The sequence below is a fragment of the Triticum urartu genome, chromosome 1, assembly GCF_003073215.2.
Source record: "Triticum urartu cultivar G1812 chromosome 1, Tu2.1, whole genome shotgun sequence".
In the NCBI taxonomy this organism is placed as follows: Eukaryota; Viridiplantae; Streptophyta; class Magnoliopsida; order Poales; family Poaceae; genus Triticum; species Triticum urartu.
Genome location: NC_053022.1, coordinates 445,017,518 through 445,161,696, shown reverse-complemented (window position 1 = coordinate 445,161,696; position 144,179 = coordinate 445,017,518). Strand labels below are relative to the sequence as shown.

Genomic DNA, 144,179 nt, shown 5'->3' with positions numbered 1-144,179 from the left:
CTATATGCTTTGATCAACTCATCAAAGCGTATATTCCAACTCTGAGATGCTTGCACCAGTCCATAGATGGATCGCTGGAGCTTGCACATTTTGTAACACCTTTAGGATTGACAAAACCTTCTAGTTGCATCATATACAATAAATCCATTAAGGAATGCAGTTTTGTTTATCCATTTGCCAGATTTCATAAAATGCGGCAACTGCTAACATGATTCGGACAGACTTAAGCATAGATACGAGTGAGAAACTCTCATCGTAGTCAACACCTTGAACTTGTCAAAAATCTTTTGCGACAATTCTAGCTTTGTAGATAGTAACACTACTATCAGCGTCCGTCTTCCTCTTGAAGATCCATTTAATCTCAATGGCTCGCCGATCATTGGTCAAGTCAATCAAAGTCCATACTTTGTTCTCATACATGGATCTCATCTCAGATTTCATGGCCTCAAGCCATTTCGCGGAATCTGGGCTCATCATCGCTTCCTCATAGTTCGTAGGCTCGTCATGGTCAAGTAACATGACCTCCAGAACAGGATTACCGTACCACTCTGGTGCGGATCTCACTCTGGTTTGCCTACGAGGTTCGGTAGTAACTTGATCTGAAGTTACATGATCATCATCATTAGCTTCCTCACTAATCGGTGTAGTAGTCACAGGAACAGATTTCTATGATGAACTACTTTCCAATAAGGGAGCATGTACAGTTACCTCATCAAGTTCTACTTTCCTCCCACTCACTTCTTTCAAGAGAAACTCCTTCTCTAGAAAGGATCCATTCTTAGCAACGAATGTCTTGCCTTCGGATCTGTGATATAAGGTGTACCCAACAGTCTCCTTTGGGTATCCTATGAAGACATATTTATCCGATTTGGGTTTGAGCTTATCAGGATGAAACTTTTCATATAAGCATCACAATCCCAAACTTTAAGAAACGACAACTTTGGTTTCTTGCCAAACCACAGTTCAGATTGTGTCGTCTCAACGGACTTAGATGGTGCCCCTTTTTAACGTGAATGCAGCTGTCTCTAATGCATGATCCCAAAACGATATTGGTAAATCGGTAAGAAACATCATAGATTGTACTATATCCAATAAAGTACGGTTATGACGTTCGGACACACCATTATGCTGTGGTGTTCCAGGTGGCATGAGTTTGTGAAACTATTCCACATTGTTTTAATTGAAGACCAAACTCGTAACTCAAATATTCGTCTCTGTGATCAGATCGCAGAAACTTTATTTTCTTGTCACGATGATTTTCCACTTCACTCTGAAATACTTTAAACTTTTCAAACTTATGTTTCATTAAGTAGATATACCCATATCTGCTCAAATCATCTGTGAAGATCAGAAATAATGATACCTGCTGCGAGCTTCAATATTCATCGGACCACATACATCAGTATGCATGATTTCCAACAAATATGTTGCTTGCTGCATTGTTCCGGAGAATGGAGTCTTAGTCATCTTGCCCATGAGGCATGGTTCGTAAGCATCAACTGATTCATAATCAAGTTATTCCAAAAGTCCATCAGCATGGAGTTTCTTCATGCGCTTTACACCAATATGACCTAAAAGGCAGTGCCACAAATAAGTTGCACTATCATTATTAACTTTGCATCTTTTGGTTTCAATATTATGAATATGTGTATCACTACGATCGAGATCCAACGAACCATTTTCATTGGGTGTGTAACCATATATGTAAACAGAACAACAATTTATTCTCTTACTTAAATGAATAACCGTATTGCAATAAACATGATCAAATCATATTCATGCTCAATGCAAACACCAAATAACACTTATTTAGGTTCAACACTAATCCCGAAAGTATAGGGAGTGTGCGATGATGATCATATCAATCTTGGAACCACTTCCAACACACATTGTCACTTCACCCTTAACTAGTCTATGTTCATTCGGCAACTCCCGTTTCGAGTTACTACTCTCGGCAACTGAACTAGTATCAAATACTGAGGGGTTGCTATAAACACTAGTAAAGCACACATCAATAACATGTATATCAAATATACTTATGTTCACTTTGCCAATCTTCTTATTCGCCAATTACTTGGGGTAGTTCCACTTCCAGTGACCAGTCCCTTTGCAGTAGAAGCACTTAGTCTCAGGCTTAGGACCAGACTTGGGCTTCTTCACTTGAGCAACAGCTTGCTTGCTGTTCTTCTTGAAGTTCCCCTTCTTCCTTTTGCCCTTTTCTTGAAACTAGTGGTCTTGTCTACCATCGACACTTGATGTTTTTCTTGATTTCTACCTTCGTCGATTTTAGCATCACGAAGAGCTTGGGAATCGTTTCCGTTATCCCTTGCATATTATAGTTCACCACGAAGTTCTACTAACTTGGTGATGGCGACTAGAGAATTCTATCAATCACTATTTTATCTGGAAGATTAACTCCCACTTGATTCAAGCGATTGTAGTACCCAGAGAATCTGAGCACATGCTCACTAGTTGAGCGATTCTCCTCCATCTTTTAGCTATAGAACTTGTTGGAGACTTCATATCTCTCAACTCGGGTATTTGCTTGAAATATTAACTTCAACTCCTGGAACATCTCATATGGTCCATGACGTTCAAAACGTCTTTGAAGTCCCGATTCTAAGCCGTTAAGCATGGTGCACTAAACTATCAAGTAGTCATCATATTGAGCTAGCCAAACGTTCATAACGTCTGCATCTGCTCCTGCAATAGGTCTGTCACCTAGCGGTGCATAAAGGACATAATTCTTCTGTGCAGCAATGAGGATAAACCTCAGATCATGGATCCAATCCGCATCATTGCTACTAACATCTTTCAACTTAGTTTTCTCTAGGAACATATATAAAATATTGGGAAGCAACAACGCGAGCTATTGATCTACAACATAGATATGCTAATACTATCAGGACTAAGTTCATGATAAATTAAAGTTCAATTAATCATATTGCTTAAGAACTCCCACTTAGATAGACACCCCTCTAATCTTCTAAGTGATCACGTGATCCATATCAACTAAACCATGTCCGAACATCACGTGAGATGGAGTAGTTTCAATGGTGAACATCACTATGTTGATCATATCTACTATATGATTCACGCTCGACCTTTCGGTCTCCGTGTTCCGAGGCCATATCTGTATATGTTTGGCTCGCCAAGTATAACCTGAGTATTCCGCGTGTGCAACTGTTTTGCACCCGTTGTATTTTAAGTAGAGCCTATCACACCCGATCATCACGTGGTGTCTCAGCATGAAGAACTTTCGATACGGTGCATACTCAGGGAGAACACTTCTTGATAATTAGCGAGAGATCATCTTAAAATGCTACCGTCAATCAAAGCAAGATAAGATGTATAAAAGATAAACATCATATGCAATCAAAATATGTGACATGATATGGCCATGATCATCTTGCGCCTTTGATCTCCATCTCCAAAGTACTGTCATGATCTCTATCATCACCGGCATGACACCATGATCTCCATCATCTTGATCTATATCAATGTGTCGTTACATGGTCGTCTCGCCAACAATTACTCTTGCAACTATTGCTATCGCATAGCGATAAAGTAAATCAATTATTTGACGCTTGCATCTTATGCAATAGAGAGACAACCATAAGGATTTTGCCAGTTGCCGATAACTTCAACAAAACATGATCATCTCATACAACAACTTATATCTCATCATGTCTTGACCATATCACATTACAACATGCCCTGCAAAAACAAGTTAGACGTCCTCTACTTTGTTGTTGCAAGTTTTACGTGGCTGCTACGGGCTTAGCAAGAACCAATATTACCTACGCATCAAAAAACCACAACGATAGTTTGTCAAGTTGGTGCTGTTTTAACCTTCGCAAGGACCGGGCGTAGCCACACTTGGTTCAACTAAAGTTGGAGAAACTGACACCCGCCAGCCACCTGTGTGCAAAGCACGTCGGTAGAACCAGTCTCGCGTAAGCGTACGCGTAATGTCGGTCCGGGCCGCTTCATCCAACAATACCGCCGAACCAAAGTATGACATGCTGGTAAGCAGTATGACTTATATCGCCCATAATTCACTTGTGTTCTACTCGTGCATATAACATCAACACATAAAACCTAGGCTCTGATACCACTGTTGGGGAACGTAGTAATTTCAAAAAAATTCCTACGCACACGCAAGATCATGGTGATGCATAGCAACGAGAGGGGAGAGTGTGATCTACGTACCCTTGTAGATCGAAAGCGGAAGCGTTAGCACAACGCGGTTGATGTAGTCGTATGTCTTCATGGCCCGACCGATCAAGCACAGAAACTATGGCACCTCCGAGTTCTAGCACACGTTCAGCTCGATGACGATCCCCGGACTCTGATCCAGCAAAGTGTCGGGGAAGAGTTCCATCAGCACGACGGCGTGGTGATGATCTTGATGTTCTAACGTCGCAGGGCTTCGCCTAAGCACCGCTACAATATTATCGAGGATTATGGTGGAGGGGGGCACCGCACACGGCTAAGAAAACGATCACCAGGATCAACTTGTGTGTCTATGTGGTGCCCCTGCCCCCATATATAAAGGAGTGGAGGAGGGGAGGGCCGGCCCTCTCTATGGCGCGCCCTAGGGGAGTTCCTACTCCCACCGGGAGTAGGATTCCCCTTTTCCTAGTCCAACTAGGAGTCCTTCCATGTAGTAGGAGTAGGAGACAAGGAAGGGGGAGAGGGAAGAGAAGGAAGGAGGGGGCGCCCCCTCCCCCTAGTCCAATTCGGACTAGGCCTTGGGGGGCGCGCGGCCTGCCTCTCCCTCTCCCCTAAAGCCTAATAAGGCCCATATACTTCTTCCCCCGTATTCCCGTAACTCCCCGATACTCGAAAAATACCGAAAACTCGGAACCTTTCCGATGTCCGAATATAGTCGTCCAATATATCGATCTTTACGTCTTCAACCATTTCGAGACTCCTCGTCATGTCCCCGATCTCATCCGGGACTCCGAACTCCTTCGATAAATCAAAACTCATAAACTCATAATATAACTGTCATTGAAACCTTAAGCTGTGGACCCTACGGGTTCGAGGATAATGTAGACATGACAGAGACACGTCTCCGGTCAATAACCAATAGCGGAACCTGGATGCTCATATTGGCTCCCACATATTCTACGAAGATCTTTATTCGGTCAACCGCATAACAACATACGTTGTTCCCTTTGTCATCGGTATGTTACTTGCCCGAGATTCGATCATCGGTATCTCAATACCTAGTTCAATCTCGTTACCGGCAAAGTCTCTTTACTCGTTTCGTAATTACATCATCTCGCAACTAACTCATTAGTTGCAATCTTGCAAGGCTTAAGTGATGTGCATTACCGAGAGGGCCCAGAGATACCTCTCCGAACAATCGGAGTGACGAAATCCTAATCTCGAAATACGCCAACCCAACATGTCCTTTGGAGACACCTGTAGAGCTCCTTTATAATCACCCAGTTACGTTATGACGTTTGGTAGCACACAAAGTGTTCCTCCAGCAAACGGGAGTTGCATAATCTCATAGTCATAGGAACATGTATAAGTCATGAAGAAAGCAATAGCAACATACTAAACGATCGGGTGCTAAGCTAATGAAATGGGTCATGTCAATCACATCATTCTCCTAATGATGTGATCCCGATAATCAAATAACAACTCTTTGTCTATGGTTAGGAAACATAACCATCTTTGATTAACGAGCTAGTCAAGTAGAGGCATACTAGTGACACTCTGTTTGTCTATGTATTCACACATGTATCATGTTTCCGGTTAATACAATTCTAGCATGAATAATAAACATTTATCATGAAATAAGTAAATAAATAATAACTTTATTATTGCCTCTAGGGCATATTTCCTTCAGAGGCGGGGTTCTCTGCCGCTGGGCAGGGGGCTAGGGCTCGGGGCGGTGGCTCCAGGTGGTGCGGGCGGCGCTCCCCGGCGGCCGGCGGCGTCCCTTGGCGCGGTGGGCCGCCTCTGCCCAGCCGTGTGGGCGGCGAGCCGGCGGTGGATCCGAGCGGCTGGTGGTCGGGTCCCCATGTCCGGCCTCTCCAGATCTGAAGACGCCTCCTTTGGCTCCTGCTGCGGCCTCTCCTACGCCATGTCTTGCCGGATCCGGTGGACGACGTCGTGGTGGTGGGGTGGGGAGCCCTAGATCGAGGTAACCTCTTGGCCAGCGGCGGCGTTCCGGGCGCCGCTCCCCTTCCCGAAGGCGACGTTGAGGTCCATCTCCCTCCCCTCCTCCCTCCCCTGCTCCCAGGTGAAAATCCACAACCTTGGTTGGGCGGCGACAGTGCTCCTGCACCTCCTTCTTGAAGTCGTCGTTTTGGGTTGTGGGATGGAGGATGGCCTGCGGCAAGCCTTTGGTGTCCTAGTTATCGGCTGATCCTTCGTCCAGCGAGTGACTTGCCGCCATGGAGGATCGATGTCCTCCTCAAGCTGCTTCATTTCCTCCTCTGCATGGTTCGGTTGTCCGATGGGTTGACGCCCTCAGCCTGGGCGAGAGGGGATAGTGGTCCCCTCTATGGCGATCTGGTCGCATTGTTGGAGGATTATCGTTGGTCTTGGTGTGGCTCGGCCCTCCTGGTGGCGTCATTGCCCATTGCTCGCCGTGTCTTCTTGAAGTGCTCTGTTCCTATGGCTACTATCTGCGGCCTGCTCCTCATGTGCGAGTTGCAATTTGTGGCTTCGGGTGTGCTCGAGTGGTTACCCTGTTTTCTTGCTGGCTCTGGCGAGAGCAGCTCCGCTTTGCCTTCGGCGTGTCGATGGCGAGCTCCTTCCTTGACGCAATCCTGTCTAGCCCCTGTCAGGTCTCCATGTTGTACTCTTTTTAGTCTCTGGTCGTAGATTTTAGCCTCATCGGTGCCTTGTATCTGCTGCCTGGGGTTGCATCCCCGTTTTCTTTTTTTTTCTTCGGTTGTATGGTGTGCTCTTGTAATCCGGCCGGTTGATGGCTTTGTTAATTCAAAGCCAGGTGAAGATTGAGCCCTACTCGGGCTCGGTTCGATCCTTTCATCTAAAAAGAATACTGACCATGAAATGAGCAGTGCCCTTTGTCTTAAAAAATTGAAATGAGCAGTGTCAATGTGTCATCACATAAGATCAAACGGATCAAATCAGGTCACATAATTTCAAGAACGTCGAATGTTCTGACCATTCATAGAGATCTATGATGCACACTCACATATGCCAGTCCCGTGTTAGATCCGTGTTGGACGAATTCAGGGGGGACCCCCGATCGTGTCGTACGTTCACGGGGATGAGTTAAGCGCAGATATTTTTGCTTTCGTAACTGTCTGGCAATGTCAATGAGTTAAGCCCATGTACAACCCAATTGTATTTCAGGCAAAACACAAAATCAAGTAACGAAAAATGCCAGCCCATCGCTGCAGTTACTTGGACTAGTCACGCACATGGTTTCTAAAAAAACCCAAATCCTAAAAAGTGCAGCTGCACTTTTTTATGTTCCCGAGCACACACCCTTTCAGACCGTCGGATCTTCATCCTGAGTCGCGCACCTACCCAGGTGCTTCCTGGTCAGGGATTCTGACTAAATCGTCGCCCGAACGTTCGAACGGGATCAGCGGTAAGGGTTGGCCCACGAAACCCACGTCCCTATCCCTCTCCCACGCACGACCACCTGGAAAGGAGGGCGGTGTTGTGCAGTTACCATTTTTGCCCAAATCCATCGCCGCTCCAAATCGAAGCCGGGGCGGAACCACCGGAGTTGGGAGGTGCGGGCAGAGGGGACCAGAATCACCCCTTTCGGTTCAGATGTGGTAGGAGATCGAATCGGTGGCGCATGGCGATTGCGACGACTCCGCCATCGCTTCCTCTTTCTCCTCCTACACCTGCTCGCGGCCTTCTCCGCCACCGCGACCACCGCCGCCGAGGAGTTTCCCCATGACGGGAGGGTGATAGGCCTAGACGACAGCAACTTCGCGGTGTCCCTCAGCTCCATCGATTTCTTCTTTGTTGACTTGTACGCGCTATGGTGCGGCCACTGGAAGCGCCTCGCCCCCGCCCGGGGTACTGCTGCTACTCGACCTCCGCCGTTGTTGCTTGCTTAGGACGGTGCCTCGCCGCCACTTGCTGTGCTTGCACCTTGCGTCGGCCGTTCGTCATCGACCAGTAGACCAGCTCATTGTCCGCCATACCATACAGGTCATTCGGAAAGGAACTAACATTGCCCTTCATCTGCTTGTACTCTGCACACTTCAAACTCTGTTTCTTCTTAAATCTAAGTGAACTGAACGAGCGTGGCGAATGTTACCTGCTTGCAGGGTTCTACCTGTGCCGGTATGGGTACCTGAACGTGTCTGACCTGGAGGGCGTGGTGGCCGGATACGCCAAAGCCAAGACCCTCCTGGAGGCGATGTGGATGGACATCGACTACATGGATGGGTTCAAGGCCCTCAGCCTGAACCGCATGAACTTCATCGCCGCCGAGCTCCGGCCGTTCATCGACCGGCTTCACTGGAACAGCCAGAAATACGTTGTCATCCTAGAACCAGGTACGTACACACGACACGAGTGAGTCGATCGATCAAATGTAGCAGCATGGTACACTGTATAAATGTGAAGAAACTACCAACGAGCAACTAGTACACTATATAAATGTGAAGCAACTAAATCAGCAACACCAGGCAACTAATGGGATAAACACTAGAACCAAAGTTTCCCCCTTTTTTCCTGTGGTATATATGCACCAAACAATAAACAAGTTTCTTTTTCTTTTTCATCTTATGTTCAATAGGTGAAATCAGATGAAACATGGACAGAGGTAAAGCAACAATTTGAAAGCGGTGCAGGGCGCAGCCTCACGCTTATTTTGCGTACAAAACTTGCCTGGAATTAGTATGAATTTTGCCTAAATTTCTTTTTGCCTCAACAATACTTTTTTGCCTAAATTTCATGCTAAATTGTGCATTGGTTGGTTGTCAAGTTGTCTAAAACTATTAGAGTAAACATATTGACTGAAGTTACAACACAATCTGCATCTTCATACCTTTGTAGGCAATTTATAGAAATAGCCGTGCAACTTAGAATCATAAGTACATGTGACGATCATTTTTTGCTGAGAATTTAGAGTGATTGTTTTCGTGTGGAAGTACTCGGCAATACTAAAAGGTTCACCATTTTTTGTGATCGACTCTATGTACCCTATTTTCTAGTCATATATTGAATCAGATGGTGATCTGTTGAGATAGGGGAGTGTTAATTTTTGGTGAAAAATAGTGTGTTGGAACCCTATAATGTTTCCACATCACCTTTTTAATTTTCCCAAATTTAATTGCAGGTTGCTCACACCATCAATTAATCCAATTTTAATGTTTTTTTTTACTGGAGGTACGTATCGTACAAGAGGGGGCATTGGGTTGAAAGTCATTATAAGCAATTTTAGAGATGGTATCAGGCAACTTAACACTACCTCTTTTATCCAGGGCCCTCACCAACTTTAGAGCGGTGGGGCATCGGGTCGAGTCATCTAGCATAGAGGAGGTAAATCGACAATTTGTGTGGCTGCGGGGTTTCATGGTTGGTGTGGTGGGCGGTGACGCCAAGGGTGGCGGCACATGTGTGAGGAAGAAGCATTTTTATTGGGATAGGTTGGGTACCTCAGGCAAACAACCCATGGAAATATGGGTGAGAACCACTACTTGCGAGAGACACATGCGTGAATTGTCAGAGTTGTGGATACGTGTTGCATGAGACGGGGACAAGTGGTAAGTTGCTTGGGGTTGACAACTTCACACCACCTCTGTCCTATAGGGAAAAAAGATAAGCTGTGTGGGGTGGTAAACTTTACAACATTTTCAAAGAAACCTTTCTGCTATGGAAGGCAACTTTAGTGGCCCATCAAAGCAACATTCCTTGTCTAATTTGTGCTAGAAAATTTGTCTAACATTTTTCTCACTTTGCCTACCATGGCGAGTAAGCAGTCTACCAGTGGATGCTCAATTGCCCACTATTGTCTCTAAGAGTTGCCCATTATCGATACTCAGTTGTCTTTCATTGCTAATTTTTAGCATTGTGTCTGACAAGTTGCTTTGACATTGCCTAGTTGCCTACGAATAACTCTCGCTTGCATGCCATTGTAATTAGTTGCCTACCAAGAGCATTGAGTTGATAAGTAGTCATGATAAGCAACCTGGAACAAGGTGCTTCATGTAGCACCAAAGTTGATAGGTAGTTATGGTAGGCAACTTAAAGATGATGCTTGGCAATTGTGTATTCATCATAGCCAACTCAAAAGGACATTGGGATGATAGATGACCATGATACACTATATAATCTGATAAATAGTCATGATAAGCAACCTGGAACAAGGTGCTTCGTGTAGCACCAAAGTTGATAGGTAGTTATGGTAGGCAACTTAAAGATGATGCTAGGCAATTGTGTATTCATCATAGCCAACTCAAAATGACATTGGGATGATAGATGACCATGATACACTATATAATCTGATAGGTAGTCATGATAAGCAACCTGGAATAAGGTGCTTCATGTAGCACCAAAGTTGATAGGTAGTTATGGTAGCAACTTAGAGATGATGCTAGGCAATTGTGTATTCATCACAACCAACTCAAAAGGACATTGGGATGATAGATGACCATGCTGCACTACATAATCGAAAGTTGCTTACTATAGTACAAAAGGTGCCTCTTCGAGGCACCAAAGTTGCATGAGAAAAAAAGTTCGTTGAACACAACTTCATAGGTGACACTAGGCAACTTGATGGTCATGACAACCAAGTTTCTATGAGCATTGAGTTGATAGGTAGTAATGATAGGCAACCTAAGTGAAAATTGCTTAATGTAGTACAAAAGTTGCCTCTTCATGGCACCAAAATTGCTTAAGAACAAAAGTTCTTCAAAAGCAACTTCATAGGTGACGCTTGGAAACTTGACGGTCATGATAGCCAAATTTATAATAGTATTGAGTTGATAGGTAGTCATGATAGACAACCTAAGTGAAAGTTGCTTACTTTAGTACATAATTTGCCTCTTCGTGGCACGGAAGTTGCTCGAGAACAAAAAAAGCTCATCAAAAGCAACTTAATATGTGATGATAGGCAATTTCATGGTCATGATATCCAACTTTTATAAGAGTATTGAGTTGACATGTAGTCATGATAGGTAACTGGCAACTAGGTGCTTCATGTAGCACCAAAGTTGATAGGTGTCCTGGTAGGCAACTTATAGGTAATTTTAGGCAATTTGTTAGTCATTATAGCCAACTCAAAAGAACATTTAGGATGATGAGTGATCAAGATGAATAGCCTAACTAAAAGTTGATTACTATAGCACAAAAGTTGCCTCTATGTGGACCAAAGTTGCCTGAAAAAAAGTTCATCGAAACATACTCATATGCACCTGCATCACCTGATAGGTAACTTCAGGTACTGCCAACTTGATATGTGACCATGATACACAACCTAACCGAAAGTTGCCTTCCGTAGTATAAAAAGTTACCTCTCCGTGGCACCAAAGTTGCCAAAGAAAAAAGTTTGTCAAAAGCAACTTCATAGGTGAGGCTAGGCAACTTGACGGACATGATAGCCAACTTTATAACACCATTGAGTTGATAGGTAGCATGATCGACAACTTAACAACAAGGTTTTTCATGTAGCATCAAAGTTGATAGGTAGTCATGGTAGGCACCTTACATGTGATGCTAGGCAACTTGGTAATCATCGTAACCAACTCAAAAGACCATCGGGATGATAGTGACCATGATACACAAGCCTAGCCAGAAGTTGCCTACGGTAGTATAAAAAGTCGCCTCTCCGTGACACCAAAGTTGCCTAAGAAAAAAAAGTTCACTGAAAGTAACTTCGTAGGTGATGCTAGGCAACTTGACGGACATAGTAGCTAACTTTATAACATCTTTGAGATTCATATGTAGTCCTGATAGATAACCTGAAAACACGGTTTTTTCATCTAGCATCAAAGTTGATAGGTATTCATGGTATGCAAGTTTGCAACTTACATGTGATGCTAGGCAACTTGGTAGTTGTCGTAGCCAACTCAAAAGAACATCAGGATAATACATGACCATGATACGCAGCCTAACCGAAAGTTGCCTACTATAGTATAAAAAGTTGCCTCTCCATGGCACCAAAGTTGCTTAAGAAAAAAAAGTTTGTCGAAACATGCCCATATGGGATCTAGTTTCGAAGAGCTCGGCGTTGGATACATAAAGGTGAAAACGGATCTTAATTTCAATGCTTGATTCAAAAGTTATGACTTTTTGAAATTTTTAACACACAAAATAATTGCACATGGGACAATATCTTTTCTTTCTTTAAATTGATTTTACACCATATCAATTAGACAAAAGGTTACCTTTTTTTGGTTGTGTGCTCAGGAACGCTAGGGAGCACACGTGTGCTCCCTAGACGCGTCCAAAAAAAATAGTCACGCACGTATCGCTAACCTCTATGCCGCTTCTATGATCTAAACCGACACCTGCAGCTGCAAGTGCTGGCTGCTGATCCTGATCAGATCTCTCCATCGCGTCGCCATTAAGAAGGGCGGAAGGGAAGGGGCCGCCCGAGACATGCAGGATGCAAAAGCAGACACCTATCCACGGAAGCGTTGCCACCTTGCCGGCAGACCGGGCGCACGGATGAGCGGCAACAACACGAGATCTTTCTACCTGTACTCCACTTGAGTCTCTGCCTATCGCCGCCAGGGCGAGTTTACTGCAGTTTCCAATCAGAAACCAGAAGAGGACTAAACGAGATCCACCACGGTTGCATAGGTGCACCATCAATCCTTACTCCTTTATTTCATCTCTTAATTTCTAATCTGTTCAAATCTATGCGGTTTGTGCCAGTAAAAACTACTCCTTCCGCCCGGAAATACTTGTCATCAAAATGAATAAAAGAAGATGTATCTAGATGTATTTTAGTTCTGGATATATTCCTTTTTGTCCATTTTGATGACAAGTATTTTTAGACGAAGAGAGTACTACAAGCAGTTGAAAGTAATTAGGAAAGACTTGATTATCCAAATGTGCTGTGTAGATATGAGGGTGATTAGGAGAAAAGAACAATGGAAAACATTTGCGAGGGCACTTGAGTCTAAGGGTATCTCCAGCCGCGTCCCAGGAAGGCCTCCCCAGGCGTTTTTTTTGTGTCGGCACCGAAAAATTGGCCCAGTCGCGTCTCCAGGAGTCTGATTTTCGTCGGCTTGGGCCGAAAACAGCGCCGGCGGACCCAGGCTAAACCCGGCGCGCTGGGGGGCGCCCGGGGGCGCCGGGGCGAACTGTTTTGGCGCGAAACAGCCGCGGGCCCGCCGCGTCAGCGACTCTACCCTCTTCTCGCCCCTTCGTCGTCCTCATCGCCTCGTTTCCCGCGGCGAATCAATGCCAAAGCTGCCGCGCTGCCGCGCCGGTCAGCCTGCGCCATTGATGCCTCATGGGCGGCGCAGTGAAGACCGGATGACGCGCGCCCCTCGCCCTCCCTCGCCCACCACGCGTACTCACGGCGGCTCGCGCACGGGCGGCGCCTCGGCCTATATAAGACGCGTCCCAGCGCACTCGGCGACTCGCACTCTCTCGCCGTCGTCGTTCCTCCCTCTCCTCTCTCTGGTCGTCTCCAGTTCATCACACCCATGGCCGAGCGCTTCCCAGGCAACGGCGCGGCGGCGAACGGCTTCGGCCGCCGCCATCTTCACGAGAACGAGGCTCGCCTCCTTTTCGAGGCCGAGTACCCGGTCCCGCCGGACATGCGGGTGCCCGGGGCGTGGAGGATCAGCGCCGCCGGCGTGCCGGTGCCCCCGATACCCACCGGCGCGGCGCGGCGTGCGGAGATCGCACGCATCCGCTCGTCCCTGCCGCGTGCGGCGAGGGAGGGGCCACGGTACGTCCCCGACAGCCCGCTCTGGGAGCCTTATTTCCGCCGCTGTCACGCCGAGCAGCTCGAGGCCACCAACGACGTCGTGCCCTCCGGCAGGCTCAACGCCGTCGGCCGACGTCGGTGGTGGGGCGTGCCCGGGCGCACGTTGGAGGCCGTCCTCGAGTACATCGAGGGCGGCAACACGCCGCGCCTCGAGTACCCCGCTCCCCCGTCCTTCCCACGCCGCCGGGGAAGCTCCTGGACCCCGAGGCGCATGGAGACCGGGGGGTCCTCCTCCTCGTCCGGCGGCTCCCCCTGCCTCCACCTCCGCCCCGTCAAGCCGGAGCCCCAGGGCACGCCTGTCAGCGCGCGCACCCGCAGCTCCGGCGTCCGCATCGGCGACAACGCCTCCCCCACCGGCCGGTTCGTCCTCGTCGAACCCAAGCCGGAGCCCGGCCTCCCCGCGGAGTACGAGGAGGTAGCCCGGCGTGGCTTCTCCGACGAGGACGCCCTGCGGTGGGCGCGGGACGACTACCTCCGCGACGAGATGGTCCGGCAGCGCCGGGCCCTGGAGGAGATCGCCTCCCGCAAGCGTGGGCGCGAGGACGAGCACGACGTCGTGGTCCTCGACAGCGACGACGACGACGACGCCCCCGGACCGTCCAACCCGCCGCGCCAACCGGGGGAGGGATGCAGCAGGGACGGCAGAGGCGTCGGCGGGGGCGACGACGATGACGACGACGGCGGCGGTGACTACACGCGGTTCTACAGCCTCCTCGGCATGAGGCTGTAGAACCGCGTGGGCGGGCGGCGAGGCGGGCGGCGAGGAAAACGGCGGGGTAGTCCGCGATAGTTTTTTCTTTTTTTTTAAAATATGTTTAAATTTGAACGAACTCGAACGTGTTTGTGTTGTGTTTGCGCCGAATTTAAACATTTTAAAAACCCGTGGGAGGCCGCGACTGGAGGGCATTACGCCCCCAGTGCGCGGTTTAGCGCCGGTGCGCCCCCAGGGGGCGATTTTTTGCCCCTCCTGAGGGGCCAACGGCTGGAGATGCCCTAACAGTCCAAGCATTGAGACCCTCAATCAATCATTTGTCATTAACCAACATGCAGGGGATTAGGGGAAGCACGACACAATTTGTTCACGTACATGATGATGCACGCCGCCGTTTAGGCCTCTATGGTACGTTCAGTCTCATTATTAATTAACCTCGTCTAAAATCTCTAATTTTTGTTGTCTAACATGAATAACCGTATATTGATCGACATAAAAATTGGAGTTGGAATCAATTAGTTATAGCATGGTGTACCCAGTTTTCCTATATAACTAATTTCAGAACAAATTTGTCTTGTCAAAGTGGAAAATTTGTATTGTCTTCTTGTGTACCAAACATTATCGAAAACATGAGTTCAAGTTTAGCGTTGTTTCACACACTCTAAATGTTCAATTTTTAGCTCATTACTCTAGTAGAGCTCTATTGTGGAACTCGCCCCCCCTATACCAAATTTTTGGCTCCGTCAGAAGGCCAAGTTTGGATACTCAAAACTCTCTGATTCTTGCTCTATCCTGTCCTCAATCAGGTACAACATTAACATACAGACCAACACACTCGTTCAGCGATCCGGAACAAGAGAATTTAGTGTTATGTCTGATAAAGCATGCAACAATTCCGGTTTCGGACTAGCTTACCCTTCTATATTTTCAACAGAACTGAAAGGCTGAAGTCTGAAGCACTTGATACAATGCAAACTGAGAGGAACTCCATCAAACTTCAAGGGCAAAGATCATTGTTTCAGGAATAGGGGTGTCTCTCTAGAATAGACCTTGCCACAAATAGGGGGGTCCATGTCTCTCTAGGATAGACCTTACCATATGTAATATTCCTGGACGTGAACAGATCCGCATTTCTTAGACCAAATAGCAAGTTCATCCCACCCACATCTGTTGGTAAACATCAGCACTACATCTAGGGAGAGGAACTAGCAAGTGCAAGTTCTCTACTCTGGACAACACGACAGCATTATTTATTTGAAAGAACCTGAGACTTCAGATGAGTGATGTTTGTCGTGCACAGATTTATCGGAATAATCAATCTAAAAGCATGAACGGTTAAAAGAATTGGTTCAACATACTAGATCAACTGATCAAGAAACTCAGATAGCAACAAACCATCCTATGTTTCTACTCCCTCCATTTCTAAATATAAAGCTTTTTAGAGATTCAAATATGGACTACATACGGAGCAAAATAAATGAATCTACACACTAAAATATGTCTATATAGTTCTCATTGAAATCTCTAAAAGGGCTTATATTTAGAAATGGAGGGGGCAGATTTTAATAGGCCGCAGGACGTAAAAATGACAGTTGTAAAACTGCAAATGTAGTTGATACCCAGTAACATGGGCTACCAATAGGGCAAAACTGTCCTCGGAAGTACTGTTAGAATCATGAATCATGAATCATGACTTGATCTTTAACATTGGCACTAGAAACATAAGCCTAATCTAGAATTGTATCATTCTAGAAGACCAGCCTATTTGAATCCTTCAAATTTGATCTTACCCTGATATGCCTTAACAACATCTGGCACATCATCAGCATGCCTCAACACATACCTGGTCTCGAAATTCCTGGAACTGCCAAGCAATGCCTGAAGCAATTTGATATCTCTCCGAATCCTCCCCTCCCTCATCAACACACTCAGCACGGCACACCTCGGCAGGATGCACTTCTCCAAGCTATAACCTAGAACTACAGGCCGCGCAATTACATCACTTATTCCAAGCTTCAGCTCGTCCAGCAGGAACCGGACCTTCTTGTTTATGCTCTCATCGGCGAAAAGGAATATCGTGGGCTGCTTCTTGAAGGCCTGCAGCAACTCACCCTCTGACAGCCCGAAGCTCTGGTAAAATGCCATTTTCCGCAGCCATGAGTCCCTCTTAACACCGGACATCGCACGGAAGCAGTAGAGGAAGCGTGGGTCCAGGACGGACATGCCCATCGCCTTGAGTTCCTCAAAGATTTCGCTGATGCGATCCCGTGACGACAAGAGCACGCCCAACCGGATGACGAGCAGCTTCGAAATGTCGGCCTCTGCGAGGCCGCCGCGGCGGAGAGCTTCCACGGCGGGGCGCATGTTGTTGTCGAGGTCCACAGCGAGGCCGCGGGGGACGCGGTGAAAAGCGCGGCGGAGGTCGTCGTCGCTGCCGATGATCCCGCGGAGGAACTGGATGGCGGGGACGAGGTGCTTGTCGAGGCTGCGTGCGAGCAGCAAAGGCTCGGTGGCGAGCTTGTGGGTCTCGAAACCTAGGGAGGCGAAAAAGTCGAGCTTGGGGCGGAGGACCCGCTCGGGGTCAACGACGAGGAGAACCGGGGCGCTGCGCAACGTCCGGACGATGTCCGCGTCGGCGAAGCCATAGAGCTTGAGGAGAGCGCGCACAGCGTCGGCCTTGTCGGTGGAGCGGATGCGGAGGTGTTGAGAGGTGGTGGCCGCGCCAGCGGCGGCGGGGGAGAGGCCGCACGAGATGAGGTAGGAAACGGTGTCGGGGCAGGGCTCCGAGCTCGGGACTTCGGCGACGGCGGGCGAGGAGTAGCAGTGGGCGAGAGGGATGGTGCCAGGGATGAACTCGAGGGGGTTTGTCCTGCCGCCACCGCCAGCGATTTGATGGATTCGGAGGGCGAGCCGCCGCCGGCAGATGGAGGCGAACATGATGGATGGGGCGGACTAGTGTGGGGGACAGGGGCGGCCTAGTGTGGGGGACGAGTTAAAATCACACAGCCACCACGTTGTGTCACGATAAACCACCATTTACGAGTGACATTTTGCATTGAACAAAAAATTTGACAGTGACAAAAACACCGGGTTCATTTTTTGAGCACGTTTTGACATGACTGATCCCTCGCAGTCGCAGGCCGACAACAGCGACGGGGACCGGACATACGTTGTTGGGCTTGTTCGTCCCGTAGCATTGTCCTACCGGGTCGTTCGCTACGTAGCAGATCGTCGCTGGTTGTGGTGGCCGTTCACTACTTAAGGTGCCGCCCGTTCGGTTTCCCATGTCTCTAGAAAACCCCCGTCGTCGTCCTCCCACCGCATTCACGAGCCGCCACGTCGCACAGAAAACCACCTAGCCTCCAACCTATCTCCTATTGCCTCTCTCATCTCACCTCTCATTGCCATCATCGTCTCCTGCATGCTGGAGTCCATCTTCGGCGATGTTCGGCAGTGGAACCGATGGATCATGTATCGCCCTTTGAAATGCAGGTTTCCGGTAGATCCAGCGGATGCAGGCGTGGTGGTCAAGGTCGTCGTGCCAGACCGTGTCTACCCCGAGTACCAAGTCCCCATCCGTAATCCCCATGCTGATGTGCCTATCATTTCCATCGACGAGGAGGATAAGCCAGAGGTGCAGGTCATGGCTTGCCCTCGCGTCGCACGGGCTGTCGTCGAAGGAGTGAAGGAGAAGCTAATTGATGTTGAGCTTTTGGCCGACGTGGATGTCCAGGTGAAGATGGAGGGGGGGGGGGGGGGGGGGGGGGGGGGGGGGGGGGGGGGGGGGGGGGGGAGGAGGCACAACCATTGGTGAAGAAGCGGAAGAAAGGGAATGAGGAGGAGGCATAGCCGGTGGTGAAGAAACATAAGAAGGGAAGAAGGAGGAGGCATAGTCGGCGGTGAAGAAGTGGAAGAAGAAAGAGAAGAAGAAGCCTCTGCGCCGCTCTGCTCGCCTCATTGGTGCGACGCAGTTGCCTCGTTGTTCTACTCGCCTGACCATTGGTCACTGAAGATGATTTAGTCATCGAGACTAAACTTGTTTTAGTTGTATTGCTGTCAAAACTAAGTTGGTTGCATTCTAATACTTTAGTAGCAGTGATAAGTTTGGACTATCTGTAGTTTTCCGCGGCTTGCTTTTGGAACTCATGTGCTATGGTAAGTAATTGTATTTGGCAGCATGCCGTTTGTCAATTTGAATTTGCTAGTTTCTATACTTGGCAGCATCTCGTTTCTATTTCTCGGTACTTTTGTTTGTCAGCTATTTGAAGTTGAGACATGATTGCTTGTATCTGCATTGGTATTTCCTCGAAGAGGAGAGGGTGATGCAGCACATCAACGGTAAGTATTTCGCTCGATTATGAAACCAAGGTTATCAATCCAGTAGGAGAACTAAGCAATACTATGTAAACGGATCCTGCATACAAACAACAAATACTTGCAACCCAATGCGTAAGAGGGGTTGTCAATCTCTCCCCGGTAAAAAGATAGATAAAATTGTATGAGATTGGATAAATAGATCTTGCAGAAACATAAAATAAAATAAATAAATAAAAAGTGCAGCAAGGTACTTTTGGGGTTTTTGGAATAATAGATTTGAAAACAATATGATAGAAAATATACCCGGCCCCGTAGATTTCACTAGTGGCTTCTCTCAAGAAAATAACATACGGTGGGTAAACAAATTACTGTTGGGCAATTGATAGAAGAGCAAATAATTATGATGATATTCAAGACAATGATCATGTATATAGACATCACGTCCAAGATTACTAGACCGACTCCTGCCTGCATCTACTACTATTACTCCACAGATTGACCGCTATCCATCATGCATCTAGTGTATTAGGTTCGTGGAGAAACAGAGTAATGCAATAAGAACGATGACATGATGTAGTCAAGATATATTCATGTAGGAATAGACCCTATCTTTTTATCCTTAATAGCAACTATACATGCATGTCTCGCTACCCTTCTGTCACTGGGCGAGGACACCGCAAGATCGAACCCATCACAAAGCACCTCTTCCCAGTGCAAGAAAAATCAATCTAGTTGGACAAACCAAACCAAAGTTTCGAAGAAGAAACACGAGGCTATAATAATCATGCATATAAGAGATGAAAGAAGACTCAAATAATATTCATGGATAGATCTGATCATAAACTCACAATTCATTGAATCCCAACAAACACACCGCAAAAAGTCATTACATCAAATAGATATCCAAGAACAACGAGGAGAACATTGTATTGAGAATCAAAAAGAGAGAAGAAGCCATCTAGTTAGTGCCTATGGACCCGTAGGTATGTGGTAAACTACTCACACATCATCGGAGGTCCACCAATGAGGATGATGAACCCTTCCGTGATCGTGTTCCCCTCCGACAAGGTACTGGAATAGGGCTCTAGATTGGATATCGTGGTTCTGGAACTTGCGGCGGCTGGAATTGTGTTTTGCCAACTCCCTAGGGTTTCTAGAATATTTGGGTATTTATAGAGCTGAGAGGTGGTGGAGAGGACCTCCGTGGGCCCCACCACCCATTAGGGCGCGCTAGGGGTCTCTAGCACGCCCAGGTGGGTAGTGGGCCCCACGGGCCTCCCCCTGGTGCTTCCTTGGCTCCCAAGTTGTCTTCTGGGCAGAAAAAAAATCTCCAAAAAGTTTCATGGCATTTGGACTTCGTTTGGTACTGATATTCTGCGAAGTAAAAAATGAGCAAAAAATAGCAACTGACGTCGGACACTATGTCAATAGGTTAGTCCCAAAAAATATATAAAGTTGCTATGAAATGAATGTAAAATATCCAAGAATGATAACATAATAGCATGGAACAATAAAAAATTATATATACGTTGGAGACGTATCAAGACAAAAAATGGTATATCTGTGTGTCCAAATGTGGAAGCAACTATGTATGTTAGATTGATATATTTGGCAGCTAGTATGTTTCCATTTTGGATGTATTACTTGGCAGCAAGTATGTTTCGGGAGGCATCACTGATTTGCTGCCACTCCTCTCCTGCACGAATCCAGCCAACTCGACCTCTCCGGGGGAAATCCTTAATCTGTGATCAGGCGATGGCGATGCCTTGGTGTCGTATTCCCTCTTGGGGGCTTCGTCTTGGGAGCTCGACATCAGTGGGCGGGACTCGTGGATGGCGACGGTTGTGTCTACGTACCCTCGTAGACCGTAAGCGGAAGCGTTTCACAACGTGGTTGATGTAGTCGAACTTTCTTCGCGCTCCACCGATCGAGTACCTTACGTACGACACCTCTGAGTTCTGCACATGTTCAGCTCGGTGAGGTCCCTTGCCTTCTTGATCCAGTAAATCATCGAGGTAGTAGATGAGTTCCATCAGCACGACGGCGTGGTGACGGTGATGGTGAAGTGATCTTCGCAGGGCTTCGCCTAAGCACTAGGAAAATATGACCGGGGTAGTAAACGGTGGAGGGGGGCGCCACACATGACTAGGCAATTGTCTGGTGTGTGCTAGGGGCGCCCCCACATATATATAGGTGGGAGGGAGAGGGGAGAGGCCAGGAGGCACCCCAAGTAGGACCGAATCCTACTTGGGTTCCTCCTAGGACGCCCCCCATTCCTTATTTGCCGGAAGGGGAAGGAAAGAGGAAGGGGAGAAAGGGAAGGGGGAGGTCGAATCTCCCCTCCTTTCTCTTTCCCTCTTTCCTTCTCCCCTTGGTTCGGCCCATATGGGGGGTGCACCAGCCCATGCTGGCTGGTGCGTTTCCCCTCTTGGCCCATAAGGCACATATCTTTTGCCGGGGGTGCCCGAAACCCCTTCCGGTGACCCGATATGTACCCGGTACCCTCCGGAACACTTCTGCTGTGTGAGTACCATCGTCCTATATATCAATCTTTACCTCTTGACCATTTTGAGACTCCTCTTCATGTCCATGATCTCATCCGGGACTCCGAACAACATTCGGTCACCAAATCACATAACTCATATAATACTGTATCGTCATCGAACGTTAAGCAACATTCGGTCACCAAATCACATAACTCATATAACTCATATAATACCTACGGGTTTGAGAACTATGTAGACATGACCGAGACACCTCTCCGGTCAATAACCAATAGCGGAACCTGGATGCTCATATTGGCTCCTACATATTCTACGAAGATCTTTATCGATCGAACCGTTATGACAACATACGCAATTCCCTTTGTCCATCGATATGTTACTTGCCCGAGATTCGATCGTCTATCTTCATACCTAGTTCAATCTCGTTACTGGCAAGTCTCTTTACTCGTTCCGTAATACATCACCTCGTGACTAACTCCTTAGTCGTTTTCTTGCAAGCTTATGATGTGTATTACCGAGAGGGCCCAGAGATACCTCTCCGATACTCGGAGTAACAAATCGTAATCTCGATCTATGCCAACTAAACAAACACCTTCGGAGATACCTATTGAGCATCTTTATAATCACCCAGTTACCTTGTGATGTTTGATAGCACACAAGGCATTCCTCCGGTATCTGGGAGTTGCATAATCTCATAGTCGAAGGAATATGTATTTGACATGAAGAAAGCAATAGCAATAAAACTGAGCGATCATTATGCTAAGCTAACGGGTGAGTCTTGTCCATCACATCATTCTCCTAATGATGTGATCCCGTTATCAAATGACAACACATGTCCATGGTTAGGAAACCATAACCATATTTGGTCAACGAGCTAGTCAAGTAGAGGCTCACTAGGTACACGGTGTTTGTTTATGTATTCACACATGTATTTAGGTTTCCGATCAATACAATTCTAGCATGAATAATAAACCTTTATCATGAATGAGGAAATATAAAATAACAACTTTATTATTGCCTCTAGGGCATATTTCCTTCAGTCTTCCACTTGCACTAGAGTCAATAATCTAGTTCACATTGACATGTGATTAACACCAATAGTTCACATCATCATGTGACCAACACCCAAAGGGTTTACTAGAGTCAATAATCTAGTTCACATCGCCATGTGATTAACACCCAAAGAGTACTAAGGCATGATCATGTTTTGCTTGTGAGAGAGTTTTAGTCAACGGGTCTGCCACATTCAGAGTCGTATATATTTTGCAAATTTTCTATGTCTAATGCTCTGCATGCAGCTAATCTAGCTAATTTCTCCCACTTTAAATATGTATCCAGATTGATACTCAGAGTCTTTTGAATTGGTGTCAAAGCTTGCATCGACATAACCCTTTACAGCGAACTCTTTATTACCTCCATAATCGAGAAATATCTCCTTAGTCCTCTAAGGATAATTTTTGACCGATGTTCAGTGATCTACTCCTGGATCACTATTGTACCCCCTTGCCAAACTCATGGCAAGGTACACAATAGGTTTGGTACACAACATGGCAAACTTTATAGAACCTATGGCTGAGGCATAGGGAATGACTTCCATTCTCTCTCTATCTTCTGTCGTGGTCGGGTTTTGAGTCTTACTCAACTTCACACCTTGCAACATAGGCAAGAACCCTTTCTTTGACTGATCTATTTTGAACTTCTTCAAAATCTTGTCAAGGTATGTGCTTTGTGAAAGTCCTATTAAACGTCTCGATCTATCCCTATAGATCTTGATGCCCAATATATAAGTAGCTTCACCGAGGTCTTTTATTGAAAGCACTTATTCAAGTATCCTTTTATGCTATCCAGAAATTCTATATCATTTCCAATCAATAATATGTCATCCACACATAACATCAGAAATGCTACAGAGCTCCCACTCACTTTCTTGAGTATGTATAAAACCGTATGATTTGATCACCTCATCAAAGCATATATTCCAACTCCGAGATCCTTGCACCAGTCCATAGATGGATTGCTGGAGCTTGCACACTTTGTCAGCACCTTTAGGATCGACAAAACCTTCTGGTTGCATCATATACAACTCTTCTCTAAGAAATCCATTAAGTAATGTAGTTTTGACGTCCATTTGCCACATTTCATAATCATAAAATGTGGCAATTGCTAACATGATTTGGACAGACTCAAGCATCGCTACGGGTGAGAAAGTCTCATTGTAGTCAACCCCTTGAACTTGTCGAAAACCTTTTGCGACAAGTCGAGCTTTGTAGACAGTAACATTACCATCAACATCACTCTTCTTTTTGAAGATCCATTTTTTCTCTATGGCTTGCCGATCAACGTGTAAATCCACCAAAGTCCATACTTTGTTCTCATACATGGACCCTATCTCAGATTTCATGGTCTCAAGCCATCTGTTGGAATCTGGGCTCATCATAGCTTCTTCATAGTTCATAGGTTCGCCATGGTCTAGTAACATGACTTCCAGGACAGGATTACCGTACCACTCTAGTGCGGATCGTGCTCTGGTCGACCTATGAGGTTCAGTAGTAACTTGATATGAAGTTTCATGATCATTATCATTTTCTTCCTCTCTAGTTGGTGTAGGCATCACGAGAACGGTTTTCAGTGATGTGCTACTTTCCAATTCGAGAGAAGGTACAATTACCTCATCAAGTTCTACCTTCCTCCCACTCACTTATTTCGAGAGAAACTCCTTCTCTAGAAAGGACCCAAACTTAGCAACAACGATCTTGCCTTCGGATCTGTGGTAGAAGGTGTACCAATAGTTTCTTTAGGGTATCATATGCAGACACACTTCTCTGATTTGGGTTTGAGCTTATCTGGCTGAAGCCTTTTGACATAAGCATCGCATCGCCAAACTTTAAGAAACGACAGCTTAGGTTTCTCGCCAAACCATAATTCATACGGTGTCGTCTCAATGGAGTTAGATGGTGCCTTGTCTAACATAACTGCAACTGTCTCTGATGCATAACCCCAAAAATGATAGTGGTAAATCGGTAAGAGACATCATAGATCGCACCAAATCTAATAAAGTACGGTTACGACGTTCGGACACACCATTACGATGTGGTGTTCCAGGTGGCTTGAGTTGTGAAACTATTCCACATTGTTTAAATGAAGGATAAACTCGTAACTCAAATATTCGCCTCCACGATCAGATCGTAGAAACTTTATTTTTTTGTTACGATGATTCTCCACTTCACTCTGAAATTCTTTGAACTTCTCAAATGTTTCAGACTTGTGCTTCATCAAATAGATATACCCATACTGTTGGCGAATGCAGTATTTCAGAAAATTTCCTATGATCATGCAAGATCTATTTAGGAGATGCATAGCAACGAGAGGGGAGAGTGTGTCTACGTACCCTCGTAGACCGAAAGCAGAAGTGTTGAGTAACGTTGTTGATGTAGTCGAACGTCTTCGCGATCCAACCGATCAAGTACCGAACGCATGACACCTCCGTGATCTGCACACATTTAGCTCGGTGACGTCCCTAGAACTCTAGATCGAGCTGAGGCCGAGGGAGAGTTTCGTCAGCACGACGGTGTGTTGACGGTGATGATGAAGTTACCAACGCAGGGCTTCGCCTAAGAACTACGACAATATGACCGAGGTGGAAATCTGTGGATGGGGGCACTGAACATGGCTAAGAAATCAACTTGTGTGTCTATGGGGTGCCCCCTCCCCCGTATATAAAGGAGTGGAGGAGGGGGCCAGCCAGCCTCATAGGGCGCGCCCCAAGGGGGGGAATCCTACTCCTACTAGGAGTAGGTTCCCCCCTTTCCTAGTTCAACTAGGAGGGGAAGGAAATGGAAAAGGGGAAGAAGGAAAGGGGCTCCGCCCCCTCCCCAATTTGGATTGGGCTTGGGAGCGCGCACCCCTCCTCTTGGCCGCCTCCTCCTCTCTTCCACTAAAGCCCATGAAGGCCCATTAACCCCCTGGGGGGTTCCGGTAACCTCCCGGTACTCCGAAAAATGCCCGAACCAATCCGAAACCTTTGCGGCGTCCAAACATAACCTTCCAATATATCAATCTTCATGTCTCGACCATTTCGAGACTCCTCGTCATGTCCGTGATCACATCCGGGACTCCGAACAACCTTCGGTACATCAAATCACATAACTCACAATACATATCATCGTCGAACGTTAAGCGTGCGGACCCTACAGGTTCGAGAACTATGTAGACATGACCGAGACTCATCTCCGGTCAATAACCAATAGCGGAACCTAGATGCTCATATTGGTTCCTACATATTCTACGAAGATCTTTATCGGTCAAACCGCATAACGACATACGTTGTTCCCTTTGTCATCGGTATGTTACTTGCCCGAGATTCGATCGTCGGTATCTTCATACCTAGTTCAATCTCATTACCGGCAAGTCTCTTTACTCGTTTTGTAGTGCAACATCCCGTAACTAACTCATTAGTCACGTTGCTTGCAAGGCTTATAGTGATGGGCATTACCGAGAGGGCCCAGAGATACCTCTCCGACAATCGGAGTGACAAACCTAATCTCGATCTATGCTAACTCAACAAACACCATCGGAGACACCTATAGAGCATCTTTATAATCACCCAGTTACGTTGTGACGTTTATAGCACACAAAGTGTTCCTCCGGTATTCGGGAGTTACATAATCTCTTATTCATAGGAACATGTATAAGTTATGATGAAAGCAATAGTAATAAACTAAACAAACATAGTGCTAAGCTAACGGATGGTTCATGTTAATCACAACATTCTCCAATGATGTGATCCCGTTCATCAAATGACAACTCATGTCTATGGCTAGGAAACTTAACCATCCCTGATTAACGAGCTAGTCAAGTAGAGGAATACTAGTGACACTTTGTTTGTCTATGTAATCACACATGTACTAAGTTTCCGGTTAATACAATTCTAGCATGAATAATAAACATTTATCATGACATAAGGAAATATAAATAACAACTTTATTATTACCTCTAGGGTATATTTCCTTCAGTCTCCCACTTGCACTAGAGTCAATAATCTAGATTACATTGTAATGATTCTAACACCCATGGAGTCTTGGTGCTGATCATGTTTTGCTCATGAGAGAGGCTTAGTCAACAGGTCTGCAACATTCAGATCCGTATGTATCTTGCAAATCTCTATGTCTCCCTCCTTGACTTGATCACGGATGGAATTGAAGCGTCTCTTGATGTGCTTGGTTCTCTTATGAAATCTGGATTCCTTTGCCAAGGCAATTGCACTAGTATTGTCACAAAAGATTTTCATTAGACCCGATGCACTAGGTATGACACCTAGATCAGATATGATCTCCTTCATCCATACTCCTTCATTTGCTGCTTCCGAAGCAGCTATGTACTCCGCTTCACACATAGATCCCGCCACGACGCTTTGTTTAGAATTGCACCAACTGACAACTCCGCCATTCAATAAAAATACGTATCCGGTTTGTGACTTAGAGTCATCCGGATCAGTGTCAAAGCTTGCATCGACGTAACCGTTTACGACAATCTCTTTGTCACCTCCATAAACGAGAAACATATCCTTAGTCCTTTTCAGGTATTTCAGGATGTTCTTGACCGATGTCGAGTGATCCACTCTTGGATTAGTTTTGTACCTCCCTACTAAACTAATATCAAGGCACACATCAGGTCTGCTACACAACATTGCATACATGATAGAACCTATGGCCGAAGCATAGGGAATGACTTTCATTTTATCTCTATCTTCTATAGTGGCTGGGCATTCAGTCTGACTCAACTTCACACCTTGTAACACAGGCAAGAACCCTTTCTTTGCTTGATCATTTTGAACTTCGTCAAAACTTTATCAAGGTATGTGCTTTGTGAAAGTCGAATTAAGCGTCTTGATCTATCTCTATAGATCTTGATGCCCAATATATAAGCAGCTTCACCAAGGTCTTTCATTGAAAAATTCTTATTCAAGTATACTTTTATGCTATTCAGAAATTCAATATCATTTCTGTAACACCCCGGATGTGATTTACCCAATATGTACTCCAACTCTTGCCGTTTCTGGCCTTAAGTTATTTTATTTTCTCGGGTTCGGATTTTTGTCTCCGTGTGTTGTTCTCGTTGTCATGCATCTCATATCATGTCATCATGTGCATTGCATTTGCATACATGTTCATCTCATGCATTCGAGCATTTTCCCCGTTGTCCGTTTTGCATTCCGGCGCTTCGTTCTCCTCCGGTGGTCATTTCTACCTTTCTTTCGTGTGTGGGGATTAAACATTTCCAGATTGGACCGAGACTTGCCAAGCGGCCTTGGTTTACTACCTGTAGACTGCCTGTCAAGTTTCGTACCATTTGGACTTCGTTTGATACTCCAACGGTTAACCGAGGGACCAAAAAGGCCTCGTGTGTGTTGCAGCCCAACACCCCTCCAAGTTGGCCCAAAACCCACCAAAACCTTCTCCATCATCTAGAGCGTTCGATCACGATCGCGTGGCCGAAAACCGCACCTAATATATACCTCCCCCATGCCTATATATACCTCCCCCACGATCATTTGGACTCTCCTAGCTCCCTCTATGCCTATATATACCTCCCCCATTCCAAATCCGGATCTCTCCCCGTCCAACCCTAAAAATCCCAGATCCGCCGCACCGAACGTGTCCGGACGGAGCCGGACAACGTCCGCCCGCCACCGCCTCCCAACCACGTTCCGCCACGTGGTGGGGCGCGTGCCCACATCGCCGCCGGCCCGGGCAGGCCCGCACCGGGCCCTCCAAGACTATCGGACGCCGCCACCCTTCGCCTGCCGATCCGCTCCGCCCGCCGCCTGGCTCCCTCGCCGCGCCGCCGTGAGATCGCGCCGGCCGCCGCCCTGCGCTCGCCGGCCGCTGCACTCCTCCGCCTGGGGCCCTCGTCGCCGGCCATCGCCCCGGCCGCCGCGCCGCCGCAAGGCCCCGCCGCCGACGTCGCCCCGCTCCGGCCGGCCTCCTCCAACTCCGGCCTCCTCCTCCCCTCACTCTGGCGGTTCTTGCTACAGTAACTCCGGCGAGCCGCATCGGGAACCGTGCAGATCTCAGATCCAAATTGCATCGGGTTGACTTTTTGCCCGAAACCCTAGTTTATTTGCTCCTGTTCATCATGTCGTAACTCCGTATCCGTAGCTCTGTTTTGGGCATATAGCATATCAAAATGTTCGTCTCAGAGAGTATATCATTTCATCTCATTGCATCATTTTCATTTGAGTTCATCTTGATGCCCGAAATGCTGTTAGAAGAGTGCTACTTGAGATAATTGTCAGATCTGCTGCTCCATTTAGATATTTGTCATTTTTGCCATGATTATTGTGTGCATGATATGCCCAGGTGCTCTTCATGTGTTTTGTTAAGGGTTTTGTCATCTTTCCAGAGGTGCAACCCATGTATTTTTGTGATGTGTGTGGTGACTAGCACAAGCTTGCAAAGTGAGGCATTTGTTAATGCTGATTTCAGGGACTTAGCATTTCCACTAAGTCCTTGAGCTGGTTATCTCATATGGCCATACGTTCATGTTGTTTCCTAGTGATCCGTGCCTCTTTTGAGGATGATCAGTGATGATGTTTTGTTAATCTTGTAGTGCTCTATCCATCCATGTCTTTGTTTGCAATTATGAAGCACCCTAGCTTGAGTCAATCGAGCTCTACTTTTGTCATTTCGTGAATCTGGGCAGATTGTCTACTTGTTAGCGATTTTGCTGATGATGTTGTACTTGATCCGTGCATGCTATGTTGTTGTTCTTGCCATGTCTAGCTTGAATTTTGTGTATTCTTGATAGGTGTATGCTTAGATTGTCATGACTTGCTCTGTAGTGAGTGCATCGAGCTCGTAAACATGCCTACTTGATATCTGTTTCAGCATGCTCCAGTTTTCACTAAGTCTGAGAACTGATTATGTTTTTGCCATGTTCACATGCTTGCAAATGTATTTTCTGGTCCCTTTTGGCTCAAGGTCACTAAGGGAATTTTGTTAAGCTCTTTGAGTAGCTACATGCCATGCTGTACTTTGCCATGTTCAGGTCCTGTAGCATGTAGTTTTGTTGCTCCAAAGTGTGCTATCTGATCTGAAATTCCAGACAAGTGTTAATTTCACTAAGTCTGAAATCTGTTTACCAAATGCATTTTTTCCATGCTTGTTTGAACCTGTTAATGGATGAATTGGCCGTAGCTCAGTGCTAGATTTTTGTTAAGCATCATGAATGCATCCCTGCCATGTATTTTTATGCCATGTTTGGGTGCTGTAGCATGTTTATCTTGTTGCATTTAGATGGCTACTTGCTGTAAATCGCAGAACGTGGTCATATTTGAATTGCTTGCCATTTCCAAACCGTAACTCCGTTTCCGACGTTCTTTATATCGTTTTCAAGCGATTTCATCTCATCTTTCTAGTGGCACACTTGGATTTCCGAGTTGAGGCCAGGTTCATGCATTCCTTGTCACATCTTGCATATGCATCCCGCATCGCATCCCGCATAGCATACCATCCTTGCATCATATTGTTTGAGCTTTGCACGTGGTTGATTGTGTTCTGTTTGGTAACTTGTCTTGTTTGGGTAGAGCCGGGAGACGAGTTCGCTAACGAGGAGCCCGTTGAGTTTGCTTTCGAGGATCCAGTCAACTCTGACAACTTTGCAGGCAAGATGATCATACCCTCGAAATCACTACTATCTTTGCTTCGCTAGATGCTCGCTCTTTTGCTATGCCTATGCTACGATGCCTACCACTTGCTTATAATGCCTCCCAAATTGCCATGTCAAACCTCTAACCCACCATGTCCTAGCAAACCGTTGATTGGCTATGTTACCGCTTTGCTCAGCCCCTCTTATAGCGTTGCTAGTTGCAGGTGAAGATTGGAGACCGTTCCTTGTTGGAACATTATTTACTTGTTGGGATATCATTATATTGCCATGTTATCTTAATGCATCTATATACTTGGTAAAGGGTGGAAGGCTCGGCCTCTCGCCTAGTGTTTTGTTCCACTCTTGCCACCCTAGTTTCCGTCATATCGGTGTTATGTTCCCGGATTGCTGCGTTCCTTACGCGGTTGGGTTATAATGGGAACCCCTTGATAGTTCGCCTTGATTAAAGCTTTTCTAGCAATGCCCAACCTTGGTTTTACCATTTGCCACCTAGCCTCTTTTTCCCTTGGGTTTCCGGAGCCCGAGGGTCATCTTATTTAAACCCCCCGGGCCAGTGCTCCTCTGAGTGTTGGTCCAACTCGTCAGCCGCCGGTGGCTACCAGGGGCAACTCTGGGCTGGCCTACTGGAAGTTTAGACAATCTGAGTGTGCCCTGAGAACGAGATATGTGCAGCTCCTATCGGGATTTGTCGGCACATTCGGGCGGTGTTGCTGGTTTTGTTTTAACCTGTCGAAGTGTCTTGAAGAACCGAGGTACCGAGTCTGATCGGAACATCTCAGGAGGAGGTCTATTCCTTCGTTGACCATGAGAGCTTTTCATGGGCTAAGTTGGGACCCCCCTGCAGGGATTTGAACTTTCGAAAGCCGTGCCCGCGGTTATGGGCATATGGGAATTTGTTAATGTTCGGTTGTAGATAACTTGAACCTTAACTTAATTAAAATGAATCAACAGTGTGAGTTACCGTGATGGTCTCTTCTCGGCGGAGTCCGGGAAGTGAACATTGTGTTGGAGTAATGCCTGCGCAGGTTATCCTCTAGTTTCTCGTTCGCGCTTTGCCTCCTCTTCTCGCTCTCTTTTGCGAACAGGTTAGCCACCATATATGCTAGTTGCTTGCTGCAGCTCCACATATTTTACCTTGCCTTACCTATAAGCTTAAATAGTCTTGATCGCGAGGGTGCGAGATTGCTGAGTCCCCTGTGGCTCATAGATTACTTCCAAACCAGATGCAGGGCCTGATGATTCCGCTCCAGGTGACGCGCTCGAGCTCAAGTGGGAGTTCAACAAGGACTCTCAATGATACTATGTGTCTTTCCCTGATGATCAGTAGTGGTGCCCAGTTGGGGGTGATCGGGACCGTGTCGCATGTTGGGTTATCTTTTATTTTGGCGCCGTAGTCGGGCCATGAGTGTTTGAATGCTGTAATGCTATTTATGTACTTTGATTGACGTGGAGAGTGTAAGCCAACTATGTATCTCCCCTTTATTATTTATATTACATGGGATGTTGTGATGATTGCCTAACTTGCGACATTGCTTTCAATGCGGTTATGTCTCTAAGTCATGCCTCGACACGTGGGAGCTATAGCCGCATCGAGGGTGTTACAATTTCCAATCAATAATATGTCATCCACATATAATATCAGAAATGCTACAGATATCCCACTCACTTTCTTGCAAATACAGGCTTCTCCAAAAGTCTGTATACAACCATATGCTTTGATCACACTATCAAAGCGTATATTCCAACTCGGAGATGCTTGCACCAGTCCATAAATGGATCGCTGGAGCTTACACACTTTTTTAGCACCTTTTGGATCAACAAAACCTTTTGGTTGCATCATATATAACTTTTCTTTAAGATATCCATTAAGGAATGCAGTTTTTACATCCATTTGCCAAATTTCATAATCATAAAATGTGGCAATTGCTACCATGATTCGGACGGATTTAAGCATCGCTACGGGTGAGAAGGTCTATTGTAGTCAACTCCTTGAACTTGTCAAAAACCTTTTGCAAAAAGTCAAGCTTTGTAGACAGTAACATTATCGTCAGCGTCAGTCTTCTTCTTGAAGATCCATTTATTCTCTATGGCTTGCCGATCATCAGGCAAGTCAACCAATGTCCATACTTTGTTCTTATACATGGATCCCATCTCAGATTTCATGGCCTCGGGCCATTTCGCGGAATCTGGGCTCATCATCGCTTCCTCATAGTTTGTAGGTTCGTCATGGTCAAGTAACATGACCTCCAGAACAGGATTACCGTACCACTCTGGTGCAGATCTTACTCTGGTTGACCTACGAGGTTCGGTAGTAACTTGATCAAAAGTTTCATGATCATCATCATTAGCTTCCTCACTAATTGGTGTAGAAATCACTGGAACTAGTTTCTGTGATGAACTATTTTCCAATAAGGGAGCAGGTACAATTACCTCATCAATTTTTACTTTCCTCCCACTCACTTCTTTCGAGAGAAACTCCTTCTTTAGAAAGGATCCATTCTTAGCAAAGAATATCTTGCCTTCGGATCTGTGATAGAAGGTGTACCCAATAGTCTCCTTTGGGTATCCTATGAAGACACATTTCTCTGATTTGGGTTTGAGCTTATCAGGTTGAATCTCTTTCACATAAGCATCGCAGCCCCAAACTTTAAGAAATGACAACTTGGGTTTCTTGCTAAACCACAGTTCATATGGTGTCGTCTCAATGGATTTTGATGGTGCCCTATTTAACGTGAATGCAACCGTCTCTAAAGCATAACCCCAAAACGATAGCGGTAAATCAGTAAGTGACATCATAGATCACATCATATCTAATAAAGTGCGGTTACGACGTTCGGACACACCATTACGCTATGGTGTTCCAGGTGGCGTGAGTTGCGAAACTATTCCGCATTGTTTCAAATGAAGACCAAACTCATAACTCAAATATTCACCTCCATGATCACATCATAGAAACTTAATTTTCTTGTTACGATAATTTTCCACTTCACTCTGAAATTCTTTGAACTTTTCAAATGTTTTAGACTTATGTTTCATCAAGTAGACATACCCATATCTGCTTAAATCATCTGTGAAGGTCAGAAAATAATGATACCCGCCACGAGCATCAACACTCATCGGACCGCATACATCAGTATGTATTATTTCCAATAAGTCTACTGCTTGTTCCATTGTTCTGGAGAATGGAGTCTTAGTCATCTTGCCCATGAGGCATGGTTCGCAAGCATCAAGTGATTCCAAAAGCCCATCAACATGGAGTTTCTTCATGCGCTTTACACCATTATGAACAAAACGGCAGTGCCACAAATAAGTTGCACTATCATTATTAAACTTATATCTTTTGGCTTCAATACTATGAATATGTGTATCACTACTATCAGGATTTAATAAAAATAGACCACTCCTCAAGGGTGCATGGCCATAAAATATATTACTCATATAAATAGAACAACCATTATTCTATGATTTAAATGAATAACCGTATCGCATCAAACAAGATCCAAATATAATGTTCATGCTTAACGCGGGCACCAAATAACAATTATTCAGGTCTAAAACTTATCCCGAAGGTAGATGTGGAGGTAGCGTGCCAACGACGATCACATTGACTTTGGAACCATTTCCCATGCGCATCGTCACCTCGTCCTTAGCCAATCTTCGCTTAATCCATAGCCCCTGTTTCGAGTTGCAAATATTAGCAACAGAACCAGTATCAAATACCCAGGCGCTACTTCAAGTATTAGTAAGGTACACATCAATAACATGTATATCAAATATACCTTTCACTTTGCCATCCTTCTTATCCGCCAAATACTTGGGGCAGTTCCGCTTCCAGTGACCAGTCCCTTTGCAGTAGAAACACTCAGTCTCAGGCTTAGGTCCAGACTTGGGCTTCTTCACTTGAGCAGCAACTTGCTTGCCGTTCTTCTTGAAGATCCCTTTCTTCCCTTTGCCCTTCTTCTTGAAATTGGTGGTCTTGTTGACCATCAACACTTGATGCTCCTTCTTGATTTCTACCTCCGCAGCCTTTAGCATTGCGAAGAGCTCGGGAATTGTCGTGGGTTTGTCACGGCAGATGTCCTCGTGAAAGGACTTAGTCGTGGAGCCATCGCAACGGGTTAGCTTAAAGGGGTTAAACCGGACAAGGGGACACGGGAGTTTATACTAGTTCGGCCCCTTCGATGAAGATAAAAGCCTACGTCTAGTTGTGATTGGTATTGCTAGGGTTTCGAAGGCCAGGGAGCGAATCCGCTTTGTCTGGCTCTCGAGTTGTTGTTGTCTGTCTCTAAACCGCGGCCGGGTTGTCCCTTTATATACATAGGTTGACGCCCGCCGGGCTACAGAGTCCCGAAGCCGGTTTATAAACGTATCCGGTTCGGCCTCTATCTTTCTATCTTACTATACAAGTTACATGACTAGGCCGGTTTACATTTACATATTGTAACTCGCCTTTGGGCCCTCCGTAAAGCGCCAGCATCTTTACATCTTCATGGGCTTCTAGGGGCTGTTTGGATTGAGCCCAATCTTGCCCTACCAAATAATTGGCATCACCAATTCCAGGGCATGACCAAAAAATTGGCAAGTCATGGCTGTTTGGATTGTAGCCATTAGTACTTGCCAATTTTTTGGCAAAACCATTGGATGTCATTTGGTTTGAAGCCAAATATTTGGCACATTTGGCTGGCATGTGTTTGGTTTGGTTTCAAAATTTGAAAATTGCATGCCAGCCAAATAAAAGAACGCTTGTGTGTAAACAAGAAGTCACATATCACATGCTACAAAAAAATAAAAATTTGAATTAACCAACACACATACGCACACAAACTCTGCATTTTCAGAACTTCAGAATTAAACTCATACATTAAGTAGCTCATATATTGTCTGATACATGATAGACGGAATAAGGTTCACATCCTTTACCATAGCATCTAGGACATAAACAGCCAGCCATGCACCAAATGCACTCCATACAAACAGTACATGATGCACCCAAGTTTGCTGTATATAGACAAAATATGCATGATGATGTTATCCATGCTCCCACTACGTGTTAAAGCGTTCCTAGCCATATAAACAAAAGGTTGCCACAAACTCTATCTAACCATGTGGCAATTCAGTGAGCAGCCGCAGATCCATCATTGCCACCTTCATGAAACTGAGGCTCAAAGTAGCTAATGACCCACTCTCGAAGAATTGTTTCATCGGCATAGTTAAGATAACTACGAAAGATATCTTGGTCTGGCTTGGATAGATAGGCAACAATCTCAAGTTTATCCTTAGCTGGGATGGTAAGGGCATTGATCCGCTTCCAAAGATTTGCATAAGGATCTGCAGGTGGCATTGGTTGCACAGACACAATAGGGGATGCAAGGGATTCAGCTAGCTTCTTGATACTGGTTACCATATCATCATTAGATACCTTGCCTTCTTGTTTGCTTTGCCCTTGGTTGGCTTCTTGGAAGGTGATGATGATGCACACTTGCGCTTCTTGTTTAATGGATTGCCATCCAAGTCGACTTTAGGACTGCGACGATCAATAGTGTCAGAGTCAGCTTCATCACTGTCTGCTGGAATTAGATTTCCCTCAAGTTCCCTCACATCCTCGCTGTCATCACTACCATCATCTACATTGACAGTGGTTTGGTCAACTGCGAGTGAGCCATCAGCATGAGATTGATCCGAGAATAACTCTTCCAATTGATGAAAGAACCTAATGGGTCTGGTAAGATAATTGACTGCAGTTTTCTGCACACAAGGTAAGGTAAAAAGAGTAAAATAATGATGTTATGAACACAAAACATGAGAGAAGTTGCAGGTATAAAAAAACACAACAAGAGACAGTGAATATGAAGCATACATATATATAGACAATAGCAGCTATCCACTCATTTTAAAATCAGACCATGATATAAATAAGAGAAAAAACTACTAAGAACTTACATTGAGTCTTTGCTTTTCTGACTCAGAAAGTGTGAATGTGAAAGTGGTTCTGTCAAGGCCATTTCCACTATTGGCCATGGCACGACGCACCCAGCCCCACTTCTCCTTGCATTGACGATAGTGTCGATCCACTTGGGTTTGAGTGACACCAAGCGAAAACTTGCCATTTAGAGCATCAGCACATTGCAAGTGGTGTTGTTTCTTGAACTTGAAAGTTGCAGGTTTGTCCTTACGAAGGTCGATATACCATTCAAGCATAAACCTTGTCGCCTCGTCAGTCCAGGTTATGTACTTATCACGAGGATTGGAGTCCTCCTCGGTCTTCAGAGTGAGCTTATGCTTCCCCATGACCTACAGATAGGTCACCATTGCAAACAACTAGTTATTAAGAAAGTGAGTTGGAAGCAAAAACCCTCAAAAAAATGTCAGCATACGAACATGAAACATCACAGATCCAACTTACAGCAGGACAGAACTAAACTTATTTAATAGGACAGAGAGACCAGATTAAATTGAAATAAGTCAAACAATATTACGAGGATACGATAATTTACACAAAGTCATTAGAATAGAAACACTACATCGTTCAATTTTTCCCTCGCATGGAAATACATCAAAGGTACAGTACATCCTTCAAATGTTCCCTCACATGGAAATACATCAAAGGTACAGTACATCCTTCAAATGTTCCCTCACATGGAAATACATCAAAGGTACAGTACATCCTTCAAATGTTCCCTCACATGGAAATACATCAAAGATACTAAGCTGGGATAGCATCAGCCTCATTGTCACGTGCACTCTCTCTATCTGTCCACATTTGCTGAGCGATTAAATCTCGCTTGGCAGCCCACTCACGTATGTCAGCCTCTTGATCACGAACCCGCCCAGTACTCCTAGGGAGATTGGCATACCATGTCGCCTCATCCACAACATAATCATCTGGACCATTTTCTAATATCCAATTGTGCAAAGCACAACAAGCAACTACCACTTTAATCTGAGATTTCAAAGGTATGAAGGGCCTTTGAGTAAGAATCTTGAAGCGACTCTTAAGAGTCCCAAATGCCCATTCAACTGTGGTCCTAAGTGATGAATGGCGGTGGTTGAACAATTCTTTTGGGGTAGTTGGGTCACGGTCTCCAGCAAATTCGTTTAGGTGGTAGCGCACACCACGATAAGGAGGCAATATCCCTGGCCTCGCAGCATACCCAGCATCAGCCAAGAAATATTTCCCTACAGCCATGTTGTATTAACAATGAGTTAAAGTCAAGTTGGCACAACACAGTGACAAACATGTATGTTACGTTGTATATGTACCTTCGGGTATTTTTAATCCCCCTGGACGTGTGAGGGCATCTTTTAGCACAAGAGAATCATGGGCAGAGCCCTCCCAACCAGCTAGAACATATGTGAATCGAAGGTCGAAGTCAACAACTGCTAGCACATTTTGGGAGGGGTATGACTTGCGGCCCCTAAACTTGTCGACCATGTGGGCAGGAACACAAGCCTTAACATGAGTGCCATCTAGTGCCCCTATGCATCCCTATGAATATGAGAAAGGGGAGTTCATGTCAAGCTTGGGTTAGGTCGATCTTGTATAATCAGTAATAAATCTACGGTCTAAGGGTTACCTCAAAATACGGGTAGAATCTATCCGGGCTGCTAGTGATTTTTGTGTGTGTGTCCGTTGATCTAATGTAAATGAGATCACGAGCTAACTCCCCCATCGCACGAAGAACAATATTGAAATATCTGCTCACTGTTTCACTAGATCGCCAGAACCAAAATCCAATGGATGAATTTGTGTGATGCTGACCGATCATGTATAGGAACATTGCTACTTGTTCCTCTACTGAAACATGTAGTGTATCAATTAACAACTTTTTCTGCCTGAGCCTAATGCATAGCTTGTAAAACACAGCTCGAGACATCCGCAGTTGCTTGATACATATTGCATCGGATGTGTCAATTAGCCTAACCAGGACATTAGTCCTGTAGATGTCTCTCTCAACTAGTGGACCATACTTTCTTCCTCCACTTCTAAATTTTCTACCATCTTTGTTTCTATACCAAAGAGCCAAGAGAAGAACAATGACAGACAGAGTTCTCCGCCACAACATGGTGAGATAATAATATTTTTGCTGATCCAAGTCCATCTGGGTCAATATAACAAGTACATTAATATGAATGATCTAAATCATATTTACATTGTACAAAATCAGAGCTGCTTATAACTAATAATAGTGATGAGTAACTTATAAAAAGATCCACCTAAATCATTAACAAAAAATACAGATATGTGCTTGACTATTTGTGAATCAGAAATAAGAGACAGAGATAATAAGTCCCAATCAACAATTAAGCATATATGTCCAGCCGGCTCCTAAGAAATTTATGGACAACAATGTTCTAAAAACAGAGGTCATATGGACTCATAACTAGCTCTGTGTCAAATATCCTTCTCATGTATAATTTCTAGTGTCTTGGCTGCCTTATAACTTCACGGATGCTGCATATGGAGATCTAAGACTGGGAGCAGGGGCAAAGGGCATGGATTTGGCAGGCAAGTACTTAGATCTGGCAAGTATATACGTACGTGCAGCATATCACCAATTAAAAAGGTCGGATTGAAGCAAATCATGCCAAGAGAAAAGGGGATCGGGGTGGGATTGAAGGGGAGTTGAGCTGCTGACCGTGGGTGGATTGAGAGATGAGAACGAGAGACAGAGGAACGCCTGCGGCGGCCGGAGAAGCTCGTATTGTCGCAGGAATCCGGCGGCCTTGGCGATAGCTGCAGATCTTGCCCTCCACTCGCTCCTGTGTGTTTGCCTGGGATGAAAAGAGGAAAGTGAAGGAACCGACGAGGAAATTTCGCTGCCTACCTTTTATAATCGACGCCCAGTTCGCGCGCTGCCAATTTTTTGGCGGCCGATTTCCGCGCCGCCATTTCGCCCGCGATTTGGCGAAAATGGGCACGGGCGCGTTGGGGCGAGCCAAAATTGGTCGTGATCCAGGTGGAGGCCAAAAGGGTCGGGCGTGACCAATATTGTGGTAAGGCAACTATTGGTAGTCATCCAAACAGCCCCCTAATCTTCAAAGAGTCAACCCGGCTACATGAGGCCGGTTTACCTCCAGTAGTAATATCCCCAACATTAGGCCCCAGATTGGTTTGAACTTGTTCATGTCAATCTTCTACACTTTAGAAAAATCTTCTCTCTTGTCTTCATTTTTGATCTTGTAAACCGCCATGACGTCATACTTCAAACTTACGATAAACCGTCCTGACGTCATCCATCCGTTGATATCGGAGATTTCCTTCATTTAATATATATCCAGTTATCGAGGCGACACCTTTATTAACTTATCCATTTTTTGGACTCCTCGATTCCCGCACTTGCCATTTTTCATTTCGCCTTATAAATAGGACCGAGGGGTTATTTTCACCGTTTCCCCCCATGCTTCTTCACATCGTCTTCCTCGCGCCGCTCAGCCTCTGGAACTCCGCCGCCATCGTCGACCGTCGTCTCTGCTCCGACCTCGGCCGCTGCATCGCCCTGAACGCACCAGAGAACTGCGGCGCCCTTCCACTTCCTCACCAGCTCCGGTAAGTTCTCTGCTTTTTTCACCATAGATCTGTTCCATGGTTTCGATATTCCTCGCAGTTCTTCCGAAGTTCATCAGTGCTATTCTTCCCTGTTCTTCCTTTAATAGATGGACACTTCATGCTTGATGCATCTCTTACCGTAGCTTACCTACCATGGTCATCACAAATCTTTATGCGCAAAGAACTGATCTGTCTGTTAAAAATTGCTTCAGTTCTGCACCCCTTCAAGATCCGATTATTTTTGCTTTTCTGTCTTATCTCTAGATCCGAAAGTTTTATACATCACTGTGAGATCTGTTTCTCCTCGCACCAACACAAGCGATTTGACATTGGATAAATAGTCTATGCCATTAGCCCTCTGATAAACCGGAAGAGCATATTACCTTCATAATTATGCTCCGGTTTAACAGTGTCTGATCAATCCCGTGCTAGCATTACCTTTCTTTCTCATTATACTAGTCTCCGGGTTGTACCATTTATTATATCAGTATGTTTCTTACTCCCTTGTCTCTTGTGTATGATCATGCATAATTTATAAACTGGCTTTTCATTTTCAATTTGTTCGCTTTGCAATGGCCAAACAATTCACTGCCTGCAACTGGGCTCGTTCCCGGGTTACTGAGGCTCAACTGGATGAGATGGTTAGCATCGACTCTCTACCTAAGAAAACTGAGATCAAATGGCGAGCTCTAGGAACTGAGAATCCTCCAACCCCAAGACAAGGCGAAGTGGTAATCTTTGTTGACCATATAAGCCGTGGTTTCAAACCGCCAGGGTCAAAATTTTATCGAGATGTGCTTGCTAGCTTCCAACTGCATCCACAAGATATTGGTCCCAACTCAGTCTCCAACTTATGCAATTTCCAAGTCTTTTGTGAAGTCTATTTACAAGAAGAACCAACTGCAGAACTGTTCCGGGATTTCTTTCACTTAAACCGGCGCACAGAGTTTGTGAATGGCCCAAACACAGAGCTTGGTGGTGTCTCGATTCAAAAGCGGAAAGAAGTAGAATTTACTCATGCAAAACATCATAGTCACCCAAAGGAATGGAATCAAACATGGTTCTATTGCAGAGACACTTCACCTGAGGATGAAAATCCCCTCCCCGGCTTCCGTGATCATAGACTATCCAATACTCACCCAATGCCACAATGCCTGAGCTCTTCAGAAAGGGAAAAATACGCTCCTCAAATCGCCAAGATCCGGGCCTTTATGGCAAACGGTTTAACAGGTGTGGATTTTGTGCGCTATTGGATATCCCGGAGTATCTTGCCGCTAAGCCGGCGTCCCGGTTTGATGTGCGAATATACCAGTGAAGTTGACGATCCTCAACGCCACTGCAACATCCAGTTATCTGAGGAAGAAGTTACTGAAGGGGTGAAGAAAATTCTGAATGAATCGGAACTGGTCTGTAGTCAAACCGGTCTGAATCCCTTCTACACCAAGAACAAACTGCCTGCTGTAAGCATTACACTTCCTCTTCATCTCTAATATCTTTGACTTATACAAGCTGTAACCCTTCTTCTTTATATGTATAGGGTGATGACCCTTTCTGGAAACGAAAATCCATAGAGAAAGCGGCAAAGCCAACTGGAGATAAAGTGGTCAAACCAACCCACCCGAAGACCAAAGCCGTAAAACGGACGTCAAAGCGGAAAACGGCTGACCGGATCACTATGGAACTTGATGATGATACTGATGACCCGGAAGTTGAGGTAGAACTTGACTCACTTGGCTCTCTTTTTATGCATCTTGTTAACAATGATCTTCCTCAGGAGGAGGTAGAAGATAGTCAGGCTGAGGACGTTGAGGTAATTACCCTTTCCTCTGGTTTAGACTCTATGCCAACACAAAAAACTCGCCAAACAATCCGGAAAGTAAGCTTTTCTCATCCTATTGCTCACTTGGATCCAACATTTATTTTGAAGACTCAACAGCATGAAGCTCGCTGGACAACCCGGCACAGTGGCCAACAGGTCACCTCTACCGGTTTACCTGATACTCTGGTTCGGAAGCGCCGGTCTGAGGTCTCTCCTACTTCTGACCATTCTTACCCCAAGGCAGGTTATTTCAGACAGCCTCTTAATCCGTCCGATTCAAATTATTAGGTGACACCTCCTTCCTCTTCTGGTGAATCGACAGCAACTCAACTCCCCCCTTTGAAAACTGTGGCCGGGTGAGCTACGGAAAACCTTTCATTTCAATGCGCCCTATATCTTTTGAACAGGGTGTTAATCCTTTTTATTCTGTTTGCAGGGCCAAAGCCAGACCCAGCAAGAAAGCTCGGGTCACCAATCCGCCAGAAGACCCTGTTGCCGAAGAAGAAGCACCAACAGGTGAACCGGAGCAGACTGGTGAACCGGAAGACCTCCATCCTGAAACAACTTTTGATAATCCGCCCCTTGACGGCCAACATACCGACGAACCAACAGATGCTGAGCCTGCTGCCCCTGATAGTCTGAGGACTTAGTCGCGAGGCCAACGCATCTATGTGGTAGCTTGAGAGGGGTTGAGTGGGACGAGAGATGTGATGTTTTACCCAGGTTCGGCCCCTCACGGTGGAGGTAAAAGCCTACATCCTGCTTCATTGATATTGATGATGATGATCACGGTTACAAGAGTGCTCTATCTGATGGGGAACATAGTAATTTAAAAAAAATTCCTACACACACGCAAGATCATGGTGATGCATAGCAACGAGAGGGGGAGAGAGTGATCTACGTACCCTTGTAGATCGACAACGGAAGCGTTAACTTGGTTGATGTAGTCGTACGTCTCCACGGCCCGACCGATCAAGCACCGAAACTACGGCACCTTCGAGTTCTAGCACACGTTCAGCTCGATGACGATCCCCGAACTCTGATCCAGCAAAGTGTCGGGGAAGAGTTCCGTCAGCACGACGGCGTGGTGACGATCTTGATGTACTACCGTCGCAGGGCTTCGCCTAAGCACCGCTACAATATTATCGAGGACTATGGTGGAAGGGGCGCCGCACACGGCTTAGAATATGATCACGTGGATCAACTTGTGTGTCTAGGGGTGCCCCCTGCCCCCGTATATAAAGGAGCAAGGGGAGGAGGCCGGCCAGCCCTATAGGCGCGCCAAGGAGGAGTCCTCCTCCTAGTAGGAGTAGGACTCCTACTAGGAGGGGGAAGGAAGTGGGGAGGGAGAGGGAAAGGGGGGCGCCGCCCCCCCTCTCCTAGTCCAATTCAGACAAGGGGGGAGGAGGCGTGCGGCCCACCTTTGGATGCCCCTCTCTCTCTCCACTAAGGCCCATATGGCCCCATTACTTCTCCCGGGGGGGGGGGGTTCCGGTAACCCTCCGGCTCTCCGGTTTTCTCCGAAATCACCCGGAACACTTCCGGTGTCCGAATATAGCCGTCCAATATATCAATCTTTATGTCTCGACCATTTCGAGACTCCTCGTCATGTCCATGATCACATTCGGGACTCCGAACTAACTTCGGTACATCAAAACTCATAAACTCAAAATATAACTGTCATCGAAACCTTAAGCGTGCGGACCCTACGGGTTCGAGAACAATGTAGACATGACCGAGACACGTCTCCGGTCAATAACCAATAGCGGAATCTGGATGCTCATATTGGCTCGTACATATTCTACGAAGATCTTTATCGGTCAGACCGCATAGCAACATACGTCGTTCCCTTTGTCATCGTTATGTTACTTGCCCGAGATTCGATCGTCGGTATCTCAATACCTAGTTCAATCTCGTTACTGGCAAGTCTCTTTACTCGTTCTGTAATACATCATCCCGCAACTAACTCATTAGTTGCAATGCTTGCAAGGCTTAAGTGATGTGCATTACCGAGAGGGCCCAGAGATACCTCTCCGACAATCGGAGTGACAAATCCTAATCTCGAAATACGCCAACCCAACATGTACCTTTGGAGACACCTGTAGAGCTCCTTTATAATCACCCAGTTATGTTGTGACATTTGGTAGCATACAAAGTGTTCCTCTGGCAAACGGGAGTTGCATAATCTCATAGTCAAAGGAACATGTATAAGTCATGAAGAAAGCAATAGCAACATACTAAACGATCGGGTGCTAAGCTAATGGAATGGGTCATGTCAATCAGATCATTCAACTAATGATGTGATCCCGTTAATCAAATAACAACTCTTTGTCCATGGTTAGGAAACATAACCATCTTTGATTAACGAGCTAGTCAAGTAGAGGCATACTAGTGACACTCTGTTTGTCTATGTATTCACACATGTATTATGTTTCCGGTTAATACACTTCTAGCATGAATAATAAACTTTTATCATGATATAAGGAAATAAATAATAACTTTATTATTGCCTCTAGGGCATATTTCCTTCAGTCCCCCACTTGCACTAGAGTCAATAATCTAGATTACACAGTAATGATTCTAACACCCATGGAGCCTTGGTGCTGATCATGTTTTTCTCGTGGAAGAGGCTTAGTCAACGGGTCTGCAACATTCAGATCCGTATGTATCTTGCAAATCTCTATGTCTCCCACCTGGACTAGATCCCGGATGGAATTGAAGCGTCTCTTGATGTGCTTGGTTCTCTTGTGAAATCTGGATTCCTTCGCCAAGGCAATTGCACCAGTATTGTCACAAAAGATTTTCATTGGACCCGATGCACTAGGTATGACACCTAGATCGGATATGAACTCCTTCATTTGCTGCTTCCGAAGCAGCTATGTATTCCACTTCACACGTAGATCCCGCCACGACGCTTTGTTTAGAACTGCACCAACTGACAGTTCCACCGTTTAATGTAAACACGTATCCGGTTTGCGATTTAGAATCGTCCGGATCAGTGTCAAAGCTTGCATCAACGTAACCGTTTACGATGAGCTCTTTGTCACCTCCATATACCAGAAACATATCCTTAGTCCTTTTCAGGTACTTCAGGATGTTCTTGACCGCTGTCCAGTGATCCACTCCTGGATTACTTTGGTACCTCCCTGCTAGACTTATAGCAAGGCACACATCAGGTCTGGTACACAACATTGCATACATGATAGAGCTTATGGCTGAAGCATAGGGAACATCTTTCATTTTCTCTCTATCTTCTGCAGTGGTCGGGCATTGAGTCTGACTCAACTTCACACCTTGTAACACAGGCAAGAACCCTTTCTTTGCTTGATCCATTTTCAACTTCTTCAAAATCTTGTCGAGGTATGTGCTTTGTGAAAGTCCAATTAAACGTCTTGATCTATCTCTATAGATCTTTATGCCTAATATGTAAGCAGCTTCACCGAGGTCTTTCATCGAAAAAATCTTATTCAAGTATCCCTTTATGCTATCCAGAAATTCTATATCATTTCCGATCAGTAATATGTCATCCACATATAATAACAGAAATGCTAGAGAGCTCCCACTCACTTTCTTGTAAATACAGGCTTCTCCAAAAGTCTGTATAAAACCAAATGCTTTGATCACACTATCAAAGCGTTTATTCCAACTCCGAGAGGCTTGCACCAGTCCATAAATGGATCGCTGGAGCTTGCACACTTTGTTAGCTCCCTTTGGATCGACAAAACCTTCCGGTTGCATCATATACAACTCTTCTTCCAGAAATCCATTCAGGAATGCAGTTTTGACATCCATCTGCCAAATTTCATAATCATAAAATGCGGCAATTGCTAACATGATTCGGGCATACTTAAGCATCGCTACGGGTGAGAAGGTCTCATCGTAGTCAACTCCTTGAACTTGCCGAAACCCTTTTGCGACAAGTCGAGCTTTGTAGACAGTAATATTACCGTCGGCGTCAGTCTTCTTCTTGAAGATCCATTTATTCTCAATTTCTTGCCGATCATTGGGAAGTCAACCAAAGTCCACACTTTGTTCTCATACATGGATCCCATCTCAGATTTCATGGCTTCAAGCCATTTTGCGGAATCTGGGCTCACCATCGCTTCTTCATAGTTCGTAGGTTCATCATGATCTAGTAGCATGACTTCCAGAACTGGATTACCGTACCACTCTGGCGTGGATCTCACTCTGGTTGATCTACGAGGTTCAGTAGTATCTTGTTCTGAAGTTTCATGATCATTATCATTAGCTTCCTCACTAATTGGTGTAGGTGTCACAGAAACAGTTTTCTGTGATGCACTACTTTCCAATAAGGGAGCAGGTACAGTTACCTCGTCAAGTTCTACTTTCCTCCCACTCACTTCTTTCGAGAGAAACTCCTTCTCTAGAAAGTTTCCGAACTTAGCAACAAAAGTCTTGCCTTCGGATCTGTGATAGAAGGTGTATCCAATAGTCTCCTTTGGATATCCTATGAAGACACATTTCTCCGATTTGGGTTCGAGCTTATCAGGTTGAAGCTTTTTCACATAAGCATCGCAGCCCCAAACTTTTAGAAACGACAACTTTGGTTTCTTGCCAAACCATAGTTCATAAGGCGTCGTCTCAACGGATTTTGATGGTGCCCTATTTAACGTGAATGCGGCCGTCTCCAAAGCATAACCCCAAAACGATAGCGGTAAATCAGTAAGAGACATCATAGATCGCACCATATCTAGTAAAGTACGATTACGACGTTCGGACACACCATTACGCTGTGGTGTTTTGGGTGGCGTGAGTTGCGAAACTATTCCGCATTGTTTCAAATGTACACCAAACTCGTAACTCAAATATTCTCCTCCACGATCAGATCGTAGAAATTTTATTTTCTTGTTACGATGATTTTCAACTTCACTCTGAAATTCTTTGAACTTTTCAAACGTTTCAGACTTATGTTTCATTAAGTAGATATACCCATATCTGCTTAAGTCATCTGTGAAGGTGAGAAAATAACGATATCCGCCACGAGCCTCAATATTCATCGGACCACATACATCTGTATGTATGATTTCCAACAAATTTGTTGCTCTCTCCATAGTGCCGGAGAACGGCGTTTTAGTCATCTTGCCCATGAGGCACGGTTCGCAAGTACCAAGTGATTCATAATCAAGTGGTTCCAAAATTCCATCAGTATGGAGTTTTGTCATGCGCTTTACACCGATATGACCTAAACGGCAGTGCCACAAATAAGTTGCACTATCATTATCAACTCTGCATCTTTTGGCTTCAACATTATGAATATGTGTGTTACTACTATCAAGATTCAATAAGAATAGACCACTCTTCAAGGGTGCATGACCATAAAAGATATTACTCATATAAATAGAACAACCATTATTCTCTGATTTAAATGAATAACTGTCTCGCATCAAACAAGATCCAAATATAATGTTCATGCTTAACGCTGGCACCAAATAACAATTATTTAGGTCTAATATTAATCCCGAAGGTAGATGTAGAGGTAGCGTGCCGACCGCGATCACATCGACTTTGGAACCGTTTCCCACGCGCATCGTCACCTCGTCCTTAGCCAATCTTCGCTTAATTCGTAGTCCCTGTTTCGAGTTGCAAATATTAGCAACAGAACCAGTATCAAATACCCAGGTGCTACTGCGAGCATTAGTAAGGTACACATCAATAACATGTATATCACATATACCTTTGTTCACCTTGCCATCCTTCTTATCCGCCAAATACTTGGGGCAGTTCCGTTTCCAGTGACCAGTCTGCTTGCAGTAGAAGCACTCAGTTTCAGGCTTAGGTCCAGACTTGGGTTTCTTCTCTTGAGCAGCAACTTGCTTGCTGTTCTTCTTGAAGTTCCCCTTCTTCTTCCCTTTTCCCTTTTTCTTGAAACTAGTGGTCTTGTTGACCATCAACACTTGATGCTCCTTTTTGATTTCTTCCTCCGCAGCTTTCAGCATTGCGAAGAGCTCGGGAATAGTCTTATTCATCCCTTGCATATTATAGTTCATCATGAAGCTCTTGTAGCTTGGTGGCAGTGATTGGAGAATTCTGTCAATGACGCAATCATCTGGAAGATTAACTCCCATTTGAATCAAGTGATTATTATACCCAGACATTTTGAGTATGTGCTCACTGACAGAACTGTTCTCCTCCATCTTGCAGCTATAGAATTTATTGGAGACTTCATATCTCTCAATCCGGGCATTTGCTTGAAATATTAACTTCAACTCCTGGAACATCTCATATGCTCCATGACGTTCAAAACGTCGTTGAAGTCCCGGTTCTAAGCCGTATAGCATGGCACACTGAACTATCGAGTAGTCATCAGCTTTGCTTTGCCAGACGTTCACAACATCTGCTGTTGCTGCAGCAGCAGGCCTGGCACCCAGCGGTGCTTCCAGGACGTAATTCTTCTGTGCAGCAATGAGGATAATCCTCAAGGTATGGACCCAGTCCGTGTAATTGCTACCATCATCTTTCAACTTTGCTTTCTCAAGAAACGCATTAAAATTCAACGGAACAACAGCACAGGCCATTTATCTACAATCATACATAAACAAGCAAGATACTATCAGGTACTAAGTTCATGATAAATTTAGGTTCAATTAATCATATTACTTAAAGAACTCCCACTTAGATAGACATCCCTCTAATCCTCTAAGTGATTACGTGATCCAAATCAACTAAACCATGCCGATCATCACGTGAGATAGAGTAGTTTCATTGGTGAACATCACTATGTTGATCATATCTACTATATGATTCACGCTCGACCTTTCGGTCTCCGTGTTCCGAGGCCATATCTGTATATGCTTGGCTCGTCAAGTATAACCTGAGTATTCCGCGTGTGCAACTGCTTTGCACCCGTTGTATTTGAACGTAGAGCCTATCACACCTGATCATCACGTGGTGTCTCAGCACGAAGAACTTTCGCAACGATGCATACTCAGGGAGAACACTTCTTGATAATTTAGTGAGAGATCATCTTATAATGCTACCGTCAATCAAAGCAAGATAAGATGCATAAAAGATAAACATCACATGCAATCAATATAAGTGATATGATATGGCCATCATCATCTTGTGCTTGTGATCTCCATCTCCGAAGCACCGTCATGATCGCCATCGTCACCGGCGCGACACCTTGATCTCCATCGTAGCATTGTTGTCGTCTCGCCAATCTTATGCTTCCACGACTATCGCTACCGCTTAGTGATAAAGTAAAGCATTACAGCGTGATTGCATTGCATACAATAAAGCGACAACCATATGGCTCCTGCCAGTTGCCGATAACTCGGTTACAAAACATGATCATCTCATACAATAAAATTTAGCATCATGTCTTGACCATATCACATCACAACATGCCCTGCAAAAACAAGTTAGACGTCCTCTACTTTGTTGTTGCATGTTTTACGTGACTGCTACGGGCTTAAGCAAGAACCAATCTTACCTACGCATCAAAACCACAACGATAGTTTGTCAAGTTGGTGTTGTTTTAACCTTCGCAAGGACCGGGCGTAGCCACACTCGGTTCAACTAAAGTTGGAGAAACTGTCACCCGCAAGCCACCTATGTGCAAAGCACGTCGGGAGAACTGGTCTCGCGTAAGCGTACGCGTAATGTCGGTCTGGGCCGCTTCATCCAACAATACCGCCGAACCAAAGTATGACATGCTGGTAAGCAGTATGACTTATATCGCCCACAACTCACTTGTGTTCTACTCGTGCATATAACATCAACATATAAAACCTAGGCTCGGATGCCACTGATGGGGAACGTAGTAATTTCAAAAAATTTCCTACGCACACGCAAGATCATGGTGATGCATAGCAACGAGAGGGGGAGAGAGTGATCTACGTACCCTTGTAGATCGACAACGGAAGCGTTAACTTGGTTGATGTAGTCGTACGTCTCCATGGCCCGACCGATCAAGCACCGAAACTAAGGCACCTCCGAGTTCTAGCACACGTTCAGCTCGATGACGACCCCCGGACTCCGATCCAGCAAAGTGTCGGGGAAGAGTTCTGTCAGCACGACGGTGTGGTGACGATCTTGATGTACTACCGTCGCAGGGCTTCGCCTAAGCACCACTACAATATTATCGAGGACTATGGTGGAAGGGGGCACCACACACGGCTAAGAATATGATCACGTGGATCAACTTGTGTGTCTAGGGGTGCCCCCTGCCCCCGTATATAAAGGAGCAAGGGGAGGAGGCCGGCCGGCCCTATAGGCGCGCCAAGGAGGAGTCCTCCTCCTAGTAGGAGTAGGACTCCTACTAGGAGGGGGAAGGAAGTGGGGAGGGAGAGGGAAAGGGGGGCGCCACCCCCCTCTCCTAGTCCAATTCGGACCAGGGGGGAGGAGGCACGCGGCCCACCTTTGGCTGCCCCTCTCTCTCTCTCCACTAAGGCCCATATGGCCCATTACTTCTCCCGGGGGGGTTCCGGTAACCCTCCGGCTCTCCGGTTTTCTCCGAAATCACCCGGAACACTTCCGGTGTCCGAATATAGCCGTCCAATATATCAATCTTTATGTCTCGACCATTTCGAGACTCCTCGTCATGTCCGTGATCACATCCGGGACTCCGAACTAACTTCGGTACATCAAAACCCATAAACTCATAATATAACTGTCATCGAAACCTTAAGCGTGCGGACCCTACGGGTTCGAGAACAATGTAGACATGACCGAGACACGTCTCCGGTCAATAACCAATAGTGGAACCTGGATGCTCATATTGGCTCCTACATATTCTACAAAGATCTTTATCGGTCAAACCGCATAACAACATACGTCGTTCCCTTTGTCATCGGTATGTTACTTGCCCGAGATTCGATCGTCGGTATCTCAATACCTAGTTCAATCTCGTTACCGGCAAGTCTCTTTACTCGTTCTGTAATACATCATCCCACAACTAACTCATTAGTTGCAATGCTTGCAAGGCTTAAGTGATGTGCATTACCGAGAGGGCCTAGAGATACCTCTCCGACAATCGGAGTGACAAATCCTAATCTCGAAATACACCAACCCAACATGTACCTTTGGAGACACCTGTAGAGCTCCTTTATAATCACCCAGTTACGTTGTGACGTTTGGTAGCACACAAAGTGTTCCTCTAGCAAACGGGAGTTGCATAATCTCATAGTCATAGGAACATGTATAAGTCATGAAGAAAGCAATAGCAACATACTAAACGATCGGGTGCTAAGCTAATGGAATGGGTCATGTCAATCAGATCATTCAACTAATGATGTGATCCCGTTAATCAAATAACAACTCTTTGTCCATGGTTAGGAAACATAACCATCTTTGATTAACGAGCTAGTCAAGTAGAGGCATACTAGTGACACTCTGTTTGTCTATGTATTCACACATGTATTATGTTTCTGGTTAATACACTTCTAGCATGAATAATAAACTTTTATCATGATATAAGGAAATAAATAATAACTTTATTATTGCCTCTAGGGCATATTTCCTTCACTATCTTGAGAGCTATTGTCTAAACCTAATTTGTCCAAGTTGTGGAACTTGTGAATCTTGTCCCTTTTGGGGAGCCTTGCCCCTCCTTATATATGTTGAAGGAGCGGGTTACATGTGGAGTCCAACTCGGACTTTAACTTAAACTATTTTGACTTCCCTTCCTGGGCTTCTTAACGTCTGCCGGTTTAACATTGTTCTGCCGGTTTAACATTGTCTGTCGGTTTAACATTGTCTACCGGTTTAACATTGTCTGCCGGTTTAACACCAGCCGGTTTACCATCTGTCTTAGCCATCTGTCTTAACTCTCTGTCTTAACTCTCCGCCGGTTACCATCCGCCGGTTTACCAAGTCCCAGCTGGTTTACAACTCCAGTCGGGTCATACCGCGGGGTATATCCCCGACATTAGCCCCTAGTTTAATTTGGATTTATCCATGTTAAACTGATCTTGATTATCCTTAAGTCCTTGTCACCTTCTTTTATAAAATCCGAGTCAATAGACCAGCTTCATAATCAATTTGCTGACATCGGTTTGTCATAGTGAAATATCGTGAAGAATAACTCCTTTGACTTCAGCTCCCAATGCTTAACAAAAATATTGGCCTTTGAAATATTCATTTGATCTTCAGCCGGTTTAAGAATGTAGAACTGTGCCGGTTTAAGACTTGAACTTGCCGGTTTATCATTGCCGGTTTACAAATATTGATGGCACCAGGTCATAATTGTAGTTAACTTGAAGCTTGAAAATATACCTCTTATATGCCTATCACTTGTAGCCCCCAAGTCTTAAGAAGGTAGCATAGCAACAGCTTAAGACTTGCTTCAATATGAATATCACAATCTTGAAGAAATCCGGGTTTGTTCATCAATCACTAGTCAGAATTGAGTATTCTACATATGTAGCCCCCAAGTGCCGGGTTGTCATGCTTGCAGTAACCTGGGACTTGAAATTGCCTTATTCTCATAAAAACTTCAACCAGTGTAGCCCCAAGGGCCGGGTCATTATGCAATAATGAGCAGGGACTTTGTAAATATAATCTTGTAAACTTTGAACAGCAACGTGTAGCCCCCAAGGGCCGGCTCAGTAAGGTAATATTGAGCTGAGACTTTGATATATTATTTAATGAAAATAACATCATATACTGTAACCCCCATCATGGGGCTTGAATTCACGTCCACAAGGTTAAGAGCCTTGTGCTTTACCAACTGAGCAGTGGACCCTTCAATGTAATGGATAAAAAGCTTTGTACCTTAAATTGTTGATAGAGGTAATTGGTAGCCCCTAAGGGCCGGCTCATTACAATGTGATGAGTCGGGTCTTTGATAAGGTGAGCAAAAAATGACTTTGCATTAGCCCCCAAGTGTCATGGTGCATGCCTGCAGCGACATGAGACTTGTGTATTTGATGTAATTTCAACTAAAATAATGTAGCCCCCAAGTGCCGGGTCGTAAGCCTGCAGCAACTCGAGACTATTCCTTCAATTGTCGAATAAATCATATCTATTGATAATATGATAGCCGTTGCGCTAAAGCGACTTTGAAAACCTTAATCATGATATTGGTTATTGATAACCATAATAAACATCCAGCCATGTTGGCTATTTGAATAATATACCCAATGATTTATAAGCGCATAATTCCAATGGCGCAATCCAAATATATACTGGCGACTTATAGTCCAAAGCCAGGCAGGGTCAATAAACACCGGATTATAAGTGATTATGTACTGACAACTTGTAGTTGAAAGTCGAGCCGGGTTAACGAACACCGGGTTAATTTGATGACTGATAGTCATGCCGGGTCAATAGACACCGGTTCAACATAAAATTTATCAAAAGAGAAAAATCTTGACAAAGGCAAATAAAACCGTGTAGTCGAGGCTTTTCAAGGGCTGCCAGGCCCAAATTCGAGGCTTTTCATGGGCTGCCAGGCCGCTAAGTTAAACCATTTGACAAAGCCTTTTAAGATGGGCCCCCAACTAACCAATCGTCGTTTTAACTTTGACAAGTTCAGGGTCTCAATGAGAGTAACTGTCAAACGTTCGGCGGGTCATGCCAGGATTACCTGGATAGGAGTGGCTTACTTGATGAAGGCAGGTTAACCTGGGGTTTTAGGTGAATACACCAGGCTTCCAAGCCGTGGGTCGATACCCAATTACAAGGGTCCTTTCAAACTCTTTGTGGCTTTTGCACAAAAGAGCCCCCAAGTAATTTTGTGAGCTGTGCTCAATGGGTGCCTATTTTTGAGTTGTGCTTAGTAACAAGACTCTCTTTGGCCCCTTGGGTGTGAAGCTCCCAAGCTTTGTTGTGGCGTGATAGCCGGATTAATGGACATGACTCCGCTTTGCAAGCAGAAGCCCCCATGTGATATATTTCTGAGTTGTGCTCGCCGGGTGCCTATGTTTGAGTTGTGCTGTGCAACAAACTCTCTTTGGCCCCTGATGATAATATTGTCTTGATAGCCGCATCAAGAGGGTAGTAACGCCATGTTCTCTTTGGTGAATACACCTATGTTTGAACAGGAAGCCCCCAAGTAATCGTATGAAGATGAACCCATAAGGCAGGATACCCATGTTTGAACCGCGCGTCAGTGCAGCAGGTCCTCTTGGGCAACCTTTAACTTTTTGCAAGAGATAAATTCTTCTTGAACCGGTATTTTGAACCGGCTATCGAGAACTTCAAAGCTTTGTGGGAGATAACTTTCCCTTAAGCCGGATATTAAACCGGAATCCTTCTTTTTAAGTCGGAAATTTTCTGACGGCCTTTAAATTTGCACCAATATGGCGGTTTAGGGTCCTGCATTAGACAACTTTGCAAGCCGGAGTAATTGCTCTTTTAAAGAGAGCAATATGTAATATAAAATATATTGGATGGATTTCATCTGATATATCCTGTCAGGGGTTATCCACCGTGGAGTTGATGATCACTATGGTGAAGCTGAAATTAATCACGGGCGGTTCGACCATGGAAGCAGACAGATGAGTCGGCCGTGGCGTTGTAAGCCAGCGTGGACATCAAGTCAATCGCAGGAGCGGTAAACCATGCGGACGGCGAGTCGATCGCGGGCGTACTTCCAGCGAGTTGATGTAGATCGAGCTGCACGGGAAGCGGCTTGCACATACCTATTCAACAGCAAACGGGTGCGAACGCTAGTGCGTGATGGTGCTAACGCACACTCCATAGGCACAACATGGCACCAGCTTGATAATGGATCTTAGTCCTGATATTTTTTGTCAGATGAACGTGGATGCTGATTCTGAATAACACCGGTCGCCGCTCCACGTGACCTTTCCTGTTTTGTCTCTTTCTTTTTCTTTGTCTTGATGTGATGAAGAAACGGCAATGGCCCTTGATTTCCACGTATAAGTAATGCATGTTGCTCACGTCCTCCACACCACATGGATGCAGACAAGAATACTTGGCCGCCGTTGTCCCTCACCATCACAGGAGCCTTTTGGATTTTTGTTTATAAAACTAAACTGGGGTATGTGAACACATGGGAAGTAACAACAGCGTGTCCTCATAACGGCTGTACGTAAACTGGGAGAGAGCACTTTCGGGCCAACCGCAGTAAAGAAGCGGAGGCGCGACAGACCACACACGGACGGTTCAAAGTAGGCGCCTCAGCAGGAAAAACGGCAGGCTGGCCATTAGGTCCATGAAGATGACTCGGTGCACGGCGGTTCACAGAGCAAACGAGGCCGGTTTGAAGTTCAGCGATGGCTCGTGGCGGTTCCCAAATCGGGACGAGATCACAACAGCTCACGACGGTGAAGCGCCCGAAGGCGCGGACGCCTGAGGCGCAGGCGGCGACTTGAGGTGTTGTGTGAGAGGTAATCCGTCAGTGGCTCGGAGATGACTCGGTGACGACTTAACCCGGCGGCGGTTTGCAAAGGCGGTAGCTCGGTGCCACTCATGGCGGCAGCGGGTTGTCGCGCGGTCGTGGCCGTAGCGGGCTTGGCCGGGGCCGATCGAAACAGAGCGGCGCGGGGCGCGCACTTGGGCGTGGAGAACCCGTCGTGGGCGAGGAGGAGAGGCTCGGGCGCGGCCCCACGGAGAACGGAGTGAGCGCCGCGGGAGGGGGCGCGACCAGGCGCCCACGCGAGGGGAGGCGAGGCTCCCGCTCAGGATGTCGAACGCGGATGGAGCGTGGAACAGATGCGCACAAGGGCGACTCACGCGAGGCGCTGGTGGTGACTGGTGAACCGGAGCCGGGTTGGAGTGCGTCAGCAATGACTCGGGGACGCGCTCCAGGCGACTATGGCGGCGGCGACATTCCGGAATAGCATGCAAATCGGTTTGAGGCAACGCTAGTGATGGAGGCGGCTCACTGGCGCAGCCATGGCAGGAGCTTGCCGGCGCGAGATGAGGCCGGGGGCGACTTAGAGTGAAGTCGCAGAGTCGAAGGCGATTTAGATCAGGCTGGCTCCTTGGCGAGTTAGGCGACGACTGTGGCGTTTTTGGAGTAATAATTCGAGCAGAGGCGCGCTATGCTCGATGGCAGCGGGGCCGTGGAAGCAGAGCTAAACCGGCGGGTCACCCAGTGGCAGTCCACTCACGAAAGGGCAGCGATTTGAAGGGGCACAAGGCCGGCTCAGGTTTATCACCGCTGTAGTAGAATTAGTCAGTGGCTGATTTGTTCTTGGCCATGGCGGAGGTGATTCGCCAGCGACAGCGATTTTGCGGAAACTGCAGCAGAAGCGGCGCGAGGCCGTCGCGGGTTACCGTAGGCAGGCCACAGAGGCGATTGACAGTAAGCCAGCAGAGGTAAAGCGAGGCCATGGTGGCTCAGCGATGGCACAGCTGAAGAAGATAGGCGAGCGCTGGAAGACGGCCACACCCGGCTGTGGCGGCGAGATGTCCAGGCAACGGCGGCTCGATCATCAATGGCTGCTGTTGTTATAGCTGGCCGGCTCACGACTATAGTGATCCTGGCAACGGTGGCTCACAGGCGGCTTCGCAGGGGCGCCGCGGTAGCTGCGGACACAACGACGGCGACCGGTGACTTGAGGAGAAACAACGGGGCGAACCATCAGCGCGGGCGGCTCAGGCGAGCTGGAGGTAGGAGCCGCGGCAGATGAGGCACCGGCTACTGGGCGAGGCGGTCCACGACGACAACTGCTCGGCACAGCTGCAGCTTAAGAGGCGGCCGACGGTTTGATGGGCCGGTAGCGAGGGGAAGCAGCGACGGCGAGCCTCGGCGACGGGGCGACTCAACTAGAGTGGCCTCGCGGCAAGGGTGGAGGCGCTCGGGCGGCGCCATGACGCGGGAGCAGCAAGAGGTGTTTCGTCGGTGCGAGGGACGGCGGCGGCACAGGTGAACCGGGCGGATGCAGAGGAGGTGCGCTGGCGACTCGTGGCAGAAGCAAGGCCGTAGGAATGGCGGCTCACAGCAATGCCGGCGAGTTGGAGGTGCGAACCTGCGATAATGGAGGCGCGGTGGGTCAACGAAACGGGTCATATAAGGAATATGATCCCGTGGACCATCCGTGTTCGGATTGTGGCCCCCTTTTTTTGTTTAATTTCTTTGAGATTGCTCGCGGGTTTCAGAACCACAGTCGGAGACGTGCCCTTCCTTTCCCTTCTTTACGTGGTCTTCTTAGTTTTGACCTTGTCAACATGGAAGCAGTAATAAACAGCCTGGCCAATAAGCTTCGAGACTCTGATTTTCATAGTTGATGTTGACATAATAGCGATCGGATCCTGCCGACGACTTGCATCAGCGAACAAATTGCAAACCTTAATTGCCTTTAAACCTTAAAATTTCACGGATGATAATTCCGGACTGATGAACTTGAGGCTGATGAAGATCTTTCTAAACCGGCTCTTCTTCGTCCGAAAAATCACAAACTTCTTGATCCCTGAAAAAAATCCCTTTAATAACTCAACACCACCGTGTGCAGGCCCCACGGTGGGCGCCAACTGTCGTGGGTTTGTCATGGTAGATGTCCTCGTGAAATGACTTAGTCGTGGAGCCATCGCAACGGGTTAGCTTAAAGGGGTTAAACCGGACAAGGGGACACGGGAGTTTATACTAGTTCGGCCCCTTCAATGAAGGTAAAAGCCTACGTCTAGTTGTGATTGGTATTGCTAGGGTTTCGAAGGCCAGAGAGCGAATCCGCTTTGTCTGGCTCTCGAGTTGTTGTTGTTGTCTGTTTCTAAACCGCGGCCGGGTCGTCCCTTTATATACATAGGTTGACGCCCACCGGGCTACAGAGTCCCGAAGCCGGTTTATAAACGTATCCGGTTCGGCCTCTCTCTTTCTATCTTACTATACAAGTTACATGACTAGGCCGGTTTACATTTACATACTGTAACTCGTCTTTGGGCCCTCCGTAAAGCGCCAGCATCTTTACATCTTCATGGGCTTCTAATTTTCAAAAAGTCAACCCGGCTACATGAGGCCGGTTTACCTCCAGTAGTAATATCCCCAACAGGAATTGTCTTATCCATTGATGTCTACTACACAACCTTCTTCTTCTAGACGTTGTTGGGCCTCCAAGTGCAGAGGTTTGTAGGACAGTAGCAAATTTTCCTCAAGTGGATGACCTAAGATTTATCAATCCGTAGGAGGCGTAGGATGAAGATGGTCTCTCTCAAGCAACCCTGCAACCAAATAACAAAGAGTCTCTTGTGTCCCCAACACACCCAATACAATGATAAATTGTATAGGTGCACTAGTTCGGCGAAGAGATGGTGATACAAGTGGTATATGGATGATAGATGAAGGTTTTTGTAATCTGAAAATATAAAAACAGCAAGGTAACTAATGATAAAAGTGAGCATAAACGCTATTGCAATAATAGGAAACAAGGCCTAGGGTTCATACTTTCACTAGTGCAAGTCCTCTCAACAATAATAGCATAATTGGATCACATAACTATCCCTCAACATGCAACAAAGAGTCACTCTAAAGTCACTAATAGCGGAGAACGAACGAAGAGATTATGGTAGGGTACGAAACCACCTCAAATTTATTCTTTCCAATCAATCCGTTGGCCTATTCCTATAAGTGTCAGAAACAGCCCTAGAGTTCGTACTAGAATAACACCTTAAGACACAAATCAACCAAAACCCTAATATCACCTAGATACTCCAATGTCACCTCAAGTATCCATGGGTATGATTATACGATATGCATCACACAATCTCAGATTCATCTATTCAACCAACACATAGAACCTCAAAGAGTGCCCCAAAGTTTCTACCGGAGAATCACGACGAAAACGTGTGCCAACCCCTATGCATAGGTTCATGGGCGGAACCCGCAAGTTGATCACCAAAATATACATCAAGTGAATCACATGGTATCCCATTGTCACCACAGATACGCACGGCAAGACATACATCAAGTGTGTCAGCGTTCTGGGAACGGGGGTCCCCAGACTTGCCTGCCTGCGGCCTGCGGCGTGGCTCAAAGGGGGGCCCAGCATGGCCCATCTTCATCAACACAGACCCAAGACCCTCGCGAGGGGCCAAGCCTCGCGAGGCGGACGACACGGAGCTTCCTCGGGCACGGCCTCATCAGGCTGGCTCGTGAGGAGGCGGAGAGATCAAGGCGGGGTACCTCACGAGGTGCCCGTGACGCAAGCCATGACGACCAAAGGCGCCAGGCGGGTGCCAGCCCGCGCAGTGTCCTCCTTTCCTCTTTGGTGCAAAGGGGGCAAGCACAGCCGCGGAGTACCGAGGCATCAGGCAAAGGTTGCCATTTCGGTGCAACAAGACCAAGACCAGGAGGACTGCGAGACGGAGGTCATTGTGGAGCCCAAAATGGCGTCACCACCAGAGCTTTGTGCAGGCGAAGACTACTTTTGTCAGGATAGCTAGTACTAGCTGTCCCCCTTCAAATTAGCCCGCCATTGTTGGCTCTCTTCCTGCTCGATATTTGGGAAGAGGACAAGGGCCTCTATAAATAGGACCAGCCACCCACAGGGTAGGGAGAGAGGTTCAGGGAGATCGAGACCAACGATCGGAGAGAGAGGTTGAGGGAGATCGAGATAAACAATCGAAGAGAGAGAGAAAGAAGGGTGACTGAACTCCTCCCAGTAGTTCATCGCCCCAGCCAAGAACAGACCCTCGCGAGGCTATTCTTCCTTGTATTGTTCATCATCATCAACCCAAGAGGCAATCCACCACACCACACACTGGAGTAGGGTATTACACCACAACGGTGGCCTGAACCAGTATAAACCCTGTGTCTCTTGTGTTGTTCTTTCCATAGCTTAGATCTTAGCGAGGCGGAGGGGTGCAGGTAGGTAGGAGGCGAAATCTCCACGCGCGCCCCAGTGTTCGAACCTCAAGGGTCTGCCGGAACCCGAAATCCGACATTTGGCGCGCCAGGTAGGGGTGCGCCGGAATTCGTCTTCCACCACCCCGTTCTTCTCCGACCATCGCGCCCATGTATGACGCTCGTCGGGCCCGCGCCGAGCGCCGGGCCGCTCTCGCTTCCCGCGTCGCCCAGACGGCCCTTGTCGGCGGGCGTCCTCGCCATTCCCCGCCACCTACCGTCAACGCCGCCACCGGCCCCGCGGGGGACGAGCAGCAAGCATCGTCTCAGCATCCGTCCGTGCGGCAAGACGGCCGCACCGCTACTCCCTCGCTCACCCCAGCTGGTTCTTCGTCCCGCACGCTCCGCGCACCCATGGAGGCTCGAGCTGTGCTCATCGCGGCAAACGAGCTCCTGCGCTACCTTCCCGTCGACGACGTCTACGAAGAATGGCTCGACCGAGTCGCCGAGCTCGTCCGCGCCGCAGGGGGCTCTCCTGCGCCGTCCGTTCCGCTGCACCGCACCCCGCCCCGCGCGGGCAACGAGGCTCCGGCGACGCCCCGGCCGCCTCCTCCTCAAGAAGGCGCCATGGCTCCAAGGCGCGTGGCCCCTGGGCTGAACCCGCTCCGTCAGGTGCCAGCGCGGCAAGAGCAGAGCTGCCAAGAAGTCCCTCGCCCGCAAGAAGCTGCCCGGGCGCTCCCTGCTCCAGCACGCCACGACCATGCTCCTTCTCCAGCACGTCAAGACCCCGCGCTGCTTCCAGCTGCAGCGCGTGGGGACACGCAAGACCAAGCTCTCACTCACCCAAGGCCTCCCGTGGCCACAGCAGGCTGTCGTGCCTTCACCACCGAGCTACGCAGCGTGGCGTGGCCCGGCAAGTTCAAGCCAGACCTGCCTCCTCGTTACGACGACACGGCTGACCCTGCGGAGTTCCTCCAGCTCTACGAGCTGGGCATCGAAGCTGCCAACGGAGACGAGAAGGTCATGGCGAACTGGTTTCCCATGGCGCTCAAGGACGGGGCCCGCACCTGGCTCCTGAACCTGGCTCCAGGCACGATCTCCTCCTGGGACGAGATGCGCACCCGCTTCATCGCCAACTTCCAAGGTACTCGCGATCGGCCACCCGCCGTGAGCGACATGCGCCGCATCAAGCAACAACCCAGGGAGACCCTGCAGAAGTACATCCAGCGCTTCAACAATGCACGCCTTAAGATTCCCAAGGTGACTGAGGAGGCCATCATCTCAGCCTTCTCCGACGGCATGCGCGATGTCAAGATGAAGGAGGAGCTGGCGATGCATGAAGACCTATGCACTTCCTTGGAGCTGTTCAACTTGGCAACCAAGTGCGCCAGGGCTGAGGAAGGGCGTCTCTCCCTCCTCGAGCTGCCTGTCGCAGACCCAGAAGAGAAGAAGCCCAAGGCCAAGGATGTGAAGCGCAAGGGGGCTGCCGTGCTCGCGGCAGAACCAGACACCAAGCGGGGCAGAGATCAGCCCGAACCTTCCAAGGGCAGCCGGTACTGTGTGTACCACGACCTCCACACCCACAACACCAACGAATGTCAAGAGCTCCGAGCCGTGCGAGAAGGAAGGATCGGCCGTCGCCCCGACCGCGGTGACCGGGGCTACGGTCAAGGAGGAGGAAGGAACGCAGGACGCTGGGAAGACCGTGGCCCGCGCTAAGGGTGGCGCGATCAACCTCGCGAGGATCGCTGGCAAGACCCGCCTCGTGAGGGAGACTGGAGGGATCAGCCTCGCGAGGATCGCCCGCAAGGCAAAGCAGGCCTCCCACTGCTGCCGCCGCAGCCAAGGAGAAACGAGGACCGCCACCAGGACGAGGGGGCTGGGGGCTTCCAGGAGCCGCGCGCGATCGCCTGCATCCTGGGCGGGGCTCAAGCCCCAGCCTCTCAATGCATCTTCAAGCAGTTCGCCCGCGAAGTGATTGCAGTCCTCCCCAAGCTCGAAGCCACGCGCCCTCTCAGGTGGTCGGCGTGCGTCATCACGTTCACCTCAGCAGATCAGCTCAAGTGTGCGGCTACAGCCAGAGTCCTTCCGATGCTTTGTTCCCCAATCATCAACAATGTGGTGGTCACTAGGACCCTCATCGATGGCGGGGCAGGGCTCAACGTCCTATCCGTAGAAGCATTCAACAATCTCCAAGTGCCCTACAGCCAGCTTCAGCCAAGCAAGCCTTTCTCTGGAATCACCGATGGCTCCACGGTCCCGATTGGGCAAGTCCGCCTCCCTGTCACCTTCGGGGCACGCGACAACTACCACACCGAGCTCATCGACTTCGACGTCGCTCACATTCGCCTGCCATACAATGCCATCCTTGGGTACCCAGCGCTGGCCAAGTTCATGGACGCAACTCACCACGGCTACAACATCCTCAAGATGCCTGGAAGTGGCGGAGTCATCACGGTGCCCTGCGAAGAGAAGGATGCGGTGTGTTCCCTGGAACGAGCCTTTCAGGCCGCGTCACTGGAAGACCCGGATCGCGGAAGCAGGAGGCTTCCCGAGACCATCCCCAAGAAGAAGACATCGTCCGGCCCGGCCCCTCAGGAGGCAGGCCCCTCTGGGCCCGTGCCTGCCCAGGGGGAACCTCCTTCCATCGCATAGGAAAGCGCGCCTAGCACCCTCCTCAGGCAGGGCTCGGGGGCTCTCCTCTGGAGGGCCACCGACCTGGCTAGGGTCACGAGGGAGGCGCTTGGGCACCACATGGAGGCGTGTTTCGAAGCACGTTTCCCTCAAGAAGGAGTAAGGCAAGGAGAGCCAGACCCTCAGGAGTTCATCAGCAAGGCCATTCAGGAGCTATAGGAGTCAAGAGTCATGAAAGGCGGCCGCCGCCTACCAGTAGTGGCTCCCCATCCAGGCGAGGATGGTGGGCTGCGCGTCTGCATCGACATACCAGGGCTCAACCGAGTCGCCTCTCTGGAGCGCCTCTGTCCCTCGCGAGTGGGGCGCTGCAGAGGTCCACCCCACAACTACGTTCGCATGCCTTACGGCTTGCCGAATGCGGCTGCCACGTACCAGCGCCTCATGAGGGGCATCATGGAGGCACAAGAGGCCAGGCGTTCTGCGGCCCTGGCGGAGATTGAGATGGTCCGCAAGGAGCCACCAGCGCCTCCGGAGCCTCCCGAGGCCCCTGGGCCTGGGGGCTCGTGAGGATCGGCTCCCGCAGCCCACCGAGCCCGCTACACCAACACCCCTTCATCCTCAACGTCATCAGGTGACATCTTTCAAGTTTTCACTTCCAGCTGGGAGCACCCCCCAGGGCTGCATTATTCCCAGGCCGCGTGTGTCCGTCCCTGCGGCGTGTATCCCTTTTATTTCATGTTGTTAGCTTGCCTTGTTGGGGGTGCCCCTTGGGCTGCATGATCCCCAAGTCGCTCGGGCCAGACCCAGCGGCATGTATCCCATTTGCGTTTATTTCCGGTTATGCGTTCGACCCACCATGCTTAATTATTTGATGCCGGTCCACGGCACCTCTTCTTCTCCATGCCGACCACTTGCACGTTAAAGGGGGGGGTACCTGAGCATCGCAACTCAGGGCTCTTACTGGCTCTCCAGCCCTCACCCTCTGGCCTTGTCCACGGCATCGCGACCTGGCATACCAGTGATGGCTGAGACCAGCTCGAGGGCCGGGACCCGAGGACGTAGAGTGCCGACATCTAAACGAATTTGCAGGGACACATCACAAGATAAGGCCCAGTGCCAGGCACAACCCGCCTAGAGGTAGGGCCCCGTGAGTCCCGCGCTGGCTCGCGGGTGCCCAGATACACCTCGCCAGACCCTACCATGCCAGCCACGTGTTAGGGCGGGGCTGTACACGCCCCGGGGGCTCCTCCCGGAGGGGCCCCCCCTCCCACGTACCAGTGGAAGCACCATGCTCCGCGCTAGCTGATGACACTGCCGAGGAGTGGCTATGCCCGTACACATACGGAAGCGCTATGCTCCGCGCTGGTGATAAACAACTGAGGGTGGCCCCCCAGGCCGCATCAACCTCAGAGAGCCCAGATCTTAGTGTCTAGCCTCATTGTAACGCCGCCCCTCGGGAGTGCCGCGCCAGGGGGCTGGGCACGGGGGCTGCGCCTGGGTCACACCCAGACGCATGCCGCCCAGCCAGGTCCCCCCGGGCCTGGTTCGTCGCGCGTCTCTCCCCGAGCGGAGCCAAGGTACGAAGGCCGTTTGAGCGTCAAGGGGGACTCCTGAGCATCGCGACTCATGAGCCTAACTGGTCACGTAGCCCCTCACTCCTTAGTCCCGAAAGGCTAACGGCGGTTGAGGTATGCGCGTGGCCGGGCTCTGCAGACGTAGAACGGTAGCTCCACCCACATCATACCTCCCTACTTGATGTTCCTGCGCCAAGGGGGACTCCTGAGCATTGCGACTCAGGAGCCTAACTTGTCACGTAGCCCCTCACTCCTTGGCCCTGTCCTGGTTTCCGGTCAGGACTAACGCTGGGTGAGGTATGCGCGGGGCCGGGCTCTGCCGGCGTAGAACATAAGCAAGTAGGAAGGAAAAGCGCAAATTTCAAGGAATTCAAAAGCAAGTATTACAGTCCACACTGTTATCTCAATGCCAAACGCAAGTTTAAACGCCTCCCCGAGGCATGATACATGTGCAAGAATTAAAGGCAGGACAGGAGCCACAACGGAGTCACTTGTCGGCGGTGGAGCAGCGCGGAGTGGGTTCGCCTTATGGAGCAGTAGGGTTGGCAGCGCCTTGCTTCGGCTTGGTGCTGAAGGCCCGAAACTTCCCTAGCAGAACATCCGTGCGACCCTTCACGGCCTCGGCAGCGGCAGCGGCATGCTCGCCGCTTACTGGCTCCAGCAAGCTGTCGAGGTCGACGCCGGGATCGCGAAGGTAGATGTGGGTGAGGACCCGCGTCAGTGCTGCAGAAGACAGGACACGCGCCTCGGCCTCGGCCGTGGGGCCAAGGCCAAGGGCGACATCTTCAAGAGCACGAACCAGGAAGGGAAGCAGCTTGGCGGGGCCATCCTCGGCGCCAGCCAGCGGGCTCTCCAGGCCGCTGTCGTAAAGCGTCCTCAGCGAGGAGCGAGCCTTCGCCTCCATCTCCGTGAAGGCCACACGGTCCTCGGCAAGAACCAGGGCCTTGTCGTCCAGCTCGGCCTTCCTCGCCCCCAACTCCTGCTCCAGCGCGCCTAGGCGGTCGCGACGCTTCCTGAGCTTGACCTCCCTCTCCTTGACGGCCGCCTCGCGAGCCTTCATGCTTTCTTCCTGCTCTTGGCGAAGGCGGGCCTCTTTCGCGAGATGGTCCCGCAGGCCTTGTAGCTCGTTCCCCAACGCCTTGCAGCGACCACGGACGTCGACCACCTCCCCCAGGGCTGCTTCACGAGCAGCCTTCGCCTCAAGGACGACCTGCTTCTCCTCATCGCAAGCCGTCGAGGCCTGGACCAGCGCCGCCCGAATCGAAGCGTCGGAGTGAACCCATCCTGAAGCCAGCTCCAAGCGCCCGGCTACCAAGCGAGGGTCGGCGCCAAGAAGATCCTACCGCAGTCGGTCCAGCTCAGCAGCAGCACGATCTAGAACGGCAGAAGGAGTCGGAGAGACAGCAGTCGGTGGAGTAGGAGGAGAAGGCGGCAGCGCGGCCACAGCATCCTGAGGCGGAGTCTGCTGCGCCCCAACGGCTGTAGTGGCGGCAGCAGGCAAAGGCACCTCGGGAGTCACTTGGGCCATGGGGGCTGAGCTCGCCCCAGCCAGCTCAGCCAGGCCTCGCGAGGATGACCGGGCGGGAGAAGCCCGTGTGTCACGGTCACCCTCCTTCGCGGGCGGTGGCGCTGCCACGGATGGAACCTCGGGAGCTCCCTTCGACTTCTTTGCTGTGGGCGCCAGCCTATCCAAGAGATGCGGACGTCAAGCCTCAGAAGCAGAACAAGAAATAAAGACAAGAATCAAACGCTTACGGGTTGTCGCCAGTGAGCTCGAGCGGCCTCCGGCCAAATTTGAAGCCTGAAAGCCGACTGGAAGGGTCAACCTCGGGGAGCTTGGAAGCGGAAGGTGCGTCTGCGGTCCGCCTCAGGGCCGGGGCAGACCCGTGGGAGATCAGCCCGGTCCTGTCCTTCTTCGGGATCGGGGGCAAGCTCCCGCTGTCCTGCTCGTCGTCATCCTCGTCGTCATCGCTCGGAGAGAGGCGGAGAACGCGGGACCTGCGCTGGGGGAGGGGAGCCATCGACTCTCTGTCAGTCACCTCGGAGTCAGGCCCTTTTTCCCGCTCCCCTCCTTCCTCCTCTTCGCTGGAGTCGTCGGAGGGCACGTCCACCGGTTCCTCGGGAGTTTCCATGGGCACGGGCCCATCCCCGTTGAAGACGGGCATGGAGTCCACTACCTGCTCCCAGTCGTCGCAGAGGAACAAGGGCGTAGGAGCGCCCTCCAACCTCGCCACATCGCCCCCGACTAGAGATTGGAGGACCGCAGCCAGATCTCCGTCGGCCAAGGCCGCGGGGCTCGGATGGGACCTCCACATCGGAAGTGAGTACTGCCAAAGCGGAGCCAGCTGGTGCTCTAGGAATTCTCTCAGCAGCGACGTGCCGGTCAGCTTCGCCGCCGCCATGTTGGCCGGCCTCAGATCCGCGTCCATCTTCTCCAACACCAGCTTCGCGCGAGGGTCCGCGAGCTCCGCTCGACCCCAATCGCTGGAGCTCGTGGGCTGCTCCGTGGGCAAGATCAGCCGAGGGTGGATGCGCCCAGCATCCGCCAAGACCCACTTGCTCCTGAAGCCCTCAATCCTTTTCCCGGGGTTCGAAATGGCAATGGCACCGCCATACGCGATGAAGCTCGCGCACGCGGAAGCAGGACTGCGAGAGGTCCGGAGGTAGAAGTAGTGGCGCAGCAAGGCCACTGAGGGCTGCACCCCTATGTGAGCCTCGCAGTAATAGGCGAAGATCGCCAGGAGAAGGACGGAGTTGGGGTGGAGATGCAGAGCCTGTAGCTTATAATGGCGGAGGACAGATAAGAAGAACTCGGAGAAAGGAGGCACCAGGCCAGCAGCAATGGCGCTTACGAAGAACAGATAGAAGGTGCTCCCTTGACCCTCAGGGGTGGCGGAGCCGACCTTGAACACCTTCGCCCCGTCGATGCCCCACGCCGCCGCCATCTGGCGCAACCGGGCGAGGCTCGCCTCCGACACGTTCGGCGAGTCCAGGGCAGATGAGTACCAAGCTACGGCAGGGGGCTGACGAGGCGCCATGGCTTCCTAGGTCTCACGGTCGGAGTAGATCTGGAAATTTTGGAGGAAGGAAGGAGAGGCGCAATAAAGGGGATCTGAGCAGCAACCGGAGAAAGCAAAAAGCAAAGCCTAGGCAGATGCCGCTCCTTTATCGACTCGCGCGGTTGCTAAGGCGCCCACGTCCAATCAACCGCCACGCGGCGCCCAAGGCCGCAGGCTGTTAGGGCCCGCGGCGCTTCGCTCTTGCCCTTCCGCCTCCCTGCATGGCCAAGTCCGGGCGCGCCTTGGGCCCGGGGGCTACTGTCGGCGTTCTGAGAACGGGGGACCCCAGACTTGCCTGCCTGCGGCCTGCGGCGTGGCTCAAAGGGGGGCCCAGCACGGCCCATCTTCATCAACACAGACCCAAGACCCTCGCGAGGGGCCAAGCCTCGCGAGGCGGACGACACGGAGCTTCCTCGGGCACGGCCTCATCAGGCTGGCTCGTGAGGAGGCGGAGAGATCAAGGCGGGGTACCTCACGAGGTGCCCGTGACGCAAGCCATGACGACCAAAGGCGCCAGGCGGGTGCCAGCCCGCGCAGTGTCCTCCTTTCCTCTTTGGTGCAAAGGGGGCAAGCACAGCCGCGGAGTACCGAGGCATCAGGCAAAGGTTGCCATTTCGGTGCAACAAGACCAAGACCAGGAGGACTACGAGACGGAGGTCATTGTGGAGCCCAAGACGGCGTCACCACCAGAGCTTTGTGCAGGCGAAGACTACTTTTGTCAGGATAGCTAGTACTAGCTGTCCCCCTTCAAATTAGCCCGCCATTGTTGGCTCCCTTCCCGCTCGATATTTGGGAAGAGGACCAAGGCCTCTATAAATAGGACCAGCCACCCACAGGGTAGGGAGAGAGGTTCAGGGAGATCGAGACCAACGATCGGAGAGAGAGGTTGAGGGAGATCGAGATAAACAATCAAAGAGAGAGAGAGAAAGAAGGGTGACTGAACTCCTCCCAGCAGTTCATCTCCCCAGCCAAGAACAGACCCTCGCGAGGCTGTTCTTCCTTGTATTGTTCATCATCATCAGCCCAAGAGGCAATCCACCACACCACACAATGGAGTAGGGTATTACACCACAACGGTGGCCCGAACCAGTATAAACCCTGTGTCTCTTGTGTTGTTCTTTCCATAGCTTAGATCTTAGCGAGGCAGAGTGTCGGATTTCGGGTTCCGGCAGACCCTTGAGGTTCGAACACTAGGGTGCGCGCGAAGATTTTGCCTCCTACCTTCCTGCACCCCTCCGCCACGCTAGGATCAAAGCTATGAAAAGAAAAACACAAGGGACACAGGGTTTATACTGGTTCGGGCCCCCGTTGTGGTGTAATACCCTACTCCAGTGTGTGGTGTGGTGGATTGCCTCTCGGGCGGATGATGATGAACAGTACAAGGAAGAACAGCCTCGCGAGGGTCTGTTCTTGGCTGGGGCGATGAACTGCTGGGAGGAGTTCAACGACCTTTCTCTATCTCACTCTCTCTCTCTCTGCTTACCACCTCTCTACTTGTCGAGCCCTTGGAGGAGACTGAGCCGACCCCTTTGCTACGTGGGTGGCCGGTCCTATTTATAGTGGCCCTGGTCCTCTCCCCAAATATTGAGCGGGAAGGGAGCCAACAATGGCGGGCTAATTTGAAGGGGGACAACAAGTATCAACTATCCTGACAAAAGTAGTCTTCGCCTGCGCAAAGCTCTGGTGATGACGCCGTCTTGGGCTCCACGGTGACCTCCGTCTCGTAGTCCTCCTGGTCTTGGTCTCGTTGCACCGAAATGGCAACCTTTGCCTGATGCCTCGGTACTCCGCGGCTGCGCTTGCCCCCTTTGCACCAAAGAGGAAAGGGGGACGCTGCGTGGGCTGGCACCCGCCTGGCGCCCTGAGTCGTCATGTCTTGCGTCATGGGCACCTCGCGAGGTACCCAGCCTTGATCTCTCTGCCTCCTCATGAGCCAGACTGACGAGGCCGTGCCTGAGGAAGCTCCGTGTCGCCCGCCCCACGAGGCTTGGCCCCTCGCGAGGGTCTTGAGTTTGTGTTGGTGAAGATGGGCCGTTCTGGGCCCCCCGTTGAGCCATGCCGCAGGCCACAGGCAGGCAAGTCTGGGGACCCCCGTTCCCAGAACGCCGACAGTAGCCCCCGGGCCCAAGGCGCGCCCGGACTTGGCCGTGCAGGGAGGCGGAAGGGCAAGAGTGAAGTGCCGCGGGCCCTAACAGCCTGCGGCCTTGGGCGCCGCGTGGCGGTTGATTGGACGTGGGCGGCACTGTTCCCCCACGCCCTCCTTATCTTGCGCCTTGCTAGGTGGACTCGTAGTTGTACACAACCGTTCCCCTTTTATCGCTCGAGCGCTTCCTGTCCTTCCTCCGCTCGAACCCTGGTTTCTGTTTTCAATTCAATCTTGAATTCTTCCCCCCCTTTCCTATCGCCATGGCCCCGACGAAGAAGGGAAGAGGGAAGAATCTCGTGTCTCCGCCTCGCCCGCCGCCGCTGGCGGCCTCCGCTGAGGGTTTGGGTAAGGTCAGCTTGGCTCTGGCCATCATCTTCAATGAATGCGGGAGAACGACGGCCTGGCCCGCGTCCCACTTCTCCATCGGCAGGATAGTTACTGAGGTCCCATATTTCACCGACGCCCTTTGGGCAGGTCTGGTTCCTCCCTTTTCTGATTTCTTCAATGCCGTGCTCTCCCACTATTAGATCCACATGCTGCATCTGAGTCCTGTATCCATCACTCTCCTTTCGGTCTTCGCCTTCGTCTGCGAAGCCATGGTGGGCATCCCTCCTTCGGTTGCCTTGCTGCGCCACTTCTTCTCGCTGCATCTTGTCGACCCTACCCAATGCTGGGCATGCGTAAGCTTCGTTGCCACGCCAGAGACTGCCGCCTCTGGGATTGACTTCAAGCTCCCCCTGCCCGCGGTTGGGTTCCGCGAGCGGTGGCTGTATGTGGACGCAGGGGTGCCCAGCCCCTGCTAACGGAGCCGACCTCGCCTGCTGTCCCCAATTCGGGCTAGGTCCAGGTGGCGCTTGAGAGCCCCCGGCTCGTCTTCGTCTAGCGCCACTTCGCGCTTTTAAGGTCGCTTGGCATGACAGCGCCCAAGGTGGTGAAAGAGTTCCTGCTATGCCGCGTTGCTCCTCTTCAACGCCACTCTCGCCGGATGTGGGCCTTCCGTGGGCGCGAGGATAGTATGAGGCTCCAGGAAGAGGACCTGGCTCCTGAGGTGCTGAAGACGGCGCTCTTGACCCTGGCTGGGGACCCCAACCCCGGCAGCGTCCGGCAGGGAGGGGCCTTGCTGTACCTCTGCCAGAGCAGGGTCGACTTTGTGAAGCAGATGCCTGCCTTCGATGAGTGGGGGCTGCGCCCCGCCGGCCTTCAAGTGTCTTGCGAGAATCCGGTGGTGGTGACTGCCCTTCCAGTCGGCCAAGGCGACTCGTCTCCGAGTGGCGGAGCAGGGAGGTACGAGGCGCCAGAGGCCGAGGGGGCTCCCGGCGTGGTGACGGCACCGGGCGAGGCTCATGAGGAAGCAGCTATCGGGGCCTATACCACTGAGTCTGAGGGTGACAAACAGCTGCCCTCTGCGCCTGCGACTGGGGCCCCTGAGGCTCCAGCTGCTTCTCTTGGGGAGGTGATTGGCGGCGCACATTAGGCAGGCGCCCCTGACGCTGATCGTCTTGACGCTCCATCTTCGTCGCAGGTCGATCCTTGCGCCCGACTCTTAGGCCGCTTCCGCGTGGACTTGGGGGCTCTCCGGAAGAGAAGGGAGGCCCTGGGCGACGGTTACCCTTGTCGCCTGCTGAAGCGCAGAAAGTACTTCGCCACTGATGAGTAAGCCTTCTCCTTTCCCTGCTCCTGATCCTTCCGTTGCTCTTACTGACCCTTGCTCCGCAGGCCCCTTCCAGCCGAGCCTGCTGAGACGGCCGAGGAGCCGTCCTCCTTCACGAGCCTTCTCGTGGCATAGCCAACCTGCCATGGGCTTCTCACCTGGTCGTGGACTGCAATTGGCTGGGGCGCTTCCTGCGCTCTTCTCCTGAGGTCGGGCTGGCCCCAGGCCGGGCTTCTGACGCGGCGTGCCCGGCCGTCGCGAGGGTGCCAGCCCCCAGCCCCTAGCCCGGAGGGGAAGCGCTGACCTGCAGCCCCCGGCGCTTGCTCGGGGCAAATGATGGTGTGGAAGACGTGTTTGAGCGCGCTCAGGAGCGTCACGCTCTCCGCCAAGGATTCCTTCGAAGGGCGACTGACGCAGTGAGCCTGCTTGGTGTGGAGCTTGCTGATGAAGACGCGCGCCTTGAGGCTGAGGGCCTACGCCTGGCTGCAGAAAGGCGCGAGCTGGAGGGCGCCATCGCCCTTGCGTGCCGTCAGCGCGACCTTGATGAAGCAGAGGCCAAGGCGTCATTGGTGGCCTCTCGGGAGGCCCGGTCCCGGGCTGTTGAGGAAGCTCGGGAGGCTGACCGGCGGCGAATGGCTACGGAGGAGCGGGCTCGGGAGCTCCTGGCCTGGTGCCACTCGCTGGAGGAGCAGGTGGAGCTGCGTGAGGCAGCCCTCGCGTCGATGAGGGTGGCTTCCGGCGACTCGGCGGAGCTCCAGAAGCGTGAGGAGGCGCTGACACTGGAAGCCGCCGAACGTACCCGCGAGTACGAGCGTCTGGAGATGAGGGAGAGCTTGGTGACGCAGGCGGAGGACGATGTCGCTGCACAGGAAGCCCGTGTCCTGGAGAAGGTCGGACATCGGGCGGCGATGGCGCATTTGAACCTCGAGCACGAGTTCGAGGAGAAGCTGGGGTTGATCCGGGCCGAAGCCGAAGGCAGGACTGCTTCCCTGAGGGCCAAGCTGGAGGAGGTGACGCGGCGGGCCGATGCTTCCCGGGCCGCCCTTGAGGTGGCGCAAGGTGGGCTAACCACCTCCCAGGCTGAGGTGCTCCTTCTTCGCCAGCGGGTGGAGGAGGCTGACGCCGTCGCGTGCCAGAACGCGGACGAGTTACGTCAGCGGCGGCTCTTGGAGCATGAGCACGGCCCCATGATGACCACGCTCTGGGAGAGGGCCAACGCGGCCTTGGGCAACATCTGCGAGGAGACCGTCGGCGAGCTACACGCGGTTAACTACACGGGCAATCTTCAATTCTTTACTGACGTGGTGACGCAGCTGGAGGCGCGGTCGATCAGGACTGACAGGTTGGTGGAGGAGAGGAGCCGCGCCCTGCTCAGGCGCGCCTTTTCTTGTGTCTTGAGCCATCTCCGGAGCATGGATCCCCACTTGAATTTTGACGCCGCCATCGCCCCAGTCCCCCAGGCCGTCCGAGGTGAGCTGGCGCACTGGGTGGAAGACCATGTGGAGGCTCTTATCAGGGCCTTCGCCTTGGATAACGACGACGCGATCGTGGCGGCCGGCGAGGGTGGCGTGACGGGCGGCCCTGACGCCGCTGGTGGCAACACGGGCAGCGGTGGCGAGTTCAGCGACGCCAGCAACGGCCCCGATGGCGCTCCTGAGGACACATTGGGAGATTCATCCGACTGATTGTGCACCGTTCCTGCTTACCCTGTATGAATAGAACTCAGGTTTGGCCTGATAGCTGTGAGAGCATTTTGGAGGGGGAGCCCCTCATGTAAAACTTGTGTTTATCGTATCAGTAGGAGCTACATTGCCCATGCGCCCGCGCCAAGTGGTTGGTTTAAGCGACGTGCTGGTCGGCTAATTTACCTTTGTCCCGTGCTTGCCCTGGGGCAGCCCGCAGGAGGCTGTGGAGCCCGGAGTGTTTCCTGATTGAATCCGTTGGACCTGCAGTAAGACGCCCTCCTGAGAGGACGCGGCGGCGGCAGTCTGGGCTGCGCGCAAGCTAGGCCTGACCCGGCTCGCGAGGGGCTCACGAGGGGAGGCAGCTGAGGCGAAGCGGTAACCGAAACACGAGAAATTGCTCGAACGAGACTAAGCACCCCTTCCCCAAACACACGCAAATCTCAAATTCGAATCCAACTTGAATCCAGCGGGGGAAAGCGGCAACCAAAGGGTAGAGCAACAAAAGCAAACAAAAGACCGCGTCCGGCACCTAGTCTAGTCTTGGACATCTTCTCACCAGCGCGGAGCTAAGTGCTGCCACTGGGTGTGGGAGGGAGCCCCAGGGCCTGAGGCCGGCACCCCTGAGACTCCGGGGCGTGTACAGCCCCACTCATTATTACGTGAGAGTGTCACGGGGCGGCGAGCTTCACAGGCACTGGGCCTTCTTCACAGGTACTGGCCTTGCTTCATATCGCCAGATGAGGGCCCCGCCTTGCGCCACACTCTAGTGCCATCAGCAACGACCGAAAACCAGGACGCCGCCCGATGGGGTAGAGCAGTCGCCAGCGGTTCCCCCGACGACCACGGGTCCTCCGCCGGGGGCAGGCCCTGGGGCACCTCCCCAGCGGAGGGCCTACCTCCTGAGAACGCCTTGCTCCGAACGCCGCGGTGGCGATGTCGGATCCCTGCCTCTCTCCTGCAGCCCCCTGCGCCCTCCTCCCGAGGGGTAGGAGACTGTGGGAGCAGGGCAGCTGCTCGCTGCGGCGACCTGCACCTCCTGCGATCCATGGTTAGCGTATACCTGCTCCTGAAGAATTAGCGGTACCCGATAATCGTTGCCTCCAGCGTGGCCAGTGGGACCGTCCCGGGGCTCCTGGAAAGGCTCAGCTTCTAGTGCCTCGTCCCCCCAGCTTGGGCTGAGGAGCGAGCCTTGTCCGTTCTCGTGAGGGTGTCCTTAGTCCATCATGAGGGGCACGTATTCCTCCGGCACCGTCATCCTGAATGCCACGCCGTAGTGCCCCACATGCCACGCAGTCCTGCCTGACGCGCCCACCGCGAGGTGGCAGCGCGGCCGCCCACTGGGGCCACAGGTCGCGTTGAGTCCTTCTTCTTCGCGGACCGGGGGCGGGGGCAGCGCCGCTGCCGGTCCGACGCTGACAGCTTCGCTAGCGTCGGAGTAGCCTTGGAGCCCGCGGGCGCGCACGGGCCCCCCGCGTGGGTCGCCCTGGGCTTGAGATGGGAGCTGGGCGGAGAAGGGGTGAGCCCCTGAGGCGGCGAAGCCCAGGAGCTCTGCCACTCGCTCCAGCAGCACGTCGTGGCCGCCCTCCAGCAATCTGCACTGCAGCAGCTCTCGGGCCACCGTGAGTGTGGCTCTCGAGTTCGCCTGCTCCCGGCGGGTGTACGGTGTCGTGGTCGCGGCGTGATTGGAGGCCTGTCCGCGTCTGCCGCGGTGTAAGAGTTGTCGAAGCCTGTCCGCGTCGCCCGCGGCCCGCAGCGCCCTGCGGACCGCGAGCTGCCTGGGGCACGGGGTCGCCCGAGGCGAGCGGTTCTGCACGGGCGGGCCACGTGGCCCATGGGTCTGGGTTGCCCTCCTGGTCGCCGGGCATGGTGATGACGACGCGACGGGGCATGGAGCGGTGGAAGACGAATTCCGGCGCACCCCTACCTGGCGCACCAAATGTCGGATTTCGGGTTCCGACAGACCCTTGAGGTTCGAACACTGGGTGCGCGCGGAGATTTCGCCTCCTACCTTCCTGCACCCCTCCGCCACGCTAGGATCAAAGCTATGAAAAGAACAACACAAGGGAAACAGGGTTTATACTGGTTCGGGCCACCGTTGTGGTGTAATACCCTACTCCAGTGTGTGGTGTGGTGGATTGCCTCTCGGGCGGATGATGATGAACAGTACAAGGAAGAACAGCCTCGCGAGGGTCTGTTCTTGGCTGGGGCGATGAACTGCTGGGAGGAGTTCAACCACCTTTCTCTATCTCACTCTCTCTCTGCTTACCACCTCTCTACTTGTCGAGTCCTTGGAGGAGACTGAGCCGACCCCTTTGCTACATGGGTGGCCGGTCCTATTTATAGTGGCCCTGGTCCTCTCCCCAAATATTGAGCGGGAAGCGAGCCAACAATGGCGGGCTAATTTGAAGGGGGACAGCAAGTATCAACTATCCTGACAAAAGTAGTCTTCGCCTGCGCAAAGCTCTGGTGATGACGCCGTCTTGGGCTCCACGGTGACCTCCGTCTCGTAGTCCTCCTGGTCTTGGTCTCGTTGCACCGAAATGGCAACCTTTGCCTGACGCCTCGGTACTCCGCGGCTGCGCTTGCCCCCTTTGCACCAAAGAGGAAAGGGGGACGCTGCGCGGGCTGGCACCCGCCTGGCGCCCTGAGTCGTCATGTCTTGCGTCACGGGCACCTCGCGAGGTACCCCGCCTTGATCTCTCCGCCTCCTCGTGAGCCAGCCTGACGAGGCCGTGCCTGAGGAAGCTCTGTGTCGCCCGCCCCGCGAGGCTTGGCCCCTCGCGAGGGTCTTGAGTTTGTGTTGGTGAAGATGGGCCGTGCTGGGCCCCCCTTTGAGCCACGCCGCAGGCCGCAGGCAGGCAAGTCTGGGGACCCCCGTTCCCAGAACGCCGACATGGAGGGGTGCAGGTAGGTAGGAGGCGAAATCTCCGCGCGCACCCCAGTGTTCGAACCTCAAGGGTCTGCCGGAACCCGAAATCCGACAAAGTGTTCTCAAATCTTTAAAGACTCAATCTGATAAGATTACTTCAAAGGGGAAACTGAATTCATTACAAGAGAGTAGAGGGGGAGGAGAAACATAAGATCCAACTATAATAGCAAAGCTCGCGATACATCAAGACCGTATCACCTCAAGAACACGAGAGAGAGAGAGAGACATCAAACACATAGCTACTGGTACATACCCTCAGCCCCAAGGAAGAACTACCCCCTCTTCGTCATGGAGAGCACCGGGATGTTGAAGATGGCCACCGGAGAGGGATTCCCTCCCTCCGGCAGGGTGCTGGAACGGGTCTAGATTGGCTTTCGGTGGCTACGGAGGCTTCTGGCGGCGGAACTCCCGATCTATTGTGCTCTCGGATGTTTTTAGGGTATATGGAGATATATAGGCAGAAGAAGTACGTCAGTGGGGCCACGAGGGGCCCACGAGGGTGGAGGGCGTGCCCAGGGGGGTGGGTGCCCCCCTACCTCATGGCCTCCTCGAAGCTTCCCTTACGTGGACTTCAAGTCTTCTGGGCTTCTTTCCTTCAAAAAATGGGTTCCGTGAAGTTTCAGGTCAATTGGACTCCGTTTGGTTTTCCTATTCTTCGAAACCCTAAAACAAGGTAAAAATAGAAACTAGGACTGGGCTCTGGGTTAATAGGTTAGTCCCAAAAAATGATATAAAAGTGTATAATAAAGCCCATAAACATCCAAAACAGTAGATAATATAGCATGGAGCAATCAAAAATTATAGATACGTTGGAGACGTATCATCCATCCCTTGCATATTATAGTTCATCACAAAGCTTTTGTAGCTTGGTGGCAGTGCTTGAAGAACTCTGTCAATGACACTATCAACCGGAAGATTAACTCCCAGTTGAGTCAAGTGATTGTGGTACCCATACATTCTGAGTATGTGTTCACTGACAGAACTATTCTCCCCCATTTTGCAGCTGTAGAACTTATTGGAGACTTCATATCTCTCAATCCGGGCATTTTCTTGAAATATTAACTTCTACTCCTGGAACATCCCATATGCTCCATGACATTCAAAACATCGTTGAAGTCCCGGTTCTAAGCCGTAAAGCATGGCACACTGAACTATCGAGTAGTCATCGGCTTTGCTCTGCCAGTTGTTCATAACATCTGGAGTTGCTCCTGCAGAGGGTTTGGCACCTAGCGGTGCTTCCAGGATGTAATTCTTCTGTGCAGCAATGAGGATAATACTCCAGTTACGGACCCAGTCCGTGTAGTTGCTACCATCATCTTTCAACTTATTTTTCTATAGGAACGCATTAAAATTCAACGGAACAATAGCACGGGCCATTTATCTACAACAACATAGACATGCAAAATACTATTAGGTACTAAGTTCATGATAAATTAAAGTTCAATTAATCATATTACTTAAGAACTCCCACTTAGATAGACATCCCTATAATCATCTAAGTGATCACATGATCCATATCAACTAAACCATGTCCGATCATCACGTGAGATGGAGTAGTTTTCAATGGTGAACATCACTATGTTGATCATATCTACTATATGATTCATGCTCGTCCTTTCGGTCTCAGTGTTCCGAGGCCATATATATCTGCATATGCTAGGCTCGTCAAGTTTAACCCGAGTATTCTGCATGTGCAAAACTGGCTTGCACCCATTGTATGTGAACGTAGAGCTTATCACACCCGATCATCACGTGGTGTCTTGGCACGACGAACAGTAGCAACGGTGCATACTCAGGGAGAACACTTATACCTTGAAATTTAGTGAGAGATCATCTTATAATGCTACCGCCGTACTAAGCAAAATAAGATGCATAAAGGATAAACATCACATGCAATCAATATAAGTGATGTGATATGGCCATCATCATCTTGTGCCTTTGATCTCCATCTCCAAAGCACCGTCATGATCACCATCGTCACCGTCTTACACCTTGATCTCCATCGTAGCATCGTTGTTGTCTCGCCAACTATTGCTTCCACGACTATCGCTACCGCTTAGTGATAAAGTAAAGCAATTACATGGCGATTGCATTTCATACAATAAAGAGACAACCATATGGCTTCTGCCAGTTGCCGATAACTGTGTTACAAAACATGATCATCTCATACAACAATTTATATAATCATGTCTTGACCATATCACATCACAACATGCCCTGCAAAAACAAGTTAGTCGTCCTCTACTTTGTTGTTGGAAGTTTTACGTGGCTGTTATGGGCTTAGCAAGAACCGTTCTTACGTACGCATCAAAAACCACAACGCGGTATGGTGATTGCTTTTTGATCTTTAGAAAGAACCCTGTTCATTGAATCTGATTCAACTAAAGTTGGAGAAACTGACACCTGCGAGCCACCTATGTGCAAAGCACGTCGGTAGAACCAGTCTCATGAACACGGTCATGTAATGTCGGTCCGGGCCGCTTTATCCTACAATACTGCTGAATCAAGAAACAAGTAGTGACGGCAAGCAATATGTATATACCCACGCCCACAACTCCTTTGTGTTCTACTCGTGCATATAACATCTACACATAGATCTGGCTCGGATGCCACTGTTGGGGAACGCAGTATTTCAAAAAAATTCCTACGATCACGCAAGATCTATCTAGGAGATGCATAGCAACGAGAGGGGAGAGTGTGTCTATGTACGCTCGTAGACCGAAAGCGGAAGCGTTGAGTAACACCGTTGATGTAGTCAAACATCTTCGCGATCCAACCGATCAAGTACTGAACGCACGACACCTCCGCGATCTGCACACGTTTAGCTCGGTGACGTCCCTCGAACTCTAGATCCAGCTGAGGCCGAGGGAGAGTTTCATCAGCATGACGATGTGTTGACGGTGATGATGAAGTTACCGACGCAGGGCTTTGCCTAAGCACTACGACAATATGAACGAGGTGGAAATCTATGGAGGGGAGCACCGCACACGGCTAAGAAATCAACTTGTCTGTCTATGGGGTGACCCCCTCCCCCGTATATAAAGGAGTGGAGGAGGGGACCGACCGGTCTCATAGGGTGCGCCCCAAGGGGGGGGGGAATCCTACTCCTACTAGGAGTAGGTTCCCCCCTTTCATAGTCCAACTAGGAGGGGAAGGAAAGGTAAGAGGGGAAGAAGGAAAGGGGGGCCGGCCCCCTTCCCCAATTCAGATTGGGCTTGGGGGCCGCACCCCTCCTCTTGGCCGCTCTCGTGGTGGGTGCTCGGCAGATGCCAAGGGATGGCTAAAGAGAGGAGGAGGCTCGAGGGCGCTGGTGGACTCCAGAGGCGAGGTTGGCATGAGCGGGCGCGGGACGCCGGACATACCCAGGTTCGGGGCTCTCCAGAGAGATAATACCCCTAGTCCTGCCAAGTGTAGTTGGATGATCGATAGTACAATGTTGCTCCTGGAGCTGTATGGAGGAGGAAGGAAGCTGGCCAAGGCTTGGGCTGGTCCTTCTCTCCGGTGTTGCTGTTTTGTGGCTAGTCCAATGCTTAATTGCTTTTCTCTCGTATGTGTTTCCTGCTTGCCCTCTCGCTCGCCCCCCCCGTATGATCGCGGGCTCCCGGGGGGTTTTATAGTCCAACCCCCCCGGGGGTACAATGGTAATGTTACAAGTCAGTGGGTCCGTATTGTTGGTGTCCGGGGACCCGGGCTGGGCCCGCTGAGGGCTTGTGGTTCGCCGGGTTCCCCTAGGTGCGGGCCCCGCATGCCTAGGGGGACTGTGCGCCGTCTTGTCGATCGTCAGGGCGTGGCCGAGTTGAGTCGCATACAGTGCTCTCCGTCAGGTTGCCGCTTGCTGTCGTCAGCGATGAAGGCGGGGGCACTGTAGCCACGCCGACCCTGGTCAGCGGGTAGGTGAGGGGCACTGTTGCCACGTTCCTACTGACCGGAGGCATGGGCGGGGCACTGTTGCTTCGGTCACCGTTGATTGAAGTCTCGTCCCCATCATACGGCCTGGATGGGACGTGAGTTTACTCGCGGCTGGATTGCGTAGCACGCCACGTGTGGCGCTGGCTTGTTGAGGAGGCTTTGGTCGTGCCAGGTTCGGCTGTCTTGCGCTAGTTGATGGGGCCGAGTCGACGTGTCTTGCCGGGTCGGCTAGTCTGGCCGCCTTGCGGGGCTTGGCCGGGTCGAGTGACCTGGCCAAGCGCGTGCCGGTATTGAGGGGCGGTGCCAACCCCGTTGTTTTTTTGAAGAGGATTTGGGTTCCGTTGCCTGCCCGGGGTCCATCCCCTTGACAGTAGTCCCCGAAGTTGTGAAGGTCCGCCGTCTTCGGATGAGTGGGCCTTCGCAGTTTCCCCCTTAAGCAAGGTGGATTCTGCGAGCGCCGGGTCCGGCAAAACCCACTGTGTGCCGGTTTTCTCGGAAACCGGACCATGGCATCCTGGCCGTGGCGGGGACCAAGAAGTCCGCCGAATCTTGGGGCAATCCCTCGGGCTTTGCACGGGCGCCACGTGGTGCCCGGAAGTCGGAGGGGCCTGACAGGCCACGCGCGTGATAGGACCGGGCGACGGGCTGGGGCCCACTGCCGCGCACCCTCGGCCCAAGCGCGTGGATTTATTGTGGCATCCGGGGGCCGGTTTCTCTTCCCCGGGCAGTTACTGCGCGTGTACGTGCGCACTTATTGCGGGGTAGTGGAACGGGCGCGTGCAGACGATCCCACTTCCCCACTTCCCCACGTTCAAACCGAGGGTTATAAATCGGGGGGCAGGGGGCGGCGGACATTATTCTCGCGCGCCCTCCTGTCCCTTTGCTCTCGCTCTTCTCTTTGCAACTGACGCACTGCGGCGCCCGCTGCTCCGAGCAGAACTCCTTCACCGTCCATCTTCCTTCTTCTCCCTTTGATCATGTCGCTGCCATCGGGCTCCTGGATGGGTTCGAATGTCACCTCCGAGGACATCACCCAACTCCGGGCGACGCGGCGCCTGCCGCGGGACACAGACGTCGGTGTCCGCGTGCCACGCGGCGAGCAGAGGCCTCGGCCCGAGTGGTAGGAGCGTGTGGTCTTCCTCACGCACTTCGAGCGCGGGTTCGGGCTGCCGGCGAGCACCTTATTCCGCGCATTCCTGGAGTTCTTTGGGCTCCAGCCGCATCATCTTGGCACCAGCGCCATCGTCCAGCTCTCCGGCTTCGTCACCCTCTGCGAGGGGTACCTGGGGGTCGAGCCTACGATCGACCTCTGGGCGCGCTTCTTCTCCTTGAAGCAGCAGGGCCCATCGACCGGGGAGTTCACCGATTGCGGCGCCGCCGTCATCTCGAAGCGGTCGGCGGCGGATTTCCCCAAGATCCCGCTGGAGGATTCTGCCAAGAAGTGGCAGAACTCCTACGTCCGCAACCTTGGTGCGGATCACATCAACCTTCCGGCCTTCGCCATCGCACGCGGGCGAAGACAAACTGGGGCTACTAGCCCAGGCGTCTGTCGCAGGAGATCGTCAATCTCTGCGAGCGGGTGACGGTGATGAGGACGGAGGAGGGGCTCACCGGCACCGACCTCCTCGCTGCGTTCATCATGCGCTGGGTCCTTCCGCTTCAGGGGGGCTCCTACCTCATCGGCGAAATGGTCGGCCTTCAAGACCCCAACCGCATGGGGTCGAGGCTGTCCGCGGAGCAGATCGCACGCGGCGTGAATGACATCTCCAAGGCCAACCTTGGGGAGGACTGGCGGTTCGGCAAGGTGCCGTATAGGCAGTCGAACCCGGCGCCGCAGGTGAGTGTCTGGTCTTCTTATTGCTGCCGCGCACCTTCTCATCCGTCCTGACGCGACGCGCGGGGTACTTCTGAACGCGATTCAGCATCCTTATGCCCGGGCCCAGTCACAGGTGGCGCCGGTAGCGTCAGAGGAGCCCGCGGCTCATGGCGATGAGGAGGAGGCCGAGTCCGACGCCGGCGCTGGGGGTCGCGCGGGTAAGTCTCGTGTTTTTCTTCATGTGTCTTGAATTGCTGACGGCAGCACCGAACGGTCAGTGCTCACGCCAGTTGTCGGTGTAGTGGCACTGGGCGGGGGAGGCGGCGACGCGGGCGGAGCCGGGTCCTTGCATGGGGCGGCGCCGAGCCACCCGCACGGCGGACCTGGCCGGGGCCGGGAGGCCGGCCAAGAGGAAGCGCGGCGGCGGGCACAGGAGGCCAACCCCAGTCCCGGTCTTGCAGGGGTAAGCTTCATCTCTCGTTTGCGCTCACAGTTTTTCTTGAGCTAGTCTTGTTTCTTTTCTACTCATTCTGTCTTCTTCTTCAGGTCGCCAATCGCGCTGGCGAGGGTGGCGGCGGAAGCCACGGCCGCCGAAAGGGCCGCATTCCGTAGGAGCCGGTCCGACCTCACCGACCAGGCCGAGGTGGAGAGATGGGCCGACTCGGACCTTAGCCCGGATCCAAACGACGCCGAAGCCTTGGCCTGGCGGGACAGGAACCGGGCCGAGGCGGAACTGGAGGCGGCATCGGTCCGTGCTTGGACCGACGCGGTGGCGGCATGGGCGCGAGCCGGCGTGGAGCCGGCCCGGCGCGAGATGCCAGAGGGCACGGTGGTGGCGGCGACGGTCTTTGAGCCGTCATCGGTGAGGGAGCGCGGGCGTGGAGGCCAGGCTGTGGTGGTGATCCCCGACCGGGAGGTCGTGGAGGTGGCGGATGACACCCCGCCGTGGGCCGACGTGGTCGAGCGAGCAGGGACTGATGGTGGTGGAGGCGGCATCATTTTGGAAGAGATGCTGCGGGCGGCGGTGTCGGAGGCGCCGTCGGTTTTGGAGGAGGCACCGCGGGCGGCGGTGCCAGAGGCCACCCCGGTAGCTGGGACGGAGACGGCGACGCAGGGCGTCCCGGTGTCCGGGTCAGAGACGGTGACGCAGGGTGTCGTGGAATTGTTCAGTTGGTAAAGCACAAAACTCTTAACCTTGTGGACGTGGGTTCAAGCCCTACGATGGAAGCTACATTATAAGATGTTATTTTCATTGAAATATATATCAAGTCCCGGTTCAGTATTATCTTACTAAGCCGGCCCTTGGGGGCTACACTGATTGAAGTTTTTATAAGCAATTGCAAGTCCCAGGTTGCTGCAAGCATGACAACCCGGCACTTGGGGGCTACATATATGGAGTATTCAGTTTATATGATTGAGATGAACAAACCGGATTTCTTCAAGGTTGAAACACTTATTGGAGCAAGTCTTAAGTTATCACTATGTTCTCCTCTTAAGACTTGGGGGCTACAGGTATTATGCATATAAAGGAGGAACATCTTCATTTTATTAGTTTTGAGCAAATCAGGAAGATCAATTACATGACCCGGTGTCGACAACAATTATGACCTGGCGCCATCAATATTTATAAACCGACCATTTTGGTAATATTAAACCGGCAAGTTTTACATCTTCAAACCGGCTGAATATCAGATAAGTATTTTCAGACCCATATTTCTTAAACCGGCGGAGCTGAGTCAAAGGAGTTATTCTTCACAATATTTCTCGGTGACAAGCCAATGTCGGCAAATTGATTATGAAGCTGGTCTGTTGACCCGGATTTCCCAGAAGGAGGAAATAACAAGGACTTAAGGATGATCAGGTACCGGTTTACAAAAATTCTTAACCCGGAGCATAACCTGTCAAATTTGTTCTTGTGTTTATTTTGCAGCATAAGTTTACCATGAATAAATCCAAGCTAAACTTGGGGGCTAATGTCGGGGATATACCCCGCGGTGTAAACCGGCCAGAAGTTAACCCGGCCGGACTTGGCGGTTTATCTGAAGACCCCGCTGACACTTGGCGAGTTACTGGCGACCCGCCCTAACCTGGCGGTTTACAAGCAACCCACCTGGTCATTATGACTCACCGATGATCCGGCGTGCGGGATCGACGGATGACAAGGCCCAAAGCCCAAAAGGCCGGTTCATGTTTAACGGTGGGCCAGTTTAAGAGGAAAGGCATGAGGAATATTTGTCTTACAAAGAGTTAAGACCTGGACTTGTATCCGGTTTGTATTAGAGATAGACTAGTCCTAATCCTAATAGGACTCCACTTGTAAACCGCCCCATCAACATATATAAGGAGGGGCAGGGCTCCTCAAAGGGGGAGAAGATGGACAAGTTCCACAAGTTGGACAAGTTAGGTTTAGACAATAGCTCTCGAGATAGAGCACTCTTGTAACCGTGATCATCATCATCAATATCAATGAAGCAGGACGTAGGCTTTTACCTCCACCGTGAGGGGCCGAACCTGAGTAAAACCTCGCGTCTCTCGTCCCGCTCAACCCCTCTCAAGCTACCACATAGATGCGTTGGCCTCGCGACTAAGTCCTGACACTAAGGACATCTGCCGTGACAATTCCACGACACAGGGCGTCCCGGTGTCCGGGTCGTCGTCGGTGCTGGGAGGGGTGTCGGAGGAGGTGTTGGCCACGTCATGAGTGGCAAGCGGGGAGTACGCCTTGGTGCCCCGGCAGGGAGGGCACCGAGCTGCTGTGCCGCAGCCGGCACGGAGCGGGGGCGCCGTCTTCTTCGGGCCTCAGACCCAGGAGGAGGCGGCGCTGGATGCCGTCAGTCGCCGCCCAGGCCGAGGTGGAGCGGACGCACGACCTGGAGCGCACCGTTCTGGTAAGTCTTCTTGTAATTTCTTCTTTGTGGGGCGCGCTAGTGCACCCACTAGGTGTAGCCCCTGAGGTTCGGGCCAACTACATAGTAGTTGGGTCGAATCTTTAGAGTGTTGGCCTTGTTCTGATTTCTGCTTTCTTCAGCATCTCGACGCCTTCCGGATCGCCGCCTACAATCGTCTCCTGGGCAAGCACCGGGAGCTCATGGAGCAGCTTGCCGCCAAGGAGGAGGAGCTCCGCGTTGCCGCAGGTATTCTTGTGCTCTTTTCTAGTGGGGGCGTGCTAGCGCACCCACTGTGTGTAGCCCCCGAGATTCGGGCCAACTGTGTAACAGTTGGGCCAAATCTTAAGTCTTTCTTTTTTCTTCTGCTGAGTCTTTCTCGCAGCCAAGGTGCTGTCCTGGCGGACTCGTCTGCTCCGGGCCGGTCATCACTACGACCGGCTCGTTGCCGACACCGACCGTCTTGGCGTCGAGGCGGCGCAGGCGAGGGCGGAGGCGGCCGCGGCTCGGCGGTCTCTCGACGAGGCCAACCGTCTGCATGAGCAGATGGTGGGTCACAAGAGCCGCCTCGAGGCCGAGGTGGAGCTCCTTAAGGCGGAAGTCGCCAAGGTGGCAGAGGCGTAGCAGGCCCTGGTGGAGGTGGACCAGCAGCACGGCCAGCTGGCCGACGACAAGGACGGCTCCAGGCCGAGGTGGTTCGCCTACGGGGGCAGGTCACCACGGCTGAGGGGGCCCGTCAGGACGAGGCCCGTCGCCGCGAGGCGGCTGAAGACAAGGACGCCAAGCTGAAGGCGGCCCTTTCCAAGGCGGCCGATCTAGAGAAGGCGCTCGAGGAGCGCGCCCGCGCCATCGAATGGGAGCGGCGTGGTATGTTGCTTGAGGCGCAGCACCTGGAAGATTCCTTCTCCAGTAAGTGCTTTTTCTTGTTGTTTGCCGGGTCGGGATCTAGCCTTTCTTCCTTGTTGTTCTTCTTCTAACTCGCTTCTTTCTTTGCGGCAAGGGCCTTCCCGAAGACGCAGCGGCTGGCGGAGGAAGCCGTCCGCTATCAGCGCGATCTGACTGGCGTCGTTGGGTCCGGGACGGATCTGTGGGTAGCCTGGACCTTCCCGGAGATCATCGCCACCGCTGAGGCCCGCTTGCAGGTCCTGGGAACGCAGTTGGGGCGGCTGTCCCAGGCCGGCACCGCAATGACGGCGGCCCTATGGCCGGACTCCGTTCAATCGAGCAGCTTCTCGCGCTTGGCGCGTTGGTTGGAGATGGGGCCGGACCGGCTTGGCGAGTGGCGCGTCTCCGCCGCTCGTGCCGGTGCTGAGATGGTGCTCCGGTTCACGCTGTCCTGGCATCCGGACCTGCAGCTGGACGCGTTGATGGGCCAGCGGGCCGGTTCGGAGCAGCTCTTGCAGGAGCAAGCCGGCCGGATCACCTCCCGGGCCAGCTACATCGCCGAGTTCGCCTTCCACGACGAGTTCCATCCGGAGCGGACGGAAGACGGCAGGGCCGTGGACGGCAACGACTACGGCTTGCTCCTCCACGATCCGGAGGGGAGCTCGGAGGAGACGAGCGTCTACCGCGACGCTGGTGCTGAGGAGGACACCGGCGCCTCGCTGGACCCGGAGGCCGCCAGGGGAGAGCCGTCGACGTCGCGACGCGGCGCTGGAGATGCCTGAGACACTTTGTGTAAAATCTGTTAAATAGCAGGTCCACCCACCCACTGGGGGTTTTAGGGTGTAATGAACTCGGGCCGTGGGCCTTTTCTTAAATACTTGTGTAGATGTCGTGGGTGCTTTTGCTTTTTGCCTTTTGTTTTTTGGACCGATTTCATGCGTTTTTCCTTTCTCAAACCTCCCCCCTGCGAGTCAGACAGCCGAGGCTCTAGTCTCTGACAAGGAGTTCGGTTCTTTGAGAGGAGCGCGCAGGACTTGGGTCCCTCGAAATGTTGAGTGCGAGCGAAACACCCACTGGGCCGGCTGGCGGCAATCCGGCGAAGCTGGTTGGCGAGCAGTTGGTCGTGCGGCTGTTCATTTGATGAATGGTGGGCCGGGTTGATCGACCCGGCAGCCTTTGACTTAGTGTATGAAGCGTAAAGGAGCTTTGGTCCGTTGTGCTTGCCAGCCGACAACCAAAGCTGGATCTGTGGCTTTAGGGTGAAGTGGGGGACCGCGACATCCTAACTTTATCAGGAATCACCAAGTAAGGCGGCGGGGTGGCGACCGAGCCGGCTAGCCCCCGAGCCCCCGGTCGAGCGAGTCGGACCGGTGGCCGGGTTCAGTGGTATAGTGATGCAAGAAAATAGGGACACAATAAATTGGTCAACAAAAGGCAGCCCCCCGAGCCTCGTTCGGGGACCCCATGGTTTCATGCGTTTACAAAAGGCGACGATACATACGCTCGTGCGGCTAACTGTAAAATGGGCGGAGGAGTTCTGCGTTCCATGGACGGGTCGTTTCTTCACTGGCGGTGTCCTTCTTGCGCTTCCTTGACTTGCGTGCGTCGATGAGGTAGTAGGCGTTGCGGTCGCGCAAGGCCCTGCTCACGATGAATGGGCCCTCCCATGGAGGCGACAGCTTGTGCTGGCCTGCCTGCTCTTGGACGAGCCGAAGGACGAGGTCGCCCTTGCGGAACGCGAGGGGCTTGATCTTCTTGTTGTGGTAGTGCCTCAGGCCTTGCTGGTAGATGGCCGAACGACTGAGCGCCAGGAGGCGTGCTTCTTCAAGCAGGTCGACGCCATCTTCGCGGGCTTCTCTGGCTTCGGCTTCGGTGTACATCACGACACGCGGCGAGTTGAACTCGACGTCGGTCGGGATGATGGCTTCGGCTTCGTAGACAAGGAAGAACGGGGTGAACCCGGTCGACCGATTCGGCGTGGTGCGTAGACTCCAGAGAACGGCTGGCAAGTCGTCAAGCCAGCTACCGGGTGAGCGGATGAGTGGCTCAACGAGTCGCGGCTTGACGCCGGACAGGATGAGTCCATTGGCCCGCTCGACCCGCCCGTTGGACTACGGATGTGCAACGGAGGCCAGGTCGAGGCGGATGCCAGAGACGGAGCAGTATTGCTCGAGCGCGCCCTTGGCGAAGTTGGTGCCGTTGTCGGTGATGATGCTGTTCGGCATGCCGTAGCGCACCGCTATGTCCTTGATGAACCGGACGGCTGTTGGCCCATCCAGTTTCTTGATTGGTCTTCCCTCGATCCACTTGGTGAATTTGTCCACTGCCACCAGCAAGTGCGTCATGCCGCCTCGAGCGGTTTTGAAGGGTCCCACCATGTCGAGTCCCCAGACCGCGAAGGGACAAGCGATCGGTATAGTCCAGAGTGCTGACGCCGGCTGGTGGCTACGTTTACTGAAGCGCTGGCATCCCTCACACTTGAGGACGAGCGACTCGACATCTTGGAGGGCCATGGGCCAGTAGAAACCGTGGCGGAATGCCTTGGCCACCAGGGATCTCGATGCGGCGTGGTGCCCGCACTCGCCCTGATGTATGTCGAGGAGGATGTCGATGCCCCGTTCCTGCTCGACGCAGTGCTGGAACACGCCAATGGAGCTGCGCTTAACGAGCTTGTTGTTGATGATGCTGTAGGCGGACGCCCGGTGCTGCACTTGCCGAGCTTCAGTCTCTTCCATGGGGAGAACCCCGTTCTCCAAAAAAATTGATATTGGGAGGGCCCAAGATGGAGCCGTAACCACAGTGAAGACGGCCACCAAGGTTGAGCAGCCCCCGGGTCGGGGATGGCGATGGCCGGGTCTGAGACTATGGTGGCCGGGTTGAGCTGAGCAGCCCCTGGGACGGGTTTAGCAGTCCCCGGGCCGGGTTGAGGTGCGGCCGGGTCGTCTGGAACGTGGATGGACTCGGAGTCCGGTGATGGCTTGACGGATGGCTTGCGCAGGTGCTCGAGGGAGACGTCGGACAGGATGGCTTGTCGCGACGAGGCGATCATGGCGAGCGTGTTGGCTGCTTCGTTCTCCGTGCGCAGGACATGGAGGAACTCGTAGCCCTCGAAGGATCCGGACAGCCTCTGGATGAGGAAGCGGTAGCTTGCCATGTTGGAGTCGCGGGCGTCCCATTCGCCGGAGAACTGCTGCACCACCAGGTCAGAGTCGCCGTAGTACAGGATGCGTCGAATGCCGAGTTCCTTGGCAAGCCGGAGGCCGTGCACAAGGGCTTCGTACTCGGCGATGTTGTTGGAGGCGGCGAAGTGGATCTGGAGCGCGTAGCAGAGCCGGTCGCCCTTTGGGGACGACAGTACGATGCCGGCCCCCAAGCCGAGTCGCATCTTGGATCCGTCGAAATGCATGCGCCAATGCATCGAGTCGGGAGGCGGCGGCAAGTACTGGGTCTCGGTCCAGTCGACGAGTAAGTCGTCCATGGCTTGAGACTTGATCATGGTGCGGGGCTCGTAGAGGATGGTGTGGCCGGCTAGCTGGATCGCCCACTTGGCAACCCGGCCAGAGGCATCCAGGCACCCGATGATTTCTCCGATAGGCGCCGTGCTGACCACGATGACAACGTGCTCTTGGAAATACCGCTTCAGCTTCTTGGCGGTGAAGTACACACCGTAACACATCTTCTGGTAGTGCGGGTAGTTCTGCTTGGAGATGGAGAGCACCTCGCTCAGGTAGTAGACTGGGCGCTGGACGGCTTGGATCTTGCCCTTCTCTGGTCGCTCGACCACTAGCACCGTGCTGACCGCTCGCGAGGTCGTGGCTATGTTGAGCAACAGCGGCTCCTTGTCGGTCGACGCGGCCATGACTGGTGCGGCGGAGAGCATGCGCTTGAGGTCTTGGAAGGCCTCGTCTGCCTTGCCGTTCCATTCGAACGGGCTCGTCTTCTTCATCAGCTGGTACAGGGGTAGCGCCCTCTCGCCCAGCCGGCTTAGAAACAGGCTAACCGAGGCCAAGCATCTGGTGGAATTCTGGACATTGCGTAGCCGAGCCGGCTTGCGCATGCGCTCGATGGCCTTGATCTTCTCCGGGTTCGCCTCAATGCCGCGTTCCGAGACGAGGAAGCCGAGTAGCTTTCCGGCCGAGACGTCGAAGACGCATTTTTCCGGGTTAAGCTTGACCTTATATTCGCGGAGGTTGGCGAAGGTTTACTTCAAATCATCAAGGAGCATGAGGTGCTACTTGGTCTTCACCACGATGTCGTCCACGTATACGTGGATATTGCGGCCGAGTTGCGACACCAGGCATTTCTACATGCAGCGCTGGAAGGTGGCGCCGGCGTTCTTCAAGCCGAACGACATGGTGATGTAGCAATACGCCCCAAAGGGCGTGATGAAGGACGTCTTCAGGGCGTCGGCTGGGTCCAGCTTGATCTGGTGGTAGCTGGAGTAAGCGTCCAGGAAGGACAGGAGCTCACACCCGCGGTCGAGTCGATGACTTGGTCGATCCATGGGAGGGTGAATGGATCCTTGGGACAGGCCTTGTTGAGGCTGGTGTAGTCGATACACATGCGCCAGGTCTTGTTCTTCTTCAGGACAAGGACTGGATTGGCCAGCCACTCAGGGTGAAACACTTCCATTATGAAGCCGGCAGCCAAAGCTTGGCGACCTCTTCACCAATGGTTCTTCTCTTCTCTTTGGAAAATCGTCGTAGGGGTTGACAGACAGGCTTGGCGTCCTTGCGGACGTGAAGTTTGTGCTCGGCGTACTTCCTCGGGATACCCGTCATGTCCTTGGGGGTCCATGCGAAGATATCCCGATTCCCACGGAGGAAGTCGACGAGCTCACCTTCCTATTTACTATCGAGGCGGGCGCCTATGACAACGTACTTGCTGCAGCTGGGGTCTTCTGGGTTGAGCTTCACTTTCTTGGTCTCCTTGGAGGGTTTGAAGGCGGCCTCGTCGGCCGGGTCCGGGGTCGGGATCGACGCGGCGGAGGCCTCGCCTGCCAGGGCGACGATCTGGTCGAGCTGGCGCCGTTCCTTGGCAATGACCAGCGACTCGGCCAACTTGGCGCCGTCTCGAGCGCACTCCAGGGACTTGCGGTAATCGCCGGTGATGGTGATGAGGCCCTTGGGACCCGACATCTTCAGCTTCAGGTACGCATAGTGGGGAACCGCCATGAACTTGGCGAGCGCGGGCCGACCTAGCAACGCGTGATACGCGCTGGACAGGTCCACCACCTCGAACTCGATCGGTTCGCGCCGGAAGTGGCTGCTGTCACCGAACAGGACATCTAGCTGGACCCGGCCAACGGGGGAGCAGGAGAGGGCGGGCATGATGCCGTGGAAGATCGTTCGGGTCGGCTCCAGGTCCTCGGCCTTGAGGCCGAGCTTGGTCATCATGTCGCGGTAGAGGATGTTGATGCTGCCGCCGTCGTCGATGAGGACTCGAGAGAGCTTGCATGTGCGCCGCGCGACGATGGTGGGGTTGAGGGCGAGGGCGTAACCACCCGGACTCGGCATGACTGTCGGGTGATCCTCCCGGGTCCAGGTGATCGGGCGATCCGACCAATGCATGAACTCCGGCTTGGCCAGGACGACGGTGTTCACCTCCTGCCGAAGGAGGCGCTCGTTGCGCTTGTCGTCGTCGAGGTTGGTGAAGACGACGTAGGCCGCGTTCTGGTCCGGGTAGGCGTCGTCGCGCATCGTGCCGCTAGCTGGAGGCGGAGACGGCTGTCCCGCGCCTGGAGCCGGAGCCGGAGGTGGCGGGACGTCGCCCCTCATGATACGCTTGGTGATGGCGCACTGCCGAAGCGTGTGCGTGGAGGGTCTTGCGCCACTGTGGTGCTTGCAGGGGGCATTGAGCATCTGCTCGAAGCTCATGGCGGGTTGCCATGCCGTCTTGCCGGTTTGCCGGCGCTTCGCCGTCGGATCCGCCGCGGGCTCGGTGGCCGCGACGAGCCGGTTGTCGTGACGCGGCGCTGGCTGGTTGGCCTTGCACTTGTTGTTCTGGTGATGCTGCTGCCGGCTGCTTTTGCCGGCCGGATTTGGAGGGGGAACCGGCTTCGCCTTGCCGGCTTCATCCAGCGCCACCTGGATTTTCATGGCGAAGTCGGCGTTGGCGTACTTGTCCGCCGTCACCATGAGCGCGGCCATGGTGGCCGGCTCGGAGCGTAAGAGCTTGTGCTTGAGGATGGTGCCGTCTCGGCACCCGCTGATGAAGTACTGGATCGCCTGGACTTCATGGACGCCCTCGCAGCTGTTCCGGAGCTCGGTCCAGCGTGCGACGTACTCGCGACCGGTCTCCGTAGGCCCTTGCACGCACATGGCGAGCTGGCTAGGGCAGCTGGGTCGCTTGTAGGTCCTCGTGAAGTTGCGGAGGAAGGCTTCCTCGAAGTCCACCACGTGTTGATGCTGTCCATCGGCAGGCTGTTCAACCACGTGCAGGCCGACCCTTGGAGCATGAGCGATGCGTAGTGCATGGCGAGGCGACGATTGGCACCAGTGATGCCAATGGTCGTGGTGTAGTCGGTGAGCCAGTCTTCTGGCTTCACCGTCCTGTTGTACTTGGGGGTGTCGCGGGGGAGCATGAATCCTTTGGGGAAGGGCTCCTCCCGGATGCGCGGGCCGAAGCACGCCGGCCCGATAGCGCCACTCTCCTCCACCTCCAGGGAGTGAGCGAGCTGATCGAGGCGGTGGCGAGCGTCGGCGTCGTCGATGGCGCGCGGGCTGAGTCGACTTGCGGCCAGGCCACGGAGGGCCGGGTCGGTTAGAGCCGGACGCCGGCCATGCTGGCCGGGTCCGCGCTGGATCTCTAGGACGGGCTCGTCACCCAATCCACCGGTGGCTGTAGCGGACGGGTCACGCCGAGTCCGGGCTCGGCCGGAGTGCGCCTCGCCGGGTGGCGAGAAAGGGGTGTGCAGAAGTTCGCTGGGCCCGCCAAGGCGTGCAGAGCCGGATCCCACCGGCTTGGCGAGCTGGTTGAGGCGGTCCTGCTGGGTGTTGGCGGTGTGGAGGAGTTCGTGCATTCGCCCGATGCGCTCTTTCAGCTCCTCACCCGCGAGCTGGTCCAGGCCGGCTGCGGCTGCCTGGGCAGCGCGCATGTTCTTCGCTGGGGTCTCGTAGACGGTTGGGACGGTGCCGAGGGCCCGGCCGATCGCTCCTCCCCGGGCACACACATCGGCGACCCGGCTTGGCTCGGCCGCGGTGGGCCTGAATCCATAGGCGGCATCGCGCTCCAGCTGAGCGGCGTCCAGGCGACGCTGAGTGGCGGCGAGCGTCTCGGACAGGTCCAGCATCTGCCGGCGCCTTTCCTTGAGCTGGGTTCGGGCCTCGGCGACTTTGGTGGCGTCGAAGTCGGTGCCGATGGGGATGCGGAGGCTCTGCATCACGGCACGCAACGGATCGGACGGCTTGATCCGATCCGCTGCGGCCCTGGCTATGGCAGCCTTCCTCGTCTTGCTCGACGAGGAGGAGGCGCCATCGCCGGTGACGAAGACCTCCACATGGACGTCCATTGCCCTGGCGGAAACGCTGCCGCCGAGGGAGAGGGGAGAGTCGGAGTAGCTGAGCACCTCGCTGGGGTACTCGTCGGCCGCGAACGCATTGGAGATGCGCAGCGCGGCGAAGGAGGCGGCAAGCACGCCGACGACATCGTCCGCCAGCGCGACGGACTCGTCGGTGTAGGAGAAGGGCCCCGTCTGAAGCATGCTCCCAGCCAGCTCCTCGAGCTGCCCCACGGTGGGCGCCAACTGTCGTGGTGGGCGCACGGCAGATGCCAAGGGAGGCAGAGCACACGGCTAAGAGATCAATGATCAATTGTTGTGTCTATGGGGTACCCCCTGCCCCCGTATATAAAGGAGTGGAGGAGGGGGCCGGCCAAGGAGGGTGGCGCGCCCTAGGGGGGAGTCCAACTCCCATAGGGAGTAGGACTCCCCTTTTTCCTATTAGGAGTAGGAGAGGGAAGGAAGAGGAAGGAGGGAGGAAGGAAAGGGGGGGGCCCTCCCAATTCGGATTGGGCTTGGGGTGGGGGGCGCACCTCCTCCCTTGCTCCTTTCCCTTCCTTTCCACTAAGGCCCATATACCTCCCGGGGGGTTCCGATAACCTCCCGGTGATCCAGTATTGTCCCAATCTCACCCGGAACCTTTCCGGTGTCCAAATATAGTCGTCCAATATATCGATCTTGATGTCTCGACCATTTCGAGACTCCTCGTCAAGTCCGTGATCACATCCGGGACTCCGAACAACCTTCGGTACATCAAAATATATAAACTCATAATGAAATTGTCATCGTAACGTTAAGCGTGCGGACCCTACGGGTTCGAGAAAAATGTAGACATGACCGAGACACGTCTCCGGTCAATAACCAATAGCGGAACGTGGATGCTCATATTGTCTCCTACATATTCTACGAAGATCTTTATCGGTCAGACCGCATAACAACATACGCTTGTTCCCTTTGTCATCGGTATGTTACTTGCCCGAGATTTGATCGTCGGTATCTCAATACCTAGTTCAATCTCGTTACCGGCAAGTCTCTTTACTCGTTCCGTAATACATCATCTCGCAGCTAACTTATTAGTTGCAATGCTTGCAAGGCTTATGTGATGTGCATTACCGAGAGGGCCCAGAGATACCTCTCCGACAATCGGAGCGACAAATCGTAATCTCGAAATACGCCAACCCAACAAGTACCTTCGGAGACACCTATAGAGCACCTTTATAATCACCCAGTTACGTTGTGAAGTTTGGTAGCACACAAAGTGTTCCTCCGGTAAAAGGGAGTTGCATAATCTCATAGTCAGAGGAACATGTATAAGTCATGAAGAAAGCAATAGCAACAAACTAAACGATCAAGTGCTAAGCTAATGAAATGGGTCAAGTCAATCACATCATTCTCCTAATGATGTGATCCCGTTAATCAAATGACAACTCATGTCTATGGCTAGGAAACTTAACAATCTTCGATCAACGAGCTAGTCAAGTAGAGGCATACTAGTGACACTATGTTTGTCTATGTATTCACACATGTATTATGTTTCCGGTTAACACAATTCTAGCATGAATAATAAACATTTATCATGATATAAGGAAATAAATAATAACTTTATTATTGCCTCTAGGGCATATTTCCTTCAGTCTCCCACTTGCACTAGAGTCAATAATCTATATTACACAGTAATGATTCTAACACCCATGGAGCCTTGGTGCCGATCATGTTTTGCTCATGGAAGAGGCTTAGTCAGTGGGTCTGCAACATTCAGATCCGTATGTATCTTGCAAATTTCTATGTCTCCCACTTGGACTAAATCCCGAATGGAATTGAAGCGTCTCTTGATGTACTTGGTTCTCTTGTGAAATCTGGATTCCTCTGCCAAGGCAATTGCACCAGTATTGTCACAAAAGATTTTCATTGGACCCGATGCACTAGATATGACACCTAGATTGGATATGAACTCCTTCATCCAGACTCCTTCATTTGTTGTTTCCAAAGCAGCTATGTACTCTGCTTCACATGTAGATCCCGCCACGACGCTTTGTTTTGAACTGCACCAACTGACAGCTCCTCCGTTTAGTAAAAATACGTATCCGGTTTGCGATTTAGAATCCTCCGGATCAGTGTCAAAGCTTGCATCAACATAACCATTTACGGTGAGCTCTTTGTCACCTCCATATACGAGAAACATATCCTTAGTACTTTTCAGGTATTTCAGGATGTTCTTGACCACTGTCCAGTGATCCACTCCTGGATTACTTTGGTACCTCCCTGCTAGACTTATAGCAAGGCACACATCAGGTCTGGTACACAGCATTGCATACATGATAGAGCCTATGGCTGAAGCATAGGGAACATCTTTCATTTTCTCTCTATCTTCTGCGGTGGTCGGACATTGAGTCTTACTCAATTTCACACCTTGTAACACAGGCAAGAACCCTTTCTTTGCTTGATCCATTTTCAACTTCTTCAAAATCTTGTCAAGGTATGTGCTTTGTGAAAGTCCAATTAAACGTCTTGATCTATCTCTATAGATCTTTATGCCTAATATGTAAGCAGCTTCACTGAGGTCTTTCATTGAAAAACTCTTATTCAAGTATCCCTTTATGCTATCCAGAAATTCTATATCATTTCCGATCAGTAATATGTCATCCACATATAATAACAGAAATGCTAGAGAGCTCCCACTCACTTTCTTGTAAATACAGGCTTCTCCAAAAGTCTATATAAAACCAAATGCTTTGATCACACTATCAAAGCGTTTATTCCAACTCCGAGAGGCTTGCACCAGTCCATAAATGGATCGCTGGAGCTTGCACACTTTGTTAGCTCCCTTTGGATCGACAAAACCTTCCGGTTGCATCATATACAACTCTTCTTCCAGAAATCCATTCAGGAATGCAGTTTTGACATCCATCTGCCAAATTTCATAATCATAAAATGCGGCAATTGCTGACATGATTCGGGCATACTTAAGCATCGCTACGGGTGAGAAGGTCTCATCGTAGTCAACCCCTTGAACTTGCCGAAACCCTTTTGCGACAAGTCGAGCTTTGTAGACAGTAACATTACCGTCAGCGTCAGTCTTCTTCTTGAAGATCCATTTATTCTCAATTGCTTGCCGATCAACGGGCAAGTCAACCAAAGTCCACACTTTGCTCTCATACATGGATCCCATCTCAGATTTCATGGCTTCTAGCCATTTTGCGGAATCTGGGCTCACCATCGCTTCTTCATAGTTCATAGGTTCATCATGATCTAGTAGCATGACTTCCAGAATAGGATTACCGTACCACTCTGGTGCGGATCTTACTCTAGTTGATCTACGAGGTTCGGTAGTAACTTGATCTGAAGTTTCATGATCATTATCATTAGCTTCCTCACTAATTGGTGTAGGTGTCACAGAAACCGGTTTCTGTGATGTACTACTTTCCAATAAGGGAGCAGGTACAGTTACCTCATCAAGTTCTACTTTTCTCCCACTCACTTCTTTCGAGAGAAACTCCTTCTCTAGAAAAACTCCGAATTTAGCAACAAAAGTCTTGCCTTCGGATCTGTGATAGAAGGTGTACCCAACAGTCTCCTTTGGGTATCCTATGAAGACACATTTCTCCGATTTGGGTTCGAGCTTATCAGGTTTTAAGTTTTTTCACATAAGCATCGCAGCCCCAAACTTTTAGAAACGACAACTTTGGTTTCTTGCCAAACCACAGTTCATAAGGCGTCGTCTCAACGGATTTCGATGGTTTCCTATTTAACGTGAATGCAGCCGTCTCTAGAGCATAACCCCAAAACGATAATGGTAAATCAGTAAGAGACATTATAGATTGCACCATATCTAATAAAGTACGATTATGACGTTCGGACACACCATTACGCTGTGGTGTTCCGGGTGGCGTGAGTTGCGAAACTATTCCACATTGTTTCAAATGTAGACCAAACTCGTAACTCAAATATTCTCCTCCAAGATCAGATCGTAGAAACTTTATTTTCTTGTTACGATGATTTTCAACTTCACTCTGAAATTCTTTGAACTTTTCAAATGTTTCAGACTTATGTTTCATTAAGTAGATATACCCATATCTGCTTAAATCATCTGTGAAGGTGAGAAAATAACGATATCCGCCACGAGCCTCAACATTCATTGGACCACATACATCTGTATGTATGATTTCCAACAAATCTGTTGCTCTCTCCATAGTACCGGAGAACGGCGTTTTAGTCATCTTACCCATGAGGCACGGTTCGCAAGTACCAAGTGATTCATAATCAAGTGGTTCCAAAAGTCCATCAGTATGGAGTTTCTTCATGCGCTTTACATCGATATGACCTAAACGGCAGTGCCACAAATAAGTTGCACTATCATTATCAACTCTGCATCTTTTGATTTCAACATTATGAATATGTGTATCACTACTATCGAGATTCATCAAAAATAGACCACTCTTCAAGGGTGCATGACCATAAAAGATATTACTCATATAATAGAACAACCATTATTCTCTTGATTTAAATGAATAACTGTCTCGCATCAAACAAGATCCAGATATAATGTTCATGCTCAATGCTGGCTCCAAATAACAATTATTTAGGTCTAATACTAATCCCGAAGGTAGATGTAGAGGTAGCGTGCCGACCGCGATCACATCAACTTTGGAACCATTTCCCACGTGCATCGTCACCTCGTCCTTAGCAATCTTCGCTTGATCCGTAGCCCCTGTTTTGAGTTGCAAATGTTAGCAACAGAACCAGTATCAAATACCCAGGTGCTACTGCGAGCATTAGTAAGGTACACATCAATAACATGTATATCACATATACCTTTGTTCACTTTGCCATCCTTCTTATCCGCCAAATACTTGGGGCAGTTCCGCTTCCAGTGACCAGTCTACTTGCAGTAGAAGCACTCAGTTTCAGGCTTAGGTCCAGACTTGGGTTTCTTCTCCTGAGCAACAACTTGTTTGTTGTTCTTCTTGAAGTTCCCTTTCTTCTTCCCTTTGCCCTTTTTCTTGAAACTGGTGGTCTTATTGACCATCAACAGTTGATGCTCCTTTTTGATTTCTACCTCCGCGGCTTTTAACATTGCGAAGAGCTCAGGAATAGTCTTATTCATCCCTTGGATATTATAGTTCATCATGAAGCTTTTGTAGCTTGGTGGCAGTGATTGAAGAACTCTGTCAATGACACTATCAACAGGAAGATTAACCCCCAGCTGAGTCAAGTGATTATGATACCCAGACATTTTGAGTATATGTTCACTGACAGAACTATTCTCCTCCATCTTGCAGCTATAGAACTTACTGGAGACTTCATATCTCTCAATCCGGGCATTTGCTTGAAATATTAACTTCAACTCCTAGAACATCTCATATGCTCCATGACGTTCAAAACGTCGTTGAAGTCCCGATTCTAAGCCGTAAAGCATGGCACACTAAACTATCGAGTAGTCATCAGCTTTGCTCTGCCAGACATTCATAACATCTGGTGTTGCTCCAGCAGCAGGCCTGGCACCCAGCGGTGCTTCCAGGACGTAATTCTTCTGAGCAGCAATGAGGATAATCCTCAAGTTACGGACACAGTCCGTGTAATTGCTACCATCATCTTTCAACTTTGCTTTCTCAAGGAACGCATTAAAATTCAACGGAACAACAGCACGAGCCATCTATCTACAATCAAACATAGACAAGCAAGATACTATCAGGTACTAAGTTCATGATAAATTTAAGTTCAATTAATCATATTACTTAAGAACTCCCACTTAGAAAGACATCCCTCTAATCCTCTAAGTGATCACGTGATCCAAATCAACTAAACCATGTCCGATCATCACGTGAATGGAGTAGTTCAATGTGAACATCACTATGTTGATCATATCTACTATATGATTCACGCTCGACCTTTCGGTCTCCGTGTTCCGAGGCCATATCTTGTATATGCTAGGCTCGTCAAGTTTAAACCTGAGTATTCCGCGTGTGCAACTGTTTTGCACCCGTTGTATTTGAACGTAGAGCCTATCACACCCGATCATCACGTGGTGTCTCAGCACGAAGAACTTTCGCAACGGTGCATACTCAGGGAGAACACTTATACTTTGATAATTTAGTGAGGGATCATCTTATAATGCTACCGTTCAATCAAAGCAAGATAAGATGCATAAAAGATAAACATCACATGTAATCAATATAAGTGATATGATATGGCCATCATCATCTTGTGCTTGTGATCTCCATCTTCGAAGCACCGTCATGATCACCATCATCACCGGCGCAACACTTTGATCACCATCGTAGCATCGTTGTCGTCTCGCCAATCTTACGCTTCCATGACTTTCGCTACCGCTTAGTGATAAAGTAAAGCATTATAGCGCAATTGCATTACATACAATAAAGCGACAACCATATGGCTCCTGCCAGTTGCCGATAACTCGGTTACAAAACATGATCATCTCATACAATAAAATTTAGCATCATGTCTTGACCATATCACATCACAACATGCCCTGCAAAAACAAGTTAGACGTCCTCTACTTTGTGTTGCAAGTTTTACGTGGCTGCTACGGGCTTAGCAAGAACCGTTCTTACCTACGCATCAAAACCACAACGATAGTTTGTCAAGTTGGTGCTGTTTTAACCTTCGCAAGGACCGGGCGTAGCCACACTCGGTTCAACTAAAGTTGGAGAAACTGACACCCGCCAGCCACCTGTGTGCAAAGCACGTCGGTAGAACCAGTCTCGCGTAAGCGTACGCGTAATGTCGGTCCGGGTCGCTTCATCCAACAATACCGCCGAACCAAAGTATGACATGCTGGTAAGCAGTATGACTTATATTGCCCACAACTCACTTGTGTTCTACTCGTACATAACATCAACGCATAAAACCTAGGCTCAGATGCCACTATTGGGGAACGTAGTAATTTCAAAAATTTCCCTACGCACACGCAAGATCATGGTGATGCATAGCAACGAGAGGGGAGAGTGTTGTCTACGTACCCTCGTAGACCGGAAGCGGAAGCGTTAGCACAACGCGGTTGATGTAGTCGTACGTCTTCATGGCCCGACCGATCAAGAACCGAAACTACGACACCTCTGAGTTCTAGCACACGTTCAGCTCGATGACGATCCCCGGACTCCGATCCAGCAAAGTGTTGGGGATGAGTTTCGTCACCACGACGACGTGGTGACGATCTTGATGTTTTACCGTTGCAGGGCTTCGCCTAAGCACCGCTACAATATTATCGAGGATTATAGTGGAGGGGTGCACCGCACATGGCTAAGGGATCAATGATCAATTGTTGTGTCTATGGGGTGCCCCCTGCCTCCGTATATAAAGGAGTGGAGGAGGGGGCCGACCAAGGAGGGTGGCGCGCCCTAGGGGGGAGTCCAACTCCCACAGGGAGTAGGACTCCCCTTTTTCCTATTAGGAGTAGGAGAGGGAAGGAAGAGGAAGGAGGGAGGAAGGAAAGGGGGGCCGACCCCCCTCCCAATTCGGATTGGGCTTGGGGGGGCGCCCCCTCCCTTGCTCCTTTCCCTTCCTTTCCACTAAGGCCCAATAAGGCCCATATACCTCCCGGGGGGTTCCCATAACCTCCCGATGATCCGGTATTGTCCCTATCTCACTCGGAACCTTTCCGGTGTCCAAATATAGTCATCCAATATATTGATCTTTATGTCTCGACCATTTCGAGAATCCTCGTCAAGTCCGTGATCACATCCGGGACTCCGAACAACCTTTGGTACATCAAGATATATAAACTCATAATGAAACTATCATCATAACGTTAAGCGTGCGGACCCTACGGGTTCGAGAACAATGTAGACATGACCGAGACACGTCTCTGGTCAATAACCAATAGCGGAACCTAGATGCTCATATTGGCTCCTACATATTCTACGAAGATCTTTATCGGTCAGACCGCATAACAACATACGTTTGTTCCCTTTGTCATCGGTATGTTACTTGCCCGAGATTTGATCGTCGGTATCTCAATACCTAGTTCAATCTCATTACCGGCAAGTCTCTTTACTCGTTCCGTAATACATCATCCCGTAGCTAACTTATTAGTTGCAATGCTTGCAAGGCTTATGTGATGTGCATTACTGAGAGGGCCCAGAGATACCTCTCCGACAATCGGAGCGGCAAATCCTAATCTCGAAATACGCCAACCCAACATGTACCTTCAGAGACACCTGTAGAGCACCTTTATAATCACCCAGTTACGTTGTGACGTTTGGTAGCACACAAAGTGTTCCTCCGGTAAACGGGAGTTGCATAATCTCATAGTCATAGGAACATGTATAAGTCATGAAGAAAGCAATAGCAATAAACTAAACGATCAAGTGCTAAGCTAACGAAATGGGTCAAGATCACATCATTCTCCTAATGATGTGATCCCGTCAATCAGATGACAACTCATGTCTATGGCTAGGAAACTTAACCATCTTCGATCAACGAGCTAGTCAAGTAGAGGCATACTAGTGACACTATGTTTGTCTATGTATTCACACATGTATTATGTTTCCGGTTAATACAATTTTAGCCTGAATAATAAACATTTATCATGATATAAGGAAATAAATAATAACTTTATTATTGCCTCTAGGGCATATTTCCTTCAGGTAATACCCTACGTCCTGCTTGATTGTTCTTGATGATATGAGTATTACAAGAGTTGATCTACCACGAGATCATAGAGGCTAAACCCTAGAAGCTAGCCTATGATTATGATTGTATGTATTTCTATCGACTAGCCCGGCCCTGGTTTATATAATGCACCAGAGGCCTAGGATAACAAGAGTCCTAGCCGAATACGCCGGTGGGGGAGGAGTCCTTGTCTTGACCACCAAGTCTTGTGGAATCTTCCTTGTATGCGGCAGCTGTCCGAACTGGCCCATGAGTATACGACCATGGGGGTCCTCGGCCCAATCTAACTGACCGGGAGACGACGTGTTGAGTACCCCCTAGTCCAGGACAACGGCAGTAGCCCCCTGAACCGGTCTTCAAGTTGGGGATGCTCCTCGATTCTTCTGAACTGTTCTTCATCTTCGGTTGTCAGTCTTGAAAACTGGTTCAACAAATCTTCTTCGATCTTGAGGATCACCAACGTGCATCCGAAGATTTTATACCTCGGGTATCCGAGGAGCCCCTTTAAGTTTCCGGCCTTTATTAATGCCTTGTTATTTTTATGCCACACCTCGGGTTTGAAGTTGTTCCCGGGCGGCAGTGTCCTCTTGCGTCCGAGCTCCAACGCCGGACTGCATCCGATTTATCTTTCGTAGCCGAGCACCAACGCCGGACCGCTACCCGAGCTCCAACGCCGGAATCTATCCGAGCTCCAACGTCGGACTATGTCCAAACTCCAATGCCAGACTGTATCCGGGCTCCAATGCCGGACTATATCCGAGGTGTCATATCACCTTGGTTCAAAAAAGTCAAATGAGTTTAGCTGAGCTTAATGCCGGAAATGCCCTCTATGGAACCAGCCACTCACGCCTGAGCTTTATGCCGGACTGCTTCCGAGGTCGTGCACCACCCCAACTGTGGGTCCATTTTTTGTCAATATTTTTTATTGGTGCAATTTATTCTCTGCCGAGATATATAGCCAGTAGCCCTCAAGGTGTGTATCGGTCTAAAACCCGAGATGCACCTGAAGGATGACGTAAGACTGCTGATCCCAGTAGCCACTGAGACTCAGGTTGATTTGCAAAATCGGCCTGAGGATCAAGTCCTAGCTCGGCAGAATACTCCGGGACACAAAAAGCGGCGTGCTCAGTCCTCGAGACTCGGGTTGGGTGCGGCCGACCAACCTGGGGATCAAAATCTCCTCAAAAACTGTATTGCACTTAAAATTTTCTGCATTGGACAAGCAATGCAGTAGCCCCCGAGACACTGGTCGGGTGGCAACTCTAGATCAGGGGATCGATGTGCCCCTTTAATATTTGTAAATAATAAGCTCGAAGCCCAGTAGGCCCTGAGCCTTAATGCGGGCACGGGTGGCCGAATTAAGGATCAATATCCATAGTAAAATCACAAATTATGTGTAATGACTCTATGTATCCAAGTACTTTACGTCATTAATGCTCAGATCCGCATTGTACAAAACTTTGTTGACCGACCATCGGCTTCCACCTCCTTTATGAGGGCAAAGATTTACGACAAACAAGGAAATCTGGCCATACGGTTTTATAAACAAAGGTATGCAGAGAGATATGTTATATTACTGTTTAACATAAGAAATGTCTTCCAAAGAAAATAGTCCCGCTATCGATTCCTTGCTTTGGGTTGTTATGCTAAGCATGATCATGAAACCTCATCTCTAATGTAAGAATAAAATATTGAGGATTTAGTTTGGGAGGCCAGTTACTAGCCCCCGGTAGTGTTCGGCGATAGTCGAGGTCAAGCCGTAAACACTTCGGCCAATTTTATGAATGGCCCGTCATTTAAAACAGTCATCGGATCGCTGACCAGTTTATGCTTATTGTCACAGTCAGTTTTTGGTTTTCTCCACTGAGGTGCTTAACCATGTGAGCTGGAAGCACAATCGCAGTGGTTCTCCCTTTGCACACCTAGCCGAACAAAGCGGAACGTAGGAGGCAAGCGCAGGAGCCGGGCAACCCAACTATTGACCGAAGACCTAATTCGAAACCGATGCATATATAGCAATATCCGAGAATGTTTTTTGCCGAATCTCTAAAGGTGTCCGGCATTGCACTGCGAGACTTCTGCTGAAAACACACAAATAGTTTGAAAGTGCCATAAGCTTGGAAAAACAAAAAACGTCAGTAAAAACTTGACGTCCGAACAAGATCAAGTGTCCGGTGCCAATCCAAAAATAGGAAAAAAAATTGTGCTTCCGTCGTGCTTTAACATGACACATCCGATCTCAAGACTTCACGCGGGTCAGCCTACGGCTTCAAGCTCCTTATCCCAAAGGCGGAGTACTTCTCCGAGGTTAGTTTAGCAAACTAAACTCAAGTGGCTTTCAGAGAGAAGACAGGCTATCCGGCTATTGACCATAAACTCGAGTCGAAAAAGGAGCGGTAGAAAAAGACTTTGCAACGACCAAGAAGAAAACACATTTACTATAAAACAGTTCATATAAATTTTAAGAGCCCCCAAGTGACTTGGGTAAAAGAATTTTATGTATAATGATTGTATGTACCGAAGTACGTATATCATATCTGTGTTCACCCGAACTTTAAATGCGTCTTAACCGACCGTCGGCTTCTCCTTCTTCGGCCAAGGGCCGAAAAGTGTCATGTACTCCACCTGTCGAGAGTATCGACGGTGTTTTCGTTAACCAGGCAATCAGGCCATAAGGCTGTAATAAACAAAGCGCGCTCAGGGAACTTATGCTATATTACTGACGAAGTGTAAGAAGCATCTTCGAAGAAAATAATACCCCCACCGATACCTTTCTTCGGTGCTCATTATTACTATGAGACTTGTGCAATAGATTTTTTGTACTCACGAGTTCCGTTGTGTGCCAACCATGAATGAAAACAATAAGAGCGCTAGCTTTCGGCTTCACCCAGTCTGAGGTCAGAGCTCGGATGACCCGGTTGTGACAATCGTAGAGGTGCTCCCTTTACTCCCTAGCCGAACAATCAGGAACATAGGGGTAAGCACAGGAGCCAGGCAACCCAGCTTGCAAACCGCTTAGGTCAATATGGTGCATATTGTGGCATAATACACGAACAAAGAACGAAGCCGTACAAGTATAATCATATGCAAGAGGAAAAGCTCCATCAAGGGAGCCCCCAAATAAACGGGGTATTTGAATATGCGTGTCACAAACAAAGTTTTGACAAGGAACTTTGTCACAAACAACTTTGTGCGGAAAAGTATAATGCTTGGTCGAACCGAACAAAATTTAAAACTAAAAGTTTTTTAGCATGAAAGCAACTTAGCTGGTTAATGTGCTCGGTGTTGATGACGCGATTCGGGCTTGTGGTGGGACGAAGATGCCCATTAATCTGTGATAGATCTGACAAGGTTCGCAGTCCTCGGCATGGCCGAGGTCCCAGCCCCCAGGCCCGAGGTGTCCAAGCAAGGAGTTCGGCACTCCGGAGTAGTGACCACCTAACGCAGTCAAAATCGATTACCCGCACACATAAAACAGTGCGGTCCAGGAAATAATAATATATATATATAATCGTTGCATAATTGTTTTACGCAAAAATAATTTATTTAAAGAAATGTGGCTTGACGCTGAAGCCAATGTCGATGCAGGGCGTCAGCGTGAAGCACTGAAGGCGTGACAAAGCCTGAATTTGCAGGGCGGTCCGGGCTCCGGATGCGGCGTTCGCCGAACTATGTACGGAAACTGACCGAACCACCACACGACCGTTTTTAATGTGGCCGCCATTTGATAGACCTGTTTACAGATGATGGAACAAACCAGAGTAATAATTCCTTAAGAAAAATAAACCCAACAAGCAAAAATTGTTAGGATTAATAGCACCTGGTTTATTTGTTGTAGCATTCCAAAGAAAAGCGACTCCCAAAATTGGGAATCGATCTGCACACCCATTGCCTGATGGGCGATAAAGCGATGGCCTGGTGATGCTGGCAAGTGGCAAGGGTTGGCTTGCCGAGGCGAAGCCCTCGGTCCAGCTAACGTGACGAAGCTGGTCGGCTGGTGACGCCGAAGTCACCGGAGTATGTTGATGAAGAAATAGCCAAGTCCTCAGTCTAGCCGAGGTGACGGAGCAGGCCGGTGAGGAGTTGTTGTAGCTGCCATGTCAGCCGAGGTGTTGAAGTAGTTCGGTGTGATGGACATTGGCTCGAAGAAGCAATAGTGCGGCCATGTCGACCCAGGTCGTAACTTGTGATGCGACCAATGCTGGTCTGATGAAGTGACCATGCGGCGATGCCGGTGTGCCTTCTCTGTGTAATCCGTAGGGCGGCAATGTTGGTGATGATTTATCCTTGGCGATTCCGAACTCTTATTCGGCTCACCGAGGTGAGGATCCGAAGAAGTTGAGCTCGTCTAAAAAAGCGACGACATGTCTAGCGCAGGTCGGCAGTCGTGGAGCTATATTGCCGGACTGGTTTGACACCAGCGTGATGGCGAAGATTACCTCAGAGGAGGATTAAAATTTTATGGGCGCGTGTTAAAAATAACGCACAATACCTTAGAAGAAACTTCCTTTTAAAAAGGTTGTCAAATATCACGTTCATAAAGAAACATGAATTCGGGTTGGATCCGTATTCGCGGAGAAAACAAATCTGAAAAGTGATGCACTAATCGGAAGGTTTCCGGAGTTTGGACGGTCGGATCGAGCTAAAATTTTGAGGGGTGGTAGATATGGAATTACACAGCAGATGAACGGTTGGATCTTCCAAAGGACTTCCGAGCTGGGCTTCTGGAGACCACGCCCTAAACTCGTCCAGATTCCCGTATGGATTTGACAGGGCTCCAGTATATCGTAGATTGTCAGAGATTCCTCCATCGGAACTCGACGAAATTTTCCAAGGTTGTTGTAGACTCGATTCCTCCCAATTCCACCGAAGCGATCATTAAAATGACACTTGAGGAGGCAGTGGCGGCGGATACGCATTCGCTGTGCAGAAAAAACAGCACGGTCGCCCGAGGGCAATGTTGACATTGAGCCCCCGAGCTCCATGGACGATTCCTCCATGATCTTGATAGAGATCGGAGTTGGTGTTGATGAAGGACCTCATCCGAACATGACGATCGGAGGCAGGGCACAGTCCTCGGTCAAGCCAAGGTGACCAGTCAAGCCGGTGACGAAGATGTCGACGTCGCAGTCAATCTGCAGACGAGCCATCGATCCTTTTGCCGATCACACAGCGGAACTCTCAATGAAAGCACCAATGTCGGTGTCAAAACCGGCAGATCTCGGGTAGGGGGTCCCGAACTATGCGTCTAAGGAGGATGGTAACAGGAGGCAGGGGACACGATGTTTACCCAGGTTCGGGCCCTCTTGATGGAGGTAATGCCCTACGTCCTGCTTGATTGTTCTTGATGATATGAGTATTACAAGAGTTGATCTTCCACGAGATCGTAGATGATAAACCCTAGAAGCTAGCCTATGATTATTATTTTATGTATATCTATCGACTAGCCCGACCCTCGTTTATATAATGCACCAGAGGCCTAGGATAACAAGAGTCCTAGCCGAATACGCCGGTGGGGGAGGAGTCATTGTCTTGACCACCAAGTCTTGTGGAATCTTCCTTGTATGCGGCAGCTGTCCGAACTGGCCCATGAGTATACAGCCATGGGGGTCCTCAACCCAGTGTAACTGACTGGGAGACGATGTGTTGAGTACCCCCTAGTCCAGGACACCGTCAGTCTCCAACGTATCTATAATTTTTGATTGTTCCATGCTATTATGTTATCCATCTAGGATGCATTTATATGCTATTTTATATGATTTTTGGGACTAACATATTAATCTAGAGCCCAGTGCCAGTTTCTGTTTTTTCCTTGTTTTTGAGTATCGCGAAAAAGGAAAACCAAACGGAGTCCAATTGACCTAAAATTGCATGGAGATTATTTTTGGACCAAAAGAAGCCCATAGAGTATCGAAGATGGGCTAGAAGAGTCCCGAGGCACCCACGAGGGTGGGGGGCGCGCCCTACCCCCTGGGCGCACCCCCGTACCTCGTGGCCGCCTCGGAGACCCCCCCTGACTTGTTCCCGATGATAACCCACAAGTATAGGGGATCGCAACAGTTTTCGAGGGTAGAGTATTCAACCCTAATTTATTGATTCGACACAAGGGGAGCCAAAGAATATTCTCAAGTATTAGCAGGTGAGTTGTCAATTCAACCACACCTGGAAACTTAATATCTACAGCAAAGTATTTAGTAGCAAAGTAATATGATAGTAGTGGTAACGTTGGCAAAAGTAACGGTAGCAATTTTGGTTTTATAGTGATTTTAGCAGTAGCAACGGAAAAGTAAATAAGCGAAGAACAATATATGAAAAGCTCGTAGGCAATGGATCAGTGATGGATAATTATGTCCGATGCAATTCCTCATGCAATAGTTATAACATAGGGTGACACAGAATTAGCTCCAGTTCATCAATGTAATGTAGGCATGTATTTTGAATATAGTCATACGTGCTTATGGAAAAGAACTTGCATGACATCTTTTATCCTACCTTCCCGTGGCAGCGGGGTCCTATCGGAAACTAAGGGATATTAAAGCCTCCTTTTAATAGAGTACCGGACCAAAGCATTAACACATAGTGAATACATGAACTCCTCAAACTACGGTCATCCCCGGTAAGTATCCCGATTATTGTCACTTCGGGGTTAACGGATCATAACACATAATAGGTGAGTATAGACTTGCAAGATAGGATCAAGAACTCTCATATATTCATGATAACATAATAGGTGCAGATATGAAATCATGGCACTCGGGCCCTAGTGACAAGCATTAAGCATAGCAAAGTCATAGCAACATCAATCTCAGAACATAATGGATACTAGGGATCAAACCCTAACAAAACTAACTCGATTACATGATAAATCTCATCCAACCCATCACTGTCCAGCAAGCCTATGATGGAATTACTCACGCACGGCGGTGAGCATCATGAAATTGGTGATGCAGGAAGGTTGATGATGACGATGGCGACGGATTCCCCTCTCTGGAGCCCCGAACGGACTCCATATCAGCCCTCCCGAGAGAGATTAGGGCTTGGCGGCGGCTCCGTATCGTAAAACGTGATGAATCCTTCTCTCTGTTTTTTGCTCCCCAAACATGAATATATGGAGTTGAAGTTGAGGTCCGTGGAGCACCAGGGGGCCCACGAGGCAGGGGGCGCGCCCAGGGGGGTAGGCGCGCCCCCACCCTCGTGGACAGGGTGTGAGCCCCTGGCCTTGATTCTTTCGCCAGTATTTTTTATATATTCCAAAAATAATCTCCGTTGATTTTCAGGTCATTCCGATAACTTTTATGTCTGCACAAAAATAACACCATGGCAATTCTAGTGAAAGCAATGTTAGTGAGGGTTAGTTCCATTCAAATCGTGCAAGTTAGAGTCGAAAACAAGGGCAAAAGTGTTTGGAAAAGTAGATACGTTGGAGACGTATCAACTCCCCCAAGCTTAAACCTTTGCTTGTCCTCAAGCAATTCAATTGATAATCTGAAAGTGATAAAGAAAAACTTTTACAAACTCTGTTTGCTCTTGTTGTTGTAAATATGTAAATCCAGCATTCAAGTTTTCAGCAAGATTATGAACCAACCATATTCACAATAACATTTAGGTCTCATGTTTACTCATATCAATGGCATAATCAACTAGCGAGCAATAATAATAAATCTCAAATGACAACACTTTCTCAAAACAGTCATATTGTGATATAACAAGATGGTATCTCGCTAGCCCTTTCTGAGACCGCAAAACATAAATGTAGAGCACCCCTGAAGATCAAGGGCTGACTAGAAATTGTAATTCATGGTAAAAGAGATCCAGTCAAGTGATACTCAATGTAAACTAATAATAATACATGCAAATGACAACGGTGCTCTCCAACTAGTGCTTTTTAATAAGAGGGTGATGACTCAGCATAAAAGTAAATAGATAGGCCCTTCGCAAAGGGAAGCAGGGATTTGTAGTGGTGCCAGAGATCCGTTTTGAAATAGAGATGAATAAAATTTTCACCGGTATACTTTCATTGTCAACATAACAACCGAGAGATCTTGATATCTTCCATGTTACACACATTATAGGCGGTTCTCAAGCAGAATGGTAAAGTTTATACTCCCCCACCACCAACAAGCATCAATCCATGGCTTGCCCGAAACAACGGGTGCCTCCAACTAACAACAATCCTGGGGGAGTTTTGTTTGCAATTATTTTGATTTGATTTGAGCATGGGACTGGGCATCTCGGTGACCAGCCATTTTCTCGTGAGTGAGGAGCGGAGTCCACTCCTCTTGAGAATAACCCGCCTAGAATGGAAGATACAGACAACACTAGTTGATACATGAGCTATTCGAGCATAGAAAACAGAATTTTTATTTGAAGGTTTAGAGTTTCTCAGATACAAATTTACTTGGAACGGCAGGTAGATACCGTATATAGGAAGGTATGATGGACTCATATGGAATAACTTTTGGGGTTTATGGAGTTTGATGCACAAGAAGTATTCCTACTTAGTACAAGTGAAGGCTAGAAAGAGACAGGGAAGCGACCAGCTAGAGAGCGACAATTGTCATGAACATGCATTAAAATTAATCAACACTAAATGCAAGCATGAGTAGGATATAATTCACCATGAACATAAATATCGTGGAGGCTATGTTGATTTTGTTTCAACTACATGCGCGAACATGTGCCAAGTCAAGCCACTCGAATCATTCAAAGGAGGATACCACCCTATTATACCACATCACAACCATTTTAATAGCATGTTGGCACGCAAGGTAAACCATTATAAACTCCTAGCAAATTAAGCATGGCATGGGCAACTATAATCTCTAATTGTCATTGCAAACATGTTTCATTCATAATAGGTTGAATCAGGAAGATGAACTAATCATATTTACAAAAACAAGAGAGGTCGAGTTCATACCAGTTTTTCTCATGTCAATCAGTTCATCATATATCATCATTATTGCCTTTCACTTGCACAACCGAATAGTGTAGATAATAATAATAGTGCGCGTGCATTGGACTAAGCTGGAATCTGCAAGCATTCAGTTAAAGGGAGAAGACAAGGTAATATGGGCTCTTTGTTAGATCAACAATAATGCATATGAGAGCTACTTCAACATTTTCATCATGGTCTTCTCCTCTCGACCCCAAAGAAAAAGAAAAGAAACAAAAGTATTTACACGGGAAAGCTCCCAACAAGAAAAAGAAGAACAAGAAATCTTTTTGGGTTTTCTTTTTAATTACTACTACCACAGGCATGGAAAGTAAACTAGCTAAAAGCTACAACTATTTTTTTGGTTTTTCTGAAGGTTTTTCAAACACACAAGAAGAAAACTTAAAAAGAAAATAAACTAGCATGGATGATACAATGAAAAGTATGAGCACCGACAACTGGCATGAGTGTGTGAACATGAATGTAATGTCGGTGAGAAATACATACTCCCCCAAGCTTAGGCTTTTGGCCTAAGTTGGTCTATGCCCATGGATCAAAGCTGCCCTCTCCAGTGTACTGAAGAGGGTCTTCGGGGTGCCACTGGTTGGCGATCTCCTCCGGATCCCACTGATAAACAAACTGGCGGTGAGGATCAGATAGTGGCTCCGGCTCTGGAGCTGATGCCAGGCTCTGGTTTGCCTGAACGGCCTCTGGCAAAACAAGGTACGTGCCTGAAAATATGTTGAACAAAGAGGGAGCAGGCAAGGCAATAGTCTCAAAGTGATTCTTACCAAACATCAGTCTATAGTTAAGCATCTTCTTCTTATTCTTAACAATAAAATCATGTGCTACCATGCTATTATAATCTAGAAAAATATGAGGCAACAACTTTTCCTCTTTCTCATAATGCCTAATAGATATGTTAAAGTGTGCAACAAGGTGCGAGGCGAAGATGCCTCCTAAGACGGGACCCTTTGTACGGTTCAGATTTAACCGTTTAGCAACAATAGCGCCTAAACTGAAAGTGGTATCACGAAACAAAGCATGGCACAAAATAACAATATCAGGGGCACTAAGATTTCCACAGTTCCCACGACCAATTAAGCATCTACTAGCAAATATTGCAAAGTAACATAGAACAGTAAAATGTATGCTAGTGATTCTTGCATCGGAAACTTTCCTTGTTTCCCTTACAACAATCATATCAATAAATCCATCCACATCATTACAATGTCGTTCCTCTATGCTGCCCTCAAAGGGTATCCTACAAACCCGGCAAAAATCATAAAGTGACATCTCCTTATGCTCATCATATAAATAAAATTCCACTGAAGGTGGCGATCTTTGTAGCGACCAGACCTCAAACGGTCCGATCTCTGCGCTTCAGTTTCATCCCTGGATCAGTAATGCTGACACGCACAGTACTTGAAGGATTTATAACAGAGTAGCAATCACACACTTATTACAATGAGTGTCTCAAAAGAGAACTTATTACAAGTAAATATGGCTTAAGGCCATCTAATAACGATAACAGCGGAAGGCTTGGAAGATAAGTGAGTCCATCAACTCCAACGGCATCACTGAGTATAGAACCACGACCTAAAGGCACCTTACTCGTCGTATGAAAAGTTTGCAACATGAACGTTGCAGCCCGAAAACGGGTCAGCACATGGAATATGCTGGCAATGTAACACATAGAGAGTAATGAACAGAAGTATGCTATACTACATGCATATATGGCTGGTAGAAATCTCTATGGTTACAGTTTTGCGTAAAGCCAAATTTTCCCTACTGCAAAGGAATAAATTTTATTTAACTATCATGGTAGTTCTTAAACATTGAGAGTGTAGACACCCTCTCAATCCCAATTAAACATCATCATTAAAACCCAACAAAATTAATTAAAGTAACATGATAATCCAAGACGCGGCTAATCATGATTAGTTTATACACTCTGCAGAGGTTTGCGCACTTTTCCCCACAAGACTCGATCTCCTCCATTGTATTTTTCGCACTACATGATGTTTGAGAAACGGATGACCGAGACATAGTCTTTCAGAAGTGTTAGCACCTTACGATCGGGTAGACTGTTACACCTATTTTCCCCTACATCTGCTAGTCTACCACTGTAAGAGTTCGCACGACTTAATCAACTATGCTAGAGCCCATAGTAGCTTGTGGCTGCACATGGAAGTTTCTAGCATGAATAATCTCATGATCCCTTTGAGCCTGGGTGGCGGTCCATAAAGAAAAACAGGCAATCGCTGGAATACCCAGGTGCCTCAATCCACCCAGATGTGTATTGAAGTTTCCACCTTAAATAAACCGTTAATTAACAATCTCACATCTGTCATGGATACACTCACCCAATCCACGTCTACTAGCATAGCAGGGCAATATAAGCAAATGTAGAAGTAACTCCCAAGGGTTTGATAATAAAACTGGTAATAGGTACTACCTCTTCTACATCCCAAAACCCACAGTTTAATTAGATCCTAATCATGCAATGTTTGAGGATTGATCTAATGCAATAAAACTGGGTAGTAAGAGGTATGATCAAAGTGTTACTTGCCTTGCTGATGATCCGTGAAACCTAGAGATTCGAAGTAGCAAGCGGCGCACTCCGGGTACTCTAATGCAAACAAACAAACAAGCATAAGCACTCAACTAATGCACAGGTAAAACTCAAATAAGAGACCTAACCAGAAAGTTCAACTTAAGAACTCCGGTTTGCAAAAAGAAACAAAACAAACAAAGCGACGGAAGGCAAACGGCAAAATAAACGAGCTTCGTTTACTAATCTGGATCTAAGTCAAATTTCACAGAAGCAAAAACTTGTTTGAGCTGGTTAAACGGAAAGAGGGTTTCAATACAAAACTCTAGGCGCTTGAATCGCCTGATTCCGATAAACGAGCGAAAAGTTAAACTAAAACAAAAATCGAATCAGAAATAATCGCGGAAAATCCGAGAAAAAGAAAAACGACGAACAGGCTAACGAATGAACGTTCGCTATCTGTGGCTAAATGACGAATACCGTTTGTAAAAACAAACGAAAAAGCTGCCGTTCGCTAAATAACTAAACCGACGAAAACAAATAAACCGAACCGGACCTAAAAAAAGCGGATCTAGGTTTTCGAAAAAACCGATCGGTTTTCTTTGCGAAAACCGAGGCAATGGCGGTTACCTCGGGCGGCTCAGGCGAGACGACGGCGGCGTCAGCGCAGCTCCGGTGCGGTGGCTCAGGGCGGCGGGTGGCGGCGGCGGCTCCGGCGGCGGCGGGCGGCGAGGCGAGGGGTGGCGGCGGTTGGCGGCGCACGGATCAAGGGCGGCGGCTAGGGTTTCGGGGCTGGGGCAGCTGCAGCTCGGGCCCTCGCGGCTTTAAAGGCCAGCCGGGCCAAGTGTCCTAGTCGGACACGGCCCGGTTAGGTCAGTCCGTTGTTTTTTTAAATAATTTGACTTGCAGAAAAAGAAAGAAAAGAAATACTAAAAGGACTCCAAAAATCCCGAAATAAAATTTCCCGGACTTCTAAAATCAAGCCGGACAATGTGAACATTTATTTGGGGCCTAAATGCAATTTTGAAAAACGCGCATTTTTTCCTAACTCCAAATAAAACAGCGGAAAGACTCCAAAATAAAATCTTATTTGATTTTAATATTAAATCTCTCAATATTCCTTTAATTTGGGAAAGTCATTTTATTCCCTCTCACTTATTTTTATAATTGGAATTATTGAAGATAAAATAATTAAATCAAATGATCCTATTTTCAAAATTTGAGAAAACCCGAAATATGAAAATAACGAAATCCCCAACTCTCTCCGTGGGTCCTTGAGTTGCGTAGGATTTCTAGGATCAACCAAAAAGAAAATAAAATATGATATGCAATGATGATCTCGCCCTCGAGATTCAGGTTGGCTAGAAAATTGGTGAGGGTGGTCCTTCAGCAGCTCTTCCTCTCGCTCCCAGGTGGCTTCATCCTCGGTGTGGTGGCTCCCCTGAACTTTCCAAAACCTAATAACCTTGCTGCGGGTGACTCGGCTGGCATATTCGAGAATCTTGACTGGTTTCTCCTCGTAGGTCAAATCACTATCCAACTGAATTGCTTCCAGCGACACTGTATCTCTTAGTGGTATATCAGCCATCTCTGCGTGGCACTTTTTCAACTGGGAAATGTGGAACACGTCGTGAACTCCTGAAAATCCTTCGGGCAACTCCAACTTGTAAGCAACTTCTCCCATACGCTCCAAAACTTTGTATGGTCCCATAAAACGTGGCGCTAACTTTCCCTTAACTCCAAAGCGCTTAACTCCTCGAAGTGGAGATACACGAACATAAACTCTATCTCCGGCTTCGTAAACTATCTCCTTGCGTTTAGAATCTGCATAGCTCTTCTTCCTGGGCTGGGCTACCTTGAGCCTATCAAGAATCAACTTCACTTTCTGTTCAGACTCCTTAATCAGATCTGGTCCAAACAACTGGCGGTCTCCAACTTCGTCCGACGACAATGGTGTTCTACACCTTCTTCCGTACAAGGCTTCAAAAGGGGCCATCTTCAAACTGGATTGATAAGTATTGTTGTAAGAGAACTCTGCATATGGCAAATTATCGTCCCAACTAGATCCATAATCTAGCGCACAAGCTCTTAGCATATCCTCCAGAATCTGATTAACTCTCTCGGTCTGTCCATATGTCTGCGGATGAAAAGCTGTACTGAACTCTATCCTGGTACCCAAAGTTTCGTGCAACTGATTCCAGAAATTTAAGGTAATCTGGGTTCCTCTATCGGATATAATGCTCCTCGGAACTCCATGCAGACATACGATCCTGGTCATGTATATCTTAGCCAACTTAGCACTGTTGTAAGTAGTCTTCACTGGGATGAAATGAGCTACCTTCGTCAAACGATCGACTACAACCCATATAGAGTCATAGCCTGAAAAGGTCCTGGGTAATCCCGTGATAAAATCCATGCCTAGCTTATCCCACTTCCATTCGGGTATCGGCAATGGCTGTAGCAATCCAGCTGGCTTCTGATGCTCTGCCTTTACTCTCTGACATACATCACAAACGGCTACATACTCTGCAATATCCTTCTTCATTCCGGTCCACCAGAAAGTGTCTTTCAAATCCAAATACATCTTGGTATTTCCTAGGTGAATCGAGTACGGTGAGTCATGGGCCTCTTGCAAAATTAACTTCCTGATCTCCGGGTCATTGGGCACATAAACGCGGTCCTCAAACCATAAGGTATCATGTTCATCCTCACGAAATCCTTTAACTTTTCCCTTGCTCATCTTCTCCTTAATAGAGGCAATCTCCTTGTCGGTCTTCTGAGCTTCTCTGATCTTATCCATAAGAGTAGACTGTATCTCCAATGCTGCTACGTAGCCTGTCGGAACTATATCCAAACATAGCTCGCGAAGATCCTCGACTAACTCCTTTGGTAAATCTCCGGTCATTAGTGTGTTGACATGGCTCTTGCGGCTCAACGCATTGGCTACTATGTTAGCCTTTCCGGGATGATAATGTAATCTCATATCATAATCCTTGATGAGCTCCAACCATCTTCTTTGCCTGAGATTCAACTCCTTCTGCATCAAGATGTACTTCAAACTCTTGCGATCCGTGTACACCTCACAATGGTTTCCAATGAGAAAATGTCTCCAAGTCTTCAATGCGTGCACTAGGCTGCTAACTCCAAATCATGTGTAGCATAATTCAACTCATGGGGCTTAAGCTGTCGTGAAGCATATGAAACAACTCTTCCCTCCTGCATAAGCACTGCTCCAATTCCTCGACGTGAAGCGTCGCAATACACCTCATAATCCTTGCGCTGATCTGGCAGAATCAACACTGGTGAGGTAACCAAACGTTTCTTCAACTCCTGGAAACTGGCCTCACATTCCTCAGTCCAATTGAACTTGGTATCCTTCTTCAACAACTCCATCATAGGTTTTGCAATCTTCGAGAAATTTTCAATGAATCTCCGATAGTATCCTGCGAGTCCAAGAAAACTCCGGATCTCTCCAACTGTTGTTGGAGCTTCCCAATTTGTCATAGTGACAACTTTGGTGGGATCTACTGCTATTCCTTCTCCGGATATAACATGTCTGAGGAATCCAACTTCCTTCAACCAAAACTCACATTTGCTGAACTTGGCGTATAGCTGATGTTCTCTGAGCTTACCAAGTACCAAACACAAATGTTCTTTATGTTCTTCTTCATTCTTCGAGTAAACCAGAATATCATCAATGAATACTACGACAAACTTATCCAAAAACTCCATAAACACTTTGTTCATCATGTTCATAAAATAAGCAGGTGTGTTAGTCAGACCAAATGACATAACGGTATACTCATACATCCCGTACCTCATAGTAAAAGCTGTCTTAGGTATGTCCTGCTCTCGAATCTTCAACTGGTGGTATCCTGATCACAAATCGATCTTGAAAAATACCTTTGCTCCTTGCAATTGGTCAAACAGATCATTGATCATCGGCAGTGGGTACTTATTCTTGATCGTCACTTCATTCAATCCTCGATAATCAACAACCATCCTTAACGATCCATCCTTATTTTCCACTAGAAGTACTGGTGATCCCCAAGGTGACAAACTTGGGTGAATATATCCCTTATCCAGTAACTCCTTAATCTGCTTCTTAATCTCCTCCAAATCCTTTGCGGGCATTCTATACGGTCTCTTAGATATTGGTCCTGTGCCTGGCAAAAGCTCAATCAAAAACTCAATGTCCCTATCCGGTGGCATGGCTGGCAACTCTTCTGGAAATACATCGGGAAAATCCTTTACCACCGGTACTTCCTCCTGTACAACTCCTGTTAAGGAATTTACTTGAGTCCTATTCGGCACATGCCGTGATACATACTTGATCCTTCTTCCTTCTAGGGTGCTAAGCAAAATCGACTTACTGGCGCAATCGATGTTTCCTCCATACATCGACAGCCAATCCATACCCAGAATTACATCCAAACCTTGAGAATCCAAAATAATTAAATCCGAGGGAAACACATGCCTACCTATACTCAATGGCACTTGAAAACATCCTTTACTGGCCATATACTCCGCTCCTGGTGAGCTTACTAACATAGGTGTTCTAAGAACCTTGGTGGGCAGTTTATACTTATCCACGAATCCCCTTGATATGTATGAATGCGATGCACCAGTATCAAAAAGAACGATTGCAGTAAATGACTTAACCAAAAACTTACCTATTACTGCATCTGGCTAGGCTTCAACCTCCTCCACGTTAACGTGGTTCACCTGTCCCCTGTTGAAAGGGTTCGACTTCTTACCAGAGCATCAATTGCCATTTCCATTCTGGGCTTCCGGACATTCATTGGCATAATGTCCGATCTTCTGACACTTATAACAAGTGACTTGGCTCAGGTCTCTCTTGGCTGGGGTTGATGGGTTGGTATGGTTCTGACCGTTGCTTCCCCCAGTCCCATTACTGTTCTTGGGGCCATTATGATTATGCGAACTTCCTCCTCCATGGGTATGCTGAAAATGTCCTCCCGATTTCGGGGTAAAACGTGGCTTCTGCTGAGCTCCTGAATTGTACTTCCCTTGTCCATACTTCCTCTTGCGGTTCTCAATCTGTTGCTGCTTCCCTTCAATCATAAGAGCACGATCTACCAACTCCTGGTAGTTGTTGAAAGTTGCTACCATCAACTGCATGCTCAACTCATCATTCAGTCCTTCCAGAAACTTCTCCTGCTTAGCTGCATCCGTAGCAACGTCATTCGGGGCATAACGTGCTAACTTACTAAGTCATCCACGTATTGGCCAACTGTCCGTCCTCCTTGGCGCAAGTTGCCAAACTCACGCTTCTTCATGGCCATAGCTCTTGCTGAAACGTGGGCAGTACGAAAAGCCTGCTAAAATTGGTCCCATGTCACCGTGGCTATAGGGTAGGTGACAGTGTAATTTTCCCACCATGATGTTGCTGGTCCATCCAACTGATGTGCGGCAAAGCACAGCTTCTTAGCATCAGTACATCCTGTAGTGGTTAACTCCCTTCCAATCTTGCGGAGCCAATCATCTGCTACTATAGGCTCGGTGCTACTGGAGAACACCGGCGGATTCAGTCTAAGGAAACGGGTTAAGTGATCAACAGGTGGTGGTGGTGGTGGGTTGTTGTTGTTGTTCCCCTGATTCTGATTCTGGACTAGCAACTGCATCAACGCATTCTGCTGCTGGATCAACTGAGTGAGCTCCGGTGGGAAGGCAAATCCATTGTCACGTCTCGGAGGCATCTGATGGGTTTAGAGGGGAGAGATTAGAATAGAATGAGGTCTAATGGGAAAACACTACCCACATGCACATGAGACAAACACAAACATTTCACTCAATCAATCAAGGGCATACAATCAATCTAGAACTATCGCGAAAGTGCTCGGACTACTCTATTTACATAGTGGAATACTACTACTGTTTTGGTGGTCTACTAGAAATATTCATCGGTTGCAGACTCCATGATATCTGCTTCAGCTTCGTCTTCATAGTCATCATCGCTCAGGTCAGAGTCGGTGTCGTCAATGATGATGTAGTCTTCCGGGCGAATCTCATTGGGTTCTTCGTCTTCTTCTATTGGTGTAGGGACTCCCATGAATATTCCGATCTTCTTAATCAGGTCATCATTCTTCTCCACTAGTATGACGATTTCCTCCTCATAATCTTCATGTGTAGCCTTGAGTTCTTCCTCCAGCTCCGTGATTCTTGTCACCGCCTTCTTCAGATCTATCATGTCTGTGCACATCTGGTTCCCCTGACGTCGAATGTGCTGGTTTAACTCCTGGATAAAAGCTGCGATTGGTCTATCCTTCTTGGTGCTGATCATTTCCCAGTGTTCATCTCGGCACCCACAAATCTGGTAGATAGTATCCTTGAGATCATTGCGGTAAACTTCTCCAATACAACCCATGGCGGTGTGGGCTGCCATGCTCTTTCCTAGACTCTAGGTTGGTGCATCAAAGGAAAACTCTATGGGCTTGGTGACTGGCATGAAAGTCCTTCCTGGAACTTGAACCTGAATCATCCAGTGCTCCTCCTCGGGTAAAGTGGCATTGTAGGTCCAGGTGAAGCTTGGTACTCCAATGTTCAGGTACTTAGTGACTTCCTTCAGGTGGCGTCCAAAGGGTGTATCTTCATCCGATTGCGTGAACTTGTTCCTTGCATCCGCCATCCTAAAAGAGCAGAAAAGATGAGGAGTCAGAAATGGGAAGATTGAGTAGTGATCTAGGGCTTTAGCTTAGTGGTCGTGTCCTACAGTCAGCGTGTGCTCTGATACCATCTTGTAGCGACCAGACCTCAAACGGTCTGATCTCTGTGCTTCAGTGTCATCCCTGGATCAGTAATGCTGACACGCACAGTACTTGAAGGATTTATAACAGAGTAGCAATCACACACTTATTACAACGAGTGTCTCAAAAGAGAACTTATTACAAATAAATATGGCTTAAGGCCATCTAATAATGATAACATCAAAAGGCTTGGAAGATAAGTGAGTCCATCAACTCCAATAGCATCACTGAGTATGGAACCACGACCTAAAGGCACCTTACTCATCGTCTGAAAAGTCTGCAACATGAACGTTACAACCCGAAAACAGGTCAGCACATGGAATATGCTGGCAATGTAACACATAGAGAGTAATGAACAGAAGTATGCTATACTACATGCATATATGGCTGGTGGAAAGCTCTATGGTTACAGTTTTGCGTAAAGCCAAATTTTCCCTACTGCAAAGGAATAAATTTTATTTAAATATCATGGTAGTTGTTAAACATTGAGAGTGTAGACACCCTCTCAATCCCAATTAAACATCATCATTAAAACCCAACAAAATTAGTTAAAGTAACATGATGAGATTCACATGATAATCTAAGTACTAGATACTCAAGACGTCCATAACCGGGGACACGACTAATCATGATTAGTTTATACACTCTGCAGAGGTTTGCACACTTTTCCCCACAAGACTCGATCTCCTTCGTTGTATTTCTCGCACTGCATGATGTTTGAGAAACGGATGACCGAGACATAGTCTTTCAGAAGTGTTAGCACCTTACGATCGGGTAGACCGTTACACCTACTTTCCCCTACATCTGTTAGTCTACCACTGTAAGAGTCCGCACGACTTAATCAACTATGCTAGAGCCCATAGTAGCTTGTGGCTGCACATGGAAGTTTCTAGCACGAATAATCTCATGATCCCTTTGAGCCTGGGTGGCGGTCCATAAAGAAAAACAGGCAATCGCTGGAATACCCAGGTGCCTCAATCCACCCAGATGTGTATTAAAGTTTCCACCTTAAATAAACCGTTAATTAACAATCTCACATCTGTCATGGATACACTCACCCAATCCACGTCTACTAGCATAGCAGGGCAATATAAGCAAATGTAGAAGTAACTCCCAAGGGTTTGATAATAAAACTGGTAATAGGTACTACCTCTTCTACATCCCAAAACCCACAATTTAATTAGATCCTAATCATGCAATGTTTGAGGATTGATCTAATGCAATAAAACTGGGTAGTAAGACGTATGATCAAAGTGTTACTTGCCTTGCTGATGATCCGTGAAACCTAGAGATTCGAAGTAGCAAGCGGCGCACTCCGGGTACTCTAATGCAAACAAACAAACAAGCATAAGCACTCATCTAATGCACAGGTAAAACTCAAATAAGAGACCTAACCAGAAAGTTCAACTTAAGAACTCCAGTTTGTAAAAAGAAACAAAACAAACGAAACGACGGAAGGCAAACGGCAAAAGAAACGAGCTTCGTTTACTAATCTGGATCTAAGTCAAATTTCACAGAAGCAACAACTTGTTTGAGTTGGTTAAACGGAAAGAGGGTTTCAAGACAAAACTGTAGGCACTTGAATCGCCTGATTCCGATAAACGAGCGAAAAGTTAAACTAAAACGAAAATCGGATCAGAAATCGCGATCAGAAATAATCGCGGAAAATCAGAAAAAAAGAAAAACGACGAACAGGCTAACGAACGAACGTTCGCTGTCTCCGGCTAAACGACGAATACCGTTCATAAAAACGAACGAAAAAGCGGCCGTTCACTAAATAACTAAACCGACGAAAAAATAAACCGAACCGGACATAAAAAACGGATCTAGGTTTTCGAAAAAAACCGATCGGTTTTCTTTGCGAAAACCGAAGCAATGGTGGCTACCTCGGGCGGCTCTGGCGAGACGACGGCGGCGGCGGCGCGGCCCCGTTGCGGCGGCGTGGGGCGGCGGGTGGCACGGCGGCGGTGGCAGGCGGCGAGGCGAGGGGCTGCAACGGCGGACTCGCGCGGCGGCGGCGGCTGGCGGCACGCAGATCGAGGGTGGCGGCAGCTAGGGTTTCGGGGCTGGGGCAACTGCGGCTCGGGCTCTCACAGGTTTAAAGGCCGGCCGGGCCAAGTTTCCTAGTCGGACACGGCCGGTTAGGTTGGTCCGTTTTTTTTAAATAATTTGACGTGCAAAAAAAGAAAGAAAAGGAATATTAAACAGACTCCAAAATCCCGAAATAAAATTTCCCCGACTTCTAAAATCATGTCGGCCAAAGTGAACATTAATTTGGGGCCTAAATGCAATTTTGAAAAACACGCATTTTTTCCTAACTCCAAATAAAACAGCGGGAAAACTCCAAAATAAAATCTTATTTGATTTTAATATTAAATCTCTCAATATTCCTTTAATTTGGGAAAGTCATTTTATTCCCTCTCACTTAGTTTTATAATTGGAATTATTGAAGATAAAATAATTAAATCAAATGATCATGTTTTCAAAATTTGAGAAAACCCCAAATATGAAAATAATGAAATCCCCAACTCTCTCCATGGGTCCTTGAGTTGCGTAGGATTTCTAGGATCAACCAAAAAGCAAATAAAATATGATATGCAATGATGATCTAATGTATAGCATTCCAAATCGAAAATTTGGGATGTTACAATCTCCTAGCATGGAAATGAAAATTTGCACAAAAATATTGGTGAGTAAGAGATACTGTTCACGCTGGTCGTGGAGGAAGTCGGTGAGGCCTGCATTCTCAGCCAAATAATAAAAATCTTCATAAATCCCGGCTTCTCTCAAGAACTCATCACAAGGCCATTCACACGGCCGAACCTCCGCAGTACGAGGAAGATTATACTTGGGCTTCTTATTCTCTTCACTTTGCTTATCCTTCGAGCTTTGGCTCGATGAGTCCATAAAAAATCTCTTCATATTTTTCTAAAAATTTCTGAAATTTTTAGTAACTTAAAATAAAAGTGAACCAAACTCAACAAAATTGATAGCAACTACACCTACAAGTTCCTAGAGGCTATATAGTGTATTAAAACTACTTTTGACCAAATTTGACATGCAAGCTCAAGAACAGGGTCACCTAAGCAGCAAAAATTTGCAATAAATAAAGCACTAGAACAAAAAATAATTGGACCATTGGAGGAGTCACATACCGAAGAACAATCCCCCAAAGCAGTTTTGTGAATGGAGCTTTGAGCAAGGAGATCGAAAATGGCAGCAAGATGAGCTAGAACTCGGGTTTGAGCTGGTGGAGGATTTTTTCTGGAGGAGGACGAAGTGTGTGGGTGCAAGAATAAGTGAAGGGGACCCGTGTGGGGTCCATGAGGCAGGGGGGCGCCCAGGGGGGTAGGAGCACCCTCCACCCTCGTGGGAACATGGTGGCCCCCCCCTGGCGTGTTCTCAGTGCCAAAAATTCTTAAATATTCTAGAAAAAATCATAATTCATTTTCAGGCCAATTGGAGAACTTTTATTTTCGGGGTATTTTTTATTGCAAGGATAATTCAGAGAACTGGCGGAAAATACTAATTTTACTTTATTTAAGATAAATAACAAAAGTAAAAAGAGGGTATAGAAAGTTGTGCTTTCTAACTTCATCCATCGCATGCTCATCAAAAGGAATCCACTAACAAGGTTGATCAGGTCTTGTTAACAAACTCATTTTGAATCGCATGAAATCGGAGAAATTTCAAATAACACTAGGTTACCTCAACGGGGATATGCACATCCCCAACAATAAGAATATCATATTTCTTCTTGACAGTAGGAAGAGGAAATTCAAAACCTCCAATAATAATCGTTGAAATTTTTCCAATAGAATTGATACTATGGACTTGAGGTTGTTTCCTCGGGAAGTGTACCGTATGCTCATTACCATTAACATGAAAAGTGACATTGCCTTTGTTGCAATCAATAACAGCCCCTGCAGTATTCAAAAAGGGTCTACCAAGGATAATCGACATACTATCATCCTCGGGAATATCAAGAATAACAAAGTCCGTTAAAATAGTAATGTTTGCAACCACAACAGGCACATCCTCACAAATACCGATAGGTATAGCAGTTGATTTATCAACCATTTGCAAAGATATTTCAGTAGGTGTCAACTTATTCAAATCAAGTCTACGATATAAAGAGAGAGGCATAACACTAACACCGGCTCCAAGATCACATAAAGCAGTTTTAACATAGTTTATTTTAATGGAGCATGGTATAGTTGGTACTCCTGGATCTCCAAGTTTCTTTGGTATTCCACCCTTAAAAGTGTAATTAGCAAGCAAGGTGGAAATTGCAGCTTTCGGTATCTTTCTTTTATTAGTAACAATATCTTTCATGTATTTAGCATAAGGGTTCATTTTAAGCATATCAGTCAAACGCATACGCAAAAAGGTAGGTCTAATCATTTCAGCAAAGCGCTCAAAATCCTCATCATCCTTTTTCTTGGATGGTTTAGGAGGAAAAGGCCTGGGTTTCTGAACCCATGGTTCTCTTTCTTTACCGTGCTTCCTAGCAACAAAGTCTCTCTTACCATCACGTTGATTCTTTGATTGTGGGTTATCAAGATCAACAACAGGTTCAATCTCTACATCATTATCATTGCTAGGTTGAGCATCAACATGAACATCATCATTAACATTATCACTAGGTTCATGTTCAGTACCAGATTCTGTTTTAGCATCAGAAATAGAAATATTGTTGGGATTCTCAGGTGTGTCAACAACAGGTTCACCAGAAGTATGCAAATTCCTATCATTTTTCTTTTTCTTCTTCTTAGAAGGAGTAGGTGCATTAACATTCATTCTCTGAGAATCTTGCTCAATTCTTTTAGGGTGGCCCTCAGGATACAAAGGTTCCTGAGTCATTTTACCCCCTCTAGTCATAACTCTAACAACATTATCATTTTTCTTATTGTTTAATTCATTGAGAAAATCATTCTGAGACTTAAGTACTTGTTCTACTTGAGTGGTAACCATAGAAGCATGTTTACTAATAAGTTTAAGTTCACCTTTAACTCTAGACATATAATCACTCAAGTGTTCAAGCATATCAACATTGCGTTTCAATTGTCTACCAACATAAGCATTGAAGTTTTCTTGTTTAACAATAAAATTATCAAACTCATCTAAGCATTGACTAGCAGACTTATAATGAGGAATATCACCTTCATCAAATCTATAGAGAGAATTTACCTTTACTACCTATGTCGGGTTATCAAGGCCATGTATCTCTTCAATAGGTGGTAAATTTTTAACATCTTCAGCTTTAATACCTTTTTCTTTCATAGATTTCTTTGCCTCTTGCATATCTTCAGGACTGAGAAATAGAATACCCCTTTTCTTCGGAGTTGGCTTAGGAGTTGGTTCAGGAAGTGTCCAATCATTTTCATTACTCAACATATTATTCAATAGCAATTCAACTTGATCAACAATTATTTCCCTGAAAACACAACCAGCACAACTATCCAGGTAGTCTTTGGAAGCATCGGTTAGTCCATTATAAAAGATATCTAGTATTTCATTTTTCTTGAGAGGATGATCAGGCAAAGCATTAAGTAATTGGAGAAGCCACCCCAAAGCTTGTGGGAGACTCTCTTCTTCAATTTGCACAAAATTATATATTTCCCTTAAGGCAGCTTGTTTCTTATGAGCGGGGAAATATTTAGTAGAGAAGTAATAAATCATATCCTAGGGACTACACACAGAACCAGGATCAAGCGAATTAAACCATGTTTTAGCATCACCCTTTAATGAGAACGGAAACAACTTAAGGATAAGTAATAGTGAGTTTTCTCATCATGAGTAAACAGGGTGGCTATATCATTTAATTTAGTAATATGTGCCACAACAGTTTCAGATTCATAGCCATAAAAAGGATCAGATTCAACCAAAGTAAATAACTCAGGATCAATAGAGAAATCATAATCCTTATCAGTAATAAAGATAGGTGAAGTAGCAAAAGCAGGGTCATATTTTATTCTAGCATTCAAAGACTTTTTTTATTTAAGCTTAATTAATAATTTCTTAAGATCATATCTATCATTGCAAGCTAACAAATCTCTAGCAGTTTCTTCATCCATAACATAACCCTGAGGCACAACAGGCAATTCATATCTAGGGGGAGAATCTTCATCATCACTTTCATCAATATTATCAGTTCCAATAATTTCATTCTCTCTAACCCTAGCAAGTTGTTCCTCAAGAAATTCACCTAGTGGCACAATATTATCAAGCATAGAAGTAGTTTCATCATAAGTATCATGCGAAGCAGAAGTGGCATCATCAATAACATGTGACATATCAGAATGAATAGCAGGAGTAGGTGTCGCGAGTTTACTCAAAACAGAAGGTGAATCAAGTGCAGAGCTAGATGGCAGTTCCTTACCTCCCCTCGTAGTTGAGGAAAAATCTTGGTTCTTTTATCTTTCAAGTTCTTCATAATGATTAGCAAATATAAATCCCAAGTGATTCAAAGAATAATGCTATGCTCCCCGGCAAAGGTGCCAGAAAATATTCTTGATAACCCACAAGTATAGGGGATCGCAACAGTTTTCGAGGGTAGAGTATTCAACCCTGATTTATTGATTCGACACAAGGGGAGCCAAAGAATTTTCTCAAGTATTAGCAGCTGAGTTGTCAATTCAACCACACCTGGAAACTTAATATTTGCAGCAAAGTATTTAGTAGCAAAGTAATATGATGGTAGTGGTAACGGTGGCAAAAGTAACGGTATCAGTTTTGGTTTTATAGTGATTTTAACAGTAGCAATGTGATAACCCACAAGTATAGGGGATCGCAACAGTTTTCGAGGGTAGAGTATTCAACCCAAATTTATTGATTCGACACAAGGGGAGCCAAAGAATATTCTCAAGTATTAGCAGCTGGGTTGTCAATTCAACCACAGCTGGAAACTTAATATCTGCAGCAAATTGTTTAGTAGCAAAGTAATATGATAGTAGTGATAACGTTAGCAAAAGGTAACAGTAGCAAAAGTAATGTTTTTGGTATTTTGTAGTGATGATAGCAATAGCAACGGAAAAGTAAGTAAGCGAAGAAGAATATATGGAAAGCTCGTAGGCAATGGATCAGTGATGGAGAATTATGCCGGATGCGGTTCATCATGTAACAGTCATAACCTAGGGTGACATAGAACTAGCTCCAGTTCATTGATGTAATGTAGGCATGTATTCCGAATATAGTCATACGTGCTTATGGAAAAGAACTTGCATGGCATCTTTTGTCCTACCCTCCCGTGGTAGCGGGGTCCTTACGGAAACTAAGGGATATTAATGCCTCCTTTTAATAGAGTACCAGAACAAAGCATTAACACATAGTTTATACATGAACTCCTCAAACTACAGTCATCATCGGTAAGTATCCCGATTATTGTCACTTCGGGGTTAACGGATCATAACACATAATAGGTGACTATAGACTTGCAAGATAGGATCTAGAACTCTCATATATTGATGAAAACATAATAGGTTCAGATCTGAAATCATGGCACTTGGGCCCTAGTGACAAGCATTAAGCATAGCAAAGTCATGGCAACATCAATCTCAGAACATAGTGGATACTAGGGATCAATCCCTAACAAAACTAACTCGATTACATGATAGATCCCATCCAACCCATCACCGTCCAGCAAGCCTACGATGGAATTACTCACGCACGGCGCTGAGCATCATGAAATTGGTGATGGAGGATGGTTGATGATGACGATGGCGACGGATTCTCCTCTCTCGAGCCCCAAACGGACTCCAGATCAGCTCTCCCGAGAGGTTTTAGGGCTTGGCGGCGGCTCCGTATCGTAAAACGCGATGAATTCTTCTCTCTGATTTTTTTCTCCCTGAAACACAATATATAGAGTTGGAGTTGGAATCGAAGGAGCTCCAGGTGGCCCACGAGGTAGGGGGGCGCGCCCCCCACCCTCGTGGACAGGTGGTGGGCCCCCTGGCCTTCATCTTTTGCAGGTATTTTTTATATTTTCCAAAAAGTTGCTCCGTGAAGTTTTAGGTCATTCCGAGAACTTTTCTTTCTGCACATAAATAACATCATGGTAATTCTGCTGAAAACAGCGTCTATCCGGGTTAGTTCCATTCAAACCATGCAAGTTAGAGTTGAAAACAAGGGCAAAAGTGTTTGGAAAAGTAGATACAACGGAGACGTATCACAACGGAAAAGTAAATAAGCGATGAACAATATATGAAAAGCTCGTAGGCAATGGATCAGTGATGGATAATTATGTCAGATGCAATTCCTCATGCAATAGTTATAACATAGGGTGACACAGAACTAGCTCCAGTTCATCAATGTAATGTAGGCATGTATTCCGAATATAGTCATACGTGCTTATGGAAAAGAACTTGCATGACATCTTTTATCCTACCTTCCCGTGGCAGCGGGGTCCTATCGGAAACTAAGGGATATTAAAGCCTCATTTTAATAGAGTACCGGACCAAAGCATTAACACATAGTGAATACATGAACTCCTCAAACTACGGTCATCCCCGGTAAGTATCCCGATTATTGTCACTTCGGGGTTAACGGATCATAACACATAATAGGTGAGTATAGACTTGCAAGATAGGATCAAGAACTCTCATATATTCATGATAACATAATAGGTGCAGATATGAAATCATGGCACTCGGGCCCTAGTGACAAGCATTAAGCATAGCAAAGTCATAGCAACATCAATCTCAGAACATAATGGATACTAGGGATCAAACCCTAACAAAACTAACTCGATTACATGATAAATCTCATCCAACCCATCACCGTCCAGCAAGCCTATGATGGAATTACTCACGCACGGCGGTGAGCATCATGAAATTGGTGATGGAGGAAGGTTGATGATGACGATGGCGACGGATTCCCCTCTCTGGAGCCCCGAACGGACTCCATATCAGCCCTCCCGAGAGAGATTAGGGCTTGGCGGCGGCTCCGTATCGTAAAACGTGATGAATCCTTCTCTCTGTTTTTTGCTCCCCAAACATGAATATATGGAGTTGAAGTTGAGGTCCGTGGAGCACCAGGGGGCCCACGAGGCAAGGGGCGCGCCCAGGGGGGTAGGCGCGCCCCCACCCTCGTGGACAGGGTGTGAGACCCTGGCCTTGATTCTTTCGCCAGTATTTTTTATATATTCCAAAAATAATCTCTGTTGATTTTCAGGTCATTCCGATAACTTTTATGTCTGCACAAAAATAACACCATGGCAATTCTGCTGAAAGCAATGTTAGTGAGGGTTAGTTCCATTCAAATCGTGCAAGTTAGAGTCGAAAACAAGGGCAAAAGTGTTTGGAAAATTAGATACGTTGGAGACGTATCACCCGACGCCAACATCTCTTATATATACCCAAACTTCCAAAACATAACCTAGATCGGGAGTTCCGCCGCCGCAAGCCTCTGTAGCAACCAAAAACCAATCGGGACCCTGTTTCGGCACTCTGCTGGAGGGGGGATCCATCACCGGTGGCCATCTTCATCATCCCTGCACTCTCCATGACGAGGAGGGAGTAGTTCACCCTCGGGATTGAGGGTATGTACCAGTAGCTATGTGTTTGATCTCTCTCTCTCTCTCTCGTGTTCTTGATTCGGCACGATCTTGAAGTATCGCGAGCTTTAAGTTGGATCTTATGTTGTTTATCCCCCTCTACTCTCTTGTGATGGATTGATTTTTCCCTTTGAAGTTATCTTATCGGATCGAGTCTTTAAGGATTTGAGAACACTTGATGTATGTCTTACATGTGCTTATCTATGGTGACAATGGATATTCACGTGATCCGCTTGATGTATGTTTTGGTGATCAACTTGCGAGTTCCGTGACCTCGTGAACTTATGCATAGGGGTTGGCACACATTTTCGTCTTGACTCTCCGGTAGAAACTTTGGGGCACTCTTTGAAGTTCTTTGTGTCGGTTGAATAGATGAATCTGAGATTGTGTGATGCATATTGTATAATCATACCCACGGATACTTGAGGTGACATTGGAGTATCTAGGTGACATTAGGGTTTTGGTTGATTTGTGTCTTAAGGTGTTATTCTAGTATGAATTCTAGGATAGATTGAACGGAAATAATAGCTTCGTGTTATTTTACTACAAACTCTTGAATAGATCGATTAGAAAGGATAACTTTGAGGTGGTTTCATATCCTACAATAATCTCTTCGTTTGTTCTCCGCTATTAGTGACTTTGGAGTGACTCATTGTTGCATGTTGAGGGATAGTTATATGATCCAATTATGTTATTATTGTTGAGAGTAGTGAAAGTATGAACCCTAGTCCTTGTTTCCTAGCATTGCAATACTTTTATCATTAGTTACTTTTATCATTAGTTACCTTGCTGTTTTTATATTTTGAGATTACAAAAACCTATATCTACCATCCATATTTCACTTGTATCACCATCTCTTCGCCGAACTAGTGCACCTATACAATTTACCATTGTATTGGTTGTGTTCACTAGTAGAAAAAGGGTCAAACGTGAAGCACATTAGTGCCGGTTTGAATTTGAGCCGACACTAATGTGTACATTAGTGCCGGTTCCAACGGCTAGCCGGGCCGCTCTCATTAGTACCGGTTCGGGCCACGAACCGGTACTAAAGTGAGTGGTGGCAGGATGTTGTCAGTCCAAGGCCCCTCCAGCACCTTTAGTACCGGGTCGTATCACAAACCGGTACTAAAGGTCGTCCTACATAGACCCTTCGTCCACCCGAGCTCGCTCTATTCTTCCCCTTTCCCCTCTCCTCTCTGTTCTTTTCCCTCTTCCTCTCGAGCTCAGCACACATTTTTCCCAAAATTTGTCAAGATCTGAAGGCCCCCATCCATTCAAATGATCACAAAGGTTAGCAACTTTTTCCTTTCATCTCTCATTGCTAGATTAGCTCGTGCAATGCTTTATATAGTGATTGATTTTTGAGTTTAGTAATTTGGGAGGAATTATATATATGTGCTAGTATTTGATTTATATGAAATTTGAGGTCAAAAATAACACTTAGTTTGCATATGTAGGTGTGGTTTACTTAGTACCTTATAAATCTCCGTCGTAACCACCGTCGATCACTCGCAACGTCCCATCACCGGCACCACCTTGTGGTGAGCCTCTTGTTCATGAAGTTTTATATAAAAAAATTGATGTTTGTGTGATTTGGATATATAGTTACTTGTATAATTATCTTACCCATACGTTGTTTGTTATACATAGTGCCATGGTTTTGATATCCATCCCCGTCGGCCCTCGTCCGGGTTATGATTCAGATGTGGTATATTCTCTTTTAAAACTATTCATTGCATTTCTTGTTTATGACAAATTATGCCCATTAAGTTGACATAGATATTTGTATGTAGGAGGTAGTTGAACCGGAAATTCCAACCGACCCTATTGTCGAGAGGTTAAATTTAGTTGAAAGAGAAAATGAGGATTTGAAGGAAAAATTGAAAAGAATTGAGGGGGAGAAGATGGAATTGGAGTTGCATGTTGCCGATGTCGTCGATGATCACAAGATTAAGATGGAGAAAATGCGCTTGAAGATTAGAAAGATTAGAAAATATGCCATTCATAGTGAGGCTTGGTATCATTATGCTGTTGGATCAATTGTTACCTTAGTTGCGATCTTGATCGCATTTGTTGTTGCATTTAAATTCTTTAGCTAGAGAGTTATTTGTTTGTTGCATTTAAGTGTTGTATGATCTTTATGTATGAACTTTATGTATTGTATTAATTTGATGTTTTCGGTGCTGTGTATTGAAGATGAGCCGGCAATGGATGTACGATGACCGATGCTCTCCCGAGTTCATTAATGGCGTGCGTACTTTTCTGCTTGTGGTTGAGGCAAACAAGCGAGCAGATGGTTTTATGCATTGTCCATGCGCTGGCTGTAAGAATGGTCACAATTACTCTACGTCAAGAACCATTCATGTCCACCTGTTTGAGTCCGGTTTCATGCCCCACTATAATGTTTGGACCAAGCATGGAGAAAGAGGGGATATGATGGAAGACAATGAAGAAGAAGAGGACGACGACAACTATCCTGGCCATGCGTTCCCTGAATACAATGATACAACAATGAGGGAAGAAGCTGAGCCGGTAATGCGGGAAGAAGCTGAGCCGGCAATGCGGGAAGAAGCTGAAGAAGAGGCATCGGATGAGCCCGTTGATGATCTAGGTCAGGCCATTGCTGATGTAAAGAGAAACTACGCAAGTGATTTGGAGAAAAAGAAGTTGCAGCGCATGTTAGAGGATCACAAAAAATTGTTGTACCCGAATTGCGTAGGTGACAAGAAAAAGCTGGGCACCACACTAGAATTGCTGCAACGGAAGGCAGAGAATGGTGTATCTGACAAGGGATTTGGAAAGTTGCTGGTAATGATAAAGGATATGCTTCCAAAGGACAACGAATTGCCCGAGAGTACGTGTGAAGCAAAGAAGGCTGTCTGCCCTCTAGGGTTAGAGGTGCAGAAGATACATGCATGCCCTAATGATTGCATCCTCTACCGCGGTGAGTACGAGGATTTGAACGCTTGCCCGGTATGCGGTGCATTGCGCTATAAGATCAGCCGCGATGACCCTGGTGATGTCGAGGGCGAGCGCCCCAGGAAGAAGATTCCTGCCAAGGTGATGTGGTATGCTCCTATAATACCACGGTTGAAACGTTTGTTCCAAAACAAAGAGCATGCCAAGGCGATGCGATGGCACAGAAAAGACCGTAAGAAAGACGGAAAGTTGAGAGTACCCGCTGATGGGTCGCAGTGGAGAAAAATCGAAAGAAAGTACGGGAAGGAGTTTGCAGATGATGCATGGAACGTATGGTTTGGTCTAAGCGCAGATGGCATTAATCCTTTTGGGGAGCAGAGCAGCAACCATAGCACCTGGCCTGTGACTCTATGTTTGTATAACCTTCCTCCTTGGTTGTGCATGAAGCGGAAGTTCATTATGATGCCAGTGCTCATCCAAGGCCCTAAGCAACCCGGCAACGACATTGATGTGTACCTAAGGCCATTAGTTGAAGAACTCTTACAACTATGGAATGGAACAGGTGTACGTGCGTGGGATGAGCACATGGGGGAAGAATTTGACCTAAAGGCGTTGCTGTTCATGACCATCAATGATTGGCCTGTTCTCAGTAACCTTTCAGGACAGACAAACAAGGGATGCCGTGCATGCACGCACAGTTTGGACGATACCGACAGTATATATTTGGCTAATTGTAAGAAGAATGTGTACCTGGGACATCGTCGATTTCTTCCGAGCAGGCATCCCATAAGAAAGAGAGGAAAGCATTTCAAAGGTGAGGTGGATCACCGGACGAAGCCTCTCCACCTTACTGGTGCTGATGTACATGATATGGTCAAGGATTTGAAGGTGGTCTTTGGAAAGGGTCCTGGTGGACAACCTGTTTCGAATGACGCTGACGGACGCGCACCCATGTGGAAGAAGAAATCTATATTTTGGGACCTGCCCTATTGGAAAGACCTAGAGGTCCGCTCCGCAATCGACGTGATGCACGTGACGAAGAATCTTTGTGTGACCCTACTTGGCTTCTTGGGCGTGTATGGGAAGACAAAAGATACACCTGAGGCACGGGAGGACCAGCAACGTATGCACGGAAAAGACGGCATACATCAGGGTCATGCAAGCTACGCTCTTACCAAAGAAGAGAAGGAAATCTTCTTTGAATGCCTGCTTAGTATTAAGGTACCGTCTGGCTTCTCGTCGAATATAAAGGGAATAATAAACATGGCAGAGAAAAAGTTCCAGAACCTAAAGTCTCATGACTGCCACATGATTATGACGCAACTGCTTCCGGTTGCATTGAGGGAGCTTCTACCAGAAAACATTCGATTAGTCATTGTGAAGCTATGTGCATTTCTCAATGCAATCTCTCAGAAGGTAATCGATCCAGAAATTATACCAAGGTTAGAGAATGATTTGGTGCAATGTCTTGTCAGTTTCAAGTTGGTGTTCCCACCATCCTTCTTCAACATTGACGCACGTCCTAGTTCACCTATGCGAAGAGATTAACGTTTTGGGTCATGTATTTCTACACAATATGTTCCCCTTTGAGAGGTTCATGGGAGTCTTAAAGAAATATGTTCATAACCATGCTAGGACAGAAGGAAGCATCTCCAAGGGCCATGAAAATGAGGAGGTCATTGAGTTTTGTATTGACTTTATTCCTGACCTTAAGCCGATTGGTGTTCCTGAATCGCGGCATAAGGGCGGACTAGATGGAAAAGGCACGCTAGGAGGGGAACAAATAATAAGTACGGATGGACATTCTCTCACTGAAGCACACTATACAGTTCTACAGAATTCCGCCTTGGTGGCTCCGTATATGGATGAACACAAGAATTTGCTACGCTCCAAACACCCGGAGCGGTCTGATGATTGGATTACACATGAACAAACCAGGAGTTTCGCCAGCTGGTTGCAGACACGTACCATGCATGACACCTCTATTGAAGATGACATGTACTTGCTGTCCCAGTTACCATCTTCGAATATAATCACTTTCAAAGGGTACGAGATAAATGGTAATACATTTTACACGATTGCCCAAGATAAGAAGAGCACCAACCAAAACAGTGGTGTCCGCTTTGATGCAGAAACCAAGACAGGAAAGGAAACATATTATGGTTATATACAGGACATATGGGAACTTGACTATCGACGTGGTTTGAAGGTCCCTTTGTCTCGGTGCAAATGGGTCAATATGACACGAGGCGGGGTAACGGAAGACCCGCAGTACGGAATGACAACAGTGGGTCTCAACAATCTTGCGTATGCAGACGAACCATTCGACCTAGCCAATGATGTGGCACAGGTTTTCTATGTGAAGGACATGTCTACCAAGCCAAGAAAAAGAAAAGATAAGGAAGCGAATGCATCGTACGATGAGCCAAAGCGGCACATAGTTCTTTCTGGGAAGAGAAACATCATGGGAGTGGATGATAAGACAGACATGTCAGAAGATTATGAAAAGTTTGATGAAATTGCTCCATTCACAGTGAATATTGACCCAAAACATCCCGTTAAATGATGAAGATTTTCCATGGTTACGGCGCAAAGGGACACACGCGAAGAAAAAGTTTCACACCCAAAGATCTGGGATGTGATCGGCTTCACTATCATCACTTTCTTCTGTGTTTCACACCCAGGAGGGAATCTCTGTAATAGTTCGGGTAGTTATGTGTTTTGGCATTTGAAACACGAAGAAATTTTATGTGCAAACAAATTCTTTCATGCCTTTACTGATTTTTAATGTTAAGTTATTCACAAACTAGTGATTCACACTAATTTCAAATAATTCAAAATTTAAACTATTCAAATTTGAAAACTACGGGCACTAACAGAAAGTTTGTAATTTTTTGTACCTAAAGCAAAAATATTCACAAAGAAACTCTAAATACACAAAAAAAACAACTCAAAAATAAATAAACCAAAAAAATAAAAAAGCCCGCCTACTGGGCCAGAGCGGCCTGCATATGACTAGAAACCCAACCTGTTGTTGGGCCAGGATGCAGGCTCGCAAAGGCCAAGTAGGCCCACAGGGCAGCACAGAACATGTAGGCCCAGTAGGCCTGCTTCGGAGAGGAGCTTGAGAGAGCTACCGCACGGGGGGTTATAAACCAGTGCGGACGCCCCTCGGCTAGCGAGGTGGGACTAAACTTGCCACACCGCACCTGCGCCAGCGCACGCCCTTTAGTACCGGGTGGTGGCACCAACCGGTACTAAAGGGGGGGGGGCTTTAGTACCGGTTGGAGCCACCACCCGGTACTAAAGGGGGTGCACTTCTCGCCGCTTGGCCTGGCCAAAACAGGCCTTTAGTACTGGTTGGTGGCTCCAACCGGTACTAAAGGTCCATCCTATATAACTAAACACTTCAAAAATTTCAGTTTCTCATCTGCTTCTTCTCCTCTGCCCCGTCGCCCGCCGCCCCCGTCTCCATATCCCTCGTCGCCGCCCCCTGTCGCCGCCCCGTCCCCGTCGTCCCCGTCCCCGTCGTCACCGCCGCACCGTCCCGGCCCGTCCCGCGTCGTCCCGGCCCGTCCCGCGTCGTCCCCGTCCCCGTCATCGGTGCCCCGTCCCCGTCGTCGCCGCCCCGGCCCGTACGTCCCCGTCCCCGTCGTCGCCGCCCCGTCCCTGTCCCCGTCGTCGCCATCCCCGTAGTCGCTGCGCCCGTCACCATCCCCGTCGCCGCCCCCGTCGCCTCTCGCCTCGCCGGTGAGCACACACACACATACATTTTTTTAGTTTTGTAGTTATAGAAATAGTTATAAAAATGTTAGAAATTTTTCTTTTTTAGTTATAGAAATAGTTAGTTATATAGCATTGTTAGAAATGTTATAGAAATGTTAGAATTGTTAAAAAAATCTGTTTTTTTAGTTATAGAAATAGTTATAAAAAGTTAGAATTGTTAGAAATTTTTTCTGTTTTTTAGTTATAGAAATAGTTATAAAAAAGTTAGAAATTTTTCTTTTTTTAGTTATAGAAATATTAGAAATGTTATACAAATTTTAGATATATATATAGAAATGTTATAATTTTTTTTTTCTGTTTTTTAGTTATAGAAATATTAGAAATATTATAGAAATGTTAGTTATATAGCATTGTTAGAAATGTTATAGGAATGTTAGTTATATAGAAATGTTAGAAATTTTAGTTATCAAAATCTAATCATTAAAAAATGTTACTTTTTGCGGGCATATAGCTAGTATTTGTTCTCGACGATGCTCGGCCCGCATCCTCGCCGTGGACCCGTCCGCGATGACGTCCGGCTGACCCATGTCCAGGACTGGGCTTCGCCGGGCTGGCACTGGGAGGTGCTGCCTGGAGGGGCACGCCGCTTGATGAGCAACCCTGCCCCAGGTCCCGTCGTCGACCCTGATCTCGTTTGGTGGCATTCGCATGGGCCAGTTTCGGTGTGGAGGGAGCCGGCCCCGCCGGAGGTGGTACATCGCCGTGTGAGGGAGGAGGACGAGCACGTCCATCGCTGCATGGTTGCGTTAGAGGGCGGCAGGTTCTCCAATACCTGGCAGTTTCTTTAGGGATCTCACTTCAGCTATGATCTTGTGAGGGTTCCTTCTCTTTGGGTGTCCACCGCCCGCGCCACATGAACCGCGAGTGTCCTAGATTCTTCTGTAGTATTCGATCTTTATTAGCTACCTAGCCAGTGATGTATTTGCTATATAATATTCGAGACGATGTATTCGAGATTATATATTATTCGAGATGATGTATTCGAGATTATATCTATCATTCGAGACGATGTATTCGAGATTATATCTATTATTCGAGACGATGTATTCGAGATTATATCTATTATTCGAGACAATGTATTCGAGATTATATCTATTATTCGAGATGATGTATTCGAGATTATATTCGATGATGCTTATTATGTACTATGATTGATTCAGTTTTTCCTTATTAATTGATTGCATCCATGCATTGTAATTTGAATATATATATCTTTTGGATTAGTTAAACAAAACCTATGGCGGAAAATACCGGCAGAGAGGGAGAAGAGGCCCTGTTCAATATCATACGCAATCCTTGCGGGCCAGATGATGATCAGAATGAAGAAGATTATGACGGCTCCGAATATCTAAACAACACCGGGGAGGGTGATATGATATTCGATCGCGACGACCGAATTGATGAAGTCATGAACTATGAACATGACGAAGAAAATGTTGATCTTGAAACAACAAAGACCGGCGAGGTATATATATTTATATAAGCAGGCATCTGGTGATCATCACATGTTTTAAATGACTTGAAGATATATTAACAAATCGATCTTTCTTCTTTCAGCCATCCGGATCGAGCAAATCTTCAGGCAATAGGACGAAACGAGGCCCGAACAAAAATTTGAAGGAGGGCGTAAAGTACAATATCGAGGCAATCAGACCTAATGGCGAACCATTAGCGCCTAAGAAGATTGTGGACAAGTTCATTTGTCATTGCGGAGTTCTTGTGAAGGACCAACTCCCGATCTCCCTTCAAGAATGGAGAGAGCCAGCAAAGCCACGTCCAGGAGTTACTTTTGTCGACGACAGACAAAAACATTTACTTTGGGAAACGCTCATGGAACATTTCACCCTACCAGATCATTTCACACATGCAGATGTGGAGAAAGTCAAGGACGCTACTCTTAGGAAGATGGCGGTTGCATTCAAGAACCACAAGGTTCTTGAATGGGCCAAGTACGTCAAGGGAGGAAGGAAGACTCCAGGATTCGAGGGAACACTAGAGAAGCAAAGTGCTCATTGGGACGATTTCATGAAATTCAAGGATTCAGAATTATCTAAGGAACGGTCGAGAATAAACAAGGCCAATGCCGCAAAAAAGGATAAGTTCCATAAGCTGGGGCCAGGTGGCTATGCGGTGGGAATGCCTTAGTGGGATAAGTTTGAGAAAGAGATGCTAGATGCAGGTGTCACTCCAGAAACATTGAGCTGGCCCCCAGGTGCAGGACTTGGTTCTATGCGCATGGGGGGGAGTTGGACCCAAAGACAGGCAAAGTTTTGAAGAAGGCATGTCTGGACGGAGCCGAAGATAAGCTACTTGTTGCAATAGAAGAGGCTCGATTGGGGTTGTTCGAGCCCAACTGAGAGAACAACGAGCTTACGCGTGCCCTGGGAAATCCTGACCACCCGGGAAGAACACGAGGCATGGGCGCTATTCCGTGGTATGAGGGGTTTTCGGACTGGAACACCGACTACAGAACCCGTGCGAGAAAGAAGATTGCAGAGGAGAAGAAGAGGAAGATGGAGGAGGAGTAGAGGAAGCTAGACTATGAACACCTTCAAGGCCTAGAATCAATGCACGCGGACTTGGCAGTCAAATTCCAGCGGCAGCAGGAGCAGATCGACTCACTTAGCCAGCAAAGGGGGTCTCAGCAGCTAGCGGATGATCCACCATTGGATAGCACCGTCCCATCCATGCCGAGAAGCAGCATGGGTTCCGACCCGGGCGACGCATTGCTGGATAGCTACCCAGTGGATGACATCATGGAGAACACTAACTGCGAACTACACTTCAAAATGAAGAACATATCCATGAAGGTGGCGGACGCCCTTGCTTTTACAAATCCCCTCGAGGCAACCTTCCGTTTCAACCCGATTCTAGCGGGCTATGCTCGTGTCTTGGTTGATGAGGTGGTGGACCAATATTCGGGGCTAGAGCTTGACATTCCTGGAGGTGATGATGAGCACACACTAGGAGAGGCCAACCATCGTATCATCCTATGGAGAAAGGATTGCATCATCTTTCGAAGGCCACCGACACCGCGTCATCCGACTCCTCGTCGCAGTTCGCCACCGAGTCAGCAGACTCCTGCTCCTCCAAGTCCACCAACGCGTCAGGCCACTCCTCCTCCAAGTCCGGCACAGCTTCAAGCCACTCCTCTTCCTCCAAGTCTGGCAAAGCGTCAGGCCACTCCTCCTCCTCCAAGTCTGGCAAAGCGTCAGGCCACTCCTCCTCCAAGTCCGGCACAGCTTTAGGCCACTCCTCCTCCAAGTCCGGCATAGCTTTAGGCCACTCCTCCTCCTCCAACTCAGCCATGTCAGCCTTCTTCGCCGCCTTAGCAATCACGGAAGAGAGCCGCCTCAGCTATGGTGCGTAGCGGTACAAGTCGAGGTAGTACTGGAGGTACAGGCGGAGGCAAGTGATTTCAATATGGTCCAAGCCTCGTGCCTCTTTCGCAGAGGCCTTACGACAAGTCCGAGGAGGAAAATGTAGCCATATCGAAGGCCGAGGTGGAAGCCCATTTTGCACCGAAACCGCCACCGCCGCCAAGGGAGAAGTGCCTATGGAAAAGATTGACCACTTCATTCGTATGGCTAGAGCACCAGCTCCCAAGCCTGTTGACACAGACTATGAGCGCCACGTCAAGAAGTTAAATTGAGCACGTCTACAGAAAAAGAGGCGAGCTCCATCTCGAGCAAATCAGCTGGCAAAAGGAGCGGTAAAACCGTTCCCCAGCTGGGAGAACAGGCGGCGCAATCAATCCCCCCGCTTGTTGTGCCAACAACACATGAGAGTAGGCGCGCCCAATATTATTGTGGGCAAACCGTTAACGTTCCCGGGGTGGGCGATGTGGTAATAACCAAGGAGCATATTACGCAGGCTGAATCGATCGGGATCACTGTTGGACAACTCCTCGATATCGAGCCCATGTCTCCGACTAGAGAGGAGGAAATAAAACGGAAATATGCCCGGGGCCAACCTTTGGTCGAGCTAGAGGAGGTCAATAAGCTCCCAACGAGAATGTATGAATTGCATCAATGGTACATGGACATTACCAAGATTTCCAATCGAGAGTCCCTCATGGTGAATGTCAACAAGGAGCATTACTACCATGAGAAAGCTGTGACCATTGAGTATTCAGAACTATTTCAGCTATACAATAAAGACGCACTCGACAAATCTATCGTCAGTTGCTATTGTCTGTAAGTGATTTCTTTCTGTAATTTAAGTCTCAAGCTAGCTGTAGTGATCATTTTGATCAATCATTACCTGTAATTATCCTTACTATATTCTTTTTTATGGTATTATGCAGGATGAAGATTTATGAAATGAAAAAAGCTGGACGCTATGGCATTGGGTTCGTTGACCCAAATACCATTAACGAATACACATGTAAAATAGATCCATATCACGAAAAAAGTGTAGAGGAAAGCATGCTATAGTTCTTCAAGGAACTCAAATACAATGAAGATATACTACTTCCTTACAACTTCCAGTGAGTCACACTGTCTTGTACTACAAATTCTGTTTTTCCCTACTAGCTATAGCTACATGTTTTTTCTTACATATGCCCGCTTAATTAAGACATGCAAACGTTTGTGCATGCAAATTTCACTGGATCTTGTTAATCATTAAAGTTGATGAAGGAACAGTTGAAGTACTAGACTCACTACTTAAGAAAGCAAGTGACTACACCATCGTGAAGGGGATAGTCAACAGGTAATTTCAATCATTATTAACTATATCTTGGCCTATTTAATTAGTTCGTCATTTCCTGATAACAACTATTTAATAGCCCATTTATTCATTTTCTTTGTCGGCGGGCAGGGCTTGGGCAAAGTTCATCAGGGCCACTCCAGGCCCATGGAAACAAAATCTGAAATGGTATCGACCCAAGGTAAGCAAATAAGTAGTACTAGCTAGCTGCCATCTCTTTAATTATCATGCTTGATTAATTATTATCTGATCAAATTCCATTCTCGTAAAGGCCCTGAAGCAGGCGCCGGGGAATGATCTATGTGCATACTACGTTTGCGAGAACATTCGCATGATGGCGTCCGAAAGGAGAAAATCTCAAAGACAGGAGTGGGTACGATATCGATTGTCAGAACACTATTCACAATTTTTACACCATTATCGATATCTAGTCACACAACTAATATACATGCATATTGATCTCCTTCTTAACAGGTCAAAGAGGTGCGGGACAAGCTCCTAGCACAGGACCGCATAGAAGCAATTCAAGAGGAAATAGCGAGATTTTTGCTCGACCAGGTCATAGATCCCAAAGGAGAATACTATTACCCGCTACCGCCCCCATGAACCACTTCCAATTGTTATCGTGCTCTGAAGGCACCAATTAGCTAGGCTAATGCCATTGGCTCCGTAGGCACCAATTAGGAGAAATTGTATATATATATATACATGTGTGTATATATGTGTGAATTAATTAATGGTGGTTGTGAGACATTCGATGATATATATATATATATTATGATCGGTTCTACTAGAAATTCTATTTATATATATATGCATAACGTGTACAATATGTAGTATCGTAAAATACCAGCAAACGAAAAATAATTAAATGGAAAACACAAAATTAAATGAAAAAGAAATCATAAACCCAAAACCCCCCAACCTTTTAATACCGGTTGGTGACACCAACCGATACTAAAGGGCTCCCTGCCCCCGAAGCTGGCTCATGCCACGTGGTTGCCCTTTAGCACCGGTTCATGCTGAACCGGTACTAAAGGGGGGGGGGGCTTTAGTGCCTACATTTTAGTGCTGGTTACCAAACTGGCACTAAAGGGCCTTACGAACCGGTGCTATTGCCCGGTTCCGCACTAGTGGTTGGGGACACAAGAGACTCTTTGCTATTTGGTTGCAAGGTTGTTTGGGAGAGACCATCTTCATCCTACGCCTCCCACGGATTGATAAACCTTAGTTCATCCACTTGAGTGAAATTTGCTACTGTCCTACAAACCTCTGCACTTGGAGGCCCAACAACGTCTACAAGAAGGTTGTGTAGTAGACATCAAGCTCTTTTCTAGCGCCGTTGCCGGGGAGGTTAGCGCTTGAAGGTATATCTTTAGATCTTGCAATCGAATCTTTTTGTTTCTTGTTTTATCACTAGTTTAGTCTATAAAATAAAACTACAAAAGATGGAATTGAGGGTACCTCATATCATTCATCTTTTTAATTTCTTTCATGAAAATAAGGATTCCGATAACTGTGCCAAAGTGTTAGAAGAAGAATGCATTAGAATGTTTGGCACTAAATCTTTGTATGATGAGCATGATTGCAGTGTTGTTATTACGAACTCTTTGAATATCCATAGTACTAATGATTATTGCACTAGTCATGCTGAAAATGTCTCTTATAAGCATGTCAATTTTTGTGGAGTGCATAGGGTTTTCAAGTACACACCAAATAGGGAAGATAGATTTTGCAAGAGGCATAAGTATTTAGAAACTAAATGGTTGTAGGAAAGGCTAGATGTTTGTGCTGAAAATTTAAATTTTCTTAGCCATCCTTGTGAACTTTGCAATGAACGTGGTCATTTAAATATCCAATGCAAATTGTTTCATGATCGAATCATGTCCAAAAATTGTGATGAATTGATTTCCCTTGCACATCATAATAAACTTAGTTTTCTTCTGGGTTATGAAGAAATGAAACGTATAACTGAGTATATTCCAGAATTTGCCCTTGAGACAGTTATTGATTTTGATCTAGAGGAAATTTATATGTATTGTGCGGTGAATTGCATTGAAAATCCTTATATTGCCAATTACATAAAGACAAGAAAACAAATAGAAGATGAAGAGAATACTAATGAAAGGGAAGAGACTTCCCAATATCCACATATTATTTCTTATGATGAATCAGGTAACGAGGAGGAGCCTTCTATTCAACCAATCAAATTAATAAGGAGCTCCAAAAAGAGTATTAAACCCACACATAATGTGAATAAGAAAAAGAAAAGACGGAGAAGCAAAGGTAAAAAGGTATCCTTGCCAAATGATGTTGCTCCTATTACTCATTGTGATGATGATAATTGCTATACTATTGGTGCTATCCATACTATTAATGATGAGAGTGATTATGCTTATGATATGAAAAGGCCCAAGCTTGGGGATGCTATGTTTGATGAGAATGACATGTTTGAGAATTTATTTGCTGCAATTAATGTTTATCCCAAGCTTGGGGATGCTATGTTTCATGAAGATGATATATTTAACCTCCCAAGTTTTGATATGCAAATTTATTATGATGATAGCATGCCTCCTATTTATGATGGCTATATTGATGAAAGTGGGTTTGGAAGAGTGTCAACTTTAGGAAGTAATGATCCCACTATTTTCGAGGGTGTTGAATCTTATTTTGACAATTACGAAAGTGAATTTGGAGAGGTCATGACTTTATTTAGTAATGATTCCACTATCTTGGAAGAGGTTTCAATTGATTATGATGAGAACAAAGTTGCTACTTATGATGATTATTGTGATGACACTTATGCTATAAAAAGTAGTGATGATTATATTTATAAAACTTGTCATGATTATGATTACCCATTTTCTAAACATTACTCTTTTAATGTGGCAACAATTTATAGTATTCGAGTTTCTTATGATACTCCCACTATTCTGAATGAGCAGAATTTTGCTTATGTGGAGAATAGTAAAAATTCTATGCTTGTGGCTCATGAAAAGAATGCTTTATGTGATAGTTATATTGTTGAATTAATTCATGATGCTACTGAAATTTATTACGAGGGAGGAATATATGCTTGTAGGAATTGCAATAATATCAAGATTCCTCTCTATGTGCTTAAAGTTTTAAAGTTATACTTGTTTTGCCTTCCTATGATAGTTGATTATTGTTCCCATTAGTTGTTTGCTCACAAAATCCCTATGCATAGGAAGTGGGTTAGGCTTAAATGTGCTAGTTATATTCTTCATGATGCTCTCTTTATGTTTCAATTCTTATCTTTTGTGTGAGCATTGAGGGAGTCCTGGATTAGGGGGTCTCCGGACAGCCGGACTATCTCCATTGGCCAGACTGTTAGACTATGAAGATACGAGATTGAAGACTTCGTCTCGTGTCCGGATGGGACTCTACTTGGCGTGGAAGGCAAGCCAGGCAATACGGATATGGATATCTCCTCCTTTGTAACCGACCTTGTGTAACCCTAACCCTCTCCGGTGTCTATATAAACCAAAGGGTTTTAGTCCGTAGGACAACAATCACAACATACAATCATACCATAGGCTAGCTTCTAGGGTTTAGCCTCTCTGATCTTGTGGTCTACTCTTGTACTACCCATATCATCAATATTAATCAAGCAGGATGTAGGGTTTTACCTCCATCAAGAGGGCCCGAACCTGGGTAAAACATCATGTCCCCTGCCTCCTGTTACCATCTGGCCTAGACACACAGTTCGGGACCCCCTACCCGAGATCCGCCGGTTTTGACACCAACATTGGTGCTTTCATTGAGAGTTCCTCTGTGTCGTCGCCGTTAGGCTTGATGGCTCCTACTATCATCGATAGTGATGCGGTCCAGGGTGAGACTTTTCTTCCCGGACAGATCTTCGTATTCGGCCGCTTTGCACTGTGGGCTAATTCGCTTGGCCATCTGGAGCAGATTGAAAGCTACGCCCCTGGCCGTCAAGTCAGATTTGGAAGTTTGAACTACACGGCTAACATCCACGGAGACTTGATCTTCGACGGATTCGAGCCGCAGCCGGACGCGCCGCATTGTCATGATGGGTATGACCTAGCTCTGCCGCCGAACAGTACCCCAGAAGCCGCGCCCGCATCAGCTTCGACCCTTAGCTCGGAGCCAACTGCGCTAATTGAGGACGGGTGGTTAGACACCGCCTCAGGGTCTGCAGTCTCAATGGCGATAGAGCCGAACACCAGCATAATCCTCTGCGCAGCCCGTGACTCCAAGGTGCCGGACTCTTTTTCTGACTCCGAACCGCCCGCGCCCCTGCCAATCGAATCCGATTGGGTGCCGATCATGGAATTCACCGCCACAGATATCTTTCAGCACTCGCCCTTCGGCGACATTCTGAATTCACTAAGGTCTCTCTCTTTGTCAGGAGAGCCCTGGCCGGATTATGGCCAACAGGATTGGGATGCGGACGATGAAGAAATTCGACGCCCACCCACCACCCACT

At 48.4% G+C, this 144,179-nt stretch overlaps 1 protein-coding gene across 1 annotated transcript; it reads right to left on the bottom strand.

The window, feature by feature from the left end:
- Positions 1-16,201: 16,201 nt before the first annotated feature.
- LOC125517399 (transcription termination factor MTERF5, chloroplastic-like) lies at positions 16,202-17,615 on the bottom strand. Its single transcript, XM_048682595.1, has one exon. It carries the CDS (start codon positions 17,556-17,558, stop codon positions 16,383-16,385), a length of 1,176 nt encoding a protein of 391 aa, XP_048538552.1. The 5' UTR covers positions 17,559-17,615; the 3' UTR covers positions 16,202-16,382.
- Between the last annotated feature and the right edge of the window lie 126,564 nt (positions 17,616-144,179).

Excerpts from the sequence above, each read along its gene's own strand:
- LOC125517399 (XM_048682595.1), bottom strand. The coding sequence starts at position 17,558 with ATGTTCGCCTCCATCTGCCGGCGGCGGCTCGCCCTCCGAATCCATCAA.